At 40.3% G+C, this 144,179-nt stretch overlaps 3 protein-coding genes across 4 annotated transcripts; 2 read left to right on the top strand and 1 right to left on the bottom strand.

The window, feature by feature from the left end:
* Nucleotides 1–15,046: 15,046 nt before the first annotated feature.
* LOC131070035 (uncharacterized) lies at nucleotides 15,047–15,424 on the top strand. The gene has a single exon (XM_058005589.1). The coding sequence runs from the start codon at nucleotides 15,047–15,049 to the stop codon at nucleotides 15,422–15,424; it is 378 nt and encodes a 125-aa protein (XP_057861572.1).
* Nucleotides 15,425–44,795: 29,371 nt separating this feature from the next.
* On the bottom strand, nucleotides 44,796–110,941 carry LOC131069393 (protein CURVATURE THYLAKOID 1C, chloroplastic). 2 transcript variants are annotated; one of them, XM_058004799.2, is made up of 6 exons: nucleotides 110,481–110,941; nucleotides 110,243–110,325; nucleotides 109,492–109,578; nucleotides 45,762–45,824; nucleotides 45,555–45,592; nucleotides 44,796–45,416 (listed from the first exon to the last, which is right to left on the bottom strand). In XM_058004799.2, exons 1-6 carry the CDS (start codon nucleotides 110,638–110,640, stop codon nucleotides 45,362–45,364), a joined length of 486 nt encoding a protein of 161 aa, XP_057860782.1. In that variant the 5' UTR covers nucleotides 110,641–110,941; the 3' UTR covers nucleotides 44,796–45,361. The 2 variants fall into 2 exon arrangements, with proteins under 2 accessions (XP_057860782.1, XP_057860775.1); XM_058004792.2 differs by having other exon boundaries at nucleotides 110,243–110,328; nucleotides 110,481–110,930.
* A 20,240-nt stretch (nucleotides 110,942–131,181) lies between these two features.
* On the top strand, nucleotides 131,182–137,711 carry LOC131069385 (phytochrome-interacting ankyrin-repeat protein 1). The gene is made up of 3 exons (XM_058004778.2): nucleotides 131,182–131,820; nucleotides 136,713–136,884; nucleotides 137,030–137,711. The coding sequence occupies exons 1-3, from the start codon at nucleotides 131,707–131,709 to the stop codon at nucleotides 137,212–137,214; spliced, it is 471 nt and encodes a 156-aa protein (XP_057860761.1). The 5' UTR covers nucleotides 131,182–131,706; the 3' UTR covers nucleotides 137,215–137,711.
* Nucleotides 137,712–144,179: the final 6,468 nt, after the last annotated feature.

Raw genomic sequence — 144,179 nt, 5'->3', positions numbered from 1 at the left:
AGAAGTTTTTGTCCATACTAATTCACTGCCCACCCCCCCCCCCCCCCCCCCCCTCTCACTATCTGTTGGATATTTACTGTTCATCATTATTCATCACAAACATTATTCATAGTAATTAAATACTATTAAATTGGACAAATAATATCAAAATTATATCACTACATAATCATTCAACAATGACAAATAAAGATAACACATGTCTTGTTTCATCAAATTTACAATGTTGTTTAGCTTCCATTTTTTCTCTAACTCAAAGTGTATGCCTTGTTTGAATTGAGTTTCATTACTTATTTATGCATCTAACTCATCTCATTTGAATCAAATTTGATATCCATATTTCATATTTGGATTTGGGATGAGTATTGAGATTAGGACCAACAATCTTATTGGATTGTGAATCTTTGCTTGCCACAATCAATAACAACTATGAATTTTGTCTCCACTTATTGTATACAACTTGTGACTTTAGATTGATTGTTTCCCTTTGACATTTTTCCTTAATTGGATTTATTGCTTCACTTTCTTTGACATCCATGCCATTTTTTTCTTTCCTCTCATTTTTTGAATTTATGTTGCCTTTTTATATTCATTTTAACTTTTTGCTTGTTTTGGATTTTATACTAGGTTTTTTATTTGGTTCTTGATTTCACTCTTTTACTTCTTGTCGATTCCTTTCTCTATATGATGTATGATATTGTTGGTCCCCGTGAGAATTTTCTTGTAGCAACCAAGATCTAGAGTCTAATGGAAAGCACAAAAACAAGAGACAAAAAAATGTGACAAGAACAAACTATATTCTCATCAAGATGCCAAAATACCCAACTAACTGAGTTGTTTTCATTACATACAATGTAAATGAACCTGCTTATAAAGGCAATGCCATGAGTGAACACAATCATGACATGTGGCCCAATGAGATACAAGGGTAGGTAGGGGTAGGTAGGATAAACAATAGATAATTCCACTAAAGGTTGATCACCCATCGAAGGTGGACGGGTGGAATGTGACAACAAGATAACACCACAAAAGGTGGAATTTATCCTACAACCATCTTCCCTAAATGCACACTTCCCTAAGTGTCTCATTTGCAAACTAAAATGAAACACATTATCCTAAGGAAACTTAAGTAAAGTGTAATTATGAGGCATAATTTACACCAACGGTCCCAATAAATCAACTTAGAATGTTGGGCATTAAAGTTGATGGAATGGATGGAGGTGGTAAAGGAATGATTAGTTTGTAATAAGATTATCAAAGGGGATATGAGTAGCCTCTATTTCAATGTTTGCATTGGATGAAGTTTTCCCAATGATTACCAAAATATCATCATTTCACTAGATTCCTTGTTAGGAGATGTGTAGCCAATTCCTTCATATCCATTATTTACATACATCGATACAAATTTTAGAATTATTTGTTCATGAAGTCACAACTTCTTTCTTTCGCAACCCATGATTTTATAGATTTTCCTTGTGATATGATATTTTGTCTTTGAAACATGATGAAATTCCAAGTTTAGATAACCAAGAATCTTTGAAACTTACAATTTTCTTAGATTTATGAGAATCCCAAACCAAGAGAAGTGACTGGAGAAAGACAATAGATGGTTTGTGATTTCTCCTTGTCTACAATTGTGGTATGTTGATTAGTGTTATGTTCAATGTGATCAATCTTGACTTGTGTATCCTCATGCTCAATATATTTAACATGATTTGTAACTTTATTCCAATATTTTCATCATGATTTTTTTGTTTGTCTATGTGTTTGATGGGGGCAACAATCTCCTCACAAGAAGGGGCAATTGTGGGATGATGGAGAATATTATTTTGGGTTTCTCACACTTGTGAATTTTTTATAGGATGGATGGAATTGGTTTGTTCATCTTGTGATTTTGTGAGAGGATGGTTGAGTTTGGTTTGAGTGTTTTGACCTTGTGAGTTTGTAATAGGGTGGATGGAGTTGGGTTGAGGTTGTTCACCTTGATGTGGGGTGGGAAAGCTTGATCATGCTTTGAAATGATTTCTTGACATAGATCCAATTCTTTATCAACATGGTGGACGTACATTGTTTGGCTTTGACATTGCCATTACTAATTAGCTCATGGATATACTCTATTATTACAAAATGATTGGTTATGTTTCTTTGACTCTTAAAGGTTTTATTAATTTTATGGATTTTGGATTGTATGTATTTTATTAATTTACCTTATAGAATTTAATAGGAGGAGAATTTAATTAGCTTTAGTTGATTTTGAGGGTCTTGTCCTAGAATGGTATTTATCTTGCTAATGTTGGTATGGGGATGAATTATGGATATCTTATTTTGGTTCATGGGGTATTTTATACTAGCATGATCTTGGTTAAGGAATCTCAATTGTTCATGGTTAGGTGTCAATAACCTATGGAGAGATAGCTCAAAATGATTTCGTCAAAAGGGGTCATGGGTAAACTCAACTTGCTCCACAAAATTATCATATTTGTCATCATGATCAAAGGTACCATACTCTTCTTGACAAAAAAATGCTATCACCAACATTGAAGCAATTTTTAGATTGGTTGTGATGAGTACCTCATCAAAGTAAAATGGATTGGCAATTGTCATATCTTGTGTTTGAATTTTTGGGATGAAATCCTAGCTTGCTCAATGAACCTATCAAATTATGGGTAAATGATGTCTACTTTGGTTTAGGCTTTTGTTCTATATTATTTACTTGATTAATGTAGGCACCTAAAATCATCCACATCATAAAAACACCCAATTTTATCCAATTCTAGCATTGATTAAATAAAGCCAATTATATAATTGACCTTCATAGTGATCTTCCTGAAATTAATTAAATAAAATCAATCATTTATTTAATTAATTTATAATTTATCCCCCTTTACTCTATAGTTCACCCTTAATTAAACAAATTCACATTTATTTAAGAATTTTCTTTTCATATCTTTAACATGCAATAAGTAAATAAATATAAAATATTTATTTAATTCCTCATTTTTATACCTCAAGCCATTAGTTGACTAAAACTAATTAGTTAATATATTGATATACTTGTACATTCCAAAGCATGCTTAGTCCATGGTTAGACTTCACATGAATTTGTTCCATCAATCCCACTCCTCCAAAAATCCTATCATCAAATATCAACCATTCATTTACCCAAGAATATCTACACCCTTCATTTTATCCATGTGACTCACAAATTTGTGAGCTCTCTTACTTGTTAATGCATATGTCCACATGTGACTATTACAAGTATTTGAGATCTCTATTCAAATCACATAAAATTATGTGGTTATCACACGTGTGAAAAATTTCAATCTCTACCCTTTGCTCAAACTAAGACAATTGTGACTATCTAAATATCATTGACCATCCCCCCCAAAAGTTTAGGAATCATAACGTACCACTTAGAGACTCCTCAAACTCTCTCTAATCCTTTCAATCATCCTCAACCATTGATCAATCAAGTATCCAATCTATAAATCAAACCATTTCCAAGTCATTTAAAAAGAGAGGCTCTTGAATGCAAAGTCATGTTGTTGGTTTTCCATATACAATCTCCCAATCACAAATCCATTGAATCACAACCACGCATATATTATGTGTGCAATGAGGAGTTTTAGGAGATAACACTTGTTTGATTTCATCTTTGGTTCAATTCCTTGCTTAACCAAAGGTGCAGTTAGGCATAGCCTAGGATTTGATTTTTTTATTTGAATCATTGTTTTCATTGTGTACATTTCTTGTACATAACTTAATTTGGATGAATCACAAAGGATGAGTAAATAGGATGATTATTTTTTAGTATTTTTTTGGATAATTTTTAGATGATTTAATTAAATGGGTCCCAAAGATTACTAGGAGGAATGAGATTGATTTAATTCAATTCTAGGATGCTTGTAGAATCCATGAATAACTTCAGACTTTGAAAATAGGCTTGGATGAATAAGAAGTTTAGATAGTTGATTTATTGGAAAAAGTTGAGGGATTTTGTTTATTTGGATGCTCAAAATTTGGATCTTAGGATGGTTTTGGATCAATTGAGTTTGGAACATATTGATAATCCAATATCCTAAGGATGTATATATGATAGTAGGAATTGAGCCCTATGGATGAAATGGTTCAATAATATATGTGATGATTGAATGCTTTTTTTTAAGGATTCAGATATAATTTTTAAAATTTCCAAGGATTTTTTAGTGGTAATGGTGATTTGGATTAGGACGACTATTAGTGGTATGGACAAGTTAGAATGTAATGGTTTGATGTTGGGTTTGGAATAAGGATTTGGGGATGGGATAGATTTATATTAGGATTACAATTACAATTACAAGGATGGATCTAGGGATAATATGGAGTAGCATTGCAATTGGATTATGATTTCAAGGATGGATTGACTCAAATTTTAATCATGGACCTTAGATTCATTTTTTTCTTAGATATACCAGTTTTTGACATGTCAAGATAATGACACAATTTTCAAAGGTTGATTTGGTTTTAGATTTGAAAGACCATCATTGGTTCAACACAATTACAAATAATCAAACATGCCAATATCCTAAATGATTCAAGTGATGGGTATTTGCATACTTGTAAGCTCACTAATAATGCCTTGTCTAGGCATAGAAAGTAAGGAACACAAGGAGTCATTAACTACTTTTGATATTCAAGATCAAATGAAGCCATGAGAGGAGAGCATGTGTAACCTACAATCTCATTTTTAGGGGCATGTGGTGAGTAATTTATTAGCGTTGAATACTAATATCTAGGCTTATAGATGGATTTCTAATGTACATCCACCCTAAGGTATGAGAGGCCCAAATCTATAAATGTGAGTGCTATCTATAAGAATGTGGCTCAAGTCAAATCCCTTTCCATTTCACCTTGTCCCCCCAAGTGTATAACAAGGTTGTCCTAAACATGATAGCCATCTTTTGAGGCAAGTCTTTCAATTGTCCCATTAGTTTATATCCCTTGTGAAAATGCACGGGTTTAGGGCATCCCCATCGTGATGAAAGCCAAGGAAAGTCCACTAAAAAGTAATGTTCTTTTTTCTTCAAGATCACCCTAGCTCACGAGAGATCATACACAAGCACACTTTGGGATGAGCAAAAAGGATCCAAGACACAACAAACAAGTTAATTTAAATCCTTAAATAAAGCAAAAGAGAGATTCTAATAATGAGTCTTCTCTCAAATGAAATTGTACACCACTTTTATTAGTTTATCATGATTTAGGCTCTCACCAATTGAACCTACAAGTTGTTAGGAACAAAGATGTAAAGATAATCAAGATCAGAAAATCAATAAGGGTTAGCCAAATTGATTAAGGTTAATGATGAAAAATCTACAACATTGTATAGATGCTAACATATATGGCATAGATGCTACCCTAAAAGAACAAACATAAAAACTAGAAAACCATAAAGATGCAATATTAGCTTGGATGAAGTATAATTGCCAAAAATTAGCACATACCCCACACAAAGACAGATACACCATGGAAACAACACAAATTCCACACAAAGACATTAAGACCATGAAAATGGTATAGATCCATGCAAATGACATAGTTACCATGATAGTGTGTTATTTGCATTGAAAGGGATCATAAACCCTCAAACATTAAGGTTAGTCCTTAAAATTATAAAATATTCTAAAATAGAGGTTAGCAAGGATCCTATGAATAACACACAAGAAAACCTAGTTTACTACATAATGAAATGGATCTTGATGAAAGCAAAGTGTTGCAAAGGAACACACACAAAACCCTAATGAAAATAATGAAAAAATGATCAACAAAATAACTAATACACTCTAAGGCCTAAATAACCAAAATAATGATTATTAGAAAACCCTAGGAACCCAAAAATCTGCAAGGCAACAAATTTAGAGCCGTTAAGATAAGAAAATAATTGAGGTTCCATGGGCTAAGGTGCATACACCACGACTATGTGTTTTTTGCACAAACATCATAGTATATGCACAAAAACAACTAGTTTTGTCAACATGTTTGCATTGAAAACATCTAATTGGGCACCAAGGAAGGCACAAACACCATGGATAACTACACAGATCCTACGACATAGGGTGGAAATACCGTGTACCTAGAGACACATTTGAGAATATAAAAAACACATTAGAATATCATAAATAAAAATTCAACAACAAAAATTAGTACTAGGACAAGAGTCCCATTGAGTGCACCAAAAATATGGATGTCAAATTTGAGTCAAAATGAGAGGAGTTATATTTAAAAACAAGTAATTAAAATCAACTAAAATAAGATGTACACCTTTAGTGAGAGAGAAAATGGAAGCTAAACCATAAAGTAAATGCAACAAAATAAGAACATTATACCTCCATTTGACCTTGTTAATGTGCTCCAATGTTAAATAATCATGTAGGGATGTAACGTGGATAATCTTTGACCAATTTGACAACATATAAGTACTATAAATGATCATTGATGATGTTGTTTGGGTAAGCTCCTTAAATAGTTTATCCAAGTTGGACATGGAGGATGGAGATGGAAGGATGAAATCAAGGGCTAAGATTGCTTTGCATGGATGTGCATCCTAGCCTCTTGACGATTGGTAAGAGGATATGAGATATAATGTAGGATGCATATGAGATGTAAGTAGGAAGATATGGTGGAGGTAAGTGGAGGGTGGCTATTGGAAAATGAAATGGAGGGTTAATATTTATCCATGTTGCATATGAGAAAAGAGTGGGGATAAATGGCTTAAGAAGGCATGTGTGAAGATGAAGAACCCAAATTGTTCTTTGGATTTGAAATGTATGGTAGAGATTAGAGAAAGAAGTTTTTTTTGCCTTTTAGTGCTATGAGTTGTAATTTTAAATTAGAAGAAAATATGAGAGGTTGATTGATTAGTCTAATGATTTAAACAAGTATGTGTTATTTCATCAATTAGTAAGAGGAATTTCAAATTAAGGTTAACTAATTAAGTATGTCTAATTTATCATTTGTTAGCATCTAAAGGGGGTTAATTATCAAGTTGGTCAAATTAATAATTAACTATAACATGAAATTGACTGATTATGTGAGTCAAATGAATTTATTAATTCATGGTGGAGAATAACTACTTTGGGCCCATAAATAATTAATTTTGATTATATAAGCACAGGAAGGGATCAAAACCATTACAATTCAAACATCAAAAAAAATGAAGTAAATCTCACAAGACATGAGATTGGGAAAATAATCAACTAATGAATGGGGTAACTAGTAAGTTGATGAAGAGATGTCAAATAGCTTTTGGGGTGTCTACACTAGGACTATTCTTCTTAAAACTTCATCTCTCCCTCTCTTGTACAACTCTCCTTTCATTAGGGTGTGTTGTAATGAGCATGTCGTTAGTCTAGTTCTTTAATATCTACTCCCTTCTAGATATCCATCAATTGATAGTAATTGTGCCACATCATTCAACTCTTCATATACCTCATTTATTTGAAATAAATCTATGCTAGGTAAATCATCATTAAGGAGTCTTGGGTCATTGCTTGTGTCAATCCTAGACAAATTGTTCCATTCTTAATTTTATTTTTCTATTTTCACCATTATCTTAGAATAAAAAATTACTAAAATAGCATTAGTCATTAACAAATCCTTTCATCTATCATCGATCACTCATCATATTTTCTTATATTGTCCCATTTCCTCATGCACTTTGTTAAGTGGCTTTTGGGGTTAGCAGTACCATAATACTTCAAGTTAAGTTTCAAATACCTTTCCTCTAGCAAATATCTTCAACCAATACTATGAACATTTTTCCATCTTGAAATGTTTGGCTTGTGAATAAACCACCAATGTTTGTATTGCATACTCAAATAACCACTCAAACATCAACTCTAAACTTTAATAGATTCATTAGTAGTCCATCAAAAAAAATAGATTAGTCACACATTTTTAAACATTATATATTATATTTATAAAATGTTATATATATATATATATATATATATATATATATATATATATATATATATATATATATATATATATATATATATATATATATATATATATATATATATATATATATATATAATTTTAATCCAACATGTGTCTTTTAAAGGCTTGTTGGTTGTCGAATTCTTTTTATTAATGTTGCCATCAACCGAATGTGATGAAGTATTTTTTCATTGACAATTGTATTAACACTTGTCTCTTTACTTTAAGGAGACTTATTCCATAAACTTTTAAGTTCAAATTTGGGTGTGTCAAAACTGTGCCCCAAATAGAATATAAGATGTCGATCTACGTATATTAGTCAATGTAAAGTCTCATTTAGTGTACAATATTTTCACCAACCACATTACTTTTTTAAAAAAATGTAAAAATTTTGCTAGCAAAAACTAACAATGCAAACACAAAATAAAAAACTTGCCCTAGAATTTATTTATTTATTTTTAGATCATGGTTGAACTCCTTAAGAAAAGCCAACAACATGAATAGTTTTTTTACAAAATCATTACAATTTATTTTTTTATTATTTTTAAAAATGTGGACATGTTCATTGGCAAAAACCAATGATGCAAACAAAATACCCATAGATTTTTTTATTCCAAAATTAAAATATATTTATCATAAGAGTTATTATACTTTTATATATATTTTTAGGGAGTTTCTTAAAATTATCCCTCCCTACAATGGACTATGAGCTTGGATCCATAATGCAAAACTCTTCATTCCCTGCCACTAGACATAAACTCTCCCAAAAAGAATTTGGTGCTTGGATCCAAATGAGGAATACTTTCGGAGTTGTTGAAGCTATTGTTGACAAAAGAGATTCTCATATTCACCATTGGTTTACATGGCCTATCTCAAGAGAAGAAGATTTAAAGAAACTTAGTCGTCTTGATAGATTCTACTTGGTTGATTCTCTTTCCATTGTCCCCTCTTCTTATAATACCCTTATTAAAGTTGATGTTTCTACCACTCTCTTAGATCACCTCCCAATTTTGTTAACCTAACAACTTTCTTCATGCCCATCCCAACCCACTTGTTGGCGGTAATATTGTACGAGAATAAAACAGTAGTTAATTAGATAGTACTTTACTTTGTTAGTAATGTAACCAAGGGATGGTAGTTACGGGTGCGACGGTTGTCCCTCGCATCACCTCGATACCTTTATATACCATGGAAGGTAACTTGTAAAGACACATGATTATGAATGGAAATATCTCTTATATTTGCTTGATCTTATCATTTGGTATCAATGGCATTATTGTTTCTCGTTAAGCATTCTATCTGTATGTTTTAAACTGTTCACCCAGGAGGGTAAACATCTGGCGCCATTGTCGAAATTAATCTGGAGCATAGGAATATATTACATGGCATGTGGATAATGGGACAACCATTGTGTGAAGGGATGAGCAGTAACCCTGACAAAGAACCTGAAGAACTATTTGAGGGAGAACTAGCACTTACGAAAGATTTCTCCTGCATCCTCCAAGTGGCGATCGAAACACACGTACGAAGAGAAGCCACCACCGAGGATGTTCTAGAGGATGTTGTGTGGAGTGCACTTGGTGTAAGCCCGATGGTAAATCTTTTGATGAGCAACTTGCCCAACCTTCTGGCACTGGCATTTTTGGCTCTTCAAAACCGCAGGGAAGACACCTATCGGGAGAACCAACGACAACAAATCCTATGGGAGTTTTACGAGCACCAAGAAGATGAGCACGATGAAACCGAGTGAGGGATAAATAACCCCTAAAATATGTACGGGAAAAGGAGAATAAACAAGAACACCCCCACTGTAGTGGGTATGTCAGTGACATACATTGTATACGCGAGATGAATTAATAAAAGTGTTCTTTTCAATATGATGTGTTGTTCTAATTCATAAGGAGAATTTAGAATTAATGCCCAATCTGCTAAATAAGGACAAAAACAAGAAGGAATACATAGGGGACTTTGAAGCCGCTCAACGAGCATTAATTACCAAGCAACAAGAAGAACGAAGAAGAAGATTTAAGAGGATTGTCGAGGAAGGAAGCGCCGGAAATGGCAGCAATGGCTCTGGCGAGGGCCAAGTTTCCGTACTAATAGAAACCACCAGGAAACAATTGGGGGACCTTTCCCTAACATTGGAGGAGATCGGTGATGGGAGTACGGTAGAGCCGTACACACCATATAGAGGTGCAAAGACTAGGAGGGAAGACGAGACAGAGACCGAGAACAGAGAGGCAAAGGATACTGGTGCGACCAAAGGTGTCGGGAGGACACAAGGTCACAGTAATAGAAGCAATATGTTCAGTGCAGACTCATCACACCCTAGTAGTCAGAGCAACTTGGTGGGGCCCAATAGACCAAATCTCGATGGAGTACCTTCGAGAGGACCAATGCCTGGAGGAGGAGTTCTTGGAGGGTCAAATTCGAGTTCCGGAGGGCAAACCGGGCCGCCGCCAAGGAACGTAATGGCGAATCAGCAAAAAATGTTGAAGTTCACCGGAGATGGGAAAGAAGACCCCGTACGGCATTGCTGTACATGTGAGACAATTTGGTCAGCCAATGGTGTGGCCGATAGGGCGGAATGGGTGGTGCAATTCCCCGCCACCCTACGAGGAGTAGCCATAAATTGGTACTCGGATGCTGACAAAGCCAAACTGACAACTTGGGATGAATTACACAAAGCATTCGAAAAGGAGTTTCGACTCCTCAGAGATGATAATGAAATCATAGCAGAAATCTTGAGCACCAAGCAAGGGAAAAGTGAGACCATCCGAGCATATAGTCAATGCCTCAAGGAATCATTAGGAAGAATGGATAACCAGTCAGGTGATGGGTTGAAGAAAAGGTGGTTTGTGGAGGTCTTAAAATCGTCACTAAGAAGGAAAATGAAAATTGTACCCACCACATCCTATGAAGATGCCTATAACCGGGCAATGGACCTGGAGAGTGAAGGGAAGACATCCAGGAAAAAGAAAGACAGATCCTTTGAAGAGGAGGACTCCTCTAATGGAAGTAGCAATGACGAGGGGTCAAATAAAAAGGTGCAAGCCCTTCAGAAGGATATGCATCACATGATGAAGGAATTCAAGAGCATGAAGGGAAGCACTAGCAAAAATGAGGAAGTATGGTGTGCAAAATGTAAGGAGAAAGGTCACACAAAAGGCTCCTATCCAAAAAAGGCCTTCTGCAATATTTGCCAAGTGTTGGGACACTCTACCAAAGAATGTCCCTACAACATGAAGACACAGGGGAACCAAGTGCTCTTCACCCAAGAGCAGCCATCAACGACAACAGGCACATCGCAGCCTCAAGCCAACACCACAACATCATCTAACGGTTACAGAGGTAACCGAAGGGGAGCAAGAGGCAACAATAATAATAGAAATAATCAAAGTGGAATACAATATGATACCAAGGGATGACCGATGATTCAGTGTCGAGCATGCAACTAGTGGGGACACTTTGCGCGACATTGCCAGAAAGAGGAGGCACCAAACCAGGGGTTAACCTCCTCAACATTGAGAAGATTGGTGATAAAGAAGTACTGGCAATCACCCATGCTCAGACCAAAAAGGCCACTTATTCTGACCCCCGTACGGAGAAGGAGAGATTATGAGAGGCAAAAGAAAACATTGAGCACGAGATGACGACAAAACGACAAAACAATGCAGAGGTGGTGAGTACATCATCCTGTACTTAAGCCAAAAATAACATAAATGGGCAAGTACTGCAGATGGAGGTGCCGATAAGGGTGAAGGACCTTCTAGACACAATGCCACAGATGAGAACCGCCATTTTTAGTTCCGTACAAACCACTGCACAAGCACCTTCGGGTGCGATGCGGGCGGAAGTTCCGGTCAACCCCTCGGTTGACCCAATGTTGTTGGCCTTAAATAGTGGTTGACATCCTGTCATAGTAGAGATGAGAATTCTCGGGGCTATCCTCAAAGGCACCATCGTGGACAGAGGTTCGGGGGTGAATGTGTTGCCTGAGGATACGTGGAAGAAGCTCGGGAAGACAACACTATGACCACCCACATTCAACTTGGTGGGAGCATACCAGCACGACATCAAGCCACTCAACACCTTGATGGCCTAGCCGGTGACCATCGGCACACAACCCTTCCTACTAGATTTTGTGGTAATCCCATTGAAGAAGAAGGGGTATGATGCCATCTTAGGGAGAGGGTGGCTAGTTACAGCAAAGGTGAACCACAACTGGAAGAACACCCTTTCCATGGAGAAAGGGGGCGGAAGTACATCATTGACCTAAGGACCCAGGTTGTTGGCGAGGAGCTTGCATCATCTGACTCAAATTCAGAGGAATCAAACAAATGGGAGTGGGATTCCTATGAAGGTAAAGACAAGAGGGAACCCAATGATGAAGCGGTGCTTGAACTCGATGGATGCTTAAAAGATGACATTTCTTTATCGAATGGACTCTTCCACTAGCAAATGGAAGATTATGAAGTATTTCACCCTGCTTGTCACATGTTGCAAATTGAGGACGAGCCAAGCGAGAAGGAAGAGTTTCTGCCAGAATACACAGAGTACAAGGAGGGAGACACCAAAGTAAATGATATTCCGGCTTATGAATTTTCAAAGGATAGACCAATGTGGTACAAAGACCCCACCGTGAAGGAGACATTGTCACCCCTAGAAATATTTGAGTAGGAGACGATTGGAGCCTGGTGTTGAAGGTCGCAACATTCAAAATCTTCATGGAATACAAGGATGTATTCGCTTGGTCCTACAAGGATCTGAAGGGGGTCCCGCCATAAATGTGTGTCCATCGGATACCATTGGTCTTGGAGGCCCAATCGGTATAGAAGAGGCCGTACTGAATGAATAAGAACTATGCTGCCAAAGTGAACGAAGAGATTCAACGGATGTTGGAGACCGACATCATATTTCAAGTGGAGACAAGTGAGTGGGTCTCACCGATTGTGATCTCACTGAAGAAGGAGGCCAACCAAATCTGCATATGGGTAGATTTTTGGTGCCTCAACGCAGTCACCATCAACGATCCATTCCCTATACCTTTCACAGACAACATCCTGGAGGAGGTATGGCCATGAAATGTACTCATTTCTGGATAGATTTTTCGGATACATTCAAATTTTGATAACTAAGGAGGACAAGTTGAAGACCACCTTTGTGGTGGAGGACGGAGTCTATGCGTACAACCAGATGTCATTCGGGTTGTGCAATGCTCCTGTAACATTCCAGAGGATAGTCCTTCACATCTTCGATAAGATGTCTGTGGGAAATTTTAAAGCCTTTTTGGATGACTAGTCGATTTTCAGTAGCAAAGACACTCACTTGGTGGCGCTGAGAGAGTGCATGGAGAGATGTTGAAGGGCCAGGCTCACCTTGAATCCACAGAAATGCAGATTTATGGTACCACAAGGAAATTTGCTAGGTCATATCATTTGTAAAGCTAGACTAAAAATTGACCTGGATAAGGTACGGGTAATTGTAGAAATGGAGTCACCCATTGATGTGATGAGAGTCAAGTCCTTCTTGGGATACATTGGATACTACCGGAAATTCATCAAGAACTTTGCCCAACTTTCATTCCCACTGAACAAACTGACAAGGAAGGGCGGACTGTACATATGGCAATAGGCACAAGGGGAATCATTTGAGGACGTCAAGAGGAGACCGGTGGCAGCACCCATCCTGGCCTATCCAAACTGGGACCTAGATTTCCACGTACATGTGGATGCCTTGAACTATGCCATTGGGGATACACTAGCACAAGAAGGGGGACATGGGTTGGATCATCCCATCTATTTTGCTAGTTGGTTGATGTTGAAATCCGAGAAGAACTATAGTACCACTGAGAGGGAAGTCCTCAGAATGGTTTATGTCGTACAAAAATTTCGGCACTACTTGTTGGCAACACCCTTCACTTTCTATGTGGATCACCAGGCATTGATGTACTTGGTAAATAAACCCATTATCCAAGGCAGGATAAGGAGGTGGTTGTTGCTCCTTTAGGAGTTCACGCTCACAATATTTGTATGACCAGGCAAGAGCCATGTCATTGCTGATCAGTTGTCCTGGATTAGGTCGGGAGAGCCGCCAGATGGGGTGAATGATGAATTTCCAGATGCTCACCTATTCAAGATCGCAGTACTGCCACCATGGTATACTGCCATCGGGGAATATCTCTCCACCTTCGTGATCCCGCAAGGTATACCACCAAGAGAACAAAGTGAAACTCGTGTTGAGAAGCCACACGTTTCAGTTGATTAATGGATTGTTGTATAAAATGGGACTCGACCAGGTGTTACGTCAGTGTGTGATAGAGGAAGAGGTGTCAAGCATTCTGAGGGAGGCACATGAGGGGCCCGCAGGAGGCCATATGGGACCAAACACTATGGCAAGAAAGGTGTTGCTAGCAGGCCTATGGTGGCCCACATTGTATATTGATGCCAGAGAATGGTTAGTAGGTTGTGATACATGTCAGAGAGCGGGGAAGCCACTGAAGAGGGATTTCATGCCCCTCAACCCTTCTCATTCTCAGGAACTATTTGAGCACTGGGGGTTGGATTTTATTGGGCCACTCAAGGCTAGTTGTGCTAGGAGGTGTCGCTACATTGTGGTAGCCACAGAATATTTAACCAAGTGGGTTGAAGCACGGGCCCTTCCTGACAACTCGATCGTAAGTACAACAAGATTCATTTATGAGAAAATCATTACACGGTATGGTATCCCTATGTAGTTGACTAGTGACAGGGTTGGACATTTCGTGAACCACGTCATCAAACTCCTCACAACTGCATTTAAAAATTTGCAGTCATTGTCCAGCCCCTATTACCCGTGAGCCAATGGGCAGGTGGAGGCTACCAACAAGATTCTGGTGGGAGTGATTTACAAGTCTTGCAATGTCGAGGGAGAAGATTGGGAAGAAAAATTTCCTTCGGTCTTGTGGGCCTACTGCACAACCTACAAGGTGACCACTGGCCAGACTTCGTTCCAACTGATGTACAGGTAGTAAGCTGTTGTGCCAACCAAATTCATGGTGCCAAGCCTTTGCATTGCAATCGAGAACAGAATGGGGGACATGGAGAGCCTGAGGGAGAGGTTGTATGTCTTGAACAAGTTGGATGAGAAAATAATGATGGCCCAGTGGGCTATGGAGGCAGCCCAACAAAGGAGGAAGCTGTGGCACAACAAGCACTTAAAACGAATGAGGTTTGCTCCAGGACAACTGGTACTGAAATATAATGGGCGTAATGCGATTAAACTAGGAAAATTCAAGGTAAGATGGTTAGGACCATATAAAGTCTCCGAGGTGGCCGAGAATGGGGCAGTGAAGTTGTGGACACTTGATGGACGGGAGGTTGTAGGAAACATCAATGGGTCAATATTAAAACAGTATCACGAGCAGAGGCAATCGACTGACCCCAATTCCTCCCGAAGAAATACTTAGAAAAAAAAATAATAATAAATAAATAATAATAATAAAATAAATTAAATTTAGTCGTACGAGAAAAGTACTGTATGGTGGGAACCATACGGAAGGGGAAAAAAGAAGAAAAAGTACATTGTACGGTAGAGCCGCATGCACACCGTACGGTGGAGCCATGATCATTTGGTAGAGCTGCGTGCTCACCGTTTGGTGGAGCCGCGTGCTCACCGTGCGGTGTAGCCGCGTGTTCACCGTGCGGTGACGTCATGTGCTCACTGTACAGGGAGCCCGTATGCTCACCGTGCAGTGGAGCACATGCTCCTGAATGGTGGAGCACTCCATGCGGTGTCTCCTGTATGGTGGAGGCGTATTAATTCTACTTTTGTTTAAATTTCGGAAACTCCCATTTGCAAATAACACAAGTAATCAACGATAATATCCCAAATTCAAAAGGCAAAGTCATTCCATTTCTTGAATACAAACTACTTCCATTTCTACATCAGATGTGGAAGCCATTCCCTTCCACTCGAGCGCTAGCAAGGAGAGCATAAATAACCATGCTACCGAGAGTGACGAAATCTAAAAGGAAGCAACTGTACAATTAGGATCACTACTGAAGGGTCCCATGATTGGAGGAAATTAGGCACGTGCAAAGTTGGTTACCCTAACCCTATTTTTAATATTAAAAAGGGCACCAAAGACAAAGGCAAAATTATTTAATGGACGCTAGCGGTGGAAAGAATTGGAAAAAGCAGTTGCGCTAGTTACCTACTACAGTGTCGTCAACCTCTGGGAACAAGAAAGTTGTTCGGATTCTGCCTTCGAGTGTGAAGGTCAAGGGCGGCATGACTGACAGGAGCAAAAGAAAAGGAAAAAGGTGCAACCCAAAGTGCAGCAGCAGATGGCAGGAAAGAATGATGTGACCATGGACACCATTACCTTCAAGGGTTTGAGTGGAATAGATTGTAGGAAGTGGTGGAACGAGATCCCGCATGATGACCTTATGAAGACCAGCTACGACTTGCACAGATACAGTGGCCCATCTAGATGCCCATTTTCTGCATTAAGGATTTTGAGGTGATGTTGTGGGCCATGATTGGTGCCTATGACCCACACAGGCAATAGTACGTATATGATTATGAGCACCAACAACTTACAATGTCGTTCGCTTCCACAGAATTTACAAGAGTTTTTGGTATTCCGGGGGTGCAAGGAAAGAAAGTGGACAAGGGGCAGAAAATATTCCCAGATTTAAAAGATAAAATTCTCAAGCTAATGTGTCGCGATGACCTCACACAAGTCGAACTTGATAGTCTCCAACATGCAAGAAAAGGAAGAGGTCTAAAGAAGTCATTCCTGAGAGAGGGGATATGGCAGTGCCTTCTCGGTGTATTGAAGAGCTGCCTAATGGGAGCGAGTAGGGATTCAGATATTGTCATGGCACAGGTGGTGCTGGTGAATGGCATCCGTAATGGCATGGTATATGATAGGGCATCAGTAGTCGCAGATAGGATGGAGGAATTCATGACCCTCTAGCATAGGACCTTCTACATGTCCTACCTTGCGATTGGACTCTTCCTCGATGTGGTACGCTTTCAGGGCTCACCAGACGCACAACACTTGGCACCCCAAGGTCATGTACAGTAGGGGTAGCAGCCTATATTTTATTGGGTTCACTTGGATATGATGGCACTGAGCGGAGATACACAATCAGGAAAGAAACGTAAGTGATGGGTGGTGGTGTCTGAGGTGAAGACAGAGTCGGAGTCCGCAACTAGTCACCCGAGTGAGGAGGCAGAAGACTCCAGTGATACATCACAGGCCACAGGGAGTAGTTTTAGAATGGTAGGTAGAGGCAAAAAATAGGTGAAGAAGCCTAAAGAAGAGGAGATCTTGGAATCAAGGGTGAAGAAGTCAACTAGACACCATGTCTACATGGAGCACTTAGTGAAATGGGCAGATCAACCAGAATCTAAAGCTACATGGGTGGAAGAGAGCAGGTTTAAGGCACTTGGAATAGACCCGACTCTCATCTCTTCTTCTATTTCTTAGTTGTGTGCAGAGGGGGAGTATGGTGTAGGAGCACCCTTCCAGACTCTTTCTCTTTCTTTGTCTTCTTGATGTTATGCTTATTTAGAAGCCATTGTACATAAAATAATGAGCCATGTGCTCATAGGTCCTAGGTAGGGTCCTAGTGGAGATCTTAGGGGTCATGAGTCAAGATTGTGATTTTCTTGAAAATGGAGGGTATGTGTGTCCTTGAAGTGTTTAGGGGTCTTTCATATCATGGTGGTGTCCTTAGGTTGGCTCATTGTGGGTCTAGGAGTCATAAAGAGCAACATTGGGAAAGTTGCTCAAAAGTTGCAAAAGTTGCATGACAACTTTTAAAAGTTGTCAAGCAACTTTTCCACCATGATGTCAAGTTCTTTAGGTTAGCATGGAAAACCCTAGTTTGGGTACACAGACCGAGGTATAGGTAGTATAAGTACTTGAAAACCCTAAATGAAAGGGTTGGATGTCAAACATTGTACGGCCCTAGCAAAGAGATCAGACTGAGACTGTAAAACTGTTACCAGTCAGTTTGAATGAAGAAAACAAGCAAGTTAATGGATTGAGATACATCCAAAACTATGTGGTTTGTCTTTCATGTTGTAAATACTTTCATTTCAAGCAATTAGTTTAGGTTTTTACTTGCAGATTGTGTGAGTTTGTAAATAGTTTGCAAACTGTCTTCTTACTGTCCAGTTTTGGACAGGATTGTGTAAATTAAGTCTTAACTCCATTCCCCATTGTGGAACCACCATGAAACCATGGGGAATGGATGTGAAGACCCTGTACTATATTGCAAAACAAGAAGGGCCCTTGAATATGTAGGAAGGCCAAGCAAAGTACTACTCCTATGCGAGACTGGACAATGCCCGATTAGGAGAGGTTGAATTTCAGAGGTCTTGGAGAGCAATGTTGGATAGAGGAGAGTATATCCTTTGGAGGAGGTGTAGAGGAGTGTTAGAAGAATAATTGGTGTGAAGGAGGAACCTCCACCAATCCAAATAAGGTGGATGACACACAAAACCTTCACTGTGACCCAGGCAGACTACAAAACCCTCACAAAACCCTCACAAAACTCCAAAATTCACCCTAGGCACTGTACGGCCATCTGGAGGCCCAAAACCTAGAAAATCCTTGAGCCCTTGCCAATTGAATGGTAGTCCATTTTGGTAGTTAGGGTTGTTTGTGCATCGTTTGTGAGAGGGAGCCCTAGAAGACCGGTTAGGAGGCCTAATTGGTCCTAATCCTTGTAGCCCTGTTTTGTAAGCAAAAACACAAAACAGTGAAATCGGTAGAAAGGATGAAGGTAGCAACTTCTTAGGAGAACATGGAGGGATGTAAAACATGGTTTTAAGACTTGATTTAAACTTGCTAAGACCTTGGAAAGTGTGAAGCAAACCTTAGCCCTTTATTAGCCATAGTAAGGGGTTTGAATCTCATGAGTAGGTGAGACTTTAGGAGCAGCAAAGCAACTCATTGGTGGGTGGATTGGGCAAGGTCAGGGGATTCCTCAAGAAGAAGGGAAGTCCTAGAGACCCTAGGGTGTGGAGAGAACACCAGGTGATCCCAGGGAAGGATCCAAGAGCATAGACTAGGCTAGTCTACCCCAAACCCCATCCCATTAGATTGGTATTAGAGCAAGTGAAAGACTTGTTGGACTATGTATGTCTCTATATACTGGTGAATCAGTAGGGGAGAGAAAAATGGTTACTAATGCAGAGCTGGCTAGAGAAGTAGAAGAGCAGAGGGAGAAGAATAGGCTCCTTGAAGCAGCAATGAGTGAGATAAGGGATAAACTGCAGGAAGTGGTGGATCAGAGAACACATGAACCTTGGGATGAAGACACCAAGGGTAAAAGCAAGAGAACTATAGACATAGATGACATAATTCCTGAACTAGATCCCTTGTTCAATGAAGAACCTTTTGTGAAGGCTATTAAGGCTTTGAACACCAAAGCTTTTGAAGGACTGCCACATTTCAGTGGAAGAATGGACATAGACACTGTTATGGAATGGATTGAGGGCATGGAAAACCACTTTGAGTGTGAAGGAGTGACAGAGGCTCAGAAGGTTAAAGTTGCCAAATCAAGAATGAGGGGAGCAGCTTTGACATGGTGGAAGTACCTGCAAGAAGAAAGGGTTAGCATGGGAAAGCTACCTATTGCAAATTGGAAAGCTATGGTGAGTAAGATTAAGGAGAACTACTTACCAGAGGAATATGAAATCCAGCTTCATAAGAAGAGACAAGGATTGAAGCTGAAGGATCTTGATGTAACCTCCTACACTGAAGAATTCCAAAAACTTTGTCTTAGATCAAAGGTTCAAGAAGATGAATCTATTAAGGTGGCTAGGTATCTAAGCGGCCTAAACTGGAACATTCAGGAGGAGATAATCCTATGGACTCCTACTACTGTGCAGAAATGTCATCAGCTTGTTGTCAAGGTAGAAGAGAGGAACAAAAGGAAAGGAGACTCCAATAACAGGGGTAGAGGCAGAGGTAAAGACCAAGTGAATCACCGAGGTGGTTACCAAAGCAAGACAAATGAGCCAAGGAACCAAGGAGAAGCCAAGTTGACTGAGCATGGTAGCGAAACCAATCTCAGAGGTGGACATTCCAGAGGAAGAGGTGCACAAGGTGGTCCAAATAGGGGCAGAGGTACTGGCAGAGGTAACTCCTATTTTGCAACTATGAAGTGTTACAATTGTGGACAATTGGGACACCCGGCATATAGATGCCTTGACAAGCCTACCACATCAAATAGTGGAAAGAGGGTTGCTTATGCACAAGAAGACTCTTCAAGCAACAAGACACCGGATGTGGACCAGATTGAATCGGAAGTTGGTGAGAATCTGATGTGCAATAGGATTTTGATCAGACAACTGGTTAAGGAGGAACCTAAACATAGGAGAGCATTGTTTAGGGTGAGATGCAAAGTTCTTGGTAAAGTGTGCAAGGTGATAGTTGATATAGGCTCAACTGACAACATCATCTCAGAAGAGGCAGTTAGGAAGTTGAAACTCACAAGAATACCCCACACCAATCCTTACAAAGTGACTTGGTTGAACAAAGGACAGAGTGTGCTAGTCAATGAGCAGACTTGGGTAGAGTTTTCTATTGGAGGATACAAGGATAAGATCCTTTGTGATGTGTTGCCTATGGATGCATGTCACTTATTGCTAGGAAGACCCTGACAATTTGATAGGAAGGTGATCTATGATGGAGAGGAGAACTCCATATCCTTTAAGAAGGACAGCAAGACCTTCAAGATTCAGTCTTTGATAGAGGATGAAGAGGGCACTTCAAAAACACCTAGTGTTTTAATGGCTACTAGTAAGGAATTCTTGAGTTTTCTACATGAGGAGGAGATAGTGAAGTGTGCCATCTTTGTGAAGCCAAGTAAGAAAGAAGACAAGTTGCAGGCAGAAATACCCAAGGAGGTGAAGCACATGTTGCAAGAGTATAAGGATATAGTGAGTGATGGAGCACCTACAACACTCCCACCAAGAAGGTCCATAAGTCATCAAATAGACTTTGTTCCTGGTGCATCCTTACCTGACAAGGCTGCATATAAGCTCACACCTGATCAAAACAAGGAAGTAGCAAGGCAAGTGTAGGAGTTATTGAAACAAGGACTGATTAAGAAGAGCATCAGCCCATGTGTAGTCCCGATAGTGCTAGCATCAAAAAAAGGAGGTAAGTGGAGACTTTGCACTGACTCAAGAGCAATCAATAGGATTACCATAAGGTATAGGTTTCCTATTCCTAGGATAGAGGATCTAAAGGACTGTTTAGGAGGGGCTATGTATTTTACTAAGCTAGACCTTAAAAGTGGTTATCACCAGATAAGAATTAAGGAGGGTGATGAGTGGAAGACTGCTTTTAAAACCATAGATGGATTGTATGAGTGGCTTGTGATACCATTTGGGCTTACTAATGTTCCAAGCACCTTCATGAGGTTGATGAATGAGGTGTTGAAAGACTTCACAGGCAGATTTGTGGTGGTGTACCTAGATGACATTCTCATCTATAGCAGAACCAAGGAAGAACACCTTGAGCATTTGAGGTTAGTTTTAGAAACGTTGCATGAGGAGAAGCTATCCATCAACCTTGAGACGTGTGACTTCTTGAAGCAAGAGCTGGTTTACTTAGGATTTGTGGTGTCCAAAGGAACCTTGAAGATGGATCCAAGCAAAGTGGAGGCAATCTTGAATTGGCCTGCACCTAAAATAGGGACTAAGGTAAGGAGTTTCCATGGATTAGCTCAATTCTATAGGAAATTTGTGAGGAATTTCAGTGGTATATGTGCACTAGTCCTTGACACCATTAAGGGAGGTCTTAAAACTAAGTTTAAATGGACTGAGCAGGCAGACAAAGAATTTCAATTGTTGAAATAGGAAGTAGCCACAAAACCCATCCTTATCCTACCTACGTTTGATAAGCTATTCACCTTGGAGTGTGATGCAAGTGGAGTTGCAGTAGGTGGTGTGTTGAGTCAAGAGGGAAGACCTGTGGCATTTTTCAGTGAGAAGCTTAATGAAGCAAAGAAGAAGTACTCAGCTTATGACCTAGAGTTGTATGCATTAGTGCAGTCTCTTAAAAAATGGAGGCATTACCTACTTCCAAAAGAATTTGTAGTGTTCACAGACAATCAAGCATTGAGTTACATAAACACTCAAGAGAAGCTAAGCAATAGGCATCTGAAATGGATGGAATACCTCTAATCCTTCACCTTCACCATCAAGCATAAGAAGGGGCAGCTTAATAAGGTGGCAGATGCATTGAGTAGGAAGTTGTTGACAATTCAAGAGTTACAGTTGCAGAGCATAGGCATAGAAGGTTTCAAAGACCTTTATGAAGGAGATGAAGACTTCTCAACAACTTACAAGGTTTGCAAAGAGTTTGAGAACCATTTCCATGGTGAGTATGCAGATTACACTCTCCAAAATGTTCTCTTGTTCAAGGGTAACCAATTGTGTGTACCTAGGGGATCCATGAGGGAAAACCTCAACCAAGAGAAACATAATGGTAGTTTGAGTGGACACTTTGGGATTAATAAGACCCTAGATTTAGTACAGAGGTACTACTATTGGCCAAAGTTGCCAAGGGATGTGAAAAGATATGTAGAATAGTGTGGTGTATGCCAAAGAGCCAAAGGTGGATCAAGCAATGCCAGTTTATATCAAGCATTACCGGTCCCTAACAGACCTTGGGAATGTATAAGCATGGACTTTGTAGTAGGACTTCCAAAGACTAAAACAGGTATGGACAACATCTATGTGGTAGTAGATAGATTTTCCAAAATGAGTCATTTTATCCCATGTAAGACTACACATGATGCAAGCTATGTTGCACACCTCTTCTTCAAGGAGATTGTTAGGATTCATGGACTCCCTTTAAGCATTGTGTCAGACAGGGACAACAAGTTCATGGGTCATTTTTGGCAAACATTATGGAGGAGACTACGAACTAACTTGTCATTTAGCTCAGCTTACCGTCCACAAATAGATGGTCAAACTGAAGTCATCAATAGGGTGTTAGGTAACTTGTTGAGGTGTTTAACTAAGGAGTATGGCCAAGCATGGGACCTAATCCTTTCTCAAGTAGAGTATGCATGTAATGATAGTGTGAATAGAACCACTGGTAGAAGTCCTTTTGAGGTTGTCTATGGCAGACATCCAAGAGGAGTATGTGAGTTGAGAGACCTTGGTAGTTTGGAAATGAAGAGTGGGCAAGCAGAAGACTTCACTCAAACCATCAAGGAAGTTCAAGAGCAGGTTAAGAAGGCCATCCTTGAATCCACTCAAAAACTAAAAGCCAAAGTGGATGAGAAAAGGAGAGAAGTTCAGTTTAAGGTGGGTGACTATGTGATGGTACATTTGAGCAAAGCTAGGATGCAAGGAGGTAAGCCTACCAAACTACAGATGAGAAGGGTAGGACCTTGTATAATCCTGTCGCAATATGGTAAGAATGCCTACAAAGTTGACCTGCCTTAAGATTCAGCTATATCACCAGTCTTTAATGTAGCTGACCTGATCATGTACAAGGATGAGATAGCAGCGCAGACTGAGAACCAAGCCAAGGTACTGCAGGACCTTGATGTTAATGTCTTACCACAGGTGAAGAAGCTTAAAGAAGAGGAGATCTTGGAATCAAGGGTGAAGAAGTCAACTAGACACTAGATCTACATGGAGCACTTAGTGAAATGGGCAGATCAACCAGTATCTAAAGCTACATGGGTGGAGGAGAGCAGGTTTAAGGCACTTGGAATAGACCCGGCTCTCATCTCTTCTTCTATTTCTTAGTTGTGTGCAGAGGGGGAGTACGGTGCGGGAGCACCCTTCCAGACTCTTTCTCTTTCTTTGTCTTCTTGGTGTTATGCTTCTTTAGAAGCCATTGTACATAAAATAATGAGCCATGTGCTCATAGGTCCTAGGTAGGGTCCTAGTGGAGATCTTAGGGGTCATGAGTCAAGATTGTGATTTTCTTGAAAATGGAGAGTATGTGTGTCCTTGAAGTGTTTAGGGGTCTTTCATATCATGGTGGTGTCCTTAGGTTGGCCCATTGTGGGTCTAGGAGTCATAAAGAGCAACATTGGGAAAGTTGCTCAAAAGTTGCAAAAGTTGCATGACAACTTTTAAAAGTTGTCAAGCAACTTTTCCACCATGATGTCAAGTTCTTTAGGTTAGCATGGAAAACCCTAGTTTGGGCACACAGATCAAGGTATAGGTAGTATAAGTACTTGCAAACCCTAAATGAAAGGGTTGGATGTTAGACATTGTACGGCCTTAGCAAAGAGATCAGACTGAGACTGTAAAACTGTTACCAGTCAGTTTGAATGAAGAAAACAAGAAAGTTAATGGATTGAGATATGTCCAAAACTGTGTGGTTTGTCTTTCATGTTGTAAATACTTTCATTTCAAGAAATTAGTTTAGGTTTTTACTTGCAGATTGTGTGAGTTTGTAAATAGTTTGCAAATTGTCTTCTTACTGTCCATTTTTGGACAAGATTGTGTAAATGAAGTCTTAACTCCATTCCCCGTTGTGGAACCACCATGAAACTATGGGGAATTGATGTGAAGACCCTGTACTATATTGCAAAACAAGCAGGGCCCTTGAATATGTAGGAAGGCCAAGCAAAGACCTACTCCTAGGCGAGACTGGACAGTGCCCGATTAGGAGAGGTTGAATTTCAGAGGTCTTGGAGAGCAAGGCTGGACAAAGGATAGTATATCCTTTGGAGGAGGTGTAGAGGAGTGTTAGAAGCATCATTGGTGTGAAGGAGGAGCCTCCACCAATCCAAACAAGGTGGCTAACACACAAAACCTTCACTGTGACCCAGGCAGACTACAAAACCCTCACAAAACCCTTGAAAAACCCTTGAAAAACCCCAAAATTCAACCTAGGCACTGTACGGCCATTTGGAGGCCAAAAACCTAGAAAATCCTTGAGCCCTTGCCAATTGAATGGCATTCCATTTTGGGAGTTAGGGTTGTTTGTGCATCGTTTGTGAGAGGGAGCCCTAGAAGACCGATTAGGAGGCCTAATTGGTCCTAATCCTTGTAGCCCTGTTTTGTAAGCAAAAACACAAAACAGTGAAATCAGCAGAAAGGATGAAGGTAGAAACTTCTTTGGAGCACATGGAGGGATGTAAAACATGGTTTAAGACCTGATTTAACCTTGCTAAGACCTTGGAAAGTGTGAAGCAAACCTTAGCCCTTATTAGCCATAGTAAGGGGTTTGAGTCGCATGAGTAGGTGAGACTTTAGGAGCAGCAAAGCAACTCATTGGTGGGTGGATTGGGCAAGGTCAGGGGATTCCTCAAGCAAAAGGGAAGTCCTAGAGACCCTAGGGTGTGGAGAGAACACCAGGTGATCCTAGGGAAGGATCTAGGAGCATAGACTAGGCTAGTCTATCCCAAACCCCATCCCATCATTATGCCATTCTGAAGGGATGATTTTATGAAGATATTGGACTGATTGAAGACTAATTAATACTATAGCAGCACTGTAGTGCAGCACTATTCACGTTACTATAGCACGACACTATTCACGCCACTGTAGCGCAACACTATTCACGTTACTGTAAAACGACACTATTCATGTTACTGTAGCAGCAAGATGGGAAGTCATTGTTGGAACATTATGTCAAAAATGCTGGAGTATTTAGTGAGTTGAAAAATCTACTATGTTTTAATTTTATTAATTCTGGAAATAATATCATATCAGCAGCAGTTCAATCTTCATGTTGCATATTATTGTAATTTCCTTCTAGTTCATGTTATGTGATTTCAAATCTATGCAAAGACTTAAAAACAAACAAACATTTCATTTCCGAAGCCATAAGGGGTTTAAACATTAAACGAAGAAATAAGGAGTTGGATGCAAACTGTTTGACTAAATTCCTATCAATAGTTGGTTTAGTTTTTGGGCATTCTAGGGTGCCCATTACAGTGGTATCAGAGCTTGTTTTTCCTACCATCCTGTGAGGGTTTCATGCGTCTAGCACATCAGTATTACTTGAGGAGAAATAGGTCAAACCTAAACATATAGAATTCACCAGAGATTGAAGAGGAGGGTGACCCTTTTTCAGCACCAGCCATGGGTGAGAGAGATGGGGAAAGGGGAGAACCTAGCACTAGGGAGATGCTCAGTGATCTTGCTAGGGGTTAGAGGGAGCTCCAGGCTACATTGCAGCAGATGGCTATAGCCATTACACAACATTTGACGAGAGCAGATCAAGGCAATAATGCTAACCAAGGTAATAATGGCAACCAAGGTAATAATACCAATCAGGGTAATAATGCTAATCGGGGAGGTGGACAGGGTAATGGAGGTAATGGAGACGCATCGGTTAACAGGGGAACCAGGACATATGCTAGAGCAGGTTCTTCTACTACGAGACCACTCATGCCACAGTTTCCTCCGAGACAGAAAGACCAGAATAATGCTGGTCCTACACAACAAAAGATTCAAGATATGATTATGGATGATTGGAGGGACTCTAGCCCTGAGTTACAGGATGAGATGACATTCAGGGAATATATGGATGTTAGACTCAAGAATATGCCCATGAGAGGAAACTGACAACAGAATTATGAGATGAGGAAGAAGTTGGGAAAGTTGTCTATTCCATACTATGATGGTACAGGGAAGGCTTCAGCACGGACATGGGTCCAGAAATTAGATACTTATTTTCAGCTTAATCCCATGCTTGAGGAGGATGTGATTAAGTATGCTGCACTGCACTTGGATGGGAGTGCACATGAGTGGTGGCACCATGGTATGGTCACATTGGGCCATAATCAGATAGACACATACGCAAAGTTCACTGAGAGGTTGATTGACAGGTTTGATACGAAGGATCCAGAACTCCATTTCAAGGAGTTAGCTCAGTTGAGATAGTGGGGTCCTATCGACAATTACATCTCCGATTTCCAGAGTCTATTAGTGTTGGTTACAAACATTTCGAAGAGGAGTTTGATTGTACTGTTTGTGGATGGATTGTCAGAACCTCTTCGTGGTTGGGTGAAGGGACATGATCCCCTCACATTGTAGGATGTCATTCGGAAGGTGAGAGATCTTGCACCTTTCGCTTCTAGGAGTAAGTTCACTCCTAAGGATCCACACTTCAAGAGGGATAAGGATAAGAAATTCTCAGCCTCAAAAAAAAGAATCAAAGAGGTTAGACGATGAAACACTGAACGAGTTGAGGCGGAAAAAACTATGTTTTCAGTGTAGGGAATCGTGGGATTTATCTCACAAGTGTCCTCTGAAGGCTAAGGCCAACCAGATGGATTACTTCTCTGCTGAGGAATCACAGTCAGAGGATGAGGAGCAGCAATCAGAGTCTAATGGTGAGAGCAGTGCCACTCATGAGGGTTCAGGGAATGAGAAGTCCCTAGCTAGATTGACAGGTGCTCAAAACGCAATTACTTTTAAGGTGCATGACACCATACAAGGACAGAAGGTGGTTGCTTTGTTGGACACTGGGGCCACACATAATTTCATAGATTCACAGTTAGTGGCTAGGAGAGGGTGGCAAACTGAAGAACATTCAGGATTCCGAGTCATGGTAGCTAGTGGTCACAAGTTACTATGCACACAGAAGATTACAAATCTTCACATCAGATTGGGAGATGGTTATGAGCTCCAGGATGAGTTCTATGTTGTGGAAATGAGTGATTATGATGTTATCTTAGGGATGACTTGGGTGGCATCGTTGAGAGAGTTTACTCTCAACATGGAGAGAGTAGAGATGAGGTTCCAGCATGAGGGCAGGACCATGGTACTCAGAGGATTATCAGATGGCAGTTGTAGGGTAGTTTCTTTGAGGAGGATGGAGAGGTTGTTCAGACATGATGATGTTGAGTGGGCAGTGGAGTGCTTGACTATGCTAGCATCACCAGAGCCACAGGTTAAGAGTCATCCGCCTGATATGCAGGACATCCTTGATAGACATGCCAAGGTATTTGGTAGTATTCCACATGGCGTTCCTCCAGATAGGGGGATAGAGCACATCATTGAGTTAGAAGAGGGGGTTAAGCCCATTATGATCACGCCCTATCGTCATCCAAAGAAACACAAGGATGAGATAGAGAAAGCAATCAAGGAGTTGTTGGAGATGGGGCACATTAGGCCAAGCAAAAGCCCTTTTGCTTCAGTAGTTTTTTTGGTTAAGAAGAAGGATATAACAATGTGCATGTGGATTGACTATAGAGCCTTGAACAAGAAAACCATTAAGAAGAGGTACCCCATTCCGAGGATAGATGAGTTGATAGATGAGCTACATGGGGCATGCTTCTTCACAAAGATAGATTTGAGATCAGGGTATCATCAGATCAGTATGAGGGCAGAGGACATTGAGAAGACAGCTTTTTGGTGTCACTATAGTCTTTTCGAGTTTCTGGTTATGCCATTTGAGCTAACCAATGCTTCTGCTACTTTTCAGAGTTCCATGAACCAGGTGTTCAGAGGGCAATTGAGGAGATTCATTTTGATTTTATTTGACGATATTTTGGTCTTTAGCAAGACATGGGAGGAGCATTTGCAGCATCTTGAGGAGGTGCTATCTATTTTGGAGAGAGAGTCACTGTATGCCAAGGAATCTAAGTGTGAGTTCGGGATGACAGAGCTTTTGTACCTTGGTCATATTATCAGTGCAAAGGGTTTTTGGGTGGATCCTGAAAAGATTAGAGCTATTGTTGATTGGCCCATGCCTACGAACCTTACTCAGCTTAAGGGGTTCTTTGGCTTATGTGGTTTTTATAGGAGGTTTGTTAAGGGGTTTTCTCAGACAGCTGCTCCCTTGACAGATCTTACTAAGAAGGAGGCCTTCATGTGGACAGGGGCAACACATAGGTGTTTTGAGCATTTCAAGTAGGTGATGTCTTCATGTCTAGTTCTAGCTCTACCAGACTTCACGAAGCCTTTTGAGCTTCATTGTGATGTATCGGGTGATGGGGTTGGAGCAATATTGATGCAGGAGAAGCACCCCATCGCTTTTGAGAGTAGGAAGCTCCGAGGTGTGGAGAGGAGTTTATCTATTTATGATTCTAAGATGTTGGCCATCATGCATGCCTTGGCCAAATTCCGATCACTTGGTTGGAGGGAAGTTTGTGATCAAGACGGACCATAATAGCATAAAGTATTTCATGAGCCAGCGAGACTTGAATGACAGGTAGCAGAAGTGGGTCACTAAATTGCAGGCTTATGACTTTGACATTGAGTTTGTCAAAGGGAAGAAGAATGTAGTAGTTGATGCCTTATCCAGGAGACCTCACATTTGTGCTCTTGCAGAGATTACAGGAGATTGGTGGGATAATATTATAGCAGAATATGTCGGAGATACTTGGGCTTCTGGTTTAATTTCAGGTACTATACAGGATGATCGCTATGAGATGATAGATGGATTGATCAGACTTTAGGATAGGGTTTATTTGATTCGGTCATCATAGTTGAGAGAGGCGATACTGAGGGCATTTCATGATGCGCCTACAGTTGGGCATCCGGGGGTCTTCAAGACCTACAGGTAGATCCGAGAGTGGTTCTCATGGAGAGGGCTCAAGGATGACGTTCAGAGGTATGCCAGGGAGTGTGCAGTTTGTCAGCGGAATAAGGGAGAGCACACGTTTCCTGTAGGTTTACTACAGCCCTTGCCCATTCCGGACAGGAAATGGGAAAGCATTTCTATGGACTTCATCACTGGTTTACCACGAGTGCAGGGAAGAGATTGCATTTATGTGGTGGTAGATAGATTGATGAAGTTTGCTCACTTCTTTTCTATTCCTTCTACTTACATAGCAGCTCAGGTGGCAGATTTATTCTTCAGAGATATTTTTAGGTTGCATGGGCTACCGAGATTTATTGTTAGTGACAGGGATACCAAGTTCATAAGTGCCTTTTGGCAGGAGTTGTTTAGGTTGTGCGGTACAGATCTTACACCTAGTATGAGCTACCATCCTCAGACAGATGGGCAAACGGAGATAGTAAATAAATGGGTGGAAGGTTATTTACGGAACTATGTGACTGCACGGCAGAGAGCTTGGGTTAGGTGGTTACACATGGGGGAGTATTGTTACAATACCACATATCACATGACCATCAGGATGACTCCATTTATGGCATTGTATGGGTATGAAGCACCAAGCTTCATGGATTTGGCTTTGGGGGACAACAGAGTGCCCAAAGCCAAGGATTTGTTGCAGGATAGTAAGGATATCCTAAGAGCACTCAAGGAGAATATACAGCAGGCTCAAAATCAGCAGAAGTTGTATGCTGACCAACATAGGGTAGAGCGCAGTTTTGAGGTGGGGGACATGGTGTATTTGAGGCTACAACCATATAGGCAGTCATCGCTCAAGAGGAGCGGAGTAGAGAAGCTGAAGCCTAGATTTTATGGTCCCTACAGGGTGATTCACAAAGTGGGCGAAGTTGCCTATGAGCTTGAGCTGCCATAGGGTAGTCGGGTACACAATGTATTTCATGTGTCTTGGCTTAAGAAAGCCATTGGTCAGAGTGTAGTACCTTCTGCAGATTTACCCCCTTTGGATGAGGAGGGGAAGCTTGTGTTAGTACCTGAGGCTATTCTGGACACCAGAGAGAGGAAACTCAAAAATAGGATAGTGAAGGAGTATTTGGTCAGATGGAGAGACCTGTCGGAGGAAGATGCTACATGGGAGAATGAGTAGGTGATACAACAGGCTGGACTGAGATTGCTTGAGGATAAGCAATTTCAAGGGGGGCGGACTGTAATGTCCCCACTTTAGCAGTTGACCAAGTGTATGTGCATTAGCCTAGCTCTACATGGTCCCGAGGGCTAACGAAGGGTTTAAGGGGATCTTGGAGTGTTTTGGCCTAGTCATTTCCAGTTTGGGCTAAAACGGAGTTGATTTACTTAGTTTCAGGCATACTTACTATTTTTAGTAAGTCAGCAGGACACAACGGAGGCTAGCTTTGGTGATTGGATTCGATACTCCTCAACGAGAGCTTTTCGACGAGCTATCACTCACGCTATTCGGAGCCCGATTGCTAATTTATTTTATGGGGATGTGTGCAAATAAAAGGGGCACCCAAGGGAGACATAAGTGAATATTTAAATATGTTTTATATTGAACATCTTTTATCCCACATTGCTCAAGTGAGTTGGGTTGACCCTTGGAGAAAGAATAAAAGGAAGCTTTTGTGGCTTCATTCAGCATGTTGAATATGAGAAGAAATTGATGTGTGAGTTGCAGGTCTATTCTTGGCATTAGGAGACGTCTATCCTCTCTTGTGACATTCTAGAGGTCATTCCTTTGGGGTTTGGCCTTTGGAATCCATTGCTATCAACTTCATCAGCAGACAGATTGGGTGCATCTCCAACTACAGGTAGATTTGGTGTTTTGCTCATACCTTCTTCACTTCTTGTCCAATGCTTATGCCATTCTGAAGGGATGATTTTATGAAGATATTGGACTGATTGAAGACTAATTAATACTGTAGCAGCACTGTAGCGCAACACTATTCAGGTTACTGTAGCACAACACTATTCACGCCACTATAGTGCGACACTATTCACGTTATTGTAGCACGACACTATTCATGTTACTGTAGCAGCAAGATGGGATGTCATTGTTGGAACATTATGTCAAAAATGCTAGAGTATTTAGTGAGTTGAAAAATCTGCTATGTATTTGATTTTATTAATTCTGGAAATAATATCATATCAGCAGTAGTTCAACCTTCATGTTGCATATTATTGTAATTTGCTTCTAGTTCATGTTATGTGATTTCAAATCTATGCAAAGACTTAAAAACAAACAAACATTTCATTTCCGAAGCCATAAGGGTTTTAAACATTAAACAGAGAAATAAGGAGTTGGATGCAAACTGTTTGACTAAATTCCTATCAATAGTTGGTTTAGTTTTTGGGCATTCTAGGGTGCCCACTACATTTGAGTCTGGTGGATGGCCAGCTATGAAAACCTTACAAATGTTGGAGAATTGGGGTCTCTGCGAGTAGGTTGGCAAGACCAACAAATAGTCATTGTTGCGGAGGATAGAGCAGGTTTTTTGAGAGACCTACTATGAGTTGCAGAGGACGCAGTATATTGCTGAGAGTACAGAGACCCAGTGCCAAGAGGTTGTGTTGGCACGAGAATATTTGGCTACTTGACTCCAGCAGATGGAGGAGTTGCATAGAGAGCAATTGGTTCGGGAGAAGGCCTCATGGGATGTAGAACATGCTACCTTGGACACAATGTTAGCCGAGGAGAGGTCAGCGAAGGATGCCTTAGAGGCCCAGTTGGAGGAAGCCCGCGAGGATAGGGCTATGTTGGAGAGTCACATGGGTAGTTCCTTAGAGATGGTAGAGTAGAAAGATAAAGAGGTCTTGGAGGTAGCGATGATGTTAAGATACCAATTAGAAAACAATTAGGGTTCTTTTAAATTCAGCTCCAACCAACATCTCTCTTCAACATGTTGTTGTTGCTACTAAAATGAGACTTAGAAGATTTGAATTTTATTGAGGTTGATGAGTGCAATTATGGGCTAGGCTTCATTGGATAAAAGAAGGTGATAAAGGAACAAAGTTATTCTTTAGCTATCTTAAACAAAAACACTCTCAAGAAAGAATATTGTCCATATATGATCAAGAGGGGCAAATAAATGACAATCTTGAGGACATGAAATCTATACTTTTTAACATTATTGATAGTTGTTTATTGATCCTATTGGAGGCGATCAACTTCAAGATATAATTGAAGATATGGTTGGAAATTGTATTCCTAATAAGATCAATCTTGAACAACAAATTTACTTAGATTTCTTGCTCACTCTTGGAGAATTTGTTGTTGCCTTGAAGGATATGGCCAACTCAAAAGTCTTGGAATGGATACTTTACCTGTACAATTTTACAAAATAACGTGGCCTTTCCTTAGGGAGGACTTCTATGAGATATATAAAGAAGCCTTTTCACAAGGATCCCTAGGTCCCTCTATTAATCAAGGATTGATCAAATTAATTCCTTAAGGAAAAAATGAGAACATTTTAGGGTGGAGACCAATTACTCTTCTCAATACATCCTACAAGACTATAGCCAAAGCTATTGCTAAAAGAATCAAACACACGGTGCAAGAGATTGTAAGACCTGAGAAAAATGGATTTATAGGAGGAAGATTCATACTAGACAAGTTGGTGTTGGCTTGGGAAAGTGTGGTTGGTGTTGGCTTGGGAAAGTGTGGAATGGGCACAAAAAATTGGTCAAAATTGCCCCCTTATCAAATTGGATTTTGACAAAGCAGATGATAGGATCAGACAATAGTTCATTCTGAAAATGCTTAAATGGTTAGGCTTTGGTCCCAAGCTCATCTCCCACATAAAACTCCTATTTGTTGATGCTAATGCTTGCTTAGCAATCAATGGTTCAACCACTCAGAGTTTTCCTCTTTGAAGATTGATAAGGCAAGGCTACCCCTTAGCTCCCTTGCTCTATGTTCTCACTGCTAATGCACTTGGATAACTTTTAAATCATACAAAACAACAAAAACTTATCCATGGCATTTCTCTACATGGAGATGAAGTTGCTCTCATTTCTCACTTTGCTAATGATAGCCTATTATTTATTTAAAATTCTCAAGAAGAGCTCAACAAATGAAATCTTGGACTTGTTTTGTTTGACTTCTAGCTCCCAAATCTCTCTTAATAAAACTAAAATTTGGAAACTTTAGCTGATCAACCACCTCATTGGATATCCTCACAATGGAAATACAACAATCATGGGGTAATTTTAAGATACCTAGGAATCCCCTTTGGGATAGGATTCCCATTATTTGAAATGTGGAAATGATTCATACATAAATTAAAAAGAAAGCTTGATCTTTGGTCATACAAACTTCTTTCTATGGCTAGATGCATTCAAATTGCCAATAAAATCCTCATAGCCAGCCATGTATACATTTCATCATGTTGGCTCCGTTCTAAAAACAGATATAATCAATTTACACAATTAAGTTGTAATGTCCCCTTCTTAGTGATGTTCATTCAGTGATCTAGTGGCCTATTCTGGAGACCCGTAGGTTATTTGGAAATGAAAACTAGGGTTTCCTACTTTTGTGGAGTTATGCACTATCTTTTTAAGGTTTGTCAGGAGGGAATTTTTCAGTTCTGTTTATGGTTTCCTTCTGGGTTTTTCATGAACTTTAGGGTGGCATAACATGCATTTGATTCTACAGTGAAGTGTGAACTTACTATTTTTAGTAAGTTAGGGTTTGGCTGACTGGATGGTAGATTTTTACCAATATTTTCAAGCTCTTTCTCTGGGTACGAAGATCATTTTTTTCAGAGCAGTATTTCATGACTTACTATTTTTAGTAAGTGGCAATTTAAGCATTGCTATTTTTGGCAGCCTTGGGCAGGGCTCTAATCCAGTTCAGTTCAGTGGTTCTCATTGCTCAGTTTCATCCTTAATTTTGGTTACAATCAGTATTGGAGTTATAAGATATTTAATTAAATATTATTTCCTTATCCTAAGGTTTAATATTTAATTATTTTATTACTGATTAATTTTATTATGGGCGACTTAGGGAAAAAGATGTATATTTGTTGTCAATATTATTATTCCCAAGTCTGATGGTGTTGGGAATATTATAACACTTCATGTTTGCATTATTTTTTATGTTGCAAGTGTTCACCTAGGAAAAGTTTGAACTTATGCTTAGGAAGACTGGGTAAAGTGAACGCCATGTCTTGAGGGGACATGAAAATGAAATGAAGTGAGTTTCAAACGGATTTAGGCGCCATTTGCATTTGAATTTTAGAGGGGAAAATATATAAATGCAGGTGTTTGGCCTCTCATTTGGGTATCTTGGAGAACATACACCATTATGCTGTCGGTTTTGCGATTGAAATCTAAGCTTTGAAGTGTGCCTTCCTAGCTAAGTAGCAGTTTCGTACTTGAGAGACAGTACATGTTGTTTTCATGTATCATCAATATTGTTAGTGAGTGTTTTGGAGTGTGGTTTTGTTGGTCTGTTGTAGTTTGAGTTTTCTTGGGTGTGATTGGGTTGTTGTGGCATACAGGTTGAAACAATCTTTTGGTCGTTGCTCCCTATTGTTGGAATAACTTTTGTGGGTATCGAAGCAATCTTTGACTATACCTTGGGCAATGAACTCCTCCAAAGGGCAGGTGATATTGTTTTGAAATGATTTTTTCCTTACTGGTCGAAATTTTTTTGTTGGGACGTCTTTTCCTTTCTGCCTTGGGATGCGTGCCTTGGTCTTCGGACTTGGAAGATTGCAAGTTTGAGGTTCTAAGCATTCGCCTTGGCCATATATTTCATTTTCTTTTTATTTGGTGTGATTCCGTGTGGATTTGAGTGAGTTGTGAGTTTTTTGGTGTTGTTGGGTGTGGTTGGTTCTGCGTGTTATCAATATTCAGATTCATAACAACTAGTGTTTTATGTAGTGTGCTTTTGATAGCTAAATATCATTGTAATATGTATTGGAACATTAGTCATAATCTTCTCATTCTATATTGTAAGGTTAAGTAGTAGTACTACTAACCATCTCTTGAGTATTGCTTGCCCACTGCATAAATGGAAGAGGTTGGCTTAGTCGCCTTCTGGTTGTTTCACTTTTTGTAATTATTGTCCTTCCATTGAAATATGCGGTAGAGTGATAGTTTCTATATAAGTCCTCCCATTGCATAAGTGGTAGAGTGATAGAATTGAATTTCCTTGTTGTTTCCCTGGTTGGTTCACCACCAAGTAGTTTAGTTTCTAGCTTGTCAGATAAGCAGAAGGGGTTGGCTTGTCGTCCGCGCATTGTAATTTCAGTTCAATTTAAGGAGCTAATGATCCTCAGAACACTGTATTCTCTCACCCTCCCAGATTGAGCTCTCAGTGAACAAAAGGTAGAAGGGTTCCCTTTCAATTGTTTTGGCTTATTTCTCTAACCTTAACAAGTTATTGTGTTTGCATTGTAATCTTATTGAAAAAATAAAATAAAAAATTGTCGGGGTTATTACAGTGGTATTAGAGTTGGTTTTCCTACCAGCTTGTGAATTCAGAGTGATCAAAGTTCTCCATGAGTGACAGATACATCTGCTACTACAACAAAGAACAAAGGCATCAACAGTATCAGATTCCTGCAGTGCCAATTGAAGAGACTTTTTCATAGGTTTTGAGAAACAGAGATAAGGAAGTTGATTTAGTAGACTTGACAGATTCAATGGGAGAAAGATTATTTGATCAAAATGAGGCAATAGTGGATGGGGAGAAAATGGAGAATAAATTTTATACTATGATGGACATGATGTCCCAGATGATAGCCACCTTTAGACATAGTGCTGGAGGAGGGCATAACCAAGATCAGAATCAGAATCAGAATATGAGTGGAAATAATGCCAACACTTCCAACAACTCTGGTGGTAATGGAAATGGTAGCAGCAACAATGGAATGCATGTTGGATTGGTGACAAGGCCATTGCAACTTGGTTTCCTTCCAAGGGAAACACCGCCTCCTGAAATTGAAATTCCCGTGGCTAATGAGATCCAGGCTAGTTTTGTGGAGTATGCATCACTTCCCCAAGAGATCTGAAATGTCTCATCTCTTGACCAATACATGAATCATAAGAAGAGGGAAGGTAGATATGATAATTGATACTCCGCTTAGAGGGATTATCAACAAGCTCTTTGGAAGGTCACCCTAGCACATTTTGATGGAAGTAGTAAGAGTACAACTAGAGCGTGGGTGCAGAAGTTAGACAATTATTTGTCCTTGAGGCCTATGCCCAAAGAAGAAGCCATCAAGTTCGCCACCTTGCACTTGGATGGAGTTGCTCACGAATGGTGGTACCATGGGTTGGTCACTCTTGGCCATAGCTTGATAACCACCTACGCCGAATTCACCAACAAGTTGATTGATAGGTTTGATTCTAAGGACCCGGAGGTGAAGTTTAGAGAGCTTTCTCAACTCAAACAACAAGGCTCCTTGGACAATTACATAATTGAATTCTAAAACCTCTTAGTTATGGTCAGCAACATCTCAAAGAAGAGGCTAGTTGTTCTTTTCACAGAAGGTCTTGAAGAACCTTTGAAAGGGTGGGTTAAAGCTTTCAATCCACCTACCTTGGTGGAGGCCATCAAAAGATCTAGAAGTATGGAGTTGGCTGCCCCAAGGAGTAAATTTCAGTCCAAGCCTTTTCCTTTTTGGAAGGATAAGAGGAAGTTTTAAAAGCAGACCAAGAAGTTCCCTTCTCGGATGGATGATGAGCTTCGTCAAGAGCTCCGAAGGAAGAATCATTGCTACTCTTGCAAAGAACCTTGGGCCCCAGGACATAAATGTCATGGGAAGGGCAATTTACACCAAATGGAATGCTATTCAGCTGATGGATCAGATTATGAAATTTCAAAACAATAGACTAAAATTGAGGATGAGTATGAAGAGGCTCTTGAAGGGCCTGGAAGTGAACTGGAAGATAGAGGAATGGTTTCTCAACTCTTGAGCATTCACAAGAATGAGTCTTTTAGAGTTCGGGGAGTGATAGGAGAACATTGTGTCATTGCTCTCATTGACACAAGAGCAACTCACAATTTCATTGATGAGAGAATTGTTGCGAAGAGGGGGCTACTGGCTGAGGAAGTAGAAGGCTTCAAAGTCATGGTAGCTGATGGCTCCACTATATCCTACAACCGAATGATTTCCAACATGTCTCTAAAGTTGAGAAATCATGAAGTTAGAGATGACTTCTTTGTGGTTACCATTGGAGGGACTGATGATGCAGTCCTTGGAATTTAGAGGTTGAGATCTCTTGGTGAGATCACTTTAAATCTGCAAACCATGGAGCTGAAATTCATGTCAGATGGGAAGAAGGTGGTATTGAGAGGAATGCCAAATGTTGGACTTAGAGTTGTTTCATTGAAGAGGATGGAGAGGTTGATCTTCCATAACCAAGTGGAGTGGGCAATAGAATGTTTGATAATTTTGTCAAATCCATTAGAAGACAAGGGCAGCTACTGTGCAGACATTCAAGCATTGATCACTGATAAGAGTAAGGTCTTGGGGAAACCACCTCTTGGTCGATCTCTTGAGTGTATGGTCATGCCATCTAACTCACTTGAAGAGAAGAGAACCTATCCTGATGACATTCAAGCTTTGATTACAAAGAGAAGTAAGGTGTTTGAGAATCCACCCCCCGGTAGACCTCTTGAGCGAGGTACTAAACACATTATTGAGTTAGAAGAAGGAGCTAAGCCTGTCATGACTACTCCTTATCAATACCCCAAGAAGCAGAAGGATGAAATTGAGAAAGCCATTAAGGAGCTTCTTGACATGGGTTACATTCGACCGAGCAAGAGCCCTTTTGCTTCAGTTGTAGTTCTAGTGAAGAAGAAGGATGGGACCATGCGCATGTGCATGGATTATCGGGCTCTCAATAAAAAAACGATAAAGAATCAATATCCTATTCCTAGGATTTATGAGCTCATTGATGAGCTACATGGTGTCGTCTGCTTTTCAAAGATTGATCTCAAGTCCAACTATCATCAAATTAGGATAAGGGAATTTGACATTGAGAAGACAACCTTCAAATGCCACTTTGGGCATTTTGAGTTTCTAGTCATGCCCTTTGGATTGACTAATGCATCTACTACCTTCCAGTCGTGCATGAACAAGATTTTTCAGAAGCAGTTGCGGAAGTTCGTGCTTATCTTCTTTGATTACATCCTCATTTTTAGTAAGTCATGGAAGGAGCACTTACATCACTTAAATGAAATTCTCAGCATTCTGGAGTCTGAATCATTGTTTGCAAAAGAATCTAAGTGTGAATTTGGAATGAAGGAGTTGCTCTACTTGGGGCATATCATCAGTGCAGAAGGAGTGAAGGTTGATCCAAAAAAGATCAAAGTCGTAGTTGATTGGCCTCCACCTAAGAACTTGACTCACTTGAAAGGGTTCTTGGGTCTATGTGGCTTCTATCGGAGGTTCGTGAAGGGTTACTCTCAGATGGCTGCCCCCCTCACAGATCTCACTAAGAAAGGAGCTTTTGTGTGGTCAGAAAAGGCACAAGGAGTTTTTGACAAGTTTAAAGAACTTATGAGTTCATGCCCTGTTTTGGCCCTGGCTGATTTCTCCAAGCCTTTTGAGCTTCAGTGTGACGCATTAGGAGAGGGTGTTGGAGCTATGTTGATGCAAGACAAACACCCGATTGCGTTTGAAAGCAAAAAACTGAGAGGAGCTGAGAGATAATATTCTATTTACGATAAAGAGATATTTGCCATAATGCATGCCCTTGCAAAGTTCAGGCAATATCTCGTGGGGAGTAAGTTTGTTGTTAAGACTGATCATAATAGTTTTAAACACTTCATGCACCAAAAAGATTTGAATGAAAGGCAATAGAAGTGGGTTAGTTAACTTCAGGCTTACGACTTTAACATTGAGTATGTCAAAGGAAAAAACAACATAGTGGCATATGCACTTTCACGGAGACCACATATGAGCTCTATATGTGAGCTCACTGCTGATTGGAGAGATTTGTTGTAGGCTGATTATGCCAAAAATCAGTTTGCAACTAGCCTTATTGAGGGTACTTTTCATGATGAAAAGTACAATTTGGTGGATGGTTTGATAATGTATAATGATAGAATCTTTCTTCCACCTGAATCTAAGTTGAAGGAGAAGGTATTACAAACTTTTCATAACATACCCCTTGCTGGTCATCAAGGGTTTTTCAAGACATATAGGCAGATCCGAGAGAGATTCTCTTGGAAAAGGTTGAAAAATGACGTCTTGACGTACATCAGAGAATGTCATACTTGTCAGAAGAACAAAGACGAGCACACTGCACTTGCCGGTTTGTTGCAACCATTGCCAATTCCCAATCAAAAATGGGAAAGTATCTCTATGGATTTCATCATTGGGTTGCCTAGAGCTAGTGGGAAGGATTGTATCTATGTGGTGGTAGACAAATTAACAAAATTTTCTCACTTTTTCGCTACCACCAGCTTATTTACAGCAGCTCAGGTTGCTGATTTGTTCTTCCGTGAGGTGTTTAGGTTACATGGGCTGCCTTAAAACATTGTAAGTGATAGGGACAACAAGTTCCTAAGCGCTTTTTGGCAAGAGATCTTTCGATTGTGTGGTACTGTGCTTACCCCAAGCATGAGTTACCATCCACAGATAGATGGAGAAACGGAGATAGTAAATAAGTGGTTGGAAGGCTACTTGAGAAACTATGTTTCAGAGCAGCAGAAGGCATGGGTAAGATGGCTACATCTTGGTGAATACTGCTATAATTCCACTTATCACATGTCCATCTGGATGTCTCCTTTCATGGCACTCTATGGTTACGAGGCCCCTAGCTTGGCCGTCTTGGTGTTTGGAGATAGCAAAGCACCCCAAGATAGGGATATGGTTCAACAGTGTCAGGATCTTCTGAAGGCATTGAAGGATAACCTCCAAATTGCACAAAATCAACAAAAGTTGTACGCTAATCAGCAACGTATTGAGCGCTCATTTGAGGTTGGTGATATGGTCTACTTGAGACTACAGCCCTTCAGGCAGTCTACTCTTAAGAAGAGTGGAGCGGAAAAGCTTAAGCCACATTTTTATGGACCATTCAAGGTCATTAGGAGAGTGGGAGTTGTGGCTTATGAGTTGGAGCTACCAGTGAGTAGCCGAGTACATAATGTCTTCCATGTGTCATGCCTCAAAAAGGCGCTTGGGCACAATGTGATAGTCTCTTCTGATTTGCCTCTTTTAGATGAAGAGGGAGAATTGGTGCTAGTTCCTGAAGCAATCCTTGATGCCAGAGAATAATTTTTGAGAAGGACCATCAGAGAGTATTTGGTTAAGTGGAAAGACTTACCAGTTGAGAATGTTACATGGGAGAATAAGGAGATTTTACAGCATCTTGGCTTGCGATTGCTTAAGGGCAAGCAATTTTGGGAAGGGCGGACTATAATGTCCCCTTCTCAGTGATGTTCATTCAATGATCCAGTGGCCTATTTTGAAGACCCGTAGGCTATTTGGAAAGGAGAATTAGGGTTTCCTACTTTTGTGGAGTTCTGCACGATCTTTTAGGGTTTGTCGGGAGGGAATTCTTCAGTTTTGTTTATGATCTCCTTCTGGGTTTTTCATGAACTTCATGGTGGCATAACATGCATTTGATTCTACGGTGAAGTGTAACTTACTATTTTTATAAGTTAGGGTTTTCAATTTTATTGAGCTTTTCAATCTCTTTCTCTGGGTGCGAAGATCATGTTTTTCAGAGCAGTATTTCATGACTTACTATTTTTAGTAAGTGGCAGTTTGAGCATTGCTATTTTTGGTAGTCTTGGGCAGGGCTCTGATCCAGTTCAGTTCAGTGGTTCTCATTGCTCAGTTTCATCCTTGATTTTGATGACAATTAGTATTAGAGTTATAAGATAGTTAATTAAATATTATTTCCTTATCCTAAGGTTTAATATTTAATTATTTTATTACTAATTAATTTTATTATGGGCAAATTGGGAAAAAAGATGTATATTTGTTGTCAATATTATTATTTCCTAAGTCTGATGGCGTTGAGAATATTATAACACTTCATGTTTGCATTATTTTTATGTTGCAAGTGTTCACCTAGGAAAAGTTCGAACTTTTGCCTAGGAAGACTGGGTAAAGTGGACGTCATGTCTTGAGGGGACATGAAAATGAAATGAAGGGAGTTTCAAACGGATTTGGGTGCCATTTGCATTTGAATTTCAGAGGGGAAAATCTATAAATACAAGTGCTTGGCCTCTCATTTGGGTATCTTGGAGAAAATACACCGTTATGATGTTGGTTTGGCAATTGAAATCTGAGCTTCGAAGTGTGCCTTCCTAGCTAAGTAGCAGTTTTGTATTTGATTGATAGTACCTAACTGTTTTCATGTATTCTTAGTATTGTTAGTGAGTGTTTTGGAGTGTGGTTTTGCTAGTCTTTTGTAGTTCAAGTTTTCTTGGGTGTGATTGGGTTGCTATTGTGGCATATAGGCTGAAACAATCTTCTGCTCATTGCTTCCTGTTGTTGGAATAAATTTTTGTGGGTATCAAGGCAATATCTGACTATACCTTGGGCGATGAATTCCTCCAAAGGGCAGGTGATATTGTTTTGAAATAAATTTTTCCTTGCTGGTCAAAATTTTCTGTTGGGACGTCTTTCCTTGCTGCCTTGGGATGCATGCCTTGGTCTCTAGACTTGGAAGATTGCAGGTTTGAGGTTCTAACTGTTCGCCTTCGCCATATATTTCATTTGCTTTTGATTTGGTGTGATTCCATGTGGATTTGAGTGAGTTGTGACTTTTTTGGTGTTGCTGGGTGTGGTTGGTTCTACGTGTTATCAATTTTCAGATTCTAAACAGCAAGTAGTGTTTTCTGTAGTGTGCTTTTGATAGCTGATTATCATTGTAATTTGTATTGGAACATCATTCATAATCTTCTCACTCTATATTGTAAGTTTAAGTAGTAGTACTACTAACCATCTCTTGAGTGTTGCCTGTCCACTGTATAAGTGGAAGAGGCTGGCTTATCCACCTTCTAGTTGGTTGTTCAGTTTTTGTAATTATTGTCCTCCTATTGAAATATGTGGTAGAGTGATAGTTTTTGTATAAGTCCTTCCGCTGCATAAGTGGTAGAGTGATAGAATTGAATTTCCTTGTTGTTTCCTTGGCTAGTTTACCGCCAAGTAGTTTAGTTTCTAACCTACTGGATAAGCAGAAGGGGCTGGTTTGCGGCCCGTGCATTGTAATTTTAGTTCAGTTTAAGGTGCTAATGATCCCCGGAATACCGTATGTTATCACCCTCCCAGATTGGGCTCTCGGTGAACAAAAGGTGGAAGGGTTCCCTTTTAGTTGTTTTGGCTTATTTCTCTAACCTTAATGGGTTGTTGTGTTTGCATTGTAATCTTATTGAAAAAACCAAAAAGAAAATTGTTGGGGTTATTATATAAGTAGAGGGTTCCTATGGGGAAAATGGAATAACAAAAAATGTCATCTTGTTGCTTCATGGTTACATTGTATTCAACCAAAAAACAAAGGGGGTTCAAGAGTGATTGACCCCCTTACATAAGGGCTTTGCCTTATAACCAAATGGATTATTAGAATTATTCATGGAGAGCACCATGGAAGTCTCTTATCAGACATAGAATTTATATTGCTAAAGCCAATAATGCTTGGAAAGAAGTTCGATGGAAAGATAAAATCCTTATTGCAAAATACTTTAAACCTCAAGCTTGTAGAGAATTTTTAAGCATATGGAAAGCTTGGCAGCAAGTATCTCTTCTTCTTGAATGCAATGGACAGGATTTAGCCATGGGATGAGTTCTCATCTTCATCTATTTGGTGGAATCTATTGATATCCTTACATAAACAACCTCTTGCTATCAATTCCCATTTGCATAGTAAGAGCTTATTATAAAAAGGCATCACAGAATTCAAGGACATCTAGGAATTCTCCTCTTCAACTTGGAAAAATGACTTGCGGCTTAAACAGGAATTCAAACTGCCCAACACTTTGAATAGTGACATTCACAAAGTTCAGAAGGCTATTCCTCTAACTCTTCAATTAAAACTTTCTACTCCCATTTCTTGCAACTTTTTAAAAGATCAGAGATGGCTTCCAGGTTATAATATAAAAACATTTCCTCGTAAACTAATCTACCATAAACTTCTTCCTCCAATCCAAATACAACCAAGGTTAAATTTGAAATGGAGAGTAAATTGGTTTGAGTCCAAGTGGTTCAGCTTGAGCCTTGTTGTAATCCAAAGCTGAAGCTAAAGCACAATTTCTTGCATGGAAAATCATCCACTGTGAATTGCTATGGGAGAACGCTTCTCCTTTCTCACTACTCACTCCACCAAATGTCCATTCTGTCACAAGTTGGAATCCATTAAACATACTTTCTAGTTATGTAAACATACTAAACAAATTTGGCAAACAATTCAGACTAGTATTCATGCTATATTTAACAAAAAAATTAAGTTAGAAATCAGCTTTATTAGGGCTGCATTACTCTCTGAACATGTTATCAGAATTTTATCATCAATGTATTTTGTTATATATTTGGTTACTTAGATGTAAAGATGTTTTCTCTAATGTCTTCCCTCCTACAAAAGTGATTATGCATGGTTTATCCTCTAGTATTATTTTACAACAGTCCTCTCTTGCTAAAGCCTTCAAAGAGAAACTCGGCTACAACTTAGAGCTCAAGACACAACTATATAAAGTTCAGTCCCAGCTGGTAGCTATTGCTAAATACTACAATGGATCTCTACTCACAACTATGAATATCATTGTGGAAGAGCATATGCTTGATATTCTTGGAGAAAAGTGATATCAGTGTAATTGCAATTTGCACTTATTGTTTTTCAGTTGTTTTATTGCTGAACTGCTCCTCATTGTAAAGCTTTATGGCAAATTTAATCAAACTTAAGTTTCTTCTTTCAAGGAGCATATCTTGAAAGACATCTCTATTGTACATTATTTTTTCTATTAATATATGCATTTTTTCAATTAGAAAAAAATGATACCTCATTTTAAATGCAATTTCAATGCCTATTACATTTATAATAATGTTCATTTGCAATGCAGGCCATGCAAAAGTGGATTGATCTCCATTGGCCAATTTAAACTCTAATTTGTATCCAATGAAATAAGACAAGTCATTTATTTGTCATCTTCAGAGATGTCTCTGAATCACTTTAGAGATATCCAGTCAACCTCACAGTAAAGAAAAGATTATCAAACAGAGCAAGTTTATAATTATTATCTAAATCAATGCTTGAGGTTACCCCATATTGCTGTTGACAACAATCAATCTCACTCTTCTCATTCTTCTCAACCATAAGGCACACAAGACATAAATATTGACCACAATTAATTGATCTTCAACCATAGGAAACAATTCAAGTAACCATGAAAAGTGAAATACGTTTTTGTTATACAATTGTAAATAAATCCTACTTATGCAAGGGAATTCAGACTTGTTCCATATGCATAACTGAAACTAATAGGCATGAAAATTCTAGGGTTCTTTCTGACTTGAAACTCAATCTTTGATGTTAATGGTTTGTCAATTTTCCACCACCTTGAGGCTGATGGTACAAAATGTAAAAGCTCCAGTTAGTGTTCATATGTTGCCCCGGAAGAGCTTCTACATGAAGCATTTGCTGTCTTTACTTGTTCCTCAAATATAAATCGATCCATGCAATTAAATTAAGCCCTAGTAACATTAATGGAAAAGGACAAAACATTAGCCATGATTCCACTTTCTTATTGGAAATTACATTTCTTTATTTACATAAAATCCCCTACACCTCAAGAACACCTTTTATTGCAGGCCAAAGCATGATCACAAACCCCCTGATTTCATTCATCTGAATGTTTTCAGGATACTTATATGCCATCTCGGAAACCTAGCCTCACTGGCCTGTAACTTTTGATAGGGAATCTTTAATTATTTTTGCTAGCTCTTCCCTGAAATCATGTCAATAGTTCAAATCCTTGGAAGATAGTGGTCCAAAGTTTCATAAATAAATTAATTTACTATACACATTATCAGTTGCTATTAATATTCCTATAGCAAGCAAGAGTGAAAAAAAGGACAATCCTCACCTGTCAGGTTGGAAGAGCAAATAGCGATATACAAACCACTGTAAAAAAGAAACCATATTATATCAACAATAACTTCAAACACTCATTGACGCACTGCGTGGTCATTGCTTACTGACACTACAAAGTATGACAAAATTACTTGTATATTTGTAATACGAAAATTAATATGAAAATCAAAACTCTGCAGGTTTTTTATCAGAGACTTACCCCAGAAAAAAGAATTCCAATAATTTCAAATGCACCTGGAATAAGAGGAAGTCTATCAACTGCCTGAAACAATTACAGAAACAAGAATTTTGTTACTTTTTTGGATAAAGGTACTTGGGGTTACGTGACCTCAGACCTGGAAAAACCTTAAGCTGCGCCAGCTGGAAAAGCATAAGCTTGAGAAAATAAATGGCATACAAGAACTACCAATAGCTTTCTAAGCTCACCCCACATGAAATACAAGACTTCATCCAAAAACAAGAGAACACGAAGGCTGTGCTGAGGGATGAATCATCATAGAAATGATATTGGGAGCATCTTACTAACTTCTGCACAGCTAAGGACAGACAAAAACGTGTAGAAATATACTTAAACAAATTGCAAACAGTAGTCCCTTTCCATGTGATGTGAATTCCCAGTTCAGTTTGCTCTCCTGCTAATTCAAAGAAGACATTCTATTACCATAATATATTGTGAGTAAAGAGAATTTACGCACAGACACTCTCCTCATTCTATCTTTTGGCACCAGCTATCATTCAGAATGAGAGCCTGCCAGAAGATATGCACATCCGTGGCTAGAAAGGAGGTAAAAACACACCAACATAGATAGAGTAAGGCTTTCTTTGATTAACATGTGAACTGAATAGATGCTCATTCTTAAGTGCTTTGCAATCTGATGCATCCAGAGACAGCTATGAATCATTCTCCATGATCACAGAAGCAAGAAGATGCAAAAAGGTGGCTATGCTAAGGTAGATACCTTTATGTGATTGGACAAACCTATTTAGATCTTTTCAAGGGGACTGGACAAGATTCTAAGATTTATTTCAATGAAGATTCAGTTGAAAAGCTGAGAATTGATGTCCCATTCTACAGAGAACTGGGATATACTGCTTCTCCAAGCAGAAAAAGGACATCCAAAGATAATTCTGAGGAAATATTTCAATTTTCTTATGTTGCTCAGAACTCACACACTCTTTCCAAAAGCAGACAAGAGCTGCCAAGGAGACAAAATTGCACAAGTTAAGCTCTGGTCAGTGATCTCCTTCAAACTCAACCTTCTAATTATATGCATGTTATCATATGGTTAAATAACTTGTTCACTCTTTCATGTACTGTCAGCAATACATGCAAGGACAAGGTCTACATTCCAAGGCGATCAAGATCCGCATTTCAATGATGAAGTCAAGGAAAAACATCATCACAACTTTGAAGATTCAATCACATGGAGAGGGTGATCAAAGGGATGGAACTCATCAAGGAATATATATTCAAGACATTCACGGAGGAAGCATCAAGGAAGGAACACCTCAACAAAGCAAGTGTGAGGATTGACATAAAGAGGGATGCTACAACAATCTTGAATTTCCTTCGGAAATCCAAGAATCAAGGTCAACACAACAAGGAGGTAATCTCGGTCAAGGACACCATGCACAAGAAGATCAAGCATTGACATCATGAAGTTAGGAACTTCATCAATGAATTTCAAGATCAAAGAGAATCAACGAAGGAGACGTCAAATGCACATTTCAACATGTTCGACAACTCAAGAACATCATTGAGGAAAGAATAAGGTGAATTCCCTAACATGAAGAAGGAAATGCATTACACAAAGAAGGATTCCGAAACGAGATGTGAAAGTGAAATGTGATCAAGGACATTGTGATAGTTTCAGAAGAGTTAAGCAAAGTTAGAAACTTGATCACCAAAGATGATACAATTTGGGAATATGATCCATCACATTCGTCAGGGAGCTTGGAAATGTTTGAGTATCAAGAGATATTGTCCAAAAGCAAAAACTTCTTTGTGACGATCTACAAGATAAACATGATGAGGTGGCACCTAATCACATTCAACCTATCAAATAATTCAAAGTCAAGGCATCCAGGTTCAATGAACCTGACTCATCTTATGAGGTAGACAACTATACATATGACAAGTGGCACTACATCAAATTTTGTTCTATATACCTAACATCATTTTTCATTGGTCTACATTCGAAGGACATGTGTCCACAACATTGTAATTTTCTCATTGGTCGAAGTGGAGTTAGTTGTAACTAACCCTAATTAGGATTTTGTTGTCTAAATCTCGGCCATTGATTTCAAATCAATCCTGGCCCTTCATTGTTATAGAGACCTCTATATAAGGCTCAGTCTTCTCATTTGTAAAGGTTAATAGTTAATAGTTGATAGCTCTTTAGCAAGCAGTAGAGTACGAGGAGAAAGCTAGAGAATGTTGCCAAGACTATGGTGGAATTAATACATGATTTTCATTGAAGCATGGTGGATCTTTATGTGTTGTTTCAACATTTTGCATGGTTTCTTGTTACTTCTCAAATTTAGTTGAAGTTCATTGATTATAATGGAGAAATGTGATGATACTTGATGGAATTCTGGTTCATACCATTTAAGATTTGTTTATTGCAAATTGCAGTGTATGGTTAGTCTGAACCTGATTTAGCACTAGTTCAATTGTGTATGTTCACTTGAATTGCACCATTTTTGGGTATTTGATGAATGTTTACAATATGAAAATCTTTTGTTTCCTTTGGAGATTGCATCAATTTTTTGTAGTAGTTTCCTCATGGCGAAGCAAGGCTTGATTATGGAATCCATCTATCTGAGCATTATTTATTATCATCACCTTAGTGTAAGATTAGATTTCTTAACCCTTCGTCCTTTTGTCTTTTATTTTACCAAGTCAGTTTAGATTCCATGTTCAAGTAAAATGTAAGTCCCTTTGTGATTACCAGCAATATCACATCATACACTGAGTCTATCCACAATTTTAAGTCAATTGTTCACATTGTAAACCTTGGAGTTGCCTTATTTGATCACATTGTTTAGAATATGAGGTTTCTCTGTTCAAGAGACGATAGAATACCTGGTATTTTATTCCGTGTTCGAAGTGTCATAAAAAACACATCAACAGTACTCCAACTCTTAACTTGCCGAAGCCTCACAATGCTCTTGGAAGCCCTCAAAGTACGCCATCTCAATTCATTTATACCACAGTAAATAAAATCTCAAGTGTCTTTTTCTGGTTTTAGTAAATTCAGAGGCATATCCAAGCTGCTTGCTAGTGATAAGTGTTTACTCTTGTAGGTTAATGTTATTTAATATGCAGAGTAAACAAAGATATCATTTGCCGAACATAGAATAATAGAGTATAACAATGTCAAATACGATAGAGTTTCAGAAAGATGTATCATTCATTACCATATGCAATGTGTACAATAATCAGCTGGTTCCTGACACAACAAAATGAGTACAACAAATACTATAACATGGTTGGTTAAGATTACCAACCACAAAGAACTGCCAAACCCAAGTACTTGTCAGGAACAAATGACAGCATTACATAACATAGCCGACTAATATTTACACAATTAACACTTTGGATAACACAATATTTATTTATGAACACTTGGCATAAACTGCCAACTACATCAGCCCCCCCAAAAATGAAGTCGTCTTCCAGACAACGGAATAGAAAATGGGGCTATTGTACTTGGCATTGTTATACTCTATTATTCTATGTTCTACAAATGATATCCTGACAACAGCGCCAAAATGTTTACTCATGTTGGTTAATGTTATTTAATATGTAGAGTAAACAAAGATATTATTTGCAGAACATAGAATAACAAAGTATAACAATCGCAAGTACAATAGAGTTTCAGAAAGATGTATCATTCATTACCATATGCAATGTGTACAATAATCAATTGGTTCCTGACACAACAAAATGAGTACAATAAATAATATCCCACGGTTGATTAAGATTACCAATCGCTAGGAACTACAAAATCCAACTACCTGTTGGGAACAAATGACAACATTACATAACATAGTCGACTAATATTTACACAATTAAAACTTCAGCTAACACAATATTTATTTACAAACACTAGGCATAAACTGCTGACTACAGTAAGTTTGTCTCTTGAAAAATGTTTGAGGATGGGGATTTGACCCTTTAGGCTATTATTGATAAAATTTACAAAAATGAAGGGTATTTTATCCCTCAAAAGCCAAATTTGACTTCAAAGAACCATCCAGGAAAAATTTACCCTAGACATGGGGATTCTATTTGGGCTAAGAAGATCAAAATCTAATGTATATGATCCAAAAGAATGGTGTCATCATCTTTGCAGCCTATACAAAAATCTAACCTACACCAAGAATCATAAACAACAACATGGATTTGGAAAGCTTTCAAGCATGCATGACAAAAGACTAATACATGTGATTGATCTCTCTATGAGGATTCAATGATAATGGATCTTGCTTATTTGCAAAACCAAAGGACTTGTACATGCATTGCATATTTCTATAGAAATTTTGACAGTGTTCCCCTTTGGAATAACTCTCTTCCTAGAAACAAAAGAATCTAACAAAGTTTCCCCAAAGGAACAAACAACTCCAAAGCCCTTGTAAAATCTAAGTTGCCGGTTCCGGTTTGGGCTTAGGTTCGGGTTCAAGATTTGGGTTCGTGGCTTCGGCAATTTTTTTTTGGGGGTTTTGAGTTCGTTAGTACAAAAACACATAAAAATAAAAAAATATATAAATATATGCAGCAGTAGTTAAGTTCAAAATATACAACTATGCTAATAGTCAAATAACATAGTGTTGACGTGTATTTTGTACACCATCATACACAGAATAAAATACCTAAAGGCATCTTATCCTCTCTTGAATAAAGTCTCTAACTGCTGAAGATTCGCATGAAGGATCAGTTAGGATGACTCCAATGTTGTGGTTAGTAGGGTCTCTACGTGTGGACAAGCACCAGTGGTATGATGTGATTTGCTGTATCCTCAAGGGGTCTTACGCTCCGAAAGCTTGAAATCTTACTAAACTAAGAAGCATTTCAAAAAAAATAACAAAAGGATAGGGTTTGCAAGAGGTCTAATCTAATCTAACCCTAAGAATGACTTCATGTGGACAAGACTTGGCGAGATTCTACCAACTTCAATTTCGCCATAAAATAACAACTTAATTGAAATTGGTGCGATCTTCTAAGGTAACGAAATGATTTTCAATGCATCAAAGATCAAAGACACTACCACGAAGGTACATATCCAAGATACAATAATGATTGAAGGTTAAGTGATTCAAATATCTCTAGTTGACCACGCAAGGCGTTCCTACAATCAGCAAGAAGCTAGTGGTATGGTAAGCGAATCCTACCAAAGATCAAGTCTCACACTATGTCCTTCAAATTAACACACTACTTTGATTGAGCATGATTCAAGTAAATTGAACAACCATGAAGATAACCAAGAAAGTTGCAACAAAACACCATAACTTCAATATTTCATTGATTTCAAAGTCATCATATACAACAATTGTTTGAATTCCTTTCCTCAAACTCAATCTTGCTACAAAAGTAAAAATTGCTTCTAATCTCTCTAATACATCAAACTTTCTCTCTAATCTCTTAACTATCTCTATTCTCTAATCTTTTAAATGAAATGAAAATGAGGGTATAAATAGCATCCTCAATTACAATGAACGGTCCAGATTGAAAGCAGATCAACGGTCGAGATCATGACACCTAAACCCTAATTAGGGTTTGTTACAAATGGCCTCCTTTTTACTGAACAATATTAAATGCATAGCCAAATATTAAATTTGGCACAAAAACCTAGGAGACATAAACCAATGACAATTAAGGTGCCATGTCATCTATAACAACCTCTCATCTAGAATCTTATTCCCTTTCCAATTCTCCTTTTTAGCATATGCAATGAATCTTGATACGATTCCTTCGATCTCAACAATTGGAATCGCGAGAAGATTCTTCATTCTTTCTTCCAAGTGGATGACCTGATCAAATGCATCTAGAAGAGCTGCGTCCCAAGTAGATTCAAGTTCCTTTGTTCTTTCAATCAGGAGCATGGTAGCAAACATCTGATCATATTGCTCGTCTGTGATATTAGTGTCCTTGCAAAAGATGACCTTGATTCTATCCTCTAATTCCTGCATATCCACATCTGTCTCAACTTCGATCCTCCTGCCAAGAATGGTACGTAGTACCTCAAATACTCTGTCCTGGATCGGGTTGATCACCTCCTCAACATGACTGCATCTAGTTTGATGTCCTCGAAGAGAACTTCCTTCATCTGGCGTAAAGTGGACCACTGAAGCAAACTATGAGATCCTCCATCCATGATCTTTTCTTGCGCTAAGACCTTCCTTGATGTGTGTCTAATTACTTTCAAGACAGGAATGATAACATCTTTGGTATGAGCAAATGCGGCTACTGTTATCATCAAATTGTGGATTATCTCAAGAACCTGGATAGCTTGATGAATAGTCTTCATCATCCTTGTTACAAATTCTATGGCAACTGTATGAGATTTATCCATCCAAGTACTCGTACGCTGGACCATATTCCTGAATCTCTCTGCTTCACCAATAGATTGAAGGGGAAGTGCCTGCACTGGTGATCTAGCTGGATCCTGACGTCCCAAAGGTTCATTGAGATGACTGAAATATGTCCTCCATGCACCGACCTCTCTCTCAAGCTTTCTACTCTTCTCCATTTCTTCTCTAAGCTTGTCCTTCAATGCCTCAAAGGAATCTGTGGCATCATCTAGTGTCTGCTCAGCTGTGGATGGACCTAGCTAAAATGTCTCTACATCATATTCCTCTGCTAAGATCTCACCTTCATACTTGTCTACTGCCGGTGTAGCTATCTGTAATTTTCTGGATCCAGTCTCATCTCTAATCATCTTGGACATCTTGGTAGCCTTTCTCTTCTCTGTCACTTCCTGGGAATGTCCAACAAGGCTCTCTAAATCAATCACATTGTCCTCGTCCTCTATCACGATCACCTTCGTTAATCTTTCCTTCAACCAATCTGGGATGGCCGATCTTGTCTCTTGAACCTGAATTTCCTTATGCACTACTTCTTCTTCTCTGGGAGGAGATGTTACTTCGTTATCTTCTTTATCTTCATCTAGCTCATAATCCTAGAGAGATCCACCTGGTGACCTTTGCGGTGCCTGTCCTTCTTCCTGCCTATCGTTCTGTACCATCGACTCCATGGATTCTTCCACCTGAAATGTTCTCTTCTCTGGTCTAGAAGAAGTACCGGATGAACGATCTCAGTTGGCCTCTTGCTTCTTCTTGGAAGATTCCCTCTTTTCAGGTCTCTCTTTCCTCTTCGAACCTCTTGGATGGAGATCGCCTTCACTTGCACTTCGAAGGTTACCTTCACCTGAATTTCTAGGATTAGGATTGCCTTCGCTTACACTAGCTCCACCTTCGGCTGGTTTCTCTTCCAAAGTGAAAGTCATAGTTATGCCTTGCTCTCTCAACTTTTGATGCTGTACGTCAACCCATCTGCGAGTACAAGACAAGACTGGAGCCATCAAAGCATCCAAATCCACAACCTTGGGCTCATTCCAATCTAACCTTACTGACTTACTCTCTCGATCATAGGATGACTGGATATGTCTGCCACTGTCCTGAGCTTGGTCGGCCACTCTGTAAATCTTGCATTTCTTGATGAAATCCAAAGGCAATCTAGAATGCATTTTTCGTTTCACTTCAAGATCATCTAAGAGATTCATCATAAAATCTTCAATTTGTCTTCAACGGGTTCAATTCACTTCCTTTCTTGCCTTCAAACATAAAACTTGCTTGATCTTTGCCCAGTACATGCCCTATGAAGAATTTCGCTCTGGTCCCTGGGAGAGGGACGGGAGCTACAATGGATTTCGCCCTGGTCCCTGACTGAGGGACAGGAGCGATTTTTGCAATTTGGTCCACTTTCTTCGTGTTTGTGCCTTCAAATTATATTCAACTGGTAAAATGCATCTCCTTGGACCTTTTCAAATCGTCAAGTTGTTAAAATCCTGCAAGGACAAAGCAATATTTGATTTTGAGCTCCGGTCCTTCACTGAGGGACAGGAGCGATTTTGACTCCTGAGGCATTTCTGTGTTCGTGAAATTCTTCAATTTATATTCATCGGAAAGATCACGCCTTTCTTTATTACTTCCAATTCGAAATTCATCTTGACCCTGCAGGGACGGTAAGATTTTTAAAAACGAGCTCCGGTCCTTCACTGAGGGACAGGAGCGATTTTGCTCCTACAGGCCAAAATATCAAGATTTCACAAGTTTAATCACTTCACAAGGCAAAAACGAATCATTCCCCATGCCCAGGATCAAAAATCAAAAAAAACTCAAAATTTGGTCAAAATTACTCAATTGAATAAAATTCACATTTTCATCATTCATATTTAGACAAATTAAGACTCTGCACTCAAAATTCCAATTGAAAATAGACCATTCTGGCGAATTCATTCCATTCAAAATTGCATCCTACAAAAGGAAGCTTAAAAAGCTCTCAAGACTGACTGGACTCTGGCCTGAAAAGACAGTAACGAAAACCCTAAGGCTTGACCCTAATCCAGACAACTGACAAACTACCAAAATCCTAAAAAGCAAAGCGAAAGGCGAGCAAAAACGAGCAAAAAGAGGGGGTCCCCATTTTAAATGGGGCGATGTGTGAAATGGTCACAACACATAGCAAAATACACCATCATATATTAAAGTTTTAGTTCAAATAACATAGCAAAACAGTAAATACACCACCATATTAATGTTTTAGTTCAAAAATAAAAATGTCAAGCTACAACAATCAGGCATCACTGATCAAATTCTGCCCAGGTTCTGTGAAAAGGGGCAAATTCTGACTGGGTTCTTTTGGGTTTGGTAGGAACGAACCCACAGGGCTTGGGCAGGACCGTGTCTGGACCCAAGAAGAACTGGCCCAAGACCAAGACCCGGGGGATCTAGGCAAGGAACCCAGTAACTTAGTGTAAAATCAATAAAACTTCCAAGCTTCCCTGCAAAAACAAACGATCCCAAGCATGCACCTCCTCGCTTCATACAATCAAAATTGAAGATCCCTTTCCCAAATCTCCAATGCTCTATATGTAATTCTTGACTCAAGCTTTGGATGTCACCAAAAATGCAATGTAGTTGCATTTTAGAGTGTACAATAAGAGATGAGAATAACAACTCAGTCCCCAAAGGTAGCAAGATTTTCTCAAAGCCTAGCTAGAGAAAATCAGAAAATAGAACAAATTTATCCTAGCATTATCTATTATCCTAGAAAAATCAGGAAACAAAACAAACTTGTCCTGATATTTCTTCAAGAGGAGGATCCCAAGATTCCCTTCATGTGGGGAGTTTAAATTTACATGAGGAGATCTTTTGCAATTATGTATAATTTACACATGATGTTGGCCAAGATGGACATACAACTTTCCACCCATGGGAGCCATGAGCAACTTATACACCAAACTAACCAATGCAATTACAAAATAAAATAATTATCTTTTTGGTTAATGCTGATTGCCATATTCCGGAGATGCTCCCACATCAGAATCCAGACCTTTGGAAACCTATATTTTGAGCCTGGAATGTAAGAAACCAGGTGATGTTGATTTGAAGGACCTTAAGAAGGAGGTTACAATGCTCAAAAGTTGGGTTTGAAAGACCTTCTCTGGAAGAGATTGTGATAGGACCTAACCAGGTTAGCAAGGACGAACTGAGGATTAAAAAAGTCAACTACATGACCCTTGCGATTGGTTGATCTGCCTATTGATGTGCTGCAGCATTGCAAAGGACTCATGCACCCAAATGGAGACCTGAGGATAAGATGATACCAATATGGACTCAGAGTGCTGTATGAAGACTGTTAAGGATGGCACACCCATTCAGAGGAGAAAGACCTGCTTTCATAGAAGAATTTTTAATTCTGGAAACAATACTAGTAGGGTTAATTATATTAGGTGTACTTTTCAGTTGTTTAGCTGTAGGAATATAAGTGTTATTACCAGTATTTCTTTTACCAATCTAGTTTGTGATTTATGCAGCATGCTTATTCTTATTCAATCTTTTTTGATTGACACTATGGCCTTCAGGGTCTTTACAGACCACATGGATATATATGATCATAAGATTGGAAATTTCCTGGTCCAGAAATCTTTCAGATCAGTGATCAAGATTGGTTCAACGATATAATTTTGGTTGATTAATCTAGTTTTTACCTCATTTATCATTAAAAGATATTGTTTCATGACCAGCCCATTGTTAATTATGCACATTAAGATTTCTCAAGCCAAGGAAGGAAACTTGGTTTACCAAAGCTTGAGGATGTTGGCGGTAATATTGTACATACGGGAATAAAAAGTAATTAATTAGGAAGTACTTTGTTTAATAATGTAACCAAGGGTTGGTAGTTACGGGTGCGACGGTTGTCCCTCGCACCCCCTCGGTACCTTTATATACCATGTGATGTAACTTGTCAGTATCACGATTATGAATGAAATAGTATCTTTTCTGTTGGTTTAATATTGTTGTCTGGTATCTATGGCATTACTGTTTCTTGTTAAGTATTTTGTCTGCATGTATTAAACTATTTTCCCAGAGGGCAAACATCTGGTGCCGTTGCCGAATTAAACCTGGAATGACGGGAGCATACTACATGGCACAACGATAATGGGACAACCAGTGAGAGAGGGGACAAGTAGTAATCCCAAGGAAGAGCCAGAGGAGTTGTTCGAAGGAGAGAGAGCACTGACAAGGGATTTCACCTGCATCCTACAGCCATCAATCGAAACTTACGTACGGAGGGAGGCCACGACCGAGGACATCCCTGAGAGTGTCGTGTGGAGTGCCCTTGGCGTAAGTCCAATCGTAAATCGGTTGATGAACAACTTGCCTAGCTTGTTGGCACAAGCATTTCTGCTGTACAAACTCGCCGAGAGGAAACCTACCGTGAGAACCGTCCGCAACAAATCCTACAACAGTTCGAAGAGAGGAGTCGGTGGGAGGAGGAGGAACATGACAAAAGTCGTCAACGAATCTTCAACCCTACGAAACGAAGGAATTGATGCTCGTGACGCTGAACAAGGATAGAAACCGTGTGCCAAAGGGACAAGAAGAAGACAGGCATGAGGCAGCCGTGAGGAAACTAAGGTTGGAACAACAAGCCGAACATCGGCGACGATTGAAGAAACTTTCTGAAGAAGGAAGCGGAAATGGCAATGATGGCTCGAGTGGCGAAGGCCAAGTTTCTGTGTTAATAGAAACCACCAAAAAGAAGTTGGGGGCCCTTTCCCTCACATTGGAAGAGATTGGCGACGGGAGTACGGTAGAGCCGTACACACCATTTAGAGGTACAAAGACCAAGAGAGAAGAGGAGACCGAGACCGAGAACAGAGAGGCGGAGGATACCACTACGACCGAAGGTGTTGGGAGAATAACCTGGTGGGACCCAACATACCAAATCTCGGCGGAGTACCTTCTGGAGGAGTTCCTGGAGGGCAGACTGGGCCACTGCTAAGGAGCGTGATGGCGAATAAGTTCAATGGAGACGGGAAAGAAGACCCAGTACGGCATTGTCGTACATGTGAAACAATCTGGTCGGCCAATGGAATGACCAACAAGGCGGAATGGGTGGTGCAATTCCCCGCCACCCTACGAGGGGTAGCCATTGACTGGTACTCCGATGCTGATAAAATGAAGCTGGCAACTTGGGACGAATTACATAAAGCCTTCGAAACAGAGTTTCGACTTTTCAGGGACGACAATGAAATCGTGGCGGAAATCTTGAGTACCAAGCAAGGGAAAAACGAGACCATCCAAGCGTATAGTCGGCGCCTGAAGGAATTGCTGGGAAAAATGGACAACCAGCCGGGTGATAGATTAAAGAAAAGGTGGTTTGTGGAGGGTTTGAAATTGTTCCTCGGGAGGAAAATGAAAATTGTACCACCCACCTCCTATGAAGATGCATATAACCGGGTAATGGACCTAGAAAGTGAAGGCAAGACATCCAGGAAGAAGAAAGACAAATCCTCGAGGGAGGACTCCTCCGAGGGAAGTAGCAGCGACAAGGGGTCGAGCAAGAAGGTGCAAGCCCTCCAGAAGGACATGCATCACATGATGAAGTAATTTAAAAGTATGAAGGGAAGCACCAGTAAGAATGAGGAAGTACGGTGCACGAAGTGTAAGGAGGAAGGTCATACAAAAGGTACCTCTCCTAAAAAGGCCTTCTGCGACATTTGCCAAGTGTTGGGACACTCCACCAAAGAATGTCCATACAACATGAAGACACGAGGGTATCAGGTGCTCTTCACCCAGGAGTAGCCGTCACCCCCCACTACAGCGCGCACATCCCAACCTCAAGCCAACACCACGGCATCATCCGGTGGTTACAAAGGTAACCAAAGGGGAGGGAAAGGCAACAATAATAATAACAATAACCAGAGCCAAATGCAGTATGATGCCAAAGGACAGTCGATGATTCAGTGTCAGGCCTGCAACCAGTGGGGACACTTTGCGCGGGATTGACAGAAAGAGGAAACACCCCAGAACTTTTGCAGATGGTGCGGTCTTGGAGACCACGATGACACAAATTGCCCCAAGCCAGTGGTTAATCTTCTCAATATTGAGAAAACCGGCAATGATAGAGAAGTGTTGGCAATCACCCATGCTTAGGCCAAGAAGGCCACTTATCCCAACCCCCGTACGGAGAAGGAGAGATTACGAAAGGCAAAGGCCGACATTGAGCGGGAGATGACTGCAAAACGCTGAAAAATGCAGAGGTGGTGAGTACCTCATCCCGTATTGAAGCAAAAAACAACATTATTGGGCAAGTCTTGCAGATGGAGGTGCCGATAAGAGTGAAGGACCTTCTGGACACAATGCCATAGCTGAGGACCGCCATTCTCAATACTGTACAAAGCACCGCGCACACACCTTCAAGTGTGACTCAGACGGAAGTCCCGGTCAGCCCTTCGACTAATCCAATGTTGTTGACCTTAAATAGTGGTTGGCATCCTACGGTGGTGGAAATGGGAATCCTCGGGACTATCCTTAAGGACACCATCGTGGACAGAGGATCTAGGATGAATGTGTTGCCAGAGGATACATGGAAGAAGCTCGGGAAGCCGACACTATGGCCACCCACATTCAATTTGATGGGAGCAGACCAGCATGGTATCAAGTCACTCAGCACCCTGATGGCCCAGCCGGTGACAATTGGCACACAACCCTTCTTACTGGATTTTGTGGTAATCCCACTTAAAAAGAAGGGCTATGACGCCATCTTAGGGAGAGGGTGGCTGGTCACAACAAAAGTGAATCACAATTGGAAGAAGAACACCCTCTCCATGGAGAAAGGGGGGTGGAAGTACATTATTGATCTGAAGACCTAGGCCATCAGTGAGGAGCTTGCATCATCCAACTCCGACTCAAAAGACTCAAATAGATGGGAGTGGGATTCCTACGAAGGCAGAGACGAGATGGAACCAAATAATGAAGGAGTGCTTGAACTCGATGGCTGCTCGGAAGATGACATCTGCTCATTGAATGGACTCTTCCATTGGCAGATGGAGGATTATGAGTTGTTCCAATGTAACATGCTCTAGATAGAAGAGTCGGAGGAGAAAACTTTGTTTCCACCTGAGTATGGAGAATACAGAGAAGGGGAGGCCCAAGTGGATGAAGCTCCGATGCATCAATTTGAGAAGGACAAACCTATCAAGTATGAGGAGTCCAAGTCAAAGGTGACCAATCTGGGAACAAAGGAAGCCCCTAAAAACATATTGGTCGGGGACGATTGGGATCCTGTCTTGAAGGCAGCAGCTTTCAAAATCTTTTTGGGGTATAAGGATGTTTTCGCCTAGACATATAAAGATCTGAAAGGAGTGCCCCCTAAGATGTGTGTACATCGCATTCAACTGGTACCTAGAGCCCAGTCGGTGCAAAAGAGGCCGTACTAGATGAACAGAAACTATGCCACAAGAGTGAATGAGGAAATAGAAAAAATGTTAGACGCTGGCATCATTTTTCGGGTCTAGGCCAGCGAATGGGTGTCTCCGATTGTTATTTCCTTAAAGAAAGAGGCTAATCAAATCCGGATCTACGTCAACTTTCGGTGCTTGAATGCAGTCACTATCAAGGATCCTATTCCTTTCACGGATAGCATACTGGAAGAGGTAGCCAGCCACGAAATGTATTCCTTCATGGACGGGTTTCCAGGATACAATCAAATATACATCGCCGAGGAGGATAAGCTCAAGACCACCTTCGTGGTGGAGGACGACGTGTACACATATAACTGGATGCCATTCGGTCTATGCAACGCGCCTGCAACTTTTCAGAAGATCGTCCTGCACATCTTTGATAAGATATCTGTGAGAAACTTTCAAGCTTTCCTCGACGATTGGCCAATTTACAGTGAGCAGGACACACATCTGGTAGCTCTAAGGGAATGCATGGAGAGATGCCAGAGGGCAAGGTTGGCATTCAACCCTAAGAAGTGGAGATTTATGGTGCCGCAAGGCAAATTGCTCGGGCACATTGTTTGTAAAGTAGGGCTAAAAACAGACCCTGATAAGATCCGAGTGATCGTGGAGATGGAGTCACCCATAGATGTCATAGGGCTAAAATCCTTCTTGGGTCACATTGGTTACTATAAAAGGTTTATAAAGAATTTTGCTGATATATCCTACCCCTTGGATAAACTAACTCGGAAGAGTGATCCGTACACGTGGGGGACTTCGGAAGGTGAAGCTTTTGAAGAGTTGAAGAACAGGCTGGTGGTGGCCCCCATCCTCGCATATCCGAATTGGGACAGGGAGTTCCATGTCCATGTAGATGCCTCTAATTTCGCAATTGGTGCCACATTAGCTCAGGTGGGTGGCCATGGACTGGACCATCCAATCTATTTTGCGAGTAGATTATTGTCTAAAGCTGAAAAGAATTTCAGCACAACGGAGCGAGAGGCCCTAGGCATGGTCTATGCTGTGCAGAAATTCAGACATTACCTTCTGGTGACGCCATTCACGTCTTACGTGGATCACCAGGCACTTATGTATTTGGTCAACAAACCAATCATTCAAGGAAGGATCAGCAGATGGCTACTCTTGTTGTAGGAGTTTACATTCACCATCATTGTCAAATCGGGAAAAAGCCATGTGATAGCCGACCAATTATCTATGATAAGGTCAAGGGAGCCGCCAGAGGGAGTTAATGATGAATTTCCGGATGCTCACCTATTCAAGATCGCAGTACTGCCATCATGGTATACTACTATCAAGGAATATCTCTCCACCTCCCTGTTCCCACAAGGTATGCCACCTGGAGAACGGAGGAAACTGGTGTTAAGAAGCCGTACATTCCAGTTGATTAATGGATTACTATACAAAATGGGGCCTGACCAGGTGTGAAGTCGGTGTGTGATGGAGGAAGAGGTGCCTAGCGTTTTGAGGGAGGCACATATGGCCCAGCGAGAGGCCATATGGGACCGGACACTACCTCACGAAAGGTGCTACTTGCAGGTCTATGGTAGCCCACGCTGTATAATGACGCCAGAGAATGGGTAGTGGGTTGCGCACGTGTCAGATAGTCGGGAAGCCGTTGAAGAGGGATTTCATGCCACTCAACCCCTCGCATGCTCAAGAGTTATTTGAGAGCTGGGGGCTGGATTTTATTGGACCACTCAAGGCCAGCCGTGCCAGGAGGTGCCGCTACATTGTGGTTGCCACAAAGTACTTAACCAAGTGGGTAGAAGCATGGGCCTTGCCTAACAACTCGGCCCTGAGTACGGCGAGATTCATCTATGAGAAGATAATTACACGGTATGGCATCCCCATACAGTTGACCGACTGGGGCAGACATTTTGTAAACCATGTCATCAAGCTCCTCACTATTGAATTCAAAAAATTTCATTCATTGTCCAGCCCTTACTACCCACGAGTGAATGGGCAAGCGGAGGCCACCAACAAGATTCTCGTTGTAGTGATTTACAAGTCATGCGGAGTCGGGGGGAAGACTGGGAGGAAAAATTACCCTCGATTTTGTGGGCCTATCGCACCACCTACAAAGTGACCACAGGCCAAACTCCATTCCAACTGATGTATGGGCAGGAAGTTGTTGTGCCAACCGAGTTTATGGTGCCCAGCCTCCGTGTTGCAATCAAAAACAGACTGGGGGATATGGAAAGCATAAGAGAGAGGTTGTATGTCTTGAACAAGTTGGATGAGAAAAGAATGATGGCCCAGTGGGCTACGGAGGCAGCGCAACAAAGAGGAAGTTGTGGCACGACAAGCACTTAAAACGAATGAGGTTCGCCCCGGGCCAACTGGTACTGAAATATAATGGGCACAATGAGATTAAACCGAGCAAATTCAAAGTAAGAGGGTTAGGGCCATATAAAGTTCGAGAGGTGGCCGAGAACAGGTTAGTCAAGTTGTGGACACTGGATGGACGGGACGTTCCAGACAGCGTTAACGGGTCAAAACTAAAACCATATCGTGAGCACAGACGAAGGACTGACCCGGAATCTTCCTGAGGGTAGACTTAGGTAAAATTGTTCAGAATTAAAAATAATAATAATAATAATAAAATAAAAAATAAAAAATAAAAATATAATAAAATAAAAAGAATTCACCGTAGGACTAATACCGTACGACGAAAAGTTCACGCAAGGGAAGCGCTCACCGTACGGCCGACGGATATATAAAGTGGAAAACACCATACAGTATATGTATGGCGTTGTATGGCCAATAACGCACGGCGAAAGTATTAAAAGAACAAACACCGTATGACGGGTGTACAGCGGAAAAAAGATTTTCGTCACTATGCAGAGAGATCGTACGGTGTACGATGGGGCAAGAACGATTTCCGTACGACAAAGAAGCAACACGCAAGGGAAGTGACCGTACGGCTTGCACGGTAGAAGTACGGCGAAGAGAAGCAACACGCAAGGGAAAGGTGACCGTACGGCTTGCACGGTAGCAACACGTGGTGAGGTGACCATACGACAGTGTTCCAAAGGCCGTACGGAAGCATTCAATTGGCAACACCCGTACGGAAGTGTTTAGCGACGTATAAGGGGGAGATTGTGGTCGCTTGAGGGGGTAAGCACGTGCAGAAAATTATTCCCTAACCCTATTTTTTAATATATTTAAGGGCACAAGAGACAAAAGCAAAATCATTTAATGGACCCTAGCAGTGGAAAGAATTAGAAAAGACAGTTGCGGCAGTTACCTGCTATAGTGCCGTCAACCTCTACGAACAAGAAACCTATTCGGATTCTGCCTTCCGGTGTGAAAGTCAGGGGCGGTATGGCTGACAGCAGCAAAAGCAAGGGCAAAAAGGTGCAACCCAAAGTGTAGCAACAGATGGCAGGGAAGAATGATGTGATCGTGGACACCATTACCTTCGAGGGTTTGAGTGGAGCAGATTGTAGAAAATGGTGGGACGAGACCCCGCATGATGATCCCGTGAAGGCACAGCTGCGACATGCACAAGTACAATGGGCCATCCAGATGCCCATCTTTTGCATTAAGGATTTTGAGGTTGTGTTGCGGACCATGATTGGTGCCTATGACCCACGCAGGCGGTAGTCGGTATTCGATTATGAGCACCACCAGGTTACGGTCTCTTTTGCTTCCACAAAGTTTACGAGGGTTTTTGGCATTCCATGAGCATAGGGAAAGAAAGTAGATAAGGGGCAGAAAATATCCCCAGATTTAAAGGACAAACTCGTGAAGTTGATGTGTCGCGACGACCTCACACAAGCCGAGCTAGATAGTCTCCAACATGCCAGTAAGGGAAGAGGTCTGAAGAAGTCGTTTTTGTGAGAGGGGGTATGGCAGTGCCTTCTGGATGTGTTGAAGAGCCGCTTGATGGGAGCCAATAGGGCTTCGGACATTGCAATGGCACAGATGGTATTGATGAATGGCATCCGCAATGGCGTGGTATACAACTGGGCATTAGTACTAGTGGATAGGATGGAGGAATTTATGACCCTATAGCACAGAACCTTCTACATGCCCTACCATGCCATTGGACTCTTCTTGGATGTCGTACGCCTTCGAGGTTCACCAAACACACAACACTTGGCACCACAAGGCCATGTACACCCTAGGCAGCCGCCTATATTCTATTGGGTTCATTTAGATATCATGGCACCTAGTGGAGATACACAATCAAGCAAGAAACGAAAGCAGAGGGTGGTGGTGTCTAAGTTCCAGACAGAGTCGGAGTCCGAGCCTAGTGACCCGAGTGAGGAGGCAAGTGCAGAGGACTTCGTGGATACGTCACTGGCCACCGAGAGTAGTTTCAGGATCGTGGGTAGAGGCAACAACAGGTGGAGGAGGAGACGAGGGCGCAATCTTCTGCAGTTGGGTAGACAACCACACCTCCACCTCTCGTAGTTGTGCAAGCAACGGAAGCCACACGACCCCTGAGTGAGTTATCCCAGCAGACGGCCTTAGCAGGTGCCACTCGGACTCTGCCTAGAGCGACAATATTGGCAGTGCCGGTTCCTGGTTTTGGGCAGGGCCGAACACTAGTGATTATGATTCCCCCACATGTGGCTGCGACATTGCTAGCCCTACCAGAGCCTCAGACGGTCAGCGTCAGGAGTCCCATGACAGCAGCAGTAGAGTTAGGGACCAGTGGCAGGATGGTTGGTAGGGAGGCTGCGGTACCATCAGAGCATCCTGGAGGGAGTGGTACCCCCTCTCAGATAGATATGAGTGCTTGGATGAGTCGGTACAAGATGGCACTAATAGCTCCAATTGGAGCAGTTGTCCTCTCCCCACGGCATGAGCCAAGCCCTCATGATATTGTGGACTTGGTTGGGGATAGCTCACCGAAGACTTCACGGATAGTACAGAGAGACCACTTTCCCATTCCTGAGTTGGTGCTGAGTCCCAGGCAGGAGGAGTTAATCTAGAGCCCCCCTCATGACGAGCCACTGCAAAGTCCTCATGAAGATGCCCAAGAGATCGATGTCCTAGCATCTCTGAGAGTGGAGGGTGATAGGGAATTGGAGCAGTTTCTTTCGGACATGGTTGTCGGACCTCAGAGGATTGTAGCCTTTGCCAGGTCTCAGGGAGATGCCAGGACAGATGGCGAGACCAGTAGACAGTCACTGTTGCGGAGGATAGAGCAGGTCTTTCGTGAGACATACTATGAGCTAAGGAGGACACAGTATATTGCTCAGGGTACCGAGACCCAACACCAAGAGGCCGTGTCGGCATGGGAAGAGTTGGCTGATCGACTCGAACAAATGGAGTCACACAGGGAGCAGTTGTCTCGAGAGAAGGCCTCGTGGGTCGCAGAACATGCTACCTTGGAAGCAGAGTTAGCCGAGGAGAGGTCGGCGAGGGATGCCTTGGGGGCATTGTTGGAGGAAGCCCGGGAGGACAAGGCTATGTTGGAGAGCCGCTTGGCTAGTGCCTTAGAGATGGTGGAGCAGAAGGATAAAGAGGTCTTGGAGGCCGTGATGATGGTGAAAACAACTATGGAGCAACAGATGGTTGCAGAGCGGGACCTGAAGCTAAGGACTAAGCAAGTCTATGAGTTACAAGCACGCTTGGCAGCCGCACCTCATGCATCGGCAGCCTCCTCACCAGGGACACTTCCTCCGCCCCATTCTCAATCATGATTTCTTTTTTGTTGATCATCCCATTTTGTTTTCAGTCGTCAGGAGACGACCTTGTTTTTTGGGGGGATGATGTTGGTAGTAATATTGTACGTACAGGAATAAAAAGTAATTAATTAGGAAGTACTTTGTTTAATAATGTAACCGAGGGTTGGTAGTTATGGGTGCGACGGTTGTCTCTCGCACCCCCTCGGTACCTTTATATACCATGTGATGTAACTTGTCAGTATCAGGATTATGAATGAAATGCTATCTTTTCTGTTGGTTTAATATTGCTGTCTGGTATCTATGGCATTACTGTTTCTTGTTAAGTATTATGTCTGCATGTATTAAACTGTTCACCCAGAGGGCAAACAGAGGATGGCCTATTAATAGTATGAGTATAAATCAGAGATCTAGCATCCAAGATCATCCACATTCTATGATCATCTGCAGGTTCATTTGTGATTAATCGCATTCAGAAAATTCAATAACATAAACCCTCTATACTTTCTTATAAGAGTATTAAGACAATGTCATATCCCCACCCTAGTTGGGTCAGCCCAGCAGTCTTAAAAGTGTTTTCAGACACTGACAAATATATATATAGTAATAAAAATAATTAATTTAATGTTAATTTTAAAAATAATAATAATTTTTTTTTGGTGGCCAACCTAGGCACTTTTTTTGGGTGCCACTTTTGGGCCCTAGCGTCTCCCTTCATACTGATATGTGTGTGTGTGTGTGTTGTTGGGCACCAAAGGAGGGTATGGTTGGATTTTTGGATGAATTTCCAGTGTGACTGACACATCCAAGTCAAAAACCCTGCTGGTGTGAAAGTTTGGATGAAACCCTAACCTGTGTTCAATTCAATCATTCGTCCTTGCAAATTCCTAATCAGTCTCTTGAATTTTTTGAGTAGCTTTAAAGGCCATTGGAGCAGAAATATAGGTCTGGCGCACAGAAGAAGGTCAGTTCAGGCTAAACTATCATTAGATGCCATTTTTGGGTGTTCATCTTACCAGTGCACAACTATACATGACCACCATTAGGAGGCACATGCAACTACAGAAGTCCCAGGTCAGTCTACCAGAGATTTAGTTGCGAATCAGACCCAACCACAAAAATAAATAAGGCAAATAAATAAGGCAGTTACTTGCTGATTTGAACCAATTTCCATGCAACAATGGCAGGGAGATTATCACCATTCAACATAACTGCATAAGATACCTCTAGGGGGCTAGGTCATTGAGGGTTACATTCATCAATTCTCAATTGAAGAGTTCCAGACCCAAACGCCTATCTGCAGACTAAACCTATAAGTCCAACCATCTGTCATGGCATAACATTCAAAGAGTATTATGACATGAAGACAAGAAATGGACATAGGAGGAAAAGGTATGAAGAGCAGCCCCATAGAGATGTACAACGGCATTTGGGAAAGAATACAATACCTACTTTTGATGGATTGGAAAGTTGTTCGAGTAGAGCATGGTTGCAGAAATTGGATACATACTTCTCTTTGAACCCCATGTTTGAGGAAGAATCCATAAAGTTCGCCACCTTGCATCTTAACAGGGAGCATATGAGTGGTGTTACCATGGCATGGTGACCCAAGGACATGACTCAGTCACAACCTTAGAAGAGTTCAGCCAAAGATTGATGGAGAGATTTGATAGGAAGGATCCAAAGATTCACTTTAATGAGCTAGCACAGTTAAGGGAAGAGAGCACAGTGGAGCAATATGTGGCAAAATTTCAGAGGCTGCCAGATGTGACGAAGAGGAGGCTCATAGTTATTTTGTAGGGAATTTCTTGCAAGAGGCCATTAGCAAAGCCCTATATTTGGACGATTCGGTGGCCAAAAGAAAATTCTACCCCAAGAATGCACCACCAATTCAGCACAAAAAGCCTCAGAAAAGCTTCCCTCAACTGAAGGCACTACCCCAAAACCAAACAAGGTAGAGTAATCCAAGAATGAATTTTGAAGGAAAAAAATTCTTCACTTGTAGAGATCCATGGCAATCAGGTCACGAGAGTTTTGGAAAGAGACAAATACATTACATAGAATTAGTTGAAGACCAAAGAGGAGAACATCTAGGCGGAACACTTGCAGCACTCCCAAGAGCACCTAGGTATCACTCTTTTTGCATTAGAGGAATCTTACAAGGGCAAAGGGTGACAATTTTGATCAATAGTGGGGCCACTCACAACTTCATTGATGAAGGATTAGTGGCTAAGGTGGGTTTGAGGAAAGAAGATTTTGAAACGTTTAATGTTACAATGGAAGATGACTATGCTATTCCATGCATTTGTAGGATTCAACAGTTGGAGTTGACCTAGTAGGACACAAGATGCAAGATGAGTTCCATGCGATAGGCATTAGTGAAATGAAGTTAGTACTGAGAGTGCAATGGTTGCACACACTTGGCGAATACACACAAAATTATCAAAACTTGGAGGTGAAGTTCAAATCTAATGTGAAGGAGGTAGTTCTTCTTGGTCTTTCCAACAGGGATACTATGATGGTTTCAGCCAAGAGGAGGGAGAAAGCTTTTCTTAGAGACCAAGTGGCTTGGGCAACAAAATGCTTCATTACAAATACAAGTCCATCCAAGGATGAGAGGTCCTACCATGTTGATATTCAGTCCATCTTGGATAAACATAGCAAGGTATTCAATGAAACTTCTCCTAGTTTGTCATTGAATAGGGGCTTTTAGCATGTGATTGAGCCTGAGGAAGGAGAAAAACCCATCATCGCTACTCTTTATCGGCACCCTAGGAGATACAAGGAAGATATTGAGAAGGCAACTAAGGAGCTATTGAACATGGTGCACATAAGACCTACTTCTAGATCATTTGCTTCATCAATGGTATTGGTTAACAAAAAAGATATCAAGTCAAATATATAAGATGTTATTCCATTCGTAGTCGTTGTTCGTCACAAGTTACATTCAGAAGTATATAAAGATACCGAGGGGGTGCGAGCGCCAACCGTCGCACCGCAACTACCACCCCGCGGTTGCCAACTAACCAAGACAATTACAACTTAATTAACTAGTTTTATTTTCATGTACAATATTGCCGCCAACAATGCATTGATTATAGAGCCCTCAACAAAAAAGGTAGTCAGGAATCGCTACCCCATACCAAGTATCAATCAATTGATAGATGAGTTAAATGGTGCAATGTACTTCTTTGAGATTGACTTACAGTTAGGTTATCATTAGATAAGGGTTAGAGATTAAGAAGTGCACAAAACACCCTTCAAGTGTCACTATGGTCACTATGAGTTCTTGGTCATACCATTTGGGTTGACTAATGCACCCGCCATCTTTTAGTCATGCATGTTTCTATTATTTATTTTACAATTGAGGAAGTTTGTGCTAGTTTTCTTTGATGACATCTTGATCTTCAGTAAGCCATGGGAGGATCAATTGAGGCACGTAGATGAGGTGCTTGGCATACTTGAGGAACATTCATTCTTCGCCAAGGCATCCAAATGTGAATTTGGTTTGAATGAAGTACCGCATTTGGAATTTAAGATTAGTGACCAAGGAGTTAGCATGGATGAGGAAAAGATCAATGCGATTTAGGATTGGCCTAGACCAAGGAATTTGTCACATTTGAGTGGATTTGTGGGACTTTGCAGCTACTATCATAGGTTTGTAAAGGGGTTCTCATAGCTTGCAGCCCCATTGACGAATTTGATGAAGTAAGAGGCCTTCTATTGGGGCCTTTTAACACAAAGAGTTTTTGACAAGCTCAAGGATGTAATGATTTCGTACATTGTCTTGGCTATTCCAGATTTTTCACTTCCTTTTGTCTTAGAATGTGATGCTGATGCTTAAGGAGAGGGGATTGGAGCAGTTTTGATGCAAAATAGACACCCCGTAGCATTTGAGTGTAGGAAGCTCAAGGAGACGAAGAAGAGCTTCCCTATTTACAATAAGATGTTAGCCATCATGCGTGCATTGACCAAATTCGAGCAATACTTGGTTTGTGGGAACTTTGTTGGTGAGAATGGATCATAACAGCTTGACGTTCTTCTTCATTCAAAAGGATTTGAATGATAGACAACAAATATGGGTAAGTTGCAAGCCTATGATTTTCACATTGAGTATGTTAAGGGAAAGAACAATGTGGTGGTTGATGCCCTCTCTAGGAAACCTTATTTCTGCTTATGATTGATATATTTGTTGATTGGAAGGTATCTATAATTGTTGAATATGCCAAGAACACATTTACTATTGAAATTTTGGATGGGAAGTTATAAGATGACAAGTACAAAATGGTCGATGACTTCATCCTATATAAGGATAGAGTGTATCTTGTACTCAAATCAAAGGTGAAAGAGAGAATTTTGAAGGTATGTCATGACACACCACTTGTTGGTCACCCACAATACTACAAGACATATAAGCAAGTGAGGGAGTGTTTCTCATGGAAGGGGATCAAAGGTGATAGGTTGAGGCATGTTAGAGAATGTTTAGTTTGCCAACAAAATAAAACATAGCATTTATTTCTGGTTTGTTGCAACCCCCACCCATTCAAAATAAAAAATGGGAAAGTATCTTCAAGAATTTCATCACAAGACTGCTGAAGGTGCAAGGTAAGGACTGTATCTATGTAATTGTTGATGGGCTCACTAAATATGCCCATTTGCATGCTATATCTTTAGAGTACAAAGCTCCACAAGTGGCTGATTTATTCTTTAGAGATATTTTTAGACTTCATGGACTGCCAAGGAACATTGTAAGTGATAGCGACAACAGATTTATCAGCTTGTTTTGGCAAGAGCTCTTGCATGGAATTGACCCCAATCACTAGCTATTATTCTCAAACTAAAGGGTAAATGGAAATTGTGAAAAAGTGGATAGAAGGTTGTAGTCAGCATAAAATGCTTATTGTTATGTTTGATACTTTTGGTTATCTGACAATGTATTAATTAATTGTATTAAGTGGATTGTCACTCTCAGGTAGTTATGTGTTCATTGGTTGACGATTGTGTTCCTCTCAGCAACCATCAGGTCCTTTAAATATGTTGTGTACCACCAAGGAAGGTAGTGTGGTATAGTGGGGTCAATTGTAATCCTTGGCCAACCATCTTTGGTCCTCTTCTCTGTAATAATTGCATGTGTGAATAAAGATATATTTTACCGTTGTGTCTGGTATGCATTGTCATGTACATTATTATTTCCTGTATTTAATTTATCAATTGTAGCGGTAAACAAAGGTTATTTGAGGAACTATGCTACAAGATAGAAAACAACATGGGCCAAATGGTTGCACCTTGGAGAGCCCTACTACAATTCTGCTCACCACATGTCTATATGTATGACTCCTATCAAGGCACTCTATGGTTATGATGTTTCATTTATGGATTTGATTCTTTCGGATAGTAGAGTACTAGGAGCTAAAGATTTGATTCAGCAAAGCTTAAACATTGTGAAGGCACTCAAAGAGAAACTACAATAGTCCCAATACCGCCAAAAGATGTATGTTGGTTGCCATCAAACTAAGAAGGTTTCTAAGGTGAGAGACATGGTATTCTTAAGGTTATAGCCCTACAGACAATCTACCCTCAAGGGACATGGTGCTAGGAAGTTGAAACCATGAATTTATGGACCCTATAAGATCATAAGGAGGATTGGTGTGGACCTGTGGTTGCATATGAGTTGAAGCTTCCAATCAATAGCAGAATTCATAATAGTTTCCACATAGCATGCTTGAAGAAAGCCCTTGAACAGCAATACATCATCACTTGAGCTGCCACCTGTTGATGATGAAGGGAGATTGATTTGGAACCAAAATCTATCATTGATGTTAGAGAAAAGAAGCTAAGAAACAAAACCACTCCAAAGTAATTGGTGAAATGGAAGAACCTTCCACTCGAGGATGCTATGTGGGGAGTGAAGACTTTTGAACACCCAGGTTAGAGTTGGTTGAGAGAAACCAATTCTGCAAAGGGGGGAGTGTCATATCCCTGCCCTAGTTGGGTCAGCCCAATACTCTTAAAAATTGTTTTTAAACACTAACAAATATATATAATAATAATTGTGTTAGATGAAAAAATGATGATGACAAACTATGCAAAACCACCAAAATACAACCACAAACAATCCTAGATCTACAATAAAAAATTCACCATACACCAATGAAGAAACCTAAGAACATGCAAATTAACAAATTGTAACAATAATACCATTCACATGCCAAGTAGGGTTTGATCTCCATTGTCTCCTATCTCCATTGATCTTGTTTGATATATTTTCTCTCAGATTTTGTATTGTGCACAAGAGCTCAACAAAGAACGAATTGTGGTTGTAAAGTTGCTTGATCACAAGAAATCTTCATAAACGCATTAGGATTAGAAGGATAAAAGAATCCTCTTATATAGAAGACACTTTAGAAGATGGAGGGATAAGATTAAGAGGTGAAAAGATAAATGGTCGACTAGGATTAAAGGGTAGAGAAAATGATAAAATGATAAGAGGGTAGTTAGAAAAAATAATAAAATAATGAAGGGGGTAGGTAGAGGAAAATTAAGAGATAAATGACATGTGTTATGAAAAGAAAAACCTAATGAATTAATTAAATAAATTTAATTAATAGAGGAAGTGGGACCAATTAAATAAATAAAATATCTATTTAAATAAGGAAAGGCTAGAAGAGGATTAATGAATTAATTAAATAAATAAAAATCTATTTAATTAATAGAAAGCTTAGAATAAAATAATTAAATAAATATTTAATTAAATTTATTTATTTAAGCTAGGGCAATTTTAGGTGTCTACAATAATAATATTATTAGTTAATTTAATATTAATTTAAAAATAATAATAATAGTTCTTTTTGGTGGCCGACCTAGGCACTCTTTTTTGGCACCACTTTTGGGCCCTAGCGCCTTCCTTCATGTTGATAGGTGCATGTGTGTGTGTTGTTGGGTGCCAAAGGAGGGTATGATTGATTTTTTGATAAATTTCCAGTATGACTGGCACCTCCAAGACGAAAACCTTGCTGATGTGAACAACTTGGACAAAACCCTAACCTGTGTTCAATTCAATCATTTAGCCCTGCAAATTCCTAATCAGTTCCTAGAATTTTTTGAGCAGGTTTAAAGGTCATTGGGGCAAAAATATGGATTTGGTGGTCAAAGGAAGGTCAGTTCAGGTTGAGCTATCATTAGGTACCATTTTTGGGTGTTCATATTACCAGCGCACAGCTATACATGAACACCATTAGGAGGTGCATGGAACTACAAAAGTCCCAAGTCAGTCTAGCAAAGATTTAGTTGCAAATCAGACCCAACCAGTAGGATAAAGAAGGCAGTACCTGCAGATCTGGACCAGTTTCCATGTAGCAGGGGGATGGATATTATCACCATTCAGCGCAACTGCAGAAGATACCTCTAGGGCGCCAGGTTATTTAGGTTACATGCCTCAATTCTCAATATATCATAGTTGAGAGTGTTCCAGATCCAAATGCCTATTTGCAGACCAAACCCTATTAAGAGTTGATTTTGAAGTGGGTGGTAGCTGAAGAATCTGGGAGGACTAAGGTATTTTACTGAGCAACTTATTCAGACTGACCCAATCCTAATTCAAGGGAATAACCAGGTGCATGGCAATCCATTACTCATCCATTCTAGAGGTATCATCTCCCTTTGCAAAGTGAAGTTTGACATTGCCCATCTTGATATTGTTGTAATCTAAGAGCCCATTAATGAAAAACATTGTTGTAAAGACATTTGATTTTCTTCAAAATAGCATGTGCTTATTACTTGGAAAAAGGATTACGGACAGATTTCTTCAAATATGAATACTTGTTTGTGAATTATTGTTTTAGATCTGATAATTCTTGCCAGTCTACAGTTCTATGATTATCCTTTACCAGGGTTTGACAACCTTTAACAGCTATTAGTTGTTGAATTGGGAACTTGGAAATTCCTAAGTAACCCTAGGGTTATTACAGACAACAGATAAGGTAGGTGGAGGTCATTCACACACAAAAGTATAAACCTTGGGCAATAAAGGCGCCCTTTGCTTTACAATTATTGCAACAAGTCTATTAGTAGAACCATGGTTCACCTTGAAGAGAATCTTTTTTGGTAGGCCAGCCCCAAAAGGTTTTGATTCATTATCTAAAAATTCTCTTGAAGGGACAAGTCCTATTCTTTTGTTTTGACAAACAGAACAGCACATTACTTCAGGGTCCTTGAAGCAGTATTTTAACAATACACATGCACTGTATTGATCATGATCCACATAGAATTAGCTTAGCATTGTGTTCCATACACTCCTCTACATATGGCAGCCATGCAAAATGTCAATCATATGCCACTCTCAAGCATAGGTTTAATAAAAACAAAACCCTTCAAATTTTGGCATAAACTCTATAGAAAAATACCCTGCTACTATCAAACAGTTTTTGCTAACACGGATAAAGTGCAAATTGGAAGTCTGAGATGGTAAACTAGTAATGAATAGCTAAGATATAAAAATAAAAAATAAATTGTGGAACGTTTTTCTTTAGATGCATTTTACAATAGTGATTAAAATTAATAGAAAACAGCCCAATAATTCCCCGCCCTTAATATAGTAAACTGATTTCAAGGAATGGGTGAGAATAGTACACTAAATATTTTAAATTTGTACAATTTTTGCAATGTAAAACATCATCAAGACCAAGTAATGATTAAGCTGTAGAAAAAAGGCAAGCCAAGTTGCAGTACTGCAGTTCTAATCCCTCAGAAACAACATAATAGCAGCATGATGTTGGAAATGTTGTCATTGATGTCAAAGTGTGTTTTGTTCAAGAAGAGTGATTGTTGGAAATATGGTCATTGATGTTCGAGGGAGATTGTTTGAAATATTGTCATTGATGACAAATGTTTTTGATGTCAAATTCTGGGAGATTGTTTGTTATATTGGCTTCAATTGTTTGACCAACCTACGGAATTTTATTATTTTGAAAGAGGTGTGATTGTTGGAAATATGATCATTGATGTTCGAGGGAGATTGTTTGAAATATTGTAATTGATGACAAATGTTGTTGATGTCAAATTCTGGGAGATTGTTTGTTATATTGGCTTCAATTGTTTGACCAACGTACGGAATTTTATTATTTTGAAAGAGGTGTAATTGGAGGTCGACTCATGGAATTTTATTATTTTGAAAGAGATGTAATTGGAGGCCGACACAGAGAATTTTATTATTTTGAATGAGGTGTAATTGAAGGCCAACAAAGGGAATTTTATTATTTTAAAATTAGTGTAGTTGGGCGCCGACTCATGGAATTTTATTATTTTGAAAGAAGTGTAATTGGAGGCCAACTCATGGAATTTTATTATTATTATTTAATTTTATAAGGCCGAACTTTGTGTTTTATGGAATTAATTTTGATGCCCAAAGGGGTATAAAAAGTGAAGCATGTTTGTATGTACGGTGTATGAGAAAATGTTTTATCATTTGAATACAGAGTAGAGCATATTTAACGCAAAGAAGATTTAATATAGAGCACATTTTGTGAAGCGTGAAAGTTTAAAAAAAATATGTTCATCATCCGTTGAAGAAGCAACATCCAAAAGGTGAAATTTGGCAAAAGAGGTTGGCACCTCCTAAAAGAAGAGATTGGTGTCTCTTGCTGAGTTGATGCTTAGTTGTGGGGATTGGTGTCTCCAGTAGGATGGTTTGCAAATTCTATAAGTGGGGAGTGGTGTCTCTAGTGGATTGATGCTTGCAAATATTGTAAGATCATTTTATTTTTGTTGTGGCTAGATTTGGACAATAGATCCACGCAATCCTCCATAGTTTTTCCCCAAAAGGGTTTCGACGTAAGTCTTGTGTTCTTAATTGTATGGATCTTGTGTGTTTGCTATTATTGTGGTTGTAAAATTTTATATAAGTAAAATGTTGCCTTGTATTAATTCATTCCCCAATCTCAGTAAAGTGTGCGTTCATCAATTGGTATCAAAGAAGGTTCCCTTAGAAATAGCCTAACCACTAGAAGGCAGATCTCGGGAGCACACATGGCTAGTCAATAAGGTTTCTCCTCAAATAGAGCTACATTGTTTAACGAAGCAAACTATGCATTTTGGAGCATAAGAATGTGAACTTATCTATTCACTCTTGGCTTTGATAGTTGGCAATCAGTAGGGAGTAGTTATATAGCTCCAACATCTCTACCAATGAATCAAGCTGAAAAGAAGGCTAGTGAAAACAATGCAAAAGCCATGAATGCTATCTTGTGTGGTCTATCAAAAGAAGATCTTGTCAAGGTGAAGCATTGTGAATCAGCAAAACAAATATGGGATAAAATTCAAAACATCTATGAAGGCAATGACAATGTTAAGAAGGCTAAGCTCCAAACTCATAGAAGACAATTCGAGGGCTTCAAAATGAAAGACAAAAGAAAATCTTACAGCCTATCTCCTTCATGTGGATGAAATCGTCAATACTATCAAAGGACTTGGTGAAAATATCGAAGAATCAATGATTGTGCAAAAGGTGCTAAGATCGCTCCCTTTAGTATTTGATGCAAAAGTTTCTGCCATTGAAGAAATAAAAGACCTGGACCACCTAACAATGGATGAGTTGCATGGGATCCTCACGGCATATCTAATGAGGACTGAAAAAGAAAAGACATCAAAGCAAGAAGCATCCTTTAAAGCTTCAAAGAAGGCAAAGAATGAAGAACCTGAATCAAGTTGTAGCTCCAACAATGAATCAAACACAAAGAAATTCTATTTTGCGAGATAGGCTAGGAAAGAGTACAGTAAATACAAAGGTAAGCTGCCCTTTAAATATTTTAACTTTGAAAAAATAGGACATTTTGTTGCTAAGTGTCCATATGCATAAAAAGGAAAATAGTGATGATATAGAAGATTATAACAAGAAAGGGAGCAGACATCATCAATACAAAATGAGCTACAAAGAAAACATGGAAAGAAGAAGAACTTCTATAAGCACAAGAAAAGCCTCTATTCCCAGAGTTACAAGACTTGTAGAGTCTGGACCAAACTCAACGAGTCCAGAGGACCTTGGACTCAGACTCAGCCGAGTCTGGCCGGGTCTGCTCAAACTCACTGAGTCCCGAGCCCAGGACTCTACCACGCATAGCCACATAAAAAAAGCAAAAAAATAAAAAAGTCTTTGTTTTAAGTGGAATAAAAGGTGAATATTTTCAAATTGTAGGCTAGAGCATGAGGAGACAGATAGCATGGTTGCCGAACGTTCCAGGACCTATCTTAGGCACACACGTAGGATGGTTGCGGGGTTGAGTGATCGCTGATATTGGCTCCTTTGAACCTTAGACTTCTAGGTTCTAGCTTTTATGTTGATATATGTTTTGAAATTTTGATGCCATGGATTTCATATACCATGAATTTTGTAGACATTTGACACAATTTATATTTCTAATATGTTATTTACTTTAGCTTATTTCCTTCAACTCAAGCCTAAAATTTGCATGTATACTTATGTGATCAATATAAACTTGTGCATGTGTTCAAAGTAGCTTCTATTTGATGAGATTATTGTGTCTTTAAGGTTTATTTATTAAAGGATGCATGAAACAGGTTTTAAATCCTTAAAAATCTTTGAATTTCTTGGGTTTTTCAATTTGCCAAGTCTTGCCCAAGTTTTTTACCGAGTCCGGGCACCGAGTCTGAGTCTTGTAACTATGCCAATTCCTAAAGAGATAGTAGCTTATCTTAGGAAAGCGATGAAAGTATTACAGACAGAGATAGAGAAGAAACCCTCTTCATGGCAATAGAAACAAGGAGTGACGATGTCATGAAAGGTGAAGACAACCTTGTAAGAGAAGGAAAAGAAGAGATGGATTTACAAAAATGTTGAAATTGAAGGAGAAGTGGATCTTGAAGAACTCATTTGTGCCTTAAGTGAGATCAAGAAGCTTAAGAGGAAGAATCTGAAACAAAAACTGCAGCTGTAGAAATATGAAGAGGACTATGATTCAAATGTAAAAATATCACATAGCTTTGAGGAATGAAAAAAGGTTTATCATCAGTATGAAGATTCAACTAGAGGAGGCAAAAAGGACAGAAAAGGTGGTGAGAACTCAGCTAAAGACAAAGGAATAATACTGTGAGAAGATGGAGTCTAAAGTGTTTTCTTTGAGGAAGGAACTGGAGAAAACAATTGCTTAGTTGAACAAAAGCTTAAAGTTTAAAAGAATATTGAAATCTTAGATGATATAGTCAATTGCCAAAGCTCCCCATTCAATAAGACTGCCATTGTCTCTAAAGAAAATAAAATAGAAGGTTAGAATCCAAAGACTACAGAACCACCAAAGATGATAAATGAAGAAAAGCCAAAAGCCTATGCAAATGTGCTCAAGGGATCCATCAATAATGAAAGCAACAAAAAGAAAGAAACTATTCCTCAGAAAAGCAACACCTCTCACAAAGACAACAAGGATGAAAATGCATTCAAAAGATCATTCCCTACAAGAAAACCTCATATGACCAAGTTCCAAACTTCTTTCTTTTTTTTCTTTTTTCTTTTTTTTGTAATCATTTTGGTCATTAAGTTATAGAGTGTAGGGCATATGCAAGAAATAATTGTGTGGATATAAACAAGGTTCTTATAGGTTCTGCAATAGAAACTATAATTCATTTTCTCCTTTGATGGATTACAATGTCATATGTCATAAGTGCAACAACTTTGGTCATATAGCATGTTTTTGTAAAAACCTCCTAGAGAGAACAAGAAAGTGGATACCCCTATTGAACAAAAGAAAGAACGTACAAAAGTTTGGAAAATGAAGTAGGAGCAAGAAAAATAGAAGGAGAAATCTATGTCTGTGCAAACCACTTTTCATGCCCAAAAGGAAGGAAACCAATGGCACATTGATTGTGGATGCTCAATCCACATGACAGGGGACAAGAGCAAGTTTCTCTCTTTGAAGGAAGTAAGCAAAGGGATTGTAAATTTGGAGATAATGCTACAACAAGAATAACTGAAAAAAATACTCTTAGTCTTGATAATGGAGAGACAAAAACAGAAAATGTCTTGTATATTGAAGGAAGCATAATCTTCTAAGTGTTAGTCAAATGTGTAATCAAGGACATACCCTTACATTTCATGCTCAAGGTTGTGAGACTAGGAACCTATACAATGTCCTCCTTATTAAATTAGATGCAGAGGCAAATAGAAACCTATACATCTTCAATGAGATAAAAAAAGAAACATGTTATATAGGACGAATGTTATCGGGAAAAAGTGTATAGTTAGTAATGTTAATTATCAATAGTTAGTTAGCCGACGGGTAGGTAGTTGGAGTCGCGACGGTTGGGTCGCACCCCTTTGGCAGTCATATATTGTACCACCTTCGGGTGTTGAGGGAGGTAATGTTAGCCGTGTCAGATGTAATGTATTGTTAACGACGGATATAATATGAACATCCTTTGACATTAATGGAAAGCTTATTCTGGTACTTCTTTTATATTTACATTGTACATTGCTGTTCAGTTTCTGTATTCTTCCTGTTTACCCAGTGAGGTAAACATTTGGCGCCGTTGCCGACACGAACTCAGGAACGGAAGACACGGATGGCGCACAGACACAATGGGCCTACCCGTTGGTGAGGTGAATCCCGAGGTCGACGATGCCCAAACAGAACTCTATATAGGAGAAGACACTGCGACGAGAGAATTTTCGATTCTACTCCAAGTAGCCATTCAGACCCACGTGCGACGAGAGGCGGCGGAGGCAGGAGTCCCACCAAGTGCCGTGTGGACAGCGTTGGAAGTGAGTCCGGAGGTAAATCGGTTGATGAACCATCTCCCTCAACTGCTAGCACAAGCATCGTTGGCACAACAAGCTCGCCTGGAGGAGATTGCTCGGGAGGAGCAACGCCAAGAAATTTTGCAACAGTACGAGGAACGGGAAGCAGAACGAGATGGCGCCAGGGGCATTTGAACCGTGACCCATACGGGACGGAATAAAGAACACTTACTGTAATAATTATGTCATATTGTTGGCATAAACTTGTCTTCCACATTATGAATGAATAAAAGTGTTCTACTTTTTATGTCATTAAAGCGGTTTGGGAATTAATGCCCAATACACTGAATAAAGACAAAAATAAGCAACAATATATAGATGAACGTGCAGTAGCCCAACGTGCCTTGATCCTTGAACAGCAAGCGGAAAGGCGACAGAGGTATAAGCGAAGAGAGGAGGAACGCTCCGAAGGGGACGGTGAGGCCAGAGGCCACCCACGGAGTCGGGAGGAGTTACTTGCGAAAACCCGCCGCAGGATAGAGTGTACCCAAACTCAGTTGAGGGAGTTGAGGGACTTGCCACACACACCAGAGGCTAGCAAAACTCCAAGGAGTGGGGAGGAGGCAGTAGAGGGAGAAGACACCGGGGCTGCCAGGAGTGTCGGAGGGACACCGGGGCACGGCGGTCAAGCACCCCTTATAGGATCTGGCCCATCAGGAGTAGGACAATAGCCACCACCAGTAGTAAAAAGGCAAGGTATGGCACAAAAACAAAAACTTCCAAAGTTCCATGGGGATGGGAAAGAAGACCCTGTCCGCCACTGTCGCACGTGTGAAACAATTTGGGGAGCGAATGGTGTTACCGACGAGGACGATTGGGTAACACAGTTTCCCGCAACACTGAGGGGCGTAGCCATTGACTGGTTTTCGGATACGGACAAGGCCAAAATTGGCACATGGGCAGACCTAAAGAAGGAATTTCAAGCAGAGTTTCGTCTCCTAAGAGACGATAATGAGATCGTAGCCGAAATCTACGGCACGAAACAGAGGAAGGACGAGACTGTCCGAACCTACAGCCGGCGGCTCAAAGAGCTGCTAGGAAAGATGGAGAACCAGCTGGCAGACGGATTGAAAAAACGGTGGTTCGTGGAAGGCCTAAAGAAATCCCTTAGACGAAAAATGAAGATAGTACCCCCTTCTTCATATTCGGACGCCTATAACAGGGCAATGGATTTAGAAAGTGAACAGAAGACGTCCAAGAAGAAGAAGAATAAATCCTCGACGGACGATGATTCCTCTTCGGACAAAAGTGATAGTAGTGATGACGACTCTAATCGGAAGGTACGGGCTCTCCAAAAAGATATGGAGCGAATGATGAGAGAGATAAAGGCAACAAAAGGAAGCACAAGCAAGGGCGACGAAGGGGAGTTATGGTGCACGGACTACCGTACCGACGGACACACCAAGGGGTCTTGTCCAAAAAAAGCATTTTGTGATATTTGTCAGATTGCCGGACACCTTACCAAGGAGTGTCCGTACAATATGAGGACTCGTAGCCAACAGGTCCTCTTTGCAGAACCATCTGCGTCAGCTGGCACGTCCCAGCCTGCGAGCAACAACGCCTCGTCTGGCGGCTACCGAAACAACAGGCGAGGAAGAGGCAATAATAACAATACGAATAATAGAAGCCGAATCCAATACGACGCTAAAGGGCGGCCGATGATACAATGCCGAGCTTGCAATCACTGGGGGCATTTCGCTAGAGACTGTACAGTGGAGGAAGCACCACAAAAACTTTGCAAGTGGTGCGGTCCCAGGGACCATGATGATGGCAATTGTCCCAAATCTGGCGTGAACCTATTGAATGTAGAAACGGAGGATGCACTCGCCATAACAAGGTCCAAGACGAAAGCAGCCACTTATCCAGACCCCCGTACGGAAAAACAAAAGGCACTGGAGGCACAAGCGGAATTGGAGAAGGAGATGTTGAGGAGCAAGGGTGCACAAAAGCTGGCGGGTACTTCTCGCTCTGAAGGAGAAACAAACATTATAAACCAACTGTTACAGGTCGAGATACCTGTCAAAATGAAGGACCTCCTGGAAAGTATGCCGCACTTGCGAGCGACGTTGTTGCAATCCGCAATAGTAACCCCAGTAGGCCAACCAATACATGGCAAGGACAACCTTGGCGAGACAGCAGCAGACCCATTAACCCTGACGATCAACAGTGGTAGACACCCAGCAGTGGTGGAAATGGGTATATTGGGCACCATCCTGACCGACACAATTGTCGACGGCGGGTCGGGAGTAAATGTCTTGCCAGAGGAAACATGGAAAAAATTGGGTAAACCTACTCTCTGGCCATCCACCTTTACTTTATTGGGAGCAGACCAACACGGCATCAAGCCGCTGGGCACACTCATGGCGCAACAGGTGACGATCGGAACACAGCCATTCGTCCTGAATTTTGTGGTCATCCCATTGAAGAAGAAGGGGTACGACGCCATCCTCGGCAGAGGCTGGTTGGTGGCGGCCAAAGCAAATCACAATTGGAAGAAAAACACCTTGTCCATGGAAAAGGCTGGCCGAAGGTATACCATTGACCTCAAAACTCAACAGGTCAGTGAAGAGTTGGCGTCGGAGTCAGAGTCCGACAGAGACGATACCGACGAAGGGAAGGAGGGCAGGGAACCAAATGATGAAGGCATCTTAGGAATTCAAGCCTGTTCTGAGGATGAGACGGATTCTTTGAGAGGGCTCTTCCATTGGCAAATGGAAGACTATGAATTATTGTATGGGTGCAATATGTTGGGGATTGAAGGACCTAACATGAACGAGTTTCCGCCAGAGTACGGACAATACAAGGAAGGGGATGTCCCTGTGGATGACGCACCAGCGCACAAGTTTGACAAAAGTAAGCCCATAAGGTATGAAGAATCCGCACTTCAAGTTACAAACCTTGGAGAAACTTCAGAACAGAAAAATATTCTAGTCGGCGACGACTGGAATCCCGTCTTAAAGACGGCGGCGTTCAAAATCTTCACAGAATACAAAGATGTGTTCGCTTGGACATATAAGGATCTCAAGGGGGTACCACAAGAACTTTGTGTACATCGGATTCCTCTGGTTCCCGGAGCCGTGCCCGTACGGAAGAGGCCATACAGGATGAACAAAAATTATGCGGCCAGGGTAAATAATGAAATTGACCGCATGCTTGAAGCAGGGATTATCTTCAAGGTCCAGACGAGTGAATGGGTATCACCCATTGTGATATCCTTGAAAAAGGAGGCCGATCAGATAAGAATCTGTGTAGACTTCAGGTGTTTGAATGCTGTCACAATTAAAGATCCATTTCCCATACCATTCACAGACACCATCCTCGAGGAAGTCGCGGGTCACGAAATTTATTCATTTATGGATGGATTCTCCGGATATAATCAAATTTCCATTGCAGAGGAGGACAAATTGAAGACCACCTTTATCGTAGAAGATGGCGTCTATGCATACAACCGGATGCCATTCGGGTTGTGCAACGCGCCAGCTACCTTTCAACGGATAATCCTCCATATCTTCGATAAAATGTTCGTGGGAAACTTCAAAGCATTCTTGGATGATTGGTCCATTTACAGCACGGAGGAGGCACATCTGGCCGCACTTGGCGAATGCATGGAGAGATGCCGACGAGCACGCCTCGCCCTAAATCCCAAGAAATGCAGATTCATGGTGCCTCAGGGCAAGTTACTAGGGCACATCGTCTGCAAGGCTGGACTGAAGACGGACCCTGACAAAATACGAGTCATTGTGGAGATGGAGGCGCCCGATGATGTCACCGGCATCAAGTCATTTCTTGGACACATCGGGTATTATAGGCGGTTTATTAAGAACTTTGCCCAAGTATCATACCCACTTGATAAGCTGACACGAAGGGGGGAGCCGTACGTCTGGGGGACGGCCCAAGAAGAGGCTTTTCAAGAGTTAAAATCACGATTGGTGGGTGCGCCAATCTTGACATACCCAGACTGGGACAAAGAGTTCCATGTACATGTCGACGCATCCAACTTCGCCATAGGGGCCACCCTAGCACAGGTCGGCAGCCACGGGCTGGACCACCCAGTATATTTTGCAAGTCGACTCTTGTCAAACGCGGAGAGGAACTACAGCACGACGGAGAGAGAAGCCCTCGGCATGGTATACTCCGTCCAAAAATTCAGACATTATTTACTGGCGACACCATTCACATTTTATGTGGATCACCAGGCGTTGATGTATTTGGTGAACAAGCCAATCATCCAGGGGCGGATTAGTCGATGGCTGTTGCTGTTACAAGAATTTACGTTCAACATCATTGTCAGACCTGGCAGGAGCCACGTCATAGCCAACCAGCTATCACGGATCAAGTCGGGAGAGCCGGCCGAAGGCATTAGCGAGGATTTTCCGGACACCCATCTTTTCCGCATTGCCATCCTTCCTCATTGGTACACCAGTGTGGGTGAATATCTGTCAACATCAAAATTTCCGAAGGAAATGCCACCAGGTGAAAGACGGAAACTTGTATTAAGAAGCCGAACATTCCAACTTATAAATGGTCTTCTCTACAAAATGGGACTTGATCAGATCCTACGACGATGTGTCTTGGAAGAGGAAATCCCAGGAGTATTGAGAGAAGCCCATGAAGGGGCTGCTGGAGGGCACATGGGACCGGATACGACAGCAAGGAAGGTCCTACTAGCTGGCTTGTGGTGGCCGACACTGCATAATGACGCCAGAGAATGGGTGACAAGTTGTGATACATGTCAGCGTGCTGGGCGACCATTAAAAAGAGATTTCATGCCACTTAACCCGGCGCATGCTCAAGAATTGTTCGAAAGATGGGGGTTAGACTTCGTTGGTCCATTAAAACCGAGTCGCGCCCGACGATGTAGATACATTGTCGTGGCGACAGAATATTTGACCAAATGGGTCGAAGCCACGGCGTTGGCAGACAACTCCGCCGTCAGCACGGCGAAATTCATTTATGAACAGATTATCACCCGGTACGGAATACCGATTCAACTGACAAGTGATAGAGGGGGGCACTTTGTAAATCATATTGTTCGACTACTGACAACCGAGTTCAAAATTTTTCATTCTCTATCGAGTCCGTACTATCCCAGGGCAAACGGTCAGGCCGAGGCAACCAACAAAATCATCGTGTCGGTAATTTATAAGTCCTGTGGGGTGGAAAAGGAAGACTGGGAAGAGAGTCTGCCTTCGGTACTTTGGGCGTACCGCACAACTTACAAAGTAACCACCGGGCAGACACCTTTCCAATTGATGTACGGCCAGGAAGCTGTAGTGCCGATCGAATTCATGGTGCCAAGTCTCAGAATCGCCATTGACAACAAACTAGGCAACATGGAAAGCCTTCGAGAGAGACTATACGCCTTAAATAAATTGGATGAAAGACGAACGATGGCACAATGGGTGACAGACGTGGCCCAACAACGCAGGAAATACTGGCATGACCAACACATTCGGCGGGCGAGGTTCACGCCGGGCCAATTAGTCCTAAAGTATAACGGAAGGAACGAGATTAAGCCCGGCAAGTTTAAGGTGAAGTGGCTAGGCCCTTACAGGATCCAAGAGGTCGCAGCCAATGGATCCGTCAAGCTCTCGACCCTCGACGGACAGGAAATCCCAGAGGGCGTCAATGGGTCGAAACTGAAAGTGTATCACCAGAGGGTGGAAGCGCGCAGGAGCAGCCCGATAGGAGGCGCACAGTCGCAGTCAGGCAATAAATGAAAATGGAAAAAAAATTTTGAAAAAAATTAGAAAATTCGAAAAAAAAATTTGAAAAAAAATATATAAAGGAAAAATTGAAAAAAATTTGAAAAAATATATAAAGGAAAAATTGAAAAAATTTTGAAAAAAAAAAATATATAAAGGAAAAATTGAAAAAAAATTGATTGAAAAAAATTTTTGAAAAAAAAAAAGTTAGAAAAAGGGAGAAAAAGCACCACCGCACGGTGGCCACGTAGTGGCACCACCGTGCGGTGGCCACGTGGTGGCACCACCCATGGTGGACACCACCGTGCGGTGGCACCACCCACGGTGGACACCACCGTGCGGTGGCACCACCGACGGTGGAAGCCACCGTGCGGTGGCAGCCGGGGTTATAAAAGCCGCACAAAGAAAAAAAAAAGAACACAACACGCGCATAAAGCTGCCGAAGACAAAACGGAGAGAAGGGGAAAGAAGATAAAACACCGCGCGAAGCAAAGGATAAAACACCGCACGAAGCCACCGAGGGTTAGGATAAAACACCGCATGAAGCACAGGCTCCGCACGAGACAAAAACACCGCACGAAGCACAGGCTCCGCACGAGACAAAGTCACCGCACAGCCGCGCCTACACCGCACAGCCGCGCCTTCACCGCACAGCCACGCCTACCGAAGGGAGATAAAACGAAGAGAAAGAAGCTACCGTGCGGTAGAAGGAAGAAGGGGGATTCTGGGCGAACAGCGTGAAAAAAAAAACGCACCGCACAGTCTTCGCTCTTGGGTGCCTGGAGGCAGTTAGCCGTTTTTTTTACTACAGCTAAAATCAAGAATCAGTTACAGGAAGCTAATGGAGTCTGCGGGAAAAAGAAACTGGAAAAAACAATTACAGGATAGCAGCCATAGGAAGCCGGATGCACGTATTCTCCCTTCAGGTGTTCGAATAGCAGGCGGCACAATGGAAGCCAGGCAGAAGAAAAAAACACCACAGCAGCCCACTGTACGAGGGAAGAACACCTCCACTTCACAGAATATCACTTTTGAGGGATTGAATGGGGTGGAATGTCGGAAATGGTGGCAAGACACGCCGGATGATAATTTGGTGAAAACAAATCTTCGCCGAGCAGGGGTAGAATGGGCTATACGGATGCCTGTGTTCGCCATTCGCGAGTACGAGGGAGCATTGCGGTATATGGTTGATACCTTTGATAGCCGCTCACGGACGAGCACATTTGAGTATTTGGGGAAGGATATCACCATATCCTTCAAACCTGCAGATTTCACCAGAGTATTTGGCATCCCAGGCATACATGGCAAGAAAGTGGACTTGAAACCGAAGAAGATGACACGGGAAGAAAAAGAACATTGGATTAAGCGAGTGTCCCGAGACTTGACCCCCACAGAGTTGGCGAGCATCGTAGACGCCACGAAGGGTCGTGGGATGCGCAGGTCCTTTGTCGCAGAGGGTCACTGGCGATGCATTATGGACGTCATCAAAAGCAGGTTGACAGGGTCGGGTAGGGCATCAGACATCGCTCTACCACAGATAGTATTGATGAACGGGTTGATGAACGGAGTCGTCTATGATTGGGCTACCTTGTTATCCGAGCGGATGTGCGCCTTCTTGATGATGGAGCAGCGCACCTTTTACATGCCCCACTATGCCATTGGACTGTTCTTGGAGGCTACGCGGGAAGCAGTGCCAGAGGCTGAGTTGGAGGTACAGCCACAGGGACCCTTGGCGGAGGGTGAGCCTCCTATCATGCATTGGCGACATCTGGATATTGGACACTCTTCCGCGAAGCGGAAACGGGTATTAGAGACCACCGCAGCAGAACCAGATAGTGGGCGAGAAACTTCTAGCAGTGCAGAGGATTCCGAGGATTCAGAGGATGAGGACGACAGTAGTAGTCGGGCCACAGACGAGGGGAGGATGGAGCCCGCCGGAGAGCGAGTGTTGTTTGCACCACCCACACTTCCACTTGGCACACTTGTGGGGTTGTCCGCGGGCAGTACTTCGATTCCGGCATTTGGACAGAGCCGCACGCCCGTTACACTCAGGCCCGTGCAGCCGGCCGCAGCACCTTCCACCATACCAGCCGAGGCATGTACCGACAGCACGGCAGAGTTGTGTGGTCCACCGCAGGGAGGCGTGGCAGAGGAGATAGTTGAGACGGAGCCTCAGGTGCGACTGGATGTCGTAGGATCCGATGCAGTGGTGACGGTTGCGGCCTCCTTGTTGGAGGAGCCCGTCGCGGGACATGTTTCCGAGGGGGAGAGAGGGTCAGAGGTGTTGAGTGCAGTTCCATCCGTGGCGGCTATGGGGAGTTGGTTGACCCGGAGATTCCAGATGACAGTGACGCCACCCGTAGGAGCAGCTGTACTCTCACCTCGGCGAGAGCCTCCCACTGAGGTGGTGGATCTGGAGGATTCCTCGGCGGAGACGCAGGCACCAACAGAGGGACAGGTCCTTGGAGAGGGTGTTCCTACCGGCCCAGAGCAGGCGACTGCTACACTTGAGGGGGCGGGAGAAACACCATTGGGCCAGCAGGATGCAGTTGGTGTGATTGAGGAGACTTTTGAGTTACCACGTGGGCTTCCTGTACCTACATCGGGGCTAGAGGGAGAGGACATTGAGGTTTATCTGGCAGATATGGTGACGAGGGGTCGGCGAGTGGTGGCCGCGGCCCAGACACGGTCTCTACAGCAGGTTGTGGAGGAATTAGAGCAGGTCCTCCAGTTTATGCGAGAGGGCTGTCCCGCAGCTTTTACCTCATGTTTTGAGGCACGAGGGTGGCCAGTTACCCAGACGGAGGCGATGTTGGAGGCTTGGCGTGTGCCTCAGCCCGTCGTGGAGAGTAGGGTGACGACTCTCGTCCGGGAGATTGAGCAGGTTTATAGGGAGGCCTACTATACCTTACGCCAGACACAGCATGAGTCCGCAGTTCGCGAGGCTGCTCGAGTGGAGTTGGAGCGGGACATGGCCAGGCAACAAGCCTCGTGGGCAGCCGAGAGATCAGAGTTGGTCGCACAGCTTGAGGCAGCCCGCGCAGAGAAGGTTGCGGTGGACGCCCGTCTTTCAGAGGAACAGAGTGCGCGGAGTCTAGTCCAGCAGGAATTAGATGGTGTTCAGGCCCAGTTGGTTCGCATGACAGAGTCCGCCGATACCAAGGAGAGGGAGCTACTGGAGGCTGCGCTTATGGTGAAGACTGCCTTAGAGAAGGTGTTGGTCACAGAGCGGGATGTGGCAGCGCGCACCCAGCAGGTCTATGCGCTCCGCGCCCGCCTGGCGGCCCAGACACCTGCATCTCACCCTTCGACTTCAGGGACGCTTCCTCAGCCCCCTCCTTGACTTCCACTTGGTTGTATATTTATATTACATTGTCTCCATTTTGTTGTTAGTCGTCGGAGACGACTTCTTTTTTTGGGGGGATGATGTTATCGGGAAAAAGTGTATAGTTAGTAATGTTAATTATCAATAGTTAGTTAGCCGACGGGTAGGTAGTTGGAGTCGCGACGGTTGGGTCGCACCCCTTCGGCAGTCATATATTGTACCACCTTCGGGTGTTGAGGGAGGTAATGTTAGCCGTGTCAGATGTAATGTATTGTTAACGACGGATATAATATGAACATCCTTTGACATTAATGGAAAGCTTATTCTGGTACTTCTTTTATATTTACATTGTACATTGCTGTTCAGTTTCTGTATTCTTCCTGTTTACCCAGTGAGGTAAACAACGAACAGATGAAAGCTGGTTATGGCATAGAAGAATGGGCCATATAAACTTTTGATAATCATATAAGTCAATGATTGGAAGCTTACTATATGTGACAGCATCAAGGCCAAACATTATGCAAGTAGTAGGCATGGCGGAACATTTTCAAGTACCACCAAAAGAGACTCATGTGCAAGCGATCAAAAGAATATTTAGATATCTAAAGGGCACTTTGGAATTTGGTTTTTGGTATCTTAAAGGTGAAGATTTCACTCTAGCAGCATATACAAATGTAGATTGGGTAGATAGTGTTTGAAGATAGTAGCAGTATCATTTTGCACATAAACTCATTTTGTAGAGGCAAAATTCACACGAGAGGGCAGAGTACATAGCAGAAGTGTCATGTTCTCTAGATGAAGCAGACATTGAAAGACATTAAGGTAGCAGAACAACATTTCAAGTTGGAGTATCCCAGGGAGAATTTGGGAGAAGCATAGTTTCAGGGATGAGCTAATTACTGTATTATCTTTCAGCTTGCATAGTTTCAGGGATGAGCTAATTACTGTATTATCTTTCAGCTTGCATAGATTCTTTGGTGACATGCTCAAAAAAATATTACCTAGTAGATTTTAAAAAGGAGAGTTATAGGAAAAGCGAGATTGATGCCATTGATGTCAGAAGGAAGAATTATAGAAAGAGAGAGATTCTTTGTGAGAGTATTGGACATCCCTTTGCAATTGATGTCAAAGGGGGAGATTTATAGAAAGGAAGAGCATTGCAAAAAGAGGAAGTATTATGTTCTTATTGTGTTCACAAATGATTAGTTCTTTGCAAGGTTACCATCAATGACAACGGGGGAGATCGTTGGAAATGTTGTTATTGATGTCAAAGTGCGTTTTGTTCAAGAAGATAGATTATCAGAAATATAATAATTGATGTCAAAGAGAGATTGTTGGAAATATTGTCATTGATGACAAAGGTGGTTGATGTCAAAGTTTGGGAGCTTGTTTGTTTTATTGGCTTCAATTGTTTGGCCGACTCATGGAATTTCATTAGTTTGAAAGAGGTGTAATTGGATGCCAACTCATGGAATTTTATTATTATGATTTAATTTTATAGGGCCAACCCGTGTGTCCTATGTAATTAATTTTGGTGCCCACTATTGCCGGGAATAATCATTATGTTATGTTGTCATATTATGTTTATGTTGTCGTTGGTAATAATGAGTTACGGCAGTCAGTTAGTTAGTCGTCCCGAAGGGCAATTAGACGCGACGGTTGGTCGCAACCCTTCGGGTATTATATATTGCGTACCTTTCGTTCGTAGTGGCATCATAATAGTTGTATCAGATGTAATGTTATAAGCACTTGATGTACATGGACTGTTGAATTAATACAGAGACTGGTTATTTAATATATTTCCATTATGTTATGTGCATTTACTTTCTACATTTAAGGTTACCCGCATGTGGCAAACATTTGGCGTCGTTGCCTAGACGTACTCGGGAACGGAAGACACGGATGGCGCATGGACACGATGGGCCTACCCATTGGTGAGATAAACCCAGAGGCCGACGACGCGCAAACCAAGCTCTACAATGGAGAAGACACTGCGACGAGGGAATTTTCAATTCTGCTCCAAGTAGCCATCGAGACGTACATCCGACAAGAGGCCACGGAGGCAGAAATCCCACCAAGTGCCGTGTGGACAGCGCTGGAGGTTAGCCCGGCAGTAAATCGGTTGATGAACCATCTTCCCCAAATGAATTAATAAAGGCGTGTTCTGGTTTATGTGTTGTGAATTATGGAAATGTATGGGAATTAATGCCCAACCTATTAAAGAAAGATAGAAATAAGAAAGCAGAAACGGACGAGTGGGAGGCCGCACAGAGGGCCTTGAATCTGGAACAGCAAGTAGAACGAAGACGGAGGCTGAGGCAACTTGCCGAAGGACGACCTGCTGAAGGGTGGCCCGAAGGGAACCAGGGAGGTGTCACGGAGGGTGCAGAAGCCGAGGGAAATTTCTATGCGTCACTAGAACACTGTAGGGTGCGGAGCCACAAAGAGTTTCTGGAGGAAACAAGGTTATGGCGGAATCTAGTTGAAGAGACTTGGGATCAGTTTAGAAACTTATCCCTTACGCCACGAAGTGAGGATCACAAGAGGGAGCCAAGAGTGGGTGCGGGCAACAATGGAGGTGAGGACAACCGTACGGTTGGAGGTGCCACACACAGTAGGCAAAGCACCGTACCTCCAGTCACCCATGCAGGACACCCCACCGGCGCCGGAGGGAGCGTCACACAGACGTAGCCACAGCCACCTCCAGGAAGACGACCCCCCTCGATGGCGAGCAAACAGAAGTTGCCTAAATTCAATGGAGATGGCAACGATGACCCCATACGGCACTGTCGTACATGTGAGACAATATGGTCAGCCAACGGGGTAGCTAACAAAGCGGATTGGGTGGTGCAGTTCCCTGCCACCCTGAGAGGAGTAGCCATTGATTGGTACTCTGATGTGGATAAAACAAAGGTGGGAACATGGGATGACCTACAGAAAGCTTTTGAGAAGGAGTTTTGACTCCTTCAAGATGATAATGAGATCATGGCGGAGATATTAAGCACAAAGCAAGGAAAGCACGAAACAATGCGAACATACAGCCGACGGTTAAAGGAATTACTGGGGAAGATGGAAAACCAGCCTGCTGATGAACTAAAGAAGAGATGGTTCGTGTAAGGGTTGCGGTCATCCCTGCGGAAGAAGATGAAGATTGTACCACCCACTTCATACGATGACGCATACAACCGCGCAATGGATTTGGAAAGTGAAGACAAAACATAGCGGAAGAAAAAGGACAAGTCCTCTGGAGAAGAGGAGTCCTCAGGGGAAAGCAGCAGCAACGGCGAGGCTGGCAAGCGGGTGCAAGCACTCTAGAAAGACATGGAGCGAATGAGGAGGGAGTTCAAAACAATGAGAAACACTAGTCGGACCGAAGGGGACATATGGTGCACTGAGTGCAAAGAGGAGGGGCATACAAAGGGTACTTGCCCGAAGAAAGCATTCTGCGAGATTTGCCAAGTGATGGGACACTCCACCAAGGAGTGCCCATACAACATGAAAACTCGAAGTACGCAAATGAACCAGGTGTTGTTCACGGAGCAAGCCACAACATCCGCACCAACGGATATTGGCCAACAAACTAACATAATGACATCATTTGGAGGATACTGGGATAACAGACGTGGCGGCGGAAGGAATAACAACAATAACAATAACGGAAGCCGTATCCAGTATGACGCCAAGGGCCAGCCAATGATCCAATGTAGGGTCTGTAATCAGTGGGGGCACTTCGCCCATGATTGCACAAAGGAAGCCACCCCTCAGCACCTCTGCCGATGGTGTGGGCCAGGCGACCATGAGGACGCAAATTGCCCAAAGGCAGGGGTTAATCTCCTCAACATTGAGAAGGCTAAGAAGACTGGTGAGAAAGAAGTACTGGCGGTCACCCGCGCTCAGACAAAAAAGGCCACTTATCCCGACCCCTGTACGGAGAAGGAGAGATTACGAGAGGCAAAGGCCAATATTGAACATGAGATGACGACCGAACGACGGAACAACGAGGTGGTGAGTACATCATCTTGTACGGAAGCTGAAAATAACATCATCGGGCAAGTACTGCAGATGGAAGTACCTATAAGGGTAAAGGACCTTCTAGAAACAATGCCATAGTTAAGAACTGTCATTTTTAGTTCCATACAAACCACTATGCAGGCACCTTTGCGTGCCACACGGGCGGAAGTTCCAATCAACCCCTCGGCTGACCCAATGTTGTTGGCCTTAAATAGTGGTTAGCATCCTACTGTAGTAGAGATGGGAATTCTCGGGGCTATCCTCAAAGACACCATCGTGGACGGAGGTTCGGGGGTGAATGTACTGCCAGAGGATATGTGGCAGAAGCTGGGGAAGCCAACACTATGGCCACCCATGTTCAACTTGGTAGGTGCAGACCAGCACGACATCAAGCCACTCGGCACCCTGATGGCCCAGGTAGTCACCATCGGCACGCAACCCTTCATACTAGATTTTGTGGTAATCCCACTCAAGAAGAAGGGGTACGATGCCATCTTAGGCAAAGGGTGGCTGGTTACAGCAAAGGTGAACCACGACTGGAAAAAGAACACCCTTTCTATGGAGAAAGGGGGGCGGAAGTACACCATTGATCTGAGGACCCAGGTTGTCGGCGAGGAACTAGCATCATCTTCGGAATCGGAGGGTGAAGGAAAAGGTGACCTGAGGGACGAAGGATGGGGCTGTAGGGAGCCCAACGACAAAGGAATTCTCAAACTAGGAGAGTGCTTTGAGGATGAGACAGGGTCATTGAACAGGCTCTTCCACTGGCAGATGGAGGATTACGAAATGTTCCAGAGCTACAGGCTCGAAGTAGAGGAACTAGAGCAAGTAACCAAGGAGGTGTACCTACCAGAATACAGAGAATATTGGAAGGGAGACGCCCCAAACCTCGGTGACGTAGATAAACCCAAGATCATTTGTGTCGGCAACAATTGGAACCCTGTGTGGAAGGCCGCAGCCTTCAAAATCTTTATTATTCTTCTTCTTATGTACAGGAAGGAGACTGTGGTCCCTATAGAATTTGTGGTTCCAGGTCTTCGGCTGGCCATTGAAAATAGACTTGCCACCAATGGGTCCAAATTGAAACCCTACCACGAGAAGCGCGCAAGGGACCCGAGAGGCCGGAAGGACACCCGAGAGCCTGGAGGGGGACCCGAGAGGATGGAAAGGGACTCGAGAGGCCGGGCAGGCGACTTGAGAGGCACGGGACCAACACAAGAGACTCTTGGGCGAGGAAAACCGAGAAGGATGAAGGACGATCCCAGAGACAGGGGACTCGAGCCGAAGACTCTCTAGACAACTAAATTAGGAAATTAAAAGAAAAAAAAAAAAACGTATGGCTGTATGGGTCTATATGGTAGTTGACCGTACGACTGGGAAAAAAAAAATTAAAGAAGAAAGCCACGGTGGAACCACTGTATAGTATCACCACTGTGCGGTGGGACCACCGGCGGTGGAACCACAGTGCGGTGGCAACACCGACGTTGGGACCACCAGCGGTGGAACCATCGTACGGTAGCACCATCGTGCGGTGGCAACACCGATGGTGGGACCATCGGTGGTGGAACCACCGTGCGGTGGCAACACCGGTGGTGGAACCACCGTGCGGTGGCAACACCAACGGTGGAACCACCGTATGGTGGCAACACCGACGGTGGGACCACTATACGGTGGACCACCGTGCGGTGGAAACCACCACTGCCGCAAGGAATAAAGGTGCGGAGCGCAGAGACATAAAACGCACATGCAGCAACCCCCGCCCAAACGCACAGACGCACACTCCGCCCAACAACGTAGCGCCCACGCAAGCACAAGGCAGGCACACGCAAGGCATATGCAGCCATACACAGCCATCCAGGAGGTAGTTAAGCCTTCGGCGTGCAGAAGGAGGCCCATACGGTGTGTATGGTAGACGGTTGGTCGTGTATTCCGTATGGGGTGATCCGTACAGTGGAGGAGTGTTGACCGCACGGGAAGGTGGTCGTACGATTGGAGGTGTCAGTGTTGTTGTTGACCGTACCGGGAGGTTGTATGGCAGGGGTGCCATCGAGGACATTATAGTGAAAAAAAAAACGACAGAGCAGAAAAATCATTCGATGACATCTCGAGCCAGGACACTGAAAACATTAGAGTGGAGAAGAAGGGTTTTAACATCTTAAAATATCACAGAAATGATGCGTGCCATGAACTTTCGTATGGTTCTGAAGGTTGTAAATTGGTCTTGGCCTGGGGCGCTGCCCCCGGACCCCGCGAGGGGCACTGCCCCTCGACCCCGCTGGGGGGCCCCAGTTTATTTTTGAGCTACAATACACTTTTTGAGTTGGGCGAAGGGCATCAAGGAAGGCACGGTAAGTGTTGGGTTGTCCTGTACTGTGAGAAAGAATCCCGCAACTAAGCATTGGCGGGGAAGCCATAAGCCGTAGAGGGAGACAGATTTGGAGGTTGCGAACAAACAGAGTCTTAGGGAAGGCATTGCCGACATGCGAAATCGTACGGTACCAAGGAGTTATTCAATTCAGTTATCAAACTTTGGGGAGTGTGATGGAGGATTTGAGGTGTCTCCTAGCCTTTGTGCCAAAGGGTTGTGGCCACCTCCAGCTAGGAATGGTACGCTTGAGGAACTTGGAGTATGTCTCGGCTGGACGTGAGGTTGCCTTGGTGGATGCACAGAGGGCTTAGGAGGAGCTGACCGCCAGGTTGGAGGCAGTAGTAGCGTGAGACTTAGCTCAGCGTACCCAGGAGTTGGATGCCACGAGGGTAGCGCGGATGGCTATCGAGGACAAATTGGCTTGGGAGACAGTATCATTTGAGTAGCAGTTGGTGGAGGCTGAGACTGAAAAGCGTTTTTTGCAGACAAGTTTGGTTTAAGCATAGGAGGACTATGATGTCAGAGGAAGCAATAATGGTGCAATCTGCACTTGAGCATTGGATGGTAGCAGAAAAGGGTTTTCAGGCGAGGACGCAACAAGTGTATAAGTTCCAAGCTTGACTGGCGTCAGCAGTTCCTGCCGTTCATCTCTATTTTGTATTAAGTCGTCCAGAGACGACTTCTTTTCTTTGGGGGGATGATGTTGCTGGGAATAATCATTATGTTATGTTGTCATATTATGTTTATGCTATCGTCGGTAATAATGAGTTACGACGGTCAGTTAGTTAGTCGTCCCGAAGGGCAATTAGACGCGACGATTGGTCGCAACCCTTCGGGTATTATATATTGCGTACCTTTCCTTCGTAGTGGCATCATAATAGTTGTATCAGATGTAATGTTATAAGCACTTGATGTACATGGACTGTTGAATTAATACAGAGACTGATTATTTCATATATTTTCATTATGTTATGTGCATTTACTTTCTGCATTTAAGGTTTACCCGCACGTGGCAAACACCCACAAGGGTATTAAAAGTAAAGTGTGTTTATAAGTATGGCATGTAAGAAAATGTTTTATCATTCAAATATAAAGCAAAGCAGATTTAATGCAAAGCAAGCTTAATATAAAGCAGATTTGTGAAGTGTGAAAGTGCAGAAAAATATGTTCATCATCAATTGAAGAAGCAACATTCAGAAGGTGAAATTTTGCAAAAAGAGGTCAGTGCTTCCTAAAAGAAGAGATCGGTGTCTCTTGCTGAGTTGGTGCTTAGTTGTGGGGATTGGTGTCTCCAGTAGGTTGGTGCCTGCAAATTCCGTAAGTGGGGATTGGTGTCTCTAGTGAGTTGGTGACTGCAAATATTATAAGATCATTTCAATTTTTTTTTTGTCTGGATTTGGATGGTAGATCCACACAATCCTCTGTGGTTTTTCCCCAAAAGGGTTTCCATGTAAATCTTGCATTCTTGATTGTGTCGATCTTATGTGTTTGGTATTATTATGGTTGTTAAATTTTAAACAAGTAAAAGTTTGTCTTATACTAATTCACACCCCCCCAACCCCCATCATCCCCCCAACAACCTTCCCCCCCCACCCCCTTCACTTGTGGGGATTAGTGTCTCTAGTAGGTTGACACCTACAAATTTTGTAAGTGGGCATTGGTGTCTCTAGTGGGTTGGTGCTTGCAAATACTGTAAGATCATTTTATTTTTGTTGTGGCTGGATTTAGACAATAGATCCAAGCAATCCTTCTCCATGGTTTTTCCCCGAAAGAGTTTCCATCTAAATCTTGTGTTCGTAATTGTGTGGATCTTGTGTGTTGGTGTAATGTCCCCTCCTTAGCCAATTTTTCCTACAAGGTTAGTCTATTAATGGTCCTCGTAGACTAACAGGTTGGATAGAGGACCCAAGCTGGTTGGTCTCCATAAAATATGTCAGGAGGTTCCTTTTTTGTTTTGCCAGAGCATTATAATAGTCACTCCAGTTAAGCTACATCAAATTTTCATAATCTCTCCTTGGGTCACCTAAAACATATTTAGAATATAAAGTTTCACCCTTTATAAGTTCTTATTTCTAGAGAGAGAATGAAAGGGGAAGTGAGAGATAAAAGAGTGACTTGAGTGGAAAAAAGCACATAACATAAGGTGAGCGCTCATAAAGGGAAGAGTTGAAAAGTGAATATTATTAAATTCATAAAATCTGATTTAGGGTGATAAGGTTCCAACCCTAATTAGGGTGTAACTTGGAAAAGTATTAAAAGGCAAACATAGGGCAAAGAGGTGATGTTGATGATATTTTCTCCTTCTTATCTCCTTTGAGGAGCTTGTGGTTTGAGAGCCTTGGAGACGAAAACCTCTACTATTTCTTCACATCTACAACTGTGAGAGATCAGCCAAGGGTGTGAAGAGGGGCTCCATTCATCAGGGGTTCCCATTGAGCTTAAAGTGAATCAGTTTTGAAGTTTTGGAGCCTCCTCCTTGCTTGTGTGTGAAACCATATTTTCTCATTTGGAGGGCAAGGCAATACGTTTTTGAACATCTTTGCATCAGGATACATTAGCAGCAAATTAGAAGCATATGGTGTGAAGACTAGGCAGTGATTTGAAGAGTTTTTGGGCCAGCAAAGGAGTTGTGACAGCAGCTGTAGTGAGGTGGTTGGCTGCTTGGCAAGCCGATCCATTCTTCTTCTCTCTGCAAGAGCAACACTAATACAACTCCCTTCAAAATCAGTTCTCTTCTATCACACAATCAGCCTCATACAACAAACAGTTTTGAATGGTTGCAGCAGTGAAAGAAACATCAAAATACATCAAATACAAACCTACAACAGGCCATACCTGTTGGTATTGTGTTGTCATTGATGTCAACATGTGTGTGCAAGGCTGATTTGGTGGAGTTGCAGAAGAGATGTGTTGCAGGAGAAATGAGTTGCAGACATGTTTGGTTCGAGTTTGGTTCATGCTGGTTCAATTTCGGCATCATCGCACACCTGTGTTTGTGTTGGCATGAAACCCTAAGTCTATTGCTTGCTTATTCTATCAGGTTATCGCATGTTTTTACAAGGGTGGATTTCCTTTATTTTGTGCCTATGTTCTTTACTCCACCTAATCTCCCGATCTCCGATATTGGTCACACAAAGCCGTGTTGACTTTATGTTTTGGCGGCCCCGCCATCATTTTGCCTAAGTCTTAAGGCCTCTTTGTATTATCGGACTATCGCGCTTAATCGAAAGTGCAAAATTTGTTTTTGTTCTTGAGTCTTTGTTCTAGCCAACCTTCGATCCCTGATAACGGGCCCTGCCAAGCATCCTTTGTACTATTGATCTATCGCGTCCCGATGGATATCCATCCGCTTGCTTTTTGGTGTTCCTTCGTTCTTGTTTCCTTCTGATGCTCGATCTCCAATAATGGTCCCCACTGTAGTGGACACCCTAGAATGCCCAAAAACTAACCCCACTGCTGATAGGAATTTAGTCAAACAGTTTGCAGCCAACTCCTTATTCCTCCGTTTAATGTTTCAATGTTTTTTTTTTTGTTTTTAAGTCTTTGCACAGGTATGGAACCACATAACATGAACTAAAAAGAATTTACAATAATAGGCAAGCTGGAAATTGAACTACTGCTGTTATAATATTATTTCCAGAATTAACAAAAATCAAATACATAGCAGGTTATTTTCAACTCACTAAATACTCCAGCATTTTGACATAATGTTCCAATCAAAGTTTCTAATTCTGCTGCTACAGTAACATGAATAGTGCTGCATGAACAGTGCCAGGTGAATAGTGCCAAGTGAATAGTACCCACGTGAATAGTGCCAAGTGAATAGTACCCACGTGAATAGTGCCGCGTGAATAGTACCCGCATGAATAGTGTCGCGGCCTGTAGCTGGAAATGCAACCAAATAATGCTGCTGCTTGTAGCTGGAAAAGCACCCAATCTGCCTGTAAATGAAGCTGATAGCGAAGGATTCCAAAGGCCAAACCCCAAGGGAATGACGTCTAGAATGTCACAAGAGAGGATAGACGTCCTCTAATGCCAAGAACGGATCTGCAACTCACACACCAAATTCTTCTCATATTCCACATGCCCAATGAAGCCACAAAAGCTCCCTTTTATTCTTTCTCCAAGGGGCGACCCAACTCACTCAAGCAATGTGGGATAAAACATGTTCAATATAAAACATATTAAAATATTCACTTATGTCTCCCTTGGTTGCCCCTTTGATTTACACATATCTCCATAGAACAAATATTAAAGTAATACTTTAATATTTTACAATTAAATTAAATGTTACTTTAATAAAACTTCAGGCATTAAAATATATTAGCAATCGGACTCCGAATAGCGTGAGTGATAGCTCGTCGGAAAGCTCTCGCCAAGGAGTATCAAATCCAATCACCAAAACTAGCCCCCGTTGTGTCCTGTTGACTTACTAAAAATAGTAAGTATGCCTGAAACTAAGTAAATCAACTTCGTTTTGGCCCAAACTGGAAATGACTAGGCCAAAACACTCCAGGATCCCTTTAAACCCTTCGTTAGCCCTCGGGACCATGTAGAGCTAGGCTAACGCACATATACTTGGTCAATCTGCTAGAGCGGGGACATTACAGTCCGCCCCCCTTGAAATTGCTTGTCCTCAAGCAATCTCAGTCCAGCCTGCTGTATCACCTGCTCATTCTCCCATGTAGCATCTTCCTCCGGCAGGTCTCTCCATCTGACCAAATACTCCTTCACTATCCTGTTTCTGAGTTTCCTCTCTCTGGTGTCCAGAATAGCCTCAGGTACTAACACGAGCTTCCCCTCCTCATCCAAAGGAGGTAAATCTGCAAAAGGTACTACACTCTGACCAATAGCTTTCTTAAGCCTAGACACATGAAATACATTGTGCTTCAACTTTTCAGCTCCGTAGGGACCATAAAATCTAGGCTTCAACTTTTCAGCTCCGTTCTTCTTGAGTGATGACTGTCTATATGGTTGTAGCCTCAAGTAAACCATATCCCCTACCTCGAAACTGCGCTCTATTCGGTGCTGATCAGCGTACAATTTCTGTTGATTCTGGGCTTGGTGTATATTCTCCTTGAGCACTTTCAGGATGTCCTGACTATCCTGCAATAAGTTTTTGGCTTTGGGCACTCTGCTGTCCCCCAAAACTAAATCCATGAAGCTAGGTGCATCATAACCATAGAGTGCCATGAAAGGAGTCATCTTGATGGACATATGATAAGTGGTGTTATAACAATACTCTCCCATATGCAACCATCTGACCCAAGCTTTTTGTTGTGCAGTTACATAGTTCCTCAAATATCCCTCCACCCATTTATTCACAATCTCTGTTTGCCCATCTGTCTGCGGATGATAACTAGTGCTAGGTGTAAGATCTGTACCACACAACCTAAACAACTCCTGCCAAAAAACACTCATAAACTTACTATCCCGATCACTAACAATGAATCTGGGCAACCCATGTAACCTGAATATCTCTCTAAAGAAAAGATCTGCCACCAGTGCTGCTGTGTAAATGGACGGAATAGAAAAGAAGTGAGCGAACTTCGTCAAGCGGTCCACCACCACATAGATGCAATCCCTTCCCTACACTCGTGGTAACCCAGTGATGAAGTCCATCGAAATACTTTCCCATTTCCTATCAGGAATGGGCAAGGGCTGTAATAAACCTGCAGGAAATGTGTGCTCTCCCTTATTCTGTTGACAAACCGCACACTCCCTGACATACCTCTGAACATCATCCTTGAGCCCTCTCCATGAGAACCGCTCTCAGATCTGCCTGTAGGTCTTGAAGATCCCCGGATGCCCAGCTGTGGGTGCATCATGAAATGCCTTTAGTATCACCTCTCTCAAATGTGATGACGGAATCAAATAAACCCTGTCCTGAACTCTGATCAATCCATCTATCACCTCATAGCGATCATCCTGTATAGTACCTGAAATCAATCCAGAAGCCCAAGCATCTCCGACATACTCTGCTATAATCTGATCTCTCCAATCTCCTGAAATCTCTGCCAGAGCACATAAGTGAGGTCTCCGAGATAAGGCATCAGCCACCACGTTTTTCTTACCTTTGACAAACTCTATGTCAAAGTCATAAGCCTGCAATTTAGTAACCCATTTCTGTTGCCGGTCATTAAGATCACGCTGGCTCATGAAATATTTTATGCTATTGTGATCAGTTTTGATCACAAACCGTCCGCCTACTAAGTATGATCGGAATTTGGCCAATGCATGCATTATGGCCAACATCTCCCTGTCATAGATAGAATAGCTCCTCTCAACACCTCGGAGCTTCCTACTCTCGAATGCAATGGGATGTTTCTCCTGCATCAATACTGCCCCTATCCCATCACCTGAAGCATCACACTGAAGTTCAAATGGCTTCGTGAAATCTGGTAGAGCTAAAACCAGACAAGATGACATCACTTGTTTGAAGTGGTCAAAACATCGCTGCGCTGCTTCCGTCCATACGAAGGCTCCCTTTTTAGTGAGGTCTGTCAAAGGTGCTGCAGTCTGTGAAAACCCCTTAACAAACCTCCTGTAAAACCCGCATAAACCAAAGAACCCCTTAAGTTGTGTGAGGTTCGTGGGAGTAGGCCAATCTACTATAGCTCTAATCTTTTCAGGGTCTACTCGAACTCCATCTGCACTAATAATATGCCCAAGGTATAGTAATTATGTCATACCAAACTCACACTTAGACTCCTTGGCATATAAAGACTCTCTCTCTAGGATAGATAATACCTCCTCCAAATGCTGTGAATGTTCCTCCCAAGTCTTACTGAAGACCAAGATGTCATCAAAGAAGATCAAGACAAATCTCCTCAACTGCTCCCTGAATACCTGGTTCATACAACTCTGAAATGTAGCGGGTGCATTGGTTAGTCCAAATGGCATAACCATAAACTCAAAGTGGCCATAGTGACATCGGAAGGCTGTTTTCTCAATGTCCTCTGCTCTCATCCTGATCTGATGGTATCCGGATCGCAAATCAATTTTGGTGAAGAAGCATGCCCCATGCAACTCATCAATCAACTCATCAATCCTAGGAATGGGATACCTGTTTTTAATTGTTTTCTTATTCAGTGCCCTGTAATCGATGCACATGCGCATTGTCCCATCCTTCTTCTTTACCAAAACTACAGCTGAAGCAAAGGGGCTTTTGCTAGGCCTGATGTGCCCCATTTCCAACAACTCCTTAATTGCCTTCTCTATCTCATCTTTATGTTTCTTAGGATGACGATAGGGAGTGATCATCACTGGTTTGGCTCCCTCCTCGAGCTCAATAACATGCTCTGCACCCCTGTCAGGAGGAACCCCGTGAGGAATATCACTGAATACCTTGGCATGCCTGTCAAGAATCTCCTGTATATCTGGTGGATGACTCTTCACCCGAGGCTCCGGTGAAGTTGGCATAACTAAGCACTCTGTTGCCCACTCTGTCATTATGTCGAAAAAGTCTCTCCATTCTCTTCAAAGAGACTACCCTGCAACTCCCATCTGAAAGTCCCCTGAGAACAACAGTCCTACCCTCATGCTGAAACCTCATTTCCAACTTCACTAGGTTGAAAGTGAACTCAACCAGCGATGCCATCCATGTCATACCAAGGATGACGTCGTAATCTCCCATGTCCACAACGTAGAAATCATCCTCCAACTCATAGCCATCTCCAAATCTAATGTGAAGATTTGAAACCTTCTGAGTACATAATAGCTTTTGGCCATTAGCCACCATGACCCTAAAACCATCATGCTCCTCTGTCTGTAAACCTCTCCTGGCTACCAACTGTGTATCTATAAAGTTATGTGTAGCCCCAGTGTCAATGAGAGATATCACTTTCTGCCCCTGGATAGTACCCCTGACCTTAAATGTGATTGCCTTTTGGGCCCTTGTCAAGCATGCCAACGATCTATCATTCTTAGGAATGCTGCTCTCCTCTATCATGTTACCCTCATCTGAATCGAAGTGCTGATCCTCCCCCTCTGACTCTGACTCCTCTGCTGAAAAATACTCCATTTGATTTGCCTTAGCCTTGAGAGGGCATTTATGAGATAAGTCCCAAGGCTCTCTACACTGGAAGCACAGTTTCTTCTTTCGAAGTTCATTCAAGGTTTCACTGTCTAGTCCTTTTGATCCTTCTTTGGGTTTGTTATACTCTTTCTGAAATGGTTTTTTGTCTTTGTCCTTGCGGTAGGAAGAATCTGTTGAATGGTATTTTCCTTTGTATACCGAAGGGGCTAAATCTCGTGCCTTTTTAGTTGCTTCTGCTAAGGTGAGTGGATCATGTCCCTTCACCCAACCACGTAATGGATCAGCAAGCCCATCACAAAATAACACCACCAATCTCCTAGGAGAGATATCAGTAACAAGTATAGACAAACGCTGAAACTCGGCAATGTAAGCATCCACTGACCCTGACTGTTTTAACTGTGCTAGCTCCTTGAAATGTAACTCGGGATCCCTAGTGTCAAATCTCTCAATCAATCTTTCTGTGAATTCCTCATAGGATGTAATCTGATTATGCCCCAGAGTCACCATGCCATGATGCCACCATTCATGCGCAACGCCGTCCAAATGCATAGCCGCATACTTGATAGCCTCATCCTCAGGCATAGGATTTAGCTGCAAGTATGTATCTACCTTCTGCACCCAAGCTCATGCAGTCATCTTCCCTGAAGCATCATAATAAGGCAAGGAAAGTTTTCCAACTTTCTTCCTCAGCTCAAAATTCTGATTCCTCCCTCCTGCTCTAGGCATATGTCTCATCCTCAAGTCCATATAATCTCTGAGGGAAATATCTGCCTGAAACTCGGGTCCACTAGCCTCCCAGTCCCTCCTGAACTAACCCTGTAACTCAGTAATCTGCGGTTCGTTCACTGGTTGAACCGGATCCCTAGGTGGAAAGGTGGGTAGAAGAGGTCTCGAGCTCGCTGTTCGAGCTGGGTGTGCAATGTGTCTAAAGTTATCCGCCTCAATTCCATTGTTGCCATGTCCATTATTACCATTAATGTTATTCTCAGGGCCATTGTTGTTGCCTCGGCCTCCATTATTATCATTGCCCCTATTGTTATCATTTCCCCAATTGTTATTGTTTCCATTGTTGGCCTCACCTGGATTAATATTAACGCCCATCTGTCTAGCCATAAGCTGCAACATCATGTCCATTCGCCTATTCTGCTCCTGCTGCATACGCTGCCCTTGCTCTAACGTACCTAGCAACTGTCTGAACATTACCTCCCCCTGATCTGGAACGATATTCCTCTCATCTCGGTCACCCATACTGCTGTCCTGATCGAAGAATATTTCCTCTATGTCTGTATGACTGGATTCTATGTCCACCTGCACGGATGAACTAGACTGCTCACTCTGACTATCCGGATTTCTATTTTGTCTGGCCCTGGTATTGCGAAAATTATAATGCCCCTGTCGCATGCTCAATCATACATTCTGGACCTGTTTTATTTCTGCAATATGTTTTGATGAAAGTTTCCCACAAGATGGCAGAATCTTCTGCTATGATACCACTGTAGTGGACACCCTAGAATGCCCAAAAACTAACCCCACTGCTGATAGGAATTTAGTCAAACAGTTTGCAGCCAACTCCTTATTCCTCCGTTTAATGTTTCAATGTTTTTTTTTTTGTTTTTAAGTCTTTGCACAGGTATGGAACCACATAACATGAACTAAAAAGAATTTACAATAATAGGCAAGCTGGAAATTGAACTACTGCTGTTATAATATTATTTCCAGAATTAACAAAAATCAAATACATAGCAGGTTATTTTCAACTCACTAAATACTCCAGCATTTTGACATAATGTTCCAATCAAAGTTTCTAATTCTGCTGCTACAGTAACATGAATAGTGCTGCATGAATAGTGCTAGGTGAATAGTGCCGCGTGAATAGTGCCAGGTGAATAGTACCCGCGTGAATAGTGTCGCGTGAATAGTACCCGCGTGAATAGTGTCGCGGCCTGTAGCTGGAAATGCAACCAAATAATGCTGCTGCTTGTAGCTGGAAAAGCACCCAATCTGCCTGTAAATGAAGCTGATAGCAAAGGATTCCAAAGGCCAAACCCCAAGGGAATGACGTCTAGAATGTCACAAGAGAGGATAGACGTCCTCTAATGCCAAGAACGGATCTGCAACTCACACACCAAATTCTTCTCATATTCCACATGCCCAATGAAGCCACAAAAGCTCCCTTTTATTCTTTCTCCAAGGGGCGACCCAACTCACTCAAGCAATTTGGGATAAAACATGTTCAATATAAAACATATTAAAATATTCACTTATGTCTCCCTTGGTTGCCCCTTTGATTTACACATATCTCCATAGAACAAATATTAAAGTAACACTTTAATATTTTACAATTAAATTAAATGTTACTTTAATAAAACTTCAGGCATTAAAATATATTAGCAATCGGACTCCGAATAGCGTGAGTGATAGCTCGTCGGAAAGCTCTCGCCAAGGAGTATCAAATCCAATCACCAAAACTAGCCCCCGTTGTGTCCTGTTGACTTACTAAAAATAGTAAGTATGCCTGAAACTAAGTAAATCAACTTCGTTTTGGCCCAAACTGGAAATGACTAGGCCAAAACACTCCAGGATCCCTTTAAACCCTTCGTTAGCCCTCGGGACCATGTAGAGCTAGGCTAATGCACATATACTTGGTCAATCTGCTAGAGCGGGGACATTACACCCACTCATGCTTCTTTATCTCTTTATCTATCGGCTCCTTTGTTGTATTGGGTCAACATGTTTGACTGGAAGTTGCCTTGTTCTCATGTCTTATATTGTGTGATCGCGTCCGACCAAAAAATTGAAGTCATTTTGTTCTCAGTTCTAACTTCTAGCTGATCTCTGACCCCCAATTGTCAGGCCCACTCTGTCCGAAGTGTCAGCAGATGTCTAGCCGGCGATTGTGTGTTGGTTCTACCTGATGGTGATGTGTTTTGTGGGCCTCGCCTTGGTTGATATGTTCTTAGTTTTCTATCGCGCTATTGGTCATCTCAGGAAGTTGAGCCCACTTTAGTTGTGGTGTTTCAATCTTCTGATTTTCTCCGACACCCTGATCCTTCGACAGTTGAAGACTTGTGTGGTGAGAAAGAAATGAGTGGTCCCCACCTCGACACAGGTGTCAAGCAAGATAGCTAGGAAGTATGTTTGGATGTCAAATATAAATGAAGTCCGATTGGCCGTGGACCAAAATTGACCCGATGACAGTGTGCATATTAATAATGTGGATAGAAAGGTTCGTGTGGTCCCCACTTCATCCATGTGTCTGTTGAAGTCTTGGTGGCAGCAGTTGAATGCTCCACGTTGGTGGTGTCATATTCTTGGGGGACCCAAGTGCCAAGTAGGAAGGAAAGGTAGCGGAGTTAGTCTTAACTAGCTCTTTATTTTAATCACGCAATCGCACGCCTATGCAAGCTGTTGATCTGGTCAAAGATGCGGCCCATTTATGTGGGGCCCGTGGCGGTGTTGTAGCATTAACCTCTTTGTACAAGTTCATCTAATTACGCAATCGCACAATGATATCGGTCGTTCGTTTTGAAGGTGACAAAAAGAAAAAAAGAGGAAAATAACAATAACGATCAGTCTCCCTGCCAAACCGTGACATGAAAAGTGAAGCAAGGAAGACCCTGCGGATAACATGGAGGCTAAGATTGAGGTCACCCCCACTATCCCACAGCATGCAGATGGATGAAGAAAGGATCTTGCGGGGTAAAAAGAACAAAGACGCGAGGTGCATCCCACCAATCCGCAGGAAGAGTGCTCTCACGAGAACGTGTATAGCACATGTGTTATACGATCTACATAACACATCAATGCAGCCTGTGAATCCACGTGGATGTTGACCATATGACTTTGACGGCAGATTTTGATGCCATAGATGCATGCTGATAGGCAAATCGATCCTCGTGGCGGTCGACCAAGTTTGACTAGATGATCTGGACGACAAATGAGAAGATTTTGACGACACAGTGTATGCCGATAAACACAGAGTTTTACGTGGCAGGTGACCGACATTGACCAAGTGATCTGGACGCCGAATGTGAAGACATGTGGCTTCCTACTGGTCGAAAAGGAAACATGATATGCAAAAGTCGATGACTACAGAGGTATTGCATTTAAAGGAGGTTGTTGTTGATCCAATAAGAGCAGGTGGATGGAGAATGCATTAATGGTAGACCTATTATAGTCTGTTGTGAGGCTCGAGATGATCCACAGAGAGGAAATCAAATCTCATCAGACAGATGGAGATTACTAATTTTAGTAATCTGAGTACAGTGGCAGTTGAGGTTGCCTAGATGGTAGGCATATCAAATTGTGCAGCAGATTTCTTGGAAGCTCAAGAAGACTATTTTGAAATTCTTGTTGGGGGGGAAGGGGGGGGGATCTATGTGTGCCCGAGATAGAAGGTAACCGAAAAAATTGTAGAGGTTTCTAAAAGAAGAAGGCAACATTAAATGTGGACGGCTACTAAATTGGAATGATGAGACAAGGCAAATCTTGCAGTGGCTCGAGAAGATTTTGTTTGATTTTCTGTTTGGAGGGAAAATCATATTGGTCGTATGTGTAGAGGCGGTGGAAGATTTTTGATGGAGTAGTTGTTGGGTAATAAATGAAGTTTTACTGAGAGAAGTATAATGTGAAAAAAATAGAGAAGTACAATCGTGTTGTGAAGTAGTTGATGAAAGAAGATAGAGTGAGTTGCAAGTGTGTAAGTGTAGAAGCTCTGCAGATACACAGGTTGCAGAACAAAGAGAAGAGGAGAGGGCTGCAGGTAGCACGATGCCAGTGCAAGCATAACACTACAAAAAGAGATTGCACTTATAATGATCAGATGTGAAGGGGAGATGAGATAAAGTAGAAAAGTAGATGCAGAGATAGTAAAAAGCAGACATGAAGAGAAGAGACCAAAGACCAAAGAGTGCAGAGCTGAGGCAGATAACATAGTGGGTAATATACACTGTGAGAGGCAGAGAAGAAAAAGTGATCAGTGCGGAAGACATAATACAAAGATCAGAGGACATGAGCAAAAATAAACAGAGTGTAGACAGCAGAGATTGAAGCCTAAGATCAGAGTGCAAAAAGGAGTCAAGTCAATCTCAAGAGAAAAACAGTAAGGTGTTTCAAAACATCATTTGTAACAAGGTGCATAAATTGCATTTTTAATTTATCTTCATTGTAATCTCTGAGTGGGTACTCAGAGCAAGGGTTGGTGCCCATAAAGCCAGGGGTTGGTGCCCATAAACTTCAAGGGTTGGTGTTCCTTGGGTTGGTGCCCTAAACTTTGTAATCACTGATCTATTGTGAGGTTGGATTGGAGCAGTAGACTCCAGCAGCATTTCTCACCGAGGTTTTTCCCACATTGGGTTTTCCTTGTACATCTTGTGTTATGGGCTTGCATTTTATGTGTGTGTGTTAATGTGGTTGAACATCTCTGCTCATAGGTTTATTATCTTGATCGTTAAGGTTTTAATCTTTTAGGAAAGATTAAGTTTTTGATTACCACTGATTCACCCCCCCTCTCAGTGGTCCATTTGTGTACCTTCAGTACCATCTGAGAAATTTGGAGTGAACAATAAACCCCAACACAAGAAGAAACCTTAGTCTATACATCCTAACATCATCGCCATCAACAAACTACCTTGGGACAACAGTTTGGAGAGTAAGAAATCAGCTTTCTGATCTCAGTGAGTCTATTTCTGAGTAAGCACCTCATTTTCTGAGTGAACTGCTTGCTTGTATGTTTCAACAAAGAGTGCAATTTCTCCTCTTCAAACCACCGGGGTATGCTAGTAGTGGTTTGAAGGATTTCACTTGTCTGTAATAGAACTATTTTAGAAGATTGATGTATTCATTTCCAATAGAATATTGATATTAGTATTGAGCTTAAATGTAATTTTAAATCAGTTTTTCAATCCATTACTTGTTGTTTGAAGAAGATATTCATCTTCTTCCTCTCAAAACTTCAAACAAAGAACAACTACATCTTCTACAACTTATGTCTAGCTCTGAAAGATCACATTCAAATAAAGACATATAGTATTATTAATTTAATTAAAATACAAGCAGGTGTTCTTCTGTAGTTCAGAAATTTCAGTGTCCTAGAGAGGGTGGGACATTACAGTTTGTCATTATTGTGTTTGTTAAATTTTAAATAAGTAAAAGTTTATGTTATACTAATTAAAACCCTGCCAACCTCCCCCACTTAGCATAAGTGTGTACTCATCACATGAATTACCAAAAACTAGCGTATAACAATCTTAAAACCTTAGAAACCAACAGGCAGTTAAGGGGTGAACTTCATGTGATTCTCTAAATAGAGACAGTTCTTAGCCACCAAAGTAAGTATTAGTAGGAAGTCCACGATTTGGAACTATCAGGTGACAAATCGAATTTCAAATTTGTGACTGATTGCTTAGAATATGGTACGATTAGGTAGTATAGGACTGAAGATAGGGTTTTTGTGTCCCGGTTCTCTATAATGCAATTCGGACATAACAGGAGTATGTAGTGAGTTGGAGCTGTGTGCACCACCAGGCACCCTAAGTGGGTAATATCCTACATTCACAGTTTTCCTTTTTACTTTTTTCTTTTATTTTTTGTAGTTAAACTAGAGTGCCTTCATTTTTTTTCTGAGTGCTGCAGTATGTTCTGTCAGTGCTCCCTTTGATTTGATTGTTTTTTTTAACTTGATTTTATACTTGAACATGAAATAACAGTCAAGAATGGAGATTATTGTGGTGTAATCTGGGATTTGCGAAGGTTTTGATTTTCCTATTCAACAAGTATGATATCTAGCCTTTTTGATACCGAATAAGCCATACTTCTCATGTACAGAAATAACATGAACATAACCTGAAGAAGCTTGTTAATTTATTATTTGTTGTGGTGCATTGGTTGATAATATCATGATTAAAGCCTTGAGATTTGCACAAAAGACAGAATCCTAGATGCACTATTGTACAAGACTACTATATAAAATGTCCTAATTCCTAACTACTGAATTCAGTAAGCATACCCCAATAAGACCAGTTGAGGCCCAAAGCACTACTATTGCTGCAAAGCCTAGGCCACCAATAGCAAGCTTGTCATCTGTCTTTTCCCACTGCCAACACACAGGAAATATTATCACTCATCAGCCATTAGCTTTGTTGCATCCAAAAGCAATCTAGAGCATAATATAGAAACTAGAAACGTCACTATGCTTCTTCATTTTCTCGTGATATACTTGCACACGACATTCAGAACAATTCTAAAGTCAGCACAGAGATACAGACCATTATCAGAGAAAATACATTTGAAATTAAGGCCCATGTCGTGAGTGTATTGAGACAATTATATGCGCTTTAGCATCGATTAACTATCTATATCAAAATGAAACAACCCTCTGGGTTTTACCATTACATTAATATCTGCACTAAAAAAACTCTGGGTTTTAGCATTATTCTGCTATCCAAATTGAGATGACATGACTTTTGGCATCCTTTAGGCCAAAATAGTCAGGGGGACCTGTCAAAGTATGTTTACCTATTTAGAAAATTGATTGTACAGATGTCTAGTTTTAAATAAAGTCCTTTAAGTTTTGCTTGATTGTCTTGACATAAGTTTTTAAATATATACCTAATTGTGCCTCATATCATTCTACCATGGCTAAGTTATAAGAAATGTGTTCATCTTCTCTTTTTTAGGCTACACACCTTACATATGCATTGTTCACCGGTTATCAGCTTAAAAAGAATGAGGCTGGTAAAAAGACAATGCTAACTTACAGCCTCCTGAATAGGTTTAATGGCATCAGTGTCTGGCTTCATAGGATCAGTGGTAGCCATTGCAATCACTCTGCCTCTCCTTCCTCCTAGTATAAAAGCAATGCCTTATAATCTTAGTATAATACAATTGCATTAAAACAATTCAAGACGATGCAGTTATTCAACCTTAAATTAAATATTTAGTGTAGCTATCCATGAAAGTTTGAAACTGTTCAATTTTATTTGAGTAAAAGTCTACCTGGGTGGCTGCGAAATGGAGAAGAGAGGTGTGATTGATTACAATGACTTTTAAAAGCAGGTAGAGATACCAAGTGAGGCGAAGAAGAAGTAGCCATTCTTGCAATCCCTGGCTTTTGCACTGCTAATGTAGACATGATGCAAGGTGAAGTGCAGGCCATTCTTATCCACTAGCTATTAATATTGACAGTTGAATAACAAAGATAACCCAATTCAAATATTGAAGAAACGGTGTAACCCAAGCGATTGGAGGAGAAGAAAGAATTGATTTGCGGTGAAGGTGATGCGCAGTGCAAACTCACAGAAAAAAAAATGAAATTGATGAAACAATGAATAATTAAGAATGTACGAGAGGGAATTGCGATTGGGTCATCTTCAATTCGACCACACGATTCGACACTTCCCAAATATTAGCAGTTCTTGAGCGATACTCATTCGCTATTGGGCGAAATTGACAGTTTATCTCTATATGAATGACTCTTTACAAGTAGACGCCAAACTGTGGCATTTTAATTGAAAACGCTTCAATAATTTATATCAATCAGAAAAAATGAAGAACTCTACAATAAAAGAGGGTCATCATTATTTCAGGACTCGTAGGTGTGTCTTTTTATTTATTTTTAATATTATATTATTATTTTTATTTTAATGTAAAATTGAATAATATATATTCATAGAAGAGGGGCATAATTAATGATAAATCAAAGGTAAAAAAAGTCAAAAAATTATTAATCATAAGGCATCATATGAAGAAGAGGGGGTGCATTATTTCAAAGATGAAGATTAGTAGAAACAAAGGGGTTGCCTTGGGGGATTTTGAGTCATTCAATTGTCCTAAATATTTGAATTTGTAAGTTATAATCGCACTCTATCTAAGAGATGGAGATATGTAGGTTTAAAATCAATGTCAATATGGGTAAGGGAAGGTCAAGCTTAGGGATAATCTCAACTTCATGTAGTGACATAGTCCAATCATTTTATTGAGGAGAAGGAAAACATTTATTGCTTTCTGAATTACTTCTCTACTAGATTACTAAGAGTCATGGGTCCTAAGGTGGGTTTTTTGAGTGGGATTTTACTCATAATGCATGGAATGTTTCCCGAGTGATTAAAAAGGTCTTGTAGATGTTCAAACTCTAAAGTCATTGTCTCAATCTACAATTGTATCTAAAAGTAAACAAAGATGAATGCATGCACTTTATCAATAGTAAATAAATGAATAACAATTTCCTCCTTGATAAAGATGTTTGAATTTTTGGACTTCTAAAGCTAAAAAAGAATAGTTGCTTTGACTAAAGTAAATATGCTAGCAATATAAGATGTCTAATAGATAAAGCCTTCAAGAGAATTATTCAAGATGAAAGTGAGAAAATGATGTGAATCCAATAGGTGGGTGTGACCGAGATAAAAACAAAGCAAATAAACATAGACCCAAACACAACAAATGAATTTATGTGTTGCTTCCTTGCACCTCTATTTGAGCTAAAAGATGTAAAGCACCTAAACTTAAGAAATTTCCACAAGATCTCCCAAGAATCTCTTGTACACTTGTGTGTAGTTGTGCTCAACATGTGTAGCTTCTGTCTAAACTAGTAGCATAACATCAACATTAATTTGTTCTCCTTAAAAATAGCCTCCAAGAGGGTCCATTTATATATTTTAAGGATGATTGATCAAGAGTTAAAAAACAATTTCGAGATCAACGACTAGGATTGCATGAGAGATTTGGAGGAAGAAGAAGCCTTCATGTGACACCCTATGATTGTACGTGCTTGGAGATGGAAAGGATCAAAAGGATTTAGAGGGTTGAGATTGCCTTATTTGGATCAAATAATTAGAATTAAAAGTCCAAGCATGTGTGTGAGAAGGACTGTGGGAAGAGTAATGAAAGGTGAATCCTCTCACACATGTGAGGATCACATAGGGATTGTAATGCCCACCAAAATACCCTAGAGAAATACTCTAACTAACATGCAAATAGGGTTAATTTTTTTTTTTTACATTTACTAATGCAACACATATAGCTAACTACTCATATGCTTAATACAACTTTTAACAAGATAACCTTTAATCTTTATAAACAAAAACACAAGAGCATATATCGCAAGTGGAAATAAACACAATAATCATTATCATTTCCTAGGGTATTTCAATGTCATTACCTAATCCTATCCATAAGCAATAACATAACATCATAAGCATGATGACACATTTACCACCAATGAACTAATGCACATTATTTCTAACATCATTAATCATTCCCATGCATATATGATCATTTACTATCCTTAATATGAATGCATTCATCTATTATGCATCCATTAACCAATCCCTTTCAAGTTCATTTTAAAACACCAACACTAAATATTCCTAGTCCCATACAAAAAACCAAATGCATAACAATAAATCCTAAACTGTTGTTTCCATTAATGAATCAATTTCCATAGTACATATGATACATCATTATGTCCACTACTAAACCATCTACGACACAATATGTGATTTCATCCAAGAGCATTGCTCCAAATTACAAATACAATTACATCAAGAATCCATTACATACATATGTCATATAAATCATGTACATTAATCTGCTACTAGTATACATCCATAGCTAAGAAGACAAGAGATCCACAACCACGCAGGAGCATCCAATGAAGAGCATCCCAATGGAAGAAGGCATCAAAACACCCGACCATGTGGAACCAAAGGAACCACCCCCCATGCTAGGAGATGACACAAAATCCCACTCACACTCTAGATCTAGGCTGACACCTAACAACCAAAGGATAACACACTACTAATACAAGGAAGCAAAGCATAAAACTCCAATCATAGATCCTCCAGAGGCAACTCACCAAAACATGACTCAAGGCACTAGGACCTACATGTAGGGAAAAGCGTGTCATCACATGCGACAAATGGGAACCTGGGCACCTGTCCCGACCCTATCTGGGTACATGTCCCGACCATCCTAGATGCACATGCAGAGTCATCTCAACCTTAATGGGGTAAGGGAGATTAGCTTACCTGGTTTACCAAGGCCTTCCCAATCCTATCTGGTTCACCACCACTGCGCAAGGTAGAGGGGCCACCATCCATTTCTTATCTTATTAAAATGAACTATGCTACCCAACCCAAGTATTATTATATTAAGTTATCACTTGATTACAATCAAACTTCCAATGAGATATCCGATGATCTAGACCCTAGGTAACCTGGCTATCTACCCCCTTGCAATCTCACTCACTCACTTGGAAGCCCACTCTCCCATAGCATGCACCTAGACCTTAGGGAAACATCGAAGCAATACAAAACATAAAATATATCAACATGTCCATGAGCTCACAACAACAATACATGACCTGGTAAGCCAAGGTATCAAATTAATCAACAACATCCCATTCAACATGGATACCAACACATTTGACTACAACCAAGGAGCCCAGCTATAAGGTAATCTCATAAATAAGCCAAATGATTAAAATAACCAACAATCAATCAATAGAATAGACCTGAAACATCTTAGATATCGAAAACAACCTCTGGGTATCTAGAAAACCAAATAAAAAATCTCTGAAAAAATCAAAACTGACAAAACAGACATAATAGCGCATATGAACACAAAATAGCGTATTTGCAACTTCTTTTAGCGCATATGACTCACAGAATAACGCTTTTACAAAACCTTCTGGCACATTTGCGACAGGAAGTTCACCTGTCACACATACAAAATTTCCTATAGCGCATATACTCAACTCTATAATGCATTTACCACTCAGAATCATGCATTTACTAAATAAAATCTCGCATAATAGTTTTAGCACATTTGTTCAAACTCAGACACGAAACAGATAAACTTACAACAAGAAAATAAAATCGAATAGGCTATGAAAATTCCCGAAAATTGGCTCAATAGAAACGCCCAGACACAAGGAAGTAAAAGGGAAAAAACAAAACTTCAAATCATAAATCATAAGGAAGGAATTCCTCAAAACAACAACACAGTTATGGGAAAGCTAGTCTCAAAAAAGAGACATAGGATAATTCATAGAGACAACCGAGAACATTCTCGACTCTTCCCAAGCTACAACAAAGAATTCAAGGTAACCAAAACTCAGATTTAAAACAGAGATCACATGCATGATTGAAATCAAGAGTACACCGACAGTATTGCATTCACGGCTGCACACGGCCAATACCCATAATATTTTTCCCAAATTAAATAATTTAACTTTAGGATATGAAATATATGATATGAATCAAACCACAAACTATGTACAATAAATTTATTTTTCCCCAATCTACCTAAGAACAATGTTTCTAAGCATATGTGGAGCAAACAATCTTTCTCTAAAAATAAAATGCATAGGGAGAAATTCCTCCAACCTGGAATGTAGAAGTTATGGCAAACAATCTGATGAAGAGCAATTCAACAATCCCCAAGCAAACGAAATCACAAGCCAAAGTCAAATGCACAAAAAACCTTCCCAGAAGCCAACCCAGGTGAATGCACATGAAACTAATTAAATAGAAAATCAAACCCAAAATCATTGCAAATGTCGGCCAATCAAAATATTCCCAAATACAATATAATCTACCTACCATACCATATATTATAATTTATTTCTCCAAAGCAATATAACCAATGGTAATAAAAGGGTAGGTAAGTAATATATATTATTTCCATTTACCCATGTAACAAGAAACATAAGTAATTAATTTAAAACCAAATGAAATAATAATAGACCAAGCCCAATAAATTAAAGCAAGGGCTAATAATAAATTAAAAGCCACCAATGAAGTATAAATCATAAATAAAAGCTCCAATAATTAAATAATCAAAAGTATATAAATAAATGCCCACAAATAATCAAATAAATAATAATCATGCTATAACACTTAAATGTTTATATCAACTATTTATTTAATTTATTATTATAAACTATATTGATCCATTAATCTAATTTAACATTATTAAACTATATAAATCAATTTAATCAAATAATTAATAATTAAACCAATCAATAATCACAACACTACACAAGCAATCCAACATGGGATAACCCAAGGAATCACTAGACACCAAACAACAATTCACACCAAGACACTAAACTGACAAGGGTGATCAACTTAAACCTAGAGTATAGAATGGGTTTTCATGTCATCTTCGATCAACTTGCCATGGGATAAGACACGCTCAGACCTATGAAGCCAAGTGGAGTCGATGTCTAGTACCTGCAAGCCTAACATCACCAACACATATACAATAACATATATGATAATATATAATGAAACAAACAAACAAGCACGAAAGAAAATCACAACGTCATATCATGCTCACGAATGAGTGATATGACATTGTCCCTTATCACGAACACGATAGAAGACACTCGCAATCAATCAAGCACTATCGTAGTCATCATCATCATAAGATAGGGTAAGTACATGATACAATTTCATCAATTTAACATAGAGAAAATATGAAACACACATAGAGATGAGCACACATAACAATCATCAAAGAGTAATCCATCATCACAATAGTCTAGAAATGTCATCATCCATATGTAATCATGATATCAACATGATATAATATGTCTGATATCCATAGAGAAGCATCTAAAACAGACATAAATCCATAAACATCTAGTCAAAGCATCACAAAATAGTCTAATCTATGCCAATATAATCTATCGATGCACAAAAAGGAAAGATGAATCAGGGAGGGGCACTACAGAGATGTGGGATTTGAAAAGTGAGTCATCTTGCACATGTGTGAGGATCATGAGGGGGTATGATTTTATGACATGTGAGTACTCACATACATGTTTAAGGATGACATGGGTATATGGGATTTCACAAGTAAGGGTGCTCATACATGTGTGAGAGACACATGTCTAAAATAGCATATGAATATTCTAGAAGAAAACAAATAACTATAATTTTATAGCAGGATGTGACAAGTGATTAATTAGATTAATTGTGTTTTGATTTGTGCAATAGATTAATTAGTCAACAAATTAGTTGAGGGAGATTGTTGAAAAACTTAAATAAATAGCATTTATTTTTAAAAAAATTGGATAGGAATATTAAGGGTGAACTTAATTAAACAAATGTGAACTTATTTAATTAAAGGCCAAATATAAAGGAAAGAAATATAAAGGACAAATTTATTGAATAGATTATTTAAATATATTTAATTAATGTTTGGGTTATTGAGGAGGTTAGCTATATTGAAAAGAAGGTGAAATAAAGTTACAGTAATAACTTAATCAAGTGGTTGTATATCTGAAAATAAGATTACCAAAATGAGATTATGAGGTTACACATTCAACATTCATATAAAAATCAGTAAACCATAAAAACAAAATTTATTTGGAGAACCCCTTTTGAAAAGAACTCCACATGAGAAAGAGAGCAAGTACATTATTAACATTTGACGAAGAGATGTTTAATAATACAATTCACTACTATTCTTTGATCAACACGATCACACCATATTATCTACAAGAACTCAATACAACACTACATCTCATGGGCTCCAATTTATAGAAACTTGAAATAAGAGGCAAGAAACCACTTGCAAAAACCCACACCTAGGATAATGGACAACCAATGAACATGAAAATAAAATAGTATAATTTACATGGCTCCAACATGGGTGCCTATCCCATAGCCACTCAACTCTCCATCTTCCCAAATGCTCTATAACTCCTTGATGACTCTTCAGATCACACAATAAGCAACCTTTCACCTTCCAATCTTGGGCGCCCAACTCATGACTCTTCACATTTCCAAAAATGGACAGTAGGAGGTAACTTTTCCTATTTTTACTTGTAACCATCACAAACACATGTCCACCTCTTGAAGATGCAATTATAATTTGTCATAAAATACAAATATTAAATGTTTTTCCTCTCATGTCCCCTATAACACTTTCCTACGAATGTGGAGACATATGAATGACATAGGAATGCAAGCTTAATGTCACCTACCTTAACATTCTCCCACTTGACACTATAAATTACAATTACATCCAAGAGACACACATAATAAAATCAAGAGCAGTGATCAAGGGCCATGGCCTTCCTACAATAAAATAACTTATCTATGGTCACTAGCTTCATAAGAGAATCTACAACATTATCCAGAGTGTCAACTTTTTCAATCAAGACCTTACCTTTCTCGACTATTTGTAACCCAAAATGGTAGTGAGCATCAACATGCTTATATGAGCATGATGCATGGAATTTTTTGCCAAACAAGTAGCACTCTAACTATCACATCTAATTAGCATAGTCCTACAATCAAAACCAATAAATTTCCAAGTATTTGTAATCATGTCACCTACTTAAAGGCATGTGTAGAATCCAAATACTCTACTTCAATGGTGGAAAATGCAAGTATAGGTTGTCTCTTACTAATCTAGCTCGCTGCTCCTGATAAAAAAGTAAATACATAGCCACTAGTGGACCTCTAACTATCTAAGTCACCTGCACAATATGCATCAACAAACCCCTATATGTATAATGACTTAACCACATCTTTAGTACCATGATAAACCAAATAGTGATTTAAAGTGCCTCACAAATATCTAAACATATTTTTAACAAAATTCTAATGCTCTTTGCCAAGATTAAATATAAACATGTTCAAAAATCCCATTGCTTGCGCTATATTTGGTCTAGTACAAACCATTGCATACATCAAACTACCAACGGTACTAACTTAAGGAATTTTAGACATCTCTTCAAAATCATCATCAAAACTAGGACACATGCCTAAAATCAAATCGGTACCAACCAAGAATGGAATATTGATTGACTTACAAGCATGCATGTTAAACCTCTACACAAATGGTATCAACATACTTACTTTAAATTAACCAAAAACAATTCTGAACATAATCTTTGTTGATCTCCATTCCAAGGATATATTTTGTAGTCCCCAAGTGATTCATATAAAATGTGCTAGAAAGTTGAGTCTTTAGTTGTCTAACCATAGCCTTGTTGTTACCAAAAAAATAACATGTCATCAACATACAAGATATAATTAGTATTTGATTATAAATAACCTTAATGTAAGATTGGAGACAAGGAACCAAGGTGGCTCTACACATGTGAGGGCTTTCCATCTCTTGATGCATGCTTCTTGCCACCCTATCCTCAATTCTTATTCTTGCCTTGGTAAAAGTGCTCTGTCTCCTTTTGTCTTCTTAGTTAGAAAGACGCCATCATTTTTGTGTGTTTGTGTTTGTCTGGATTTATTTCCCTATTTTTTTAAGTTGTTGGTTGATTCTTGGAGTACTTCGATGGTCCAATTGAATGATTTATTGCACAAATATATTGAACAACTGAACAAACCCTATGGTCACTAAGCATCAAGTGACAAGAAAGGAGGACATTTATCCTAAAAATAATGTGCAGTCAGAGCAAAATGGAAATGACAAGTGTAGCAAAATATTCAAGGAAGTATTGCAAGAAGAAGAAGTAGAAGAGATTTCAGAAACAACCACATAAAATGTGGGAGTCAGAGGAAACTGTACAAGGTCCCTCCCGAGTGAAGCAGGAGAAGACAATAGCATCCAAACCAAAGGAGCTAAGGATTCTATCTTGCCTAAGGTCCTAAGACTTAACCCTAATGAATAAATGGTGCTTTATATGAAAAAAGAAGAATCTCATCTTCAGAATGTTTTTGTGTGTTTGGACATTGCCACCCTTTTGGCTAAGAGATTTTTTAGATAACTAGTTAAATTCTATATAGGGAACAAATAGGGATTTATGTTATAGGATGATACAACATGGATTATTTGTTATTTTTTTAAAGAATCAAATTAAGCAAAAGAGGATTGTTGACAAAAAATAAATTGGAACGTGGGAAACTCTCCTTTTAAAGTTATTTCATGGTTGTTGAATGTATCTCAAAGTGAGATGTTATTATGTTCCACACTTAGATGTATTATGATTAAAAATGTTCCAATCTAGAGTTGGAGATCCTTACCCAAATTGCTAGAACCGAGAGGAAAAACTTTACAAGTTGAAGAATCTCGCATTACCTTGCCTCAAATTGGATAGGTGGCATTGACAGCAGAAGATCCACTAGTGGATATGTTTTCAAAATGTTTGGTGGTGATATCAGTTGGCTAAGTAAGCGATAGGTTGTAGTCGCTTTGTCCACTACAAAAGCAGAGTATATGGCAGCTACTCATGCTTGTAAGGAAGCCATTTGTCTTAAGAGATTGTGTTCAGATGTTGGTTTTGATGCAGGCTAGATTACTATTTGTTGTGACAATCAAAGTGCTATTTGTTTAGCAAAGAATCCTAGTTTCCATGCCAAAACAAAGCATATTAATGTACAGTTTCATTTTTTTGCATGATATGGTGGAAGATAGAAAGGTGAAGGTGGAGAAAGTTGATACTTTGGTGAATGTTGCAAATGCACTGACAAAACTAGAGAGATCATATGGTGTGTTGGTTCTATAGGCCTTGGGGCCTTAAGAAAATGATAGAGTCTTGACTCTTGATGGGTCTTTGACAAGTGGGAGAATGTTGGAATTTAGGTGTCTCGACCTTAGAGTCCAAACATGTTTATTTTATTTATTTATTTTATTAAACCCACTTTGGAAGTCCTAAAAAGAGGGGACTAGAGTCATAGGTTGTTATGTTAGAACTATGACAATTTCTTTTATTTACTATGATAGTTACTAGCTCAGTGGAAGAGTCATGGAGAGTTATTGTTTGACAATTGGTATTTATGGTGGAGTTCACTTTTGACAAGTGGTGTGAGGTAGTTGTTGCATATGGCAAGGTGACCATTTATGGATGAGTTATTCTTTTTGCTTTGGAAGTTGCTATGTGCAATGTGTTGTGGGTTTAGAAAGTTGTTGTTTATGACACCACATACCCCTTTGGCATTGGAGTTGGTTTTGGAAAGAACAAGCGCTTTCCGCTTGTGTTGAGCTCTATAAATACATGGCTTCTTAGTGTATTTTGTATGATAGGTCGAATATCTTCTAAGAAGCCTTTATGTGTCAGATATTCCTAAGAATTCTTTGTTGTTATATTTACTTCTAAAGAGAATTGGCTCTAGGCATCAAGTAGCCTATGTCGGTCAGGATTCTAACATAAATATATCGGGTTTACTGATGACGAATTACATACAAGATACTGCAGTCGTGAAGCATACATCACAGAATATAAGCCAACACAAACATTGCAGAATATAAGCACTCATAGAGCAGATGCATTTAAAGATGTATTTTATTCATTCCCAAAAACCCGCACCCTCAAAGGTGCTACAAGGCTACATATAAAGAGTCTGCGGTTGGTTGAGCCATCAACCACCAACAACTACCAACTACCCACCCCTATAACAACTTATCTATTACTTTAATATAACTAGTTTTATGGCTTACAACAAGGTGACCATTTATGGATGAGTTATTCTTTTTGCTTTGGAAGTTGCTATGTGCAATGTGTTGTGGGTTTAGAAAGTTGTTGTTTATGACACCACATACCCCTTTGGCATTTGAGTTGGTTTTGGAAAGAACAAGCGCTTTCCACTTGTGTTCAGCTCTATAAATATGTGGCTTCTTAGTGTATTTTGTATGATAGGTTGAATATCTTCTAAGAAGCCTTTATGTGTCGGATATTCTTGAGAATTCTTTGTTGTTATATTTACTTCTAGAGAGAATTGGCTCTAGGCATCAAGTATTGTAATTGTTGGGTGTTGTTGATAATACAATTGAGTCTGGCTTTTGGAGTGTGGGTTTTTGTAATTTTCCCTACTCATATTTGGTCTAATTCAACCATATCAATCTATTTTCAAAATACTAATGACTTAAACTAACTTGATTAAGAGTCAAGTCTATCTTACACAAGTCAAATCTGTGATATTCAATCTTTCTTTAGTCTATCAAGTACTTGCTAACTTACCATATTAAATAATCAATCTTATTCTGATTCATATAAATCCTTTACACATTTATTAATTATTATTTGTATGAATTTTTACGTGATATTACATAGTAGTTTCTAAAAGTATTATGTAACCATAACTAAAATATTAATATCTATTATTATCAATATCTATATTTACAATCATGATATTACTCTTATTCTGATTTGAGTATAAGTATATGTGCGTGTGTGTGTGCGTGCGTGTGTGTGTGTGCGTGTGTGTGTGCGTGCGTGTGAATTAAATAGTATTACCAATTATTTATGGATTTACTAGTATCCTTTTATATTATTACTATTCTATTACCACATAAAAACAATCCTAATTAGTAATTTGTTTAGGGGTTGGTATTGGCAGATAGATATGACACATGTCAGATCTAGTCTGTCGTTGTCTTGATATTGTTAGAGTAATCGAGTCTTTACTTGATTAATTAAACGATATTTGTTTAATTAATTAAGTTCCCCTTTATCTCTTTTACACTTAAGTTAACATTAGGTGCATAATAATTAATTCTTTTATTAATTATTATGTGCAAGCCTAGGGTTTTCCCTTTTAGGGTTTCTTGACCTATTAGAGGTTGAATTCTTTTCTTTGTATCATTATTCTATTACACATTTTTGTGAATACAGAGCTCTCATATTCTTGAGCATTTTTCCTATGTTTATTATTTTCTCTATTGCTTCCTTGCTTCTCCTTGTAACATGTTTATTCAGCTTGCAGAGATCATTTGGGCTCATGTGCTGTTGTATTTCTCAACTCTCACATGGTATCAGAGCTTCATATCTGTAGCTACCTGTTCTTGTTTTGAGTTTTTTTTTTGCATTGGAAGCAGATCTGGGGTTTCAAAAGTTTTTTTTGTGCACCTAGGCATAGGCCTTTTTTATGAGTACTTTGGGCATAAGCGGACCTCACCATCATGCTCAGAAGGCCCAAAAACCCCTATGCTCATATAAAACTTGACCACTTTCGACATCTGAGCCTCTAGGGGTATTTTTTTGTTTTGTACCAAGTTGTACGGCCCTAGCACACAGTTTGAGAAAAAAATTATTTTTTTTTTTCAATTTTTTCCTTTCTATGGCATGCAGGCTGAAATTTGATTTTTTTTTTTTAAATCAAACCTTCAAAAATTGTGCAAAGGCAAAGTTTTTTTTCAAGCAAAAAAACTTTTTGGGGGGTTTACCCCATAGTATGCAGGGTACCGTGGGCCCCCTAGCCTCCAGCAGGCCCCGCCGTCGTCGGCTGCCCCATCAGCCCCTGCCCACAAGCAACTTCCCCACCCACCGACCTCCTCATCCAACTGCTGCCTGCGCCACCCGCTCACTGCCACAGCTCGGCCGCCGCCCACCTGCCGCTGCCACTGGAGCGTTGTCCCCGGGCCACCTCCACCCGACCTTGCCACCAGACAACCACTATTGCCCCTCTCTCTTGCCTTTGAAGGGGGGGTTGGTTTTTTCTTCATATCTTGAGCATATGAAGTTGTTTTTTCAAAAACGATTAGGCGTCAAAAAGCTCATTCCAAGATAGACCTCATGGTGTTGGAAATTTTTTGCAACTTTGTTGTTTGACTGTACTTTTTTCCAGTCAAAGTGGGGTCACTTTTCTACACTTCTGGGGTCATAGAATGGGCAAACAGACTTCGTTTTTTGAAAACGAATAGGCGTTGGAAAACTCTCACCATGCTCTATTCAGATATGTGATCTTTTTTCTCAGATTTTCCATCAGGTACATGAGATTTCAGTTTGAAGTTTCTTTGGTTATGCACTACTTCCTTCTCACCAGTATGTACTAGGGTTAGGGTTTATCTCTTGTGGGGGGGTGTTTTTTCTCGCTTTCTATCATTTATATCAAAAATATAGAACACCAAAACTCTCAAAACAAACAAACTCTTCTGCATCTTCTGTCTATTCTGAAAGATCACATAATAAAAAAAAACACAAGCAGGTACAGGTGTAGAGTTTCATGGCAGATTCTTCAGTTGAGTTGTTCACATCACATAACTATCACACCTGGAAGCCTCGCATCATGAGGCTTCTCAGGGCCCGAGGGTTGTGGTCTTGTTTGGATGAGGTTCAGCCACTGTTGCAACGTCCTTTTGAGATTCTTCAGCACATAAACAAGATGGATGAGGCCATGGGTTTGCTCTCATTGCATGTTTCCGACAGTCTTTTGTTTCACCTTGATGCTTTGCTCACTCCTCGAGCTATGTGGTTGAATTTTGAGACTCTCTTCGGGAGAGTTAATGAGATCTAGGCATTAAAGATTGAGATAGAGTTGGTTTCCTTGTCACTTGATTCCTTTCCCACCATTCAAGATTTTTTGAACAAATTCAAGACTACCAAATATGTTCTCCAGGGGTGTGGAAAGATCAAGACAAACCCAGAGTGCATTCACTTGATCCTTTCGAAGCTTCGGGGTCCTTTTCAATTTTTTGCCTCTGCTTTCTACTCCACCATGGATGGCTTGGGTGCTCGTTTTACCATGCCTACCTTTGATGTGTTTTGTGAGCGTTTGTCTCGTGAGCAATCTCACCTTTCTCAACTGGACATGTTCTCAGGGTCCAAGAACAAAGCATTGGTTGCTCAGTCCTCTAAGGATAAGCAAAAGCAAAAACCGAAGCCAAAGAAGAATTCTACAAGCAGTGAGCATTCCTCCAAGCCACCTCCTAAGTCTGACTCTAAACCACCATTTCCTCTTAAATAAGGGAAATCTTCGTAGTCTAGTGAGTCTTCCTCCAAGACTAAGAATAAATCAAGAGATACTTGCAGTTTTTGTCGCAAGGAAGGACATCCAGTTTCCAGGTGTTGGAAACGATTAGAGGCTTTAGAGGAAGCCATGCAGTAGCATCACATCTCCTCACCTCAGACGTCTTCTCCTTCCACGGAAAGGTCATGCTCTCACTGCTCGAGCTTCGACCTATGGGTCCACTTGGATTTTAGATTCTAGCACTTCTCACCATATGACTTACACTCAACAGTCGGTTACTTCTCTTGCCTCTTGTGGTACTTCACAGATTGCAGTGCATGACTCTGTTCAACTTTCAGTCTTGGGTTCAAGTTCTGTCTCTTTGGATGGGGGTACTCTGCAAGATGTTCTGGTTGTTCCTGACATCTCGACGAACCCCCTGTCCATTTATCATATTTGTCATTCTGGCTCTAGTAAGACAGTTGAGTTCTCACCACATGATGTGGTTATTCGAGACCTCCATGACTCTAATTTGGTTGTGGCTACTAGGAGTGTTGATACTGCATCTCGTCTTTACAGATTTGATGGATTTGAGCCCTCTACGGGTGCATATTCCTCTCTTATAGCACATGCAAATTCAACGAGTAAGCTTTGGCATGAGCGCTTGGGCCATGTCAATTATAGATATCTTCAACAGATGAGTACACAGGCACTTGTTCTTGGGCTCCCACAGATTTCCTGCACTAATGGTGTTTGTCATGGTTGTGTGCTTGGCAAGCATCACAGGGATCCCTTTCCGAAGGGAAGAGCCCCTCGTGCTTTGGCACCTTTGGAGCTAATTCATAGTGACCTCATGTCATTCCCTACTCCTTTTTCTGGGGCCAAGTATGTACTCACATTTATTGATGACCTCTCCAGACGCACATGGGTGTACTTTCTTAAGTACAAGTTTGATGTCTTTGATTCATTTCGAATCTTCAAGACATTTGTAGAGAAGCAATCTGGTTGTTCTATTCGGCGAATACATACAAATAATGGGGGGAGTATGTGAATCAAGCTTTCAGAGATTTTTGCACTGAGCATGGTTTACATCATTAGTTTACTGTTCCCTACACCCCTCAACAGAATGGTGTCGCTGAGAGAAAGAACAAAACTTTACAGGAGATGGCAAATTGTATGATTCAATCCAGGTCCATGGATTCGTCTTTTTGGGCTGAGGCAATCAATTGTGCCAACTACATTCAGAATCAGATGCCTCACAAGGCGATTCGACATATGACTCCTGAGGAGGCTTGGTCTCATGACAAGCTTGATGTTTCTTTTTTTTGAGTATTTGGCAGTGAGGCATGGGCATTTATTCCTGATGCTCAGAGGAAAGCAATGGAGCAGAAGAGCTGACCCCTCATTTTTGTTGGCTACTATGAGGATGTTAAGGCATACAGGCTGTTTGATCCTGATTCCATAGAGGTCTTGTTTCTACGGGATGTTCAGTTTGATGAGTGCCTTCCCACAGTGGATACCCTGTCTCCAGTGTCTACCCGTCTACCTACTCCTCCCACTGCATCTCTTCAGGATTATTTTGAAGATGATTCTGATGATGATATTGATGATCCACCATCCCCACCTCCACCTGCTCCACCTTAGATGCCCAATTGGGCTCGCTTTACTGTTGAGGCGACATGATCTATGGTCGATGATCCTTCATATACTCATCGCACCCGTTCTCATACTGTGGGTTCTAGTCTTTTGAGTCATGCCATTCCAGATGATCCTCAGAAGTTTTCAGAGGCAACAGGACACCCTAAGTGGGATTGTGCTATGGAGGAGGAGTATTCTTCTTTGATGAGGAATAGTACTTGGGATCTCTGTCCTCTTCCTAACGGCAGAAAGATGGTTTGGTGTCGCTGGTTGTATCACACTAAGTATGTTGTTGATGGTTCGATTGATAAGTACAAAGCACGTCTTGTTGCGAAGGGTTTCTCGCAGGTTGAGGGTGTTGATTACTTTGAGACATTTGCCCCTGTCGCCAAGATGAACTCTATTTGCTTTGTACTATCCCTTGCAACTTCTAGGGGATGGCCCGTTTTTCAGATGGATGTGAAGAGTGCTTTCTTGCATGGAGACCTACAGGAGGAAATCTATATGGAGAAGCCTCAGGGATTTGTGTAGGACATTTATTTGGTTTGCAAACTTCGACGTTCATTGTATGGTCTCAAACAAGCCCCTCAAGCTTGGTATGAGAAGATGACCTCTTTCTTGCTCTCCACTGGTTTCCCACGTTGTCATTCCGATCACACAACGTACATTCAGCTTCTTGAGGATAAGATCTAGATTCTTGTGCTATATGTTGATGATATCCTCATCACGGGTAGCTCATCCTCTATGATTTAGCATGTTCAACGAGCTTTGATAGACTAGTTTGAGATGACAGATCTTGGTCTTCTGCACTATTTCCTTGGTCTTCAGGTGATTCGGTCTTCTGATGGGATCTTCATTTACCAACAAAAGTATTCTCTTGACATGCTTCAGTACTTCGGCATGCTTGATTGCAAGCCTGCCCCCACTCCTTTTCAGTTAGGGGTTGTTTTGATTACTACTTGGTCCACTCCTTCCATAGATACTACACTTTACCGGCAGTTGATTGGCAGTTTGTTGTACCTGACACACACTCGTCCTGACCTTTCCTTTGCGGTTGGCCTTGTGTCTCGATTCTCCCATGAGAGTCATTGGCAAACTGCCAAACATATTTTGCGGTACATTTGGTGCTCTATTTCTCATGGCATTCACTACACATCAGGGGAACCTCACATTGTTGGCTACACTGACTCAGATTGGGCTGATGATGTCAATGATCGAAAGTCTACTTCTGGCTTTGTTTTCTGTCTTGGCTTTGGTCCTATCACATGGTCTTGCAAGAAGTAGACTGCTCATGCATTATTATCTATAGAGGCTGAGTACCGAGCTGTTGTGCTCAAAAGTCAGGAGATCTTATGGCTTCGACATTTGATGATTGAGTTTGGTTTTCCTCCTGATAGTCCCACTATTCTTTGGTGTGACAATCAGAGTGCTATTCACATTTCTCACAACCCAGTAGAGCATCAACGAACGAAGCACATTGAGCTTCACATGCATTTCATCCACCAGTTGATTCGGGATGGTTCTCTCATTTTGGAGTACATTCCCACTACTGAGCAGGTTGCAGACATCTTCACAAAACCTTTTGCATCGCCGCGCTATCTTCAGTTGCTCTCTATGCTTGGGGTGAAGGAGGTTGTCCTTGGGGGGTCTTTATGAGGCCTTCCTTCCTTCTTATTTCTTTCTGCATGTTCTTTTATATCTTTTTGGAGAGGAGTTTTTTCCCACTAGGTTTTCTCCTTTTTCTCTGTTTCATAAAGAATTCATTGTATTTGGGTACCTGATCAGGCCTTGTTGTCAGGACCCATCTTTCTTGCTTTCAGTAGTTGTTCTAGGTTTTAGCTTCTCCCTAAGTCTAGCTTAAGGGGGGGTGTTAGAGTAGTCGAGACTTTACTTGATTAATTAAACGACATTTGTTTAATTAATTAAGTTCCCCTTTATCTCTTTTACACTTAAGCTAACATTAGGTGCATAATAATTAATTATTTTATTAATTATTATGTGCAAGCCTAGGGTTTTCCCTTTTAGGGTTTCTTGACCTATTAGAGGTTGAATTCTTTTCTTTGTATCATTATTCTATTACACATTTTTGTGAATACAGAGCTCTCATATTCTTGAGCATTTTTCCTGTGTTTATTATTTTCTCTATTGCTTCCTTGCTTTTCCTTGTAACATGTTTATTCAGCTTGCAGAGATCATTTGGGCTCATGTGGTGTTGTATTTCTCAACTCTCACAGATGTCCTTATTAAATATATTGCACTATATGTTAATATTTTCATTAATATTAACCTATGCATGGAAACATTATCAGATTTCATATAGTGAAAGTATATGCATTATGATCGGTGGTTCCCCATCATATGTATCCCCTTTGTAAATCTGTCTTTGAATGATTTACTGTCTTTATAATTTATATACACATTCGCTGGTGTATGTAAGTTAGATCCTCCTCTTCCACACAAATACTTATTATATCACTCCTTATCTGACCTTAACGCATGCTATATTTGTTCCAATATATATATATAATTCTCTTCCCTCTGGAATAGAAAGCCATATATAAACCAATTGGATGCCCTTTGGCAATGGAATGATTAATAATATATATTTACACATTACAATCGCACCGCTTCATTCATAGATTATAATCTCACCACTTCATTATACTAACCGATGTTCTTAACCCTATGTTGATTTCCTCTTCCAATATGTAATTGGTTAGCTATCTATATGGTTTACGATTAACCTTCTTCCTAATCACTATCGTATAATTGTTGATCATAATTTTATTATTTAGGCACCCCTTTACTTAATATGACTTACTCTTTGTCAGTGATTAGACATAATCAATATTGTGCCATTTCGTAAGATACCAAGCAGTGGATGGTTAAAAGGTATTGGATTCATTTTGGCACTAAATGTGAACCATCTTAACACAACGATATTATAAATATGATTAGTCAATAATTATTCTTTCTTATATATATATTTTTTAATTAATTTATTATTTTATTTAATCATTTATATATATAAATATGTAATTTATGTTTACAATTTATAATATATTAATTATGTTTATAATATAATATTTATATATTTCTTTTTTTTGTTTAATATTTCAAAGATATTATTTGTAATGAATATTAATATATATTAATTAAATAATAATTTTAATAAATAAACAAATTTCAAATAATCATTCGTTGTTAATTATTATATTAACTAATAATGATAGTTGATTCATTTAGGATATATAACGATCAAGGAGGGGACATGACAATTTTTTCGTGTAAGGGTTTTCACATATATATCTATTGTTGTGAGTTTATTTCTTTAATTCTATTTTTGAATGTGTTTATCTAATTTGTAGCAGTTAAGGGTTTGTAAGAAATTTTTGCATCATCTCTCCTGTTAGATTTAGCATTTGGAAGTGTTTATTCTACACTTGGCAAGCCTTTCAAATTTTTAGGGACATGTAGTCTCCTTTTTTGTGGGACATATTTCCACTCTTCTAGTTCCATAAGAGGACTATGAGAATGTTGTGGACTCATAGAAGAGAACTAGGAGAATGAACAATATTGTCTGGATTGAAAGATAAAATCAAAGTTGATTGATGTGCTATGGTGAAGTTAGGCCTATTCATCTCATTGGACAACTTTCCATTAGAGAGAGCCACCGCTTTTTCTTTGTCCTAAGGTTTTGAAACTATACCAATTAGCATCCTTGTAGCTTGATTTCCAACATTACTTGAATTCTTAGCATGAGATCTATTATTACTAACATTTCAAATGTTTTGTGATTCCCAATTGTGGACCCTTCCTTTTTAGGAAGAGGAGTCTTAATAGAAGGCGAATAAGGAGACTTGCTCTATGGGGAGACCAAGAGACAATTCGTGATTTTATGATTAGAAGATTGAAACTTAAAAAATGTGCTTAGAAAATTAAGATAAAGAACCCATTGGGTACGAGGCACTTGCCCAATTCGAATATTCCCATTTTAATTTTCTTTTTCTTTTTTTGTAAAGAGTTCAACCTTAACACATACTTGTTTTTTAGGATGAGTTGAGAAATACTTGTTCAACTTGACAAAAACAACTTTGTCAAGTGGGTCGATGATGGTGGTCGAAAAAATCTAGTATGGTCAAGGAAAACTTGAGAATTCCACCCAAATAGGGACACAAAGAGGTCTTTCTTCAAAGATAACAATCTCTTTGATCTAGGGTTGGAAGACTAAAATGGAAGCACAAACAAACTAGGGGCCATGTTTAAGAATAGATTCCATATGGTTGGCCTTGGACAAGTGAAACAAAAAAAACCCTTAGTGAGACTTTGGATGGCCTCAAGGTGGACCCTATGTGGGGCCAAAGTTTTGTCAATCCACTCTCTAACCCCATGTCCCCATGCGGCTGCTTAAGTGCAATTTCTGCTTAAAATTAAGCAGCCAGAGTGTTCCCATACAAATTTTTAATTAAGAGGAAAGGATAAATTGGAATCTTTTCCTATTTAAGTGGAGCAGCAGCTGCTTAAAACTTAAAAATAAGCTTTGAAAAAAAGGGGGGGCTTGAAATAAGCAGCAACTGCTTATTGAGAAGATTGACACGTGGCTCTCCAAAACAATTTCCCTCTTTTTATTTGTTTCCAATTTTTTCTCCACAATTTATGTGACCAATTAGAATTAAATATTTTTTTTAATAATGCAATTTAGGATGACTGCTTATTTTATAAGCAGCAAAATTTTACATTCATGGGGCCACCAGCTCCACAAATTAATGCTAAAAAAATTGAGCAGCGGCTGCTAGCCAAAATAAGCTAAGCAGCAGCATGGGGACCTGCCCTAAGCATGCTTTAAGGGAAAACCCTCCTAAAGAAATATGTTATTAAAGTAAAATGTTCAAGCCATTGGCTTGGAGGCAGTTGCGTACATCCCTAGAGGACTAGTCTTGCCTCAACTCACCCCTTCTTGACCCCAACTTGGTAGTATGTAAGTCCAAAGTAAGGCGGGTTGGGTGCTGGGTTGGATCGCGGAGATACCTCTAGAGTTAAAAAAAATATTCAAGCTATTGACATACATTGTTAAACTCTAAGATGAGAAGCATCACCATCTTGAAGGAAGCTAGAATTCATACCTCATTAAAGACAATGGTACGAATTTCTTGGAATGCTTATTTGATAAAACTATTATGAAGAAAGTATCCGATTAAAAAAAATTGAGACTATTTGTAGACATGACAAACTAAAACCCTCCACAAAAGAATGAAAATATTTCGTATGCAAAAGTAGGATATAACATTAGGAAAGATGACAAAAGACTTAGAGACCTAAAGCCTAAGAGAACTCTCCGATCAAATCAACTCTTCGGCAACCTTAGAGTTTTTAGCGGGCAAATATATATGAAAATAGTACACATAAGTTCGTTATGTCCATACGCATTTTCCGTTATACAAATCGTGACGTAATATATATTATACTTGTTCTGTACCAAAATCAGAACAAAATCACGTTTTTCTCTCTTTCCCTCTCCAATCCATCGTAATGTCGCTTGAATTCTCCATAACATTATAATTGCTATTTCCCTTTCTCAAATGAAAACTATGTTTTTCATTGTTGCACTGGCCAGCCTTATTTCTGTCTTCACTTTAAGTTCTATATTTCAGAATCTCCGTGTTTTGGGACCTGGTTTAAGCTTTTGAAAGATCTACACCCTTTTAGTATTGATTTCCCCCACTCTATTTGCTGCCGCACAATGTAAAACTCTAACATTTGGAGCTGGCCTTTACCCCGGCAAAATTTCTATCCTTTTTCCTTTTATATGCTACCTATAATGTAGAACCCTGAGTTTTGATACCTGGTTTAAGCTCTTAAAAAACTTCCCTTTTTATGCTCTTTATTTGGTGCTCCATAATGTAAACGCGTTTTGAAACCTGTAATTTTGAGGGTAAAAAAGAAAAATGCCATCTTTGTTAATAAGGAAATATTTGAAGGGCACAGATGATGATGTTTACAGGGATGACCGGGGATGGACTCCTCTTCATATTGCTGCGCGTAAAGGCGATCTTAAAGAGGTTAGTGTAAAGGATTTCATTGTCTCTTTAAGGAAATGTGTTGTTTGGATTCATCAATATGCTTCGTTGTACCTTAATAAATATTCCCTAACCCCCAAAATCATTTATAATATTTGGTGAATCTGGCGTGAGATTGTGAATCATCTGTATTGCAAACTGAATATATTCTTGTTTGGTGAATTTTGGTTGATATTATAGGTTGGCTCTGATGACATGGCTAGTAGAGCTCAGATTAGAGTGTCATTCTTAATGTATTTAAACTTTGGTCTTCTTCAAATGTACCGCACAATCATTACACCTGGGTTACCTTATTGGAGCCAGTGGTTCACACTCTTATAAAGCTTTGCATCGCCTTTAGCTTCTATTATCATTACACCACAAACACTCCGACTCAATTTTTTGAACTGATAATAGATTACCAAAAAGAAATCAGAGATACAGAACAACGTCTCAGATCGTGATCAGCAGAGAAAAATGTCTCAGATCACGGGCAAAAAAACAGTGGAAGGAACATAAAACACAATTACACCATACTACCCATCAGTCGTTAAGACATCTGTCACTGAAAGCACGCTGTATTTGCAAATGCATACTGAAAGAACTGAAACACTGGAAATGCATACTGTCCCTGGATAATCAGACTGTCATTGAATGATGCAAAGTTGGAAAGGCCCGTGAGAGATCATGTCATTCCACACTACAGACTGCTCAGAAGTGAAAAAGTACTCATCATCTTGTGCACTGTTACGAAGCTCTTCCTAGGATCCTAGGTCTTTTGAAAGGGTCCTCTGAAAGCTTATGTTGTACTGCGCTTGGAACTCCTGATAGCTCCTTGTAAATGCCTCAGTGTCTTACCCTGATCCTGGCCCATAGCTTCCACATTGTACTCCGACCTGTTGAACCTGCTGGGATCTTTCTCTGAACATTACCAGTGAATAAGAGACTGCAACTATAGCATCTGATGAAACATACTGTCACTGTATGCTGTTAATGATAATGTAGCTATGGTCGGATTCCTTCAGGCCGACATAGACTACATAAATGTCTAATTGGCCTAATCGTCCTTAGACATTTGTATGATCAAATTCATTAATCATATGATGCCAACTTTACACATTTATGTTTGCAAATAGATAAAACGTTTTGTTAAGGAAAAATAGCTACTTGTTAAGTTCGCCACCTTTGAGGAAATCGTGTTGTTTGCAAATAAACCCGACTCTTAATGAAGACGTGTTACTTGGCATTAATCCGATCTTTGGAGAAGACGTAATGATTAGAGCCGACTTTTGATAGAAGTCATGTTGTTTGGAATAGACGTGCTGCTTGAGGACTCCCACGTATGGGTATATAGATCGGTTCCCTCTCTCTCCTTCAGCAATTCGAATTACCATCAAGCAGGTCGAGTATCATCTACAGCAGTTCGTTTTTATCCTTCAGCATATCGTATACCATCCTCACCATATCGTGCTTCATCTTCAGCATATTGATTACTTCTTCAGCAGGTCGTGTTTTTCATATAAGGCAGATCGAACTTATATACCATTCTTTGAAAGTTTGGACTGCATTCACTGCGATCTAGGGTGAATCTATTCTGTCATATAGCTTCAAAGTGTGAAGCATTTTGTAAAGACATCTTGCTATCTTGTCTAATATATTACAAGACATTTGTTGCTGGGTTTTTCACCTTCAAGTTGGAAGGTTTTCCCAGGGTATATACTTTGCAATTGTGTTTGAATTATCTTCTATCTAATCTGATCATAAAACTTAACATACGCAACAGAGTTGGAAGGTCCCATACCAGTCCACCCTAAAGGTGGTTCTCTGCCCTCAATAGATCTCACAGCATCAGATGAGAATCATCATCACTGGTGCACTCTTATCGAGCTCATCATTAAAATCTAGGCTCCTTGAGATTGTGTCCTGATACTTACTATTATACTGCTTTTGGAACTCCAGATATATTCTTTGAAAATGCCCTTTCCTTTCTTTGATTCTAGCCAATAGTTGCCAAATTTGAACTCAGTCCTGTTAATTAGTGTGTTTGTCATCCTTTCGGCCGAGTTCGATCTTATGCAATCAACATAAATTCTGGAGACAGCCAGTAGGGTGAAAGAGACGAGCCACTCCGATTCAATTAGAATTTCTATAGTTGTTTTGTTTAGTGTAGTGTCTGTCGTGGTGACCCTGATATAAGATATGACTATGAATTAACAATTAAGATAAATATTTTGAGAAGTTAATTTTTAAATTCTATACATATTTTATTTGTCAGTTTTTTATGCTGCTGCTGATTACTAATTTTACCATTTTAAAAATCATATTGGCATGTTAGATCTATTAAAATATGTATACAGTGTGACTTTGAATGCTCCTTAAATTAGACGTTGGTTGGTGCACTCCCTCCCAGTTTTAGCAATAAGGAGAGGAGGGTTGAGGCTGGTTGTAATACTCCCTCTTGGGGATAATCAACTCCCTCTTGTGGTTCAATTATCAGCTTTGGTACTCTCTAGTTTAAGGTGAACAAGGCAAAGGCATAGTTGATCAATATTGAGGACAATGCTTCTTTCAAGAAGGGGGGCATGCTATGCCATTAACCCATTGATTGCATTGGGATATATGTAAACGACTAATGGCTAGCATAACCTTTAATTAAGGCACTATCTACCATCCATCACCTCTTCCTTGAGGGAAGGTTAGAGGAATGGAAGAGCACATTTAGCACCAGCAAGTGGTACTCTCTAGTTTCGAGGTGAACAAGGCAAAGGCATAGTTGATCAATATTGAGGACAATGCTTCTTTCAAGAAGGGGGCATGCTGTGCCATTAATCCATTGATTGCATTGGGATATATGTAACCGAGTAATGGCTAGCATAACCTTTAATTAAATTATATATTAATTAATATAGTCTTACATAGGTAGTTAAGAAAGTCTAAGTGACATCATATTGCGTATTGTGTTCTTAATGAAGACTATTAGAGGTGGCCCAATGAAGTGGTTCAGGAGGTTCCCTCAAAGTGGCTTATTATTTACAATTATATGCAACATATTTTTTTTGCGCAAATTATTTCACTACACAGTCCCCATCTTGGAAACTTTGTGGATCATAGGTTTACTTAGATAGGGATGAATTAAAATCCCCACTAAAAGTTAGGTTGGGTTGGAGTAAGCTGATACTGTTAGGCAGGGTATGTGCAAGAGCAGAAACAAGATATGTGATTTGTTGGCAGATTGGTGGATATATGCAAGATTTAGACAACAGGTGCAAACCATGGCAAACTTCACACAGGTAAAACCGAAGACAGACAGAGATCAGGTCAAACATGAATTTATGTTTGGATGGAAGTGTTGAAAAGCATATTGTATTATTAATATATATGGGAGTTGGGGTAATTAGGAAGTTAGTTGTTACACCAAGTCCAACAACCAATACCAAAGATTTCAGCTAAGTGTACCATTTATCATGTCACTTTCTATAAAATTATTCTCTTTGTGTGTTGGTTACTATTGGAATTATGAAGGAATTTTAGCCAAATTATCTCTAGCAGTTTATATGTTTTGGGATGAAAATTATTTTTCACAGTATAAATTTTTATTGAGTTTTACAAGTAATGTACGAGAAACAACAAACTTAATTTCTTTAGATTGCCATACTGAAATGCACAAAACAAGTAGCTGTGATTGTCTTGCAACCAGTAAACTATTTCTTTTTCCTGAAATGACAGTTATAGAATGAATACCATAACGGAATTTTGTTCCATCAAGAAAAAGAAACAATATTTTAAAGCATCATACTTGATGTATTTCTGGCTCAAATGCACTCCTAAAAGAAAAAAATTCAGTACAAGTTAGGATGCAAGGTGTCAAACCATGAAGTTTGCATACCGAGTGGTTGTTTGTATGTTGCACTATAAAACATATATCCCAGTATAACCTGTTTTAGGCCGTAAATTTTCAGTATGGATGTCCAAGTGTATAAGAAACAATGAGTTTAAGTCTTTCTAGTGGTAGACTAAAATGTGTTGCTCACACGAATGTTCTCTAAGTTTAAACGAGCAGAAGCAAAGCAGTAAGAAAACATGATATAGAAGTTGAGAATATTTGAAGCTATATATAAGCTTCAAATAACTGCCTTGAGATTGGACATCTATAGAATCTGATTCTGAGATTGGCAATCTTGCTGTGCAGGATGATGTGGTTTAGTTTACGAATGTGTAACTGTGAAAGCATTGGGAATGTGCATGAAACACAGAATAATATGGATTTGACCTAGTGATTTCGACAGTAATATTTACTTCTGTCATAGAAAACGAGGATTTAGGGTGTATTCTGAAAGGAAATCATCTTTGGGATTGAAGTTGTATTTATGCAATGGATTATCATGATTCGTGACTTAAAGAAAAGGTAACTCGTATGTTCTTTACCTACCATGTACTGTTTTTCATTTGTATTTGCATTGGTCGACTATTGTGGCATTCATGGAGGAGGCACTTTGCCTTTCAATTGAATATTGGTTACACTAATGCATAGCTGCCAGCCAGATTTGCATTAATCAATCTGGGAGTGTTCAGCTTTCTGTGCCTTTGCAAATGGATTTAAGAGATGGCCGACTTCAAAGCAAAGACCATTTCTAATTATTAATTCATTCCTCCATCTTCATATTGTGTTATAGGAAGTTGGACCTTATGCTAAATTATTTATGGATTTGATTTCTGTCTTAAGTTTGTTATGACTCTTTACCAATATTAATTCAAATAATATGTTTATGCGTTTGATTTCTGTCTTAAGTTTATTCATTCTTGCTTGTGATTTCAAGGATGAAATATTTATGCCACGTTTTGACCGGAATATCAGTGGCAGTTGAAGTGTTAACTAGGTTTGTTTGTGTACTCAGGTTAAGCGGATCCTGGATGATGGGGGAAATGTGAATGAACCTGCATATGGTCCAAAATCTCTTGGGGTTACTCCCCTGCATCTTGCTGCCTCTGGAGGGCACATAAAGATCATGGAAGAATTACTAGAGCATGGTGCTAACATAGATGCTCGTACAAAGGGAGTTTGTGGGTGTAAGTGATCTTCATATATTTGTTATTGTTTGCTACCTCTTGAGAATAAGAAAGATCAAGTAATGGCAAAGTATTTGCCCTTCATTTGTATCTTCTTTACATGAATCTCTTATTGAACCAACATGATTACCTGTAAAATATGTAGGGACTCCTCTACACAATGCTGCAAAGGAAAGGAAAAAGAAGGCAATTCGATTTTTGATTGAAAATGGTGCTTTTCTGCCTTCCGATATAAATGACGGGAGATTCAACCCATCCCTGCACTACTGTCCAGGGCTTGAGTTGGCCTACAAAATCAAAGACAAGCTCAGCTCATCTGCTGTTTCTTAGAAAACGTGACTAAGAAGTCTCAAAGAAAACGAACAAGTCTCGATGTTTCTCTTGCTGTAAATTGCTCCCATCTGCCGACTTTTAGAGGTTATGTTTTGATACGAATAACTTTTAGGATGTCCATCTTTTACAGAAGAGGCTATGTATTCTTGATTGTGAAATTTATGTAACCACGACTTAGGTATAATATAGTCTAGTTGGGTCTTGTTCAGTCTTTAGGTTTTTTGGAGATGTTTTAGATATTTTTTTTGAGGCTGAGCTATTTCTATCATAGTTTACCATCTTTAGTTGCTTTGGATCTCAAATGGTCATTCATACATAAATAGGAAGGAGTTTCTGATGTTAATCTCTGGAGAGCATTAAAGAGATTTCTAATGTGTCTTGTGCATGTTGATCTCCAAGCACTCTAAGTGTCTTTCAACCAGTCTTTGTAAATATTTATGTATACATAAGGGTTTTCTGAAAAAAAAGTGTTGTATCCACGGTATGTAGTCTCACATGAGCACACTAGGAATAACTTCCATGCTGCAAGGCTAATAATTATACGTGGAAAGCGAAAGCAATAACAATGTTATGAAATGTGTATAGAATATATAATAGTGTTCAATAAATATTTCGAAAACCATAATAAAAGGATTCCCACTTGCCAATTTAATATCAATAATGGTGGGCATTTTAGAAGACTCAGAACCAAATAACATAGAAATGCATCAGGTTCAAGGTCAGGGGTAGCAGTTAATATGTTGAACTGGTTTGGTCTTGGATGATATATTGTCTTTGGATTATGAATATGGATCTCATCTATCTGAGCTTCTGCTTTTTCTCTCATGTAAACAAATGTATTATATATATTTGTAAGATGTGATCTAAGAGGTTCTCAGGATTCCCAGAAATCAGAACAAACATTCATTTGTAATCTACCTGCGAAAACTATTTTTTGTTGTATTTACTCTCACTGGTATTTGTACATTTTCCGGGCATGTTGATTTTTTGTATCTCTCCAAGCAGTGAGTCTTTTGTATTGAAGATCTGAATGGCCACAAACTCAATTGCAAATTTTTCGAAACTGTTTATAAGTTCGATGGTCAGAGGTTTGGTCCATAGAGACTTTGTATGGAGATGCTCCTGGATGAAATGTATTGCTAGTCTGGTCAATGGTTTAGACAGGAAACCCACAAAGATCACTGGATTAAAGATTGGAAACATCACTCTATTTTATTCCATGCAAGTTCCATTTATTTCCCTTTGAATGCGCCACTTCATGACAGTAGAAGAGCTATGATAGGGTGACTCGATCCTCTACCTAGAGATCCTCTACCTTAGGCTCAAGGGCGGACCTTATCCTTCCCTTGGCCTCATGTGGCCCATGCCATCCATATGAGGTGAAGTACCTAGTGAAGTGTCCTATAACTGTTCCCCTCAATCTTGCCACTTCTACCCTACTTCCTAAGATTGAACTTTTTTTATGCATTCGTTTACCATGATAGAGGACATGAGGAACATTCACAATTGGGTGCCCTGAAAGTCCATCCTTTCTAAGCCCAAAGACAATACCCTTTGTACGCCTTTAGCCCCGTGGGACTCCCCAATCATATACCATGAGGTGACATGCCTAGAAGATGACCCCAACACCGTTTCCCTACTTGTAATCCTCTCTTCCTCTGTCATGGCTGAAAACAGTCAAAACATATGAAGATATACACTTTACATGAAATAAATTAAGTGCAGAATGTCACTAATCAGATTTATGTAATAATAAAGAGCTTTGAAGAAATTAAAAATAATAATAAAATGCTATAAAATGTTCTATTTAAAGTGATTTTATTTTCATCTATAGAAAAAATGGAAAGAAGAAAAATTTAAAGTATACTAGTCCTAAACAATTAATAAAATACAACTATACTAAGATAGGGTCACATACATTACCTTGAAATAACATGCCAACAATAGCTATGGCCAGATATGACCACTATTAAAAATCGATATATCCACATAACTGACTTTAAAGCATTTGGAAGCAATCTTTCACACTAAGATTAGTTAACTTTTTGAAGAAAGTTGAAACCAGATGATTCCTTTGGTAGAAAATGAAGCCCTTGCCACCGTGAATTAAGAAATTCTCTAGTATGATGATATGAACATTGGAATTTGAACTCTTTTTCTTTGATCCAATAACATTGTGAACATCATGGTAGTTTAGAACACTTAAAAGACAAGATATGTTCTTTTTGCCATGACCAAATCTTAAATTTGAAAGCTTTCTTAAACCCAACTTGTAATATGAAAATACACATCTTCTTCACTACTACGACTTGCAGACTATGATAAATGATTGAAAATCTGGACATGAATACCATCATCATATATAGTCAAGGTGTGTTGTATTGACTTTAGTTGATTGGAGGTTCCAAATAAAGTCAAGAACTTCAATGCTAATGTCAATCCATTTAAACATGAATGAAACGTGTCAATTGAATCATGCATATAATACACATTTTGATTGGGACTTACATATTGTGATCTTGAAAGCTTTTGGGGAAAACTTTTTAAGAAAATTTACTAGTTAATTTTTTTCATCACAACAACATTGCAAGAAATAAAATTTATAGTTAAATTTTACAATATAATCTTAATATAAGGATATAAGACGTAATTTTTTTTATTTAATTATTTTTTTTTTCTTACTTCCAAGTTACTCAAATTGTATAAGAAAAAGATACACAAAAAGTTACAATTTATGTTCTTTCACCCTTGAGTTGTTTGTTTGATAATTGATTAACTTAATATAAAGATTATAAAATCATTAATCATCTAGTGTTTCAAACAAGGATCACTTTATTTTATTATTTTATATTGAACAAAATGAAAAAGTAGAGATAAATACAAGATGCAATTTTTATTCAACTATTTGAGTAATAAAATTTAAACTAAAATACAAAATATTACAGGAAAAAATTAAAACCAAAAGATAAATTTAGCATTTTTCTTATTTTAGATCACACGAAGTAGAAAAGAAAAGGAAGTACAAAAATACCTAACAATAACATTTATAAACCCTGAAAACAACACTTATAAGCCATATGAATATAAAATACAAATTCAAAACCTTAAGTTGAAATAAAAATATTTAAAAATCTTAGATTTTGAGAAAACTTACATGATTCATTCATTGACATTTATTTATTTATAAGTTTTGATTGTGAATTTCACTTCTTAATTTACCTCCATGAATGATGATTGAGTGAAGATGAGTGAAGTGGATATAGACTCTCCCTATTTTGCTTGGTCACTATAAATGCTCGATGATGATTTTTTAAGGGTGGGCTATCATATTCATATTCATATCTTTTTTAGGGGTGTAGGGTCTTGATGGCCCCCTATTAGAGTTAGTGTTTGCATTCTAGAATTTATTATTATTTTTAAATTGTGTTGATTTTTGAGGTTGGGGATTCTGTCATCTTTGAGATAGTTGAGGGACATCTAGGTGCTATTCATGATTTGGTTGTTGTTCATTCTCCAGACATCTTTGGTATTTAAGAGACTAAGCTTTCAATTGACTTTGTGATTCAGTATGCTCCTCGTATTTGGTTTTTTGGTCAATGTTAATGTATTGGCTCTTAGGGGAACTTTGGTGGTTTGGCTCTTTTTTGGGATCCACGTAAGGTTGTTCCTTTTTGGTCCAAATCTCTAGTCATTCTTTTATCTCCATGGTTGCATAAGTTTTGGAAACTAGTGAGACGATTTTGTTCACTAGTGTTTATGCTCTGATTGATATCCATTGTAAAATTCATCTTTGGGCTCATTTAAGGTATGTCCAATCATGTGCTCCATAGTTTCCTTGGGTCGTAGCTAGTGATTTCAATTATGTGATGAATTTGGAGGAGAAAAGAGGGGGGTTGCCTAGGCTAGGTCTTGCTTCTAATCTTTTTCGGGTTAACGTGGATTCTCTTGATTTATTTGATGGTAAGCCTTCAAATGGGATTTTCACTTGGAATAATAAACAGAGTGGGCAAGGATGCTATCTCTGAAAGGTTGGATAGATCTCTTGTCTCTAGTTTTTGGGTGGGGGTAGCTTAGTTACTTGTTCTGAAATTTTTGACTGGAGGGGTTTTGATCATTGCCCTATTAAGTTTTCTACTTCTTTTACAATTCCAAAGAATCCTCCTTTTAAATTTCAGCTTATGTGGCTTTGAGATTCTTCCCTACATGATCTTGTAGCCCATTGGTGGAGAGATGGGGGCCCTACTTATGGTACAACTATGTACTATTTTGATAAGTATCACCATAAGTGATGGAATAGGTTGTGTTTCAACAACCTTCAAGCCAAGACAAGGGATGCTCAGGCAGGCCATGATGTGATTATTTGCCAAATTCGGGATTTTGGTTTCTTGGAGGCTCTTGGCAAAGTTGATTCCCAAGATCTAAGAAATGTGGAGTGGGAGCTTCGTGAGGAGATATTTTGGAAACAGAAGGCTCAAATTGATTGGCTTCAAGAAGGGGATAGGAATATTGCTTTCTTCCATCATTATGTGCAGGCTCGTCATAATAAGAGTTATATTTCTTCTCTAGTTAATTCTAAGGGTCTTCCAATTTCTTCTTTGTCAGCTTTGTCTAGAGAAGCTTATCAATTTTACTCTGCTCTTTTTGTTGAAGATTCACCTCCGGTTGAGGATGATGAGAATACAATCCTTACTTGCATTCCCTCGTTGATTACCAATGTGATGAATGATTATCTCATTCATCCAATTTCCATGCCTGGATTAGAAGAAGTTGTGTTCGGGATGAACAAGGGTAAAGCTCTTGGTCTCGATGGTTTCCTAGTTGATTTTTTCTAGGAATTTTAAGATATTATTAATTTGGATTTGTTGGAGGTTGTTCGGGAATCTCTTCACAGTAAACAATATTGGGTACGGTTGTCGTTGCACCAAAACGTCAACCTGTCAATGCTTGCTACAACCACTAGACACATAAAATCCACGAGAGGCGATTAAGCCATGTCGCAAACCCACCGCTTGTGCAACATAGAGACTAAGGGCGCACACCTTGCAACAATCCCCCACTCAGTGCAAGTGGGGTTTGAACCCGCGACCCAACTTTGATACCATTTGTTGGGTACGGTCGTCGTTGCACCAAAAAGTCAACCTGTCAATGCCCGCTACAACCACCAGACACAGAATCCACATAAGGCGGTTAAGTCATGTCGCAAACTCACCGCTTGTGTTGCACAGAGACCAAGGGTGCACACCTTGCAACAAACAGATGCTTCAAGCCTTGGATGCTACTTTTCTAGTTTTGATTCCTAAAAAGGAAGGTGTTGATAAGATTCAATTCTTTAGACCTATTTCTCTTTGTAATGTGGTGTACAAGATTATTACTAAATTGATTGTGGAGAGGCTCAAAACTTGTCTTCCTATTCTCATTTCTGAGGAGCAAGGGGGTTTTGTTGCTGGTAGACAAATTCTAGATGGGCTAGTGGTAGCCTCTAAAGTCATTCATTCTATGGTGACTTCTAAGAAAAAAGTTGGACATGGCCAAAGCTTATGACAAAGTTAATTGGCATTTTCTTGAGAAGATTCTTTTAGCCTTTGGTTTTTGTCCAGATTGGGTAAGTTGGACTCTAAGTTGTGTCTTCTTTTTTGGTTATTGTGAATGGAGAACCTTCAAAACTTTTTTGTGCCACCAGGGGCCTCCAACAAGGGGACCCTCTATCTCCTTATATGTTTATTATTATGGCTGAGGGGTTGGGCCAATTTCTTGAGTTTCAGGCCTCTCAGAGCTTGCTTCATGGTTGGCAGTGGGGCAATGGTTTACCAAAGATTTCTCATCTCTAGTTTGTGGACGACATTTCTCTTATGGGGATGGCTCGTATTCAGGAAGCTGAGTCATTTAGGAAGGCTTTGGATACCTACCTTGTTGCTTCGGGTCAGAAGGTCAATAAGCATAAGTCTTCTATTTTCTTTTTTAATACTCCTTCGGCTATTCAAGGTTTCAACTATTTTGAAGTTTCAGATTGCGACTATTTTGAGGTTTCAGATTGGGTCTCTTCCCTTTGTCTACCTAGGTCCTATTACTATTGGTAGACAACCCAGGTCTTCTTGGTAGATTTTGCTTGATAAGTTGCGTAAGAAGGTCACTCATTGGACTCATTGTTGGTTATCTATTGTTGCTAGAGTGACTCTTCTCAAGTCTATTATACAAGTTCTTCCTACATACAGGTGTTTTCTTCAGGTTACCCCTATGTATTTCCTTAAGGAATTTGATGCTCTCTCACAACAATTTCTTTGGAGTGCTAACTTGTTGTTTGCTAAGTGGGAGACTGTTTGTAGACCAAAGAAAGAGGGCGGTCTTGGATTACGTTCTGCCTTTTTGAATGGGCAAGTTCTTGCAGTTAAGTTATATTGGCATTGGTGTACTAGCGAACATTAGCTTTGGGCCCGTATTCTCACCCATAAGTATCTCCCAGGTGTTTCTTCTTTTGATGTTCCTCACTTTCCTTTAGAGAGAAGGGGTTATATGAACTGGCATACTTTGAAAGTGGGGGCTCATTTGGTTGAGAGTTAGCTTTTTGGGATCTATCACTCCGGGTCACAAGCTCTTTTTTTGTTTGATCCTTGGGACGGTCACCCTTCTATTCTCTCTTCACATCCTCACCTCCAGTCCCTTTGTGATATTTTTACTGTTGCTGGCTAGGACACAATTGAACATTATAAGGTTGTTTAGAATTGTGGGCTAGTTGTTAGTTTTAGATGGAAGCACTATTCTGAATGGTTGTCAGGAGAGTCAGAGGTGGATAGGCAAGCACTAGCTTAGAATCTTGCTACTCATGACTGCAATGCCTTGGTGAGACATGATGTTTTGGCTTGGGCTGGTAGTGATTTGTCTAGGAAGTACTCTATTTCTGCAAGATATGGGCAGCTTGGTAGGCAGATGTTTGGAGACACTGAGGTCCCTTGGTGGAAACATGT

The sequence above is a fragment of the Cryptomeria japonica genome, chromosome 6 (genome assembly GCF_030272615.1).
Source record: "Cryptomeria japonica chromosome 6, Sugi_1.0, whole genome shotgun sequence".
NCBI classification, from domain to species: domain Eukaryota; kingdom Viridiplantae; phylum Streptophyta; class Pinopsida; order Cupressales; family Cupressaceae; genus Cryptomeria; species Cryptomeria japonica.
Note: the sequence above shows the minus strand (reverse complement) of the source record. Positions and strands in the feature narration are given on the sequence as shown.

Excerpts from the sequence above, each read along its gene's own strand:
- LOC131070035 (XM_058005589.1), top strand. The coding sequence starts at position 15,047 with ATGGGGGACATGGAGAGCCTGAGGGAGAGGTTGTATGTCTTGAACAAG.
- LOC131069393 (XM_058004792.2), bottom strand. The coding sequence starts at position 110,640 with ATGGCCTGCACTTCACCTTGCATCATGTCTACATTAGCAGTGCAAAAG. Across the intron at positions 45,825-109,491 it reads CCTCAACTGGTCTTATTGGG|GCAGTTGATAGACTTCCTCT; the intron begins GTATGCTTACTG and ends TAATTGTTTCAG. Across the intron at positions 45,593-45,761 it reads TTGGAATTCTTTTTTCTGGG|TGGTTTGTATATCGCTATTT; the intron begins GTAAGTCTCTGA and ends TCTTTTTTACAG.
- LOC131069385 (XM_058004778.2), top strand. The coding sequence starts at position 131,707 with ATGCCATCTTTGTTAATAAGGAAATATTTGAAGGGCACAGATGATGAT. Across the intron at positions 131,821-136,712 it reads GTAAAGGCGATCTTAAAGAG|GTTAAGCGGATCCTGGATGA; the intron begins GTTAGTGTAAAG and ends TTGTGTACTCAG. Across the intron at positions 136,885-137,029 it reads TACAAAGGGAGTTTGTGGGT|GGACTCCTCTACACAATGCT; the intron begins GTAAGTGATCTT and ends TAAAATATGTAG.